Source organism: Scyliorhinus torazame, chromosome 9 (assembly GCF_047496885.1).
Source record: "Scyliorhinus torazame isolate Kashiwa2021f chromosome 9, sScyTor2.1, whole genome shotgun sequence".
Lineage (NCBI taxonomy): Eukaryota > Metazoa > Chordata > Chondrichthyes > Carcharhiniformes > Scyliorhinidae > Scyliorhinus > Scyliorhinus torazame.
Window position 1 is genome coordinate 68,554,602 of NC_092715.1, and position 144,179 is coordinate 68,698,780.

General features: G+C 49.6%; 2 protein-coding genes and 1 long non-coding RNA gene across 4 annotated transcripts; 2 read left to right on the plus strand and 1 right to left on the minus strand.

The window, feature by feature from the left end:
• Nucleotides 1–1,054: 1,054 nt before the first annotated feature.
• Nucleotides 1,055–42,963, minus strand: LOC140429278 (uncharacterized). Of its 2 annotated transcripts, XM_072516069.1 has the most exons (3): nucleotides 42,788–42,963; nucleotides 22,541–22,630; nucleotides 1,055–4,592 (listed from the first exon to the last, which is right to left on the minus strand). In XM_072516069.1, the coding sequence occupies exon 3, from the start codon at nucleotides 3,295–3,297 to the stop codon at nucleotides 2,077–2,079; it is 1,221 nt and encodes a 406-aa protein (XP_072372170.1). In that variant the 5' UTR covers nucleotides 3,298–4,592; nucleotides 22,541–22,630; nucleotides 42,788–42,963; the 3' UTR covers nucleotides 1,055–2,076. The 2 variants fall into 2 exon arrangements, with proteins under 2 accessions (XP_072372170.1, XP_072372172.1); XM_072516071.1 differs by lacking the exon at nucleotides 22,541–22,630.
• Nucleotides 42,964–43,494: 531 nt separating this feature from the next.
• On the plus strand, nucleotides 43,495–55,055 carry LOC140429277 (beta-1,3-galactosyl-O-glycosyl-glycoprotein beta-1,6-N-acetylglucosaminyltransferase 4-like). The gene is made up of 2 exons (XM_072516068.1): nucleotides 43,495–43,633; nucleotides 48,365–55,055. The coding sequence occupies exons 1-2, from the start codon at nucleotides 43,500–43,502 to the stop codon at nucleotides 49,728–49,730; spliced, it is 1,500 nt and encodes a 499-aa protein (XP_072372169.1). The 5' UTR covers nucleotides 43,495–43,499; the 3' UTR covers nucleotides 49,731–55,055.
• Nucleotides 55,056–58,936: 3,881 nt separating this feature from the next.
• Nucleotides 58,937–64,608, plus strand: LOC140429279 (uncharacterized). Its single transcript, XR_011949020.1, has 2 exons — nucleotides 58,937–62,304; nucleotides 63,496–64,608. It is a non-coding gene; the product is annotated as an uncharacterized lncRNA (long non-coding RNA).
• Nucleotides 64,609–144,179: the final 79,571 nt, after the last annotated feature.

The window sequence follows — 144,179 nt, forward strand, 5'->3', positions numbered from 1 at the left end:
CTAGTTCTTCGCTCATCCCATTGTAATCTCCTTTGTTTAAGCACAAAACACTCGTGCTTGATTTTACCTTCTCACCCAATGAAAATCGCTTATTATCACAAGTAGGCTTCAAATGAAGTTACTGTGAAAAGCCCCTAGTCACCACATTCCGGCGCCTGTTCAGGGAGGCTGGTACGGGAATTGAACCGCGCTGCTGGCCTGCCTCGGTCTGCTTTAAAAGCCAGCTCTTTAGCCCTGTGCTAAACCAGCCCCTGTACAAATCATGGATTAGTAACGAGCAGTAAAAACTTTGACCAATAGGGGCATTAACCTGAAAATTATGGAGTGCCAGTTTAGACCGCTAACTAAAGACTCTTTTTTAATATGAAGTGCTCAATTCTTTTTTTTCCAATTAAGGGGCAATTTAGCATGGCCAATCCACCTACCTGCACATCTTCTGGGTTGTGGGGGTGAGACCAACACAGACATGGAGAGAATGTGAAAACTCCACAGCGACAGTGGCCCAGGGCCGGGGATCGAACCCGGGTACTCGGCGCCATGAGGCAACAGTGCTAACCACTGCGCCACCATGCCATCCGCTCTCAAAGTTTGGTTCAATGAAGAATGTAAGAAATCAGTGGAGAAGCAATAGGGGTGGCATTAGGAATTCCCATCATCCTACCTGATGAATCTGGGATGAGGGTCTTTGAGGTAGAAAACACTGGGATCATCCAGCATGATGTGTGAATGGAACACAAAGATATATATCCGGTAGAATGGAATAAAACATTGTAGGAACTATGCTGTACAAATTTCAGCAAGCCAGCAAAATTATAACCTGTTCATATCCAATATACCACTCCAATAAATGTAGATTTGAGACAAATGAAATTGTAACTTGTACCCTAGACGTTAGAGCCCTCAGAGATCACAAGGATCGCATGTGTGGGTAAAGGAGTATATTGTGTTGCCACCTCACTGAGGAGACATTGGTATGGGACCAGAATATGCCGTGTGGAGAAATCCACATTCTGCATAAAACCCCAGGTTTCAGCTAGAATTGGGAAACTGAGTTGGTTGGATTGGATTTGTTTATTGTCACGTGTACCGAGGCACAGTGAATAGTATTTTTCTGCGAGCAGCTCAACAGATCATTAAGTACATGAGAAGAAAAGGAAATAAAAGAAAATACATAATAGGGCAACACAAGGTATACAATGTAACTACATAAGCACCAGCATCAGATGAAGCATACAGGGGTGTAGTGTTAGTGAGGTCAGTCCATAAGAGGGTCATTTAGGAGTCTGGTAACAGCAGGTAAGAAGCTGTTTTTGAGTCTGTTTGTGCGTGTTCTCAGACTTCTGTATCTCCTGGAAGAAATTGGAGGAGTGAGTAAGCCGGGTGGGAGGGGTCTTTGATTATGCTGTCCACTTTCCCCAGGCAGCGGGAGGTGTAGATGGAGTCAATGGATGGGAGGCAGGTTTGTGTGATGGACTGAGCTGTGTTCACGACTCTCTGAAGTTTCTTGCGGTCCTGGGCCGAGCAGTTGCCATACCAGGCTGTGATGCAGCCAGATAGGATGCTTTCTATGGTGCATCTGTAAAAGTTGGTAAGAGTTAATGTGGACATGCTGAATTTCCTTAGTTTCCTGAAGAAGTATAGGTGCTGTTGTGCTTTCTTGGTGGTAGCGTCGACGTGGGTGGACCAGGACAGATTTTTGGAGATGTGCACCCCTAGGAATTTGAAACTACTAACCATCTCCACTTCGGCCCCATTGATGCTGACAGGGGTGTGTACAGTACTTTGCTTCCTGAAGTCAATGACCAACTCTTTAGTTTTGCTGGCATTGAGGGATAGATTGTTGTCGCTGCACCACTCCACTAGGTTCTCAATCTCCCTCCTGTATTCTGACTCGTCGTTATTCGAGATCCGGCCCACTATGGTCATATCGTCAGCAAACTTGTAGATGGAGTTGGAACCAAATTTTGCCACGCAGTCGTGTGTGTACAGGGAGTAGAGTAGGGGGCTAAGTATGCAGCCTTGCGGGGCTCCGGTATTGAGGACTATTGTGAAGGAGGTGTTGTTGTTCATTCTTACTTATTGTGGTCTGTGTGTCAGAAAGTCGAGGATCCAGTTGCAGAGTGGGGAGCCAAGTCCTAGGTTTTGGAGCTTTGATATGAGCTTGGCTGGGATTATGGTGTTGAAGGCGGAGCTGTAGTCAATAAATAGGAGTCTGATGTAGGAGTTCTTGTTGTCGAGATGCTCTAGGGATGGGTGTAGGGCCAGGGAAATGGCGTCTGCTGTGGACCGGTTGCGGTGGTATGCGAATTGCAGTGGATCAAGGCGTTCTAAGAGTATGGAGGTGATGCGCTTCATGACCAACCTCTCAAAGCACTTCATTACGACTGAAGTCAGGGCCAACGGACGGTAGTCATTGAGGCACGTTGCCTGGTTCTTCTTTGGCACCGGTATGATGGTGGTCTTATTGAAGCAGGTGGGGACCTTGGAGTGGAGTAGGGACAGGTTAAATATGTCGCCGAACATCTCTGCCAGCTGGTCCGCGCAGGCTCGGAGTGCACGACCAGGGGTCCCGTCCGGGCCCGTCGCCTTCCGAGGGTTCACTTTCAGGAAGGCCGATCTGACTTCGGTGGGTATGGGTGAGTTATGGGCTGCTGGGGCACTCGACAGCGGATTGTTGGTTACCTGCTCGAACCGAGCATAGAATGCATTGAGTTCATCGGGGAGGGGTGCGCTGCTGCCGGAGATACTGCTCGGCTTCACTTTGTAGCCCGTTGTGTTGTTTAGTCCTTGCCACAACCGCCGAGAGTCTGTCTGTGACTCTAGCTTGGTTTGATATTCTCTCTTGGCATCTCGGATGGCTTTGTGGAGGTCGTACCTGGATTTCCTGTATAGATCAGGGTCGTCTGACTTGAATGCCTCAGACCTGTCCTTCAGTAGGGAGTCAATCTCGCGATTGAGCCATGGTTTCCGGTTGGGGAACGTACGTACTGTTTTCTTTGGCACGCAGTCATCCACATATTTGCTGATGGAGTCTGTGACGGTGGTGGCATACTCATTTAAGTTGGGCGCTGAGTTCTTAAATATAGACCAGTCCACTGTCTCTAAGCAGTCCCGTAAGAGCTCTTCTGTCTCCTCGGACCAGCACTGCACAACCTTCTTAGCTGGATTCTCCCGCTTGAGTATCTGCTTGTATGCCGGGAGAAGGAGCACCGTCTTATGGTCTGATTTCCCAAAGTGCGGTCGGGGGATGGAATGGTAGGTGCCCTTGATTTTTGAAGTGGTCAAGAGTGCTGTCATCCCTGGTGGGACAGGAGATGTGCTGGTGGAATTTTGGCAGTACACTCTTGAGATTGGCCTTGTTGAAGTCACCAGCCACGATGAACAAGGCCTCCGGGTGTTCTGTTTCGTAGTTGTTTATAACTGTTTTTGTAGTTCGTCCAGCGCCTTCCTCACTTCTGCCTGGGGTGGGATGTAGATCGCTGTGATAATGGCTGAAGTGAACTCCCCTATGGGCGGCACTTCATGGTCAGGTATTCCAGGTTCGGGGAGCAGTCGGTCGCCAGGGTCGCCACATCCAAGCACCAGGAGGAGTTGATGAGGAGGCAAACCCCTCCACCCTTTGCTTTGCCTGATGATGCGGTGAGGTCTGCCCAGTGAATTGAGAAGCCTTCAGGTTGTATGGCACAGTCCGGTGAGGCAGGGGTGAGCCATGTCTCTGTGAAACAGAGCACACAGCAGTCTCTTACTTCCCTCTGAGAGGTAAGTCTGGAGTTAAGTTCATCCAGCTTGTTTTCGATCGCTTGGACGTTTGCCAGGAGTATGCTGGGGAGAGGGGTCTTGAAACAGAGTTCCTTCAGTCTAACCTGCAGACCGCTGCATTTCCCTCGCTTCCTCAGTCGGCGGCTGCAGCTGGATGTTCCTGGGATTCGATGTGAGAAGTCTGACCTTGTGGAAGGTAGGTTGTTGCGTCTGGCGGGGACCAGGGCGCTGGTTACGTTTCCGGGGTCGCGTCTGGCAGGGTCTCGGGTGCTGGTTGAGGTAGAGGTGTTGCTGGGGGGGGGATATTTGTGATCCGGACGGGTCCCGGTGTTCTGCGGGCACGGGAATATTTTGCAGCACTTTCGGGTCCTCGCGCGGGGTCTCCACCATTTCAGGGGTCCTGAGTCGTGGGCTGGAGCTTCCTGAGGCAGGCTGGGCTGGGTCCTGTGGTCTGTTCCCTCCTTGGGCACTCCTGGGGTCGGGTCTTGAAGCAGGCCCGGTCAGGCCTCCATGTGGATTTTTCTTTCTTCCGTCTCCCGGTAGGTAGGATTGCTGGGCGGGCCTCTCCGGGTCGGGTCACTGGGTGGGCCTCTCGGGGTCAAGTTGGGCCTGGTCTCGTCGTAGGTGGTCGAGTCGGGAACTCCGGGCACTGGGCCGGGCGATCTGGGGGCTGGCGTCGGTTGTTAGGCCGGGTTGGGAGCTCCGAGGTCTGGGTCAGCTCCAAATCGAGGTCAGGGCTTCACTCCCGGGTTGGGCCTGATCCACCTCCAGGTCGTGGAGGTCATGTCGGGTCAGGTCAAAAGGACTCCACGGGCCTCGGAGGATGTTCAAACCTGCAAGAAAAGATAAAAGAGAGAGGTTAGTAATAATGTTAGTCTTAAAATTAAATTTTAAAAGATTGTAAGTTAAGTCTGTGAGGAGTCTGCACATCCTCCCCGTGTCTGCGTGGGTTTCCTCCGGGTGCTCCGGTTTCCTCCCACAGTCCAAAGATGTGCAGGTTAGGTGGATTGGCCATGATAAATTGCCCTTAGTGTCCAAAATTGCCCTTAGTGTTGGGTGGGGTTACTCGGTTATGGGGATAGGGTGGCGGTGTTGACCTTGGGTAGGGTGCTCTTTCCAAGAGCCGGTGCAGACTCGATGGGCTGAATGGCCTCCTTCTGCACTGTATATTCTATGATTCTATGAAGTAAAAAGTGGTTCCGATGGTTGATATTCATAAACGAAAACAAAAGCAAATTGATGACACGAAAGAAATTGAATCTGAACTTCCATACATGGAAACATACATAGATACACAGAAAATAGAAGGAGGAGGCGGGCTTTCGGCCCTTTGAGCCTGCTCCGCCATTCAATAGGATCATGCTGATCGATTTAAGGATTATTGGGCAAAATATGTGACAAATATGCAACTGTTGCCAGAAACTTTAAGAAATATTAAAAAGTGCCTTAAATATGTTTATATAACATATCAGAAGGTATTACAAGAAGTAAGTGTAATCAAAACCGACATAAATAAAATGAAGGGGCTTTTAACAAGGTCTGACACAACAGATTACTATGTAAAGTTAAAGCGCATGGGATTGCGGGTAGTGTCTTGAGATGGATAGAAAGCTGGTTAGCAGACAGGGAGAAAAAAGTTGAAATAAATGGGTCTTTTTCCAATTGGCAGGCAGTGACTCGTGGGGTACTGCAGGAATCTGTGCCAGGACCCCAACTGTTCGCATGATATATTAATGATTTGGATGAGGGAATTAAATGTATTGTCTCTAAATTTGTAGATGATACAAAGTTGGGTGGGAGGGGATGCAGAGATGCTTCAGCGGTATTCGGACTGGCTGAGTAAGTGGGCAGATGCATGGCAGATGCAGTATAAGGTGGATAAATGTGAGGTTATCCGCTTTGGTAGCAAAAATAGGAAGGCAGATTATTGTTTGATTAGGTGTAAATTTAGAGAGGTGGATACTCAGCGAGGCCTTGGTGTCTTCGTGCATCAGTCACTGAAAGTAAGTGCACAGGTGCAGCAGGCAGTAAAGAAGGGAAGTGGTTATGTGGCCTTCACAGCGAGAGGATTTAAATTTAGGAATAGAGATGTTTTACTGCAATTGTATTGGGCATTGGTGAGGCCACACCTGCAGTATTGTGTGCAGTTTTGGTGCCCTTATCTGAGGATGGACGTTGTTGCTGTGCAGGGAGTGCAGCATAGATTTACCAGGCTGCTTCATGGGATGGCGAGATTGTCATATGAGGAGAGACCAAGTCGGTTAGGATTATATTCATTGGAGTTTAGAAGAGTGAGAGGGAATCTCGTAGAAACTTACAAAATTCTAACAGGATTAGACAGGGTAGATTCAGAAACAATGCTCCCGATAGTAAGGGAGCCCAGAACTAGGGGTCATAGTTTGAGGATAAGGGGTAAACCCTGAGGTAAGGAGAAATTTCTTCACCCAGAGAGTGGTGAGTCTTTGGAATTCACTACCACAGAAAGTAGCTGAGGCTAAAATGGTGTGTAATTTCAAGAAGGAATTAGATATAGCTGTTGAGGCTAAAGGGATCAAGGGATATGGAGGGAAGGCAGGATCAGGGCCTTGAACTTGATGATCAGCCATGATCAGAATGAATGGCACAGCAGGCTCTAAGGGCTGAATGGCCTCCTACTGCTTCTATTTTCTCTGTATCTATGTATCTTCAAACAAACGCAAATATGGTTCCCAACTTAATGCGGGGGGCTGCCAAACCCGCCATGGAATTTGGGAGTGGAAAATCACAAAACATCTTTAGCCATTTTCCGCATTTTCCTGACCTGCAGGTCAAGATGGCACCGGAGAGTGACAACTCTGCGAGCTTGCCCCCACAGATCCTCTTCCTACATCTTTTATAGTAAGAAGTCTTATAACACCAGGTTAAAGTCCAACAGGTTTGTTTGACCTTCATTTGCCTGCGGAAGGAGCAGTGCTCCAAAGCTAGTGATTTGAAACAAACCTGTTGGACTTTAACCTGGTGTTCTAAGACTTCTTACTGTGCTCACCCCAGTCCAACGCCGGCATCTCCACATCATACATCTTTTATAACTGTTCTAACCTTTCAAAACTAAATTCTAACACTTATATAATCACTAACCACGTTTTTTAATGTTTACTTTCAGGTCTGGAGATTCTCCAACTTCCGAGGATCGATCTACATGACCCGGCCTGACCCGACTCGGCAGGACTCAATTGGCGACCTGACCCCGACCCCGACCTGGACAAAGAAGAGGCCCTGACCTCGCCTGGAACTCATCCTAGCATCTGGAGCACCCACCCCGGCATCCGAACCCCCAGGCCCAGCAACCAAAGCGTCCAACCCGGCACCCAGCCACACAACCTGGCACAATCCGACCTGGAGAGGCCCACCCAGCGCCCTGACTCACCTGAGGAAGGAAAGGAAGAAAATGAACATGGAGGTCTGACCAGGCCTAGCTGGAGGCCTGATCCCAAGAGCGGCCGACCTGACCACCGACGCTGGATCTGACCATGTGACCAGCCTGAACCGACCCAGGAAGACCTAGTCAGAATCTCAAATTCAATCACCCCCCAAAGCTGAGAATACCCCACACAGGGACCTGAACATGCCGAAAGAAAGACTCAACCTCGTGGAACCCCGGGGCCCGACTGGATCCCGAACATATCCCCCGGCAACCCCGAAGTCAAAACCACAGCCCACGACCCCTCCAGAAGCAACCACTTACCTTCCACAAGGTCAAGCGGCGACCTAGAAAAAAGGGGAATGCGCCAGTCTGCAGGTGAGGCTAAAACAAAGCGGTTTCAAGCCCCCTCTCCTCAGCATACTCCTAGCAAACGTCCAAGCGATCGAAAACAAGCTGGACGAGCTTAACGCTAGATTTACCTCTCATAGGGAAGTAAGAGACTGCTGTGTGCTCTGTTTGACAGAGACATGGCTCACTCCTGCCTCACTGGACTGTGCCATACAACCGGAGGACTTCTTAATTCACCGGTTGGACCCGGCAGCATCGGGCAAGGCGAAGGGTGGAGGGGTTTGCCCTCTCATCAACTCCTCCTGGTGCTCGAATAGGGTGACCCTGATGAACTTCTGCTCCCTGGACCTGGAATACCTGACTGTGAAGTGCCGCCCATACTACCTTCCACATGAGTTCACTTCTGTCATTATCGCAGCGGTCTACATCCCACCTCAGGCAGAGGTGAAGGCACTTGATGAACCGTAGACCACTATAAACAACCTGGAATCGGATAACCGGAGGTCTTGTTCATCATGGCCGGGGACGTCAACCAGGAAAACTTCAAGAGTGTCCTGCCAAAATTCCACCAACACATCTCCGGTCCCACCATGGGCCCTAACATCCTTGACCACTGCTACACAACCATCAAGGGCGCCCACTGATCCATCCCGTCCACATTTTGAAAAATCAGACCACAAGACAGTGCTCCTTCTCCCGGCACACAAGCAGAAACATAAGCGGGAGGATCCGGTGAAGAAGGTCATGCAATGCTGGTCCAAGGCAACAGAAGAGTTCCTACGTGACTGCTGGGAGTCAGTGGACTGGTCACTTTCGAAGACCTCAGCGGCCAACCTAGATGAGTATGTCACCACCGTCACAGACTTCATCAATAAGTGAGTCGAGGACTACATGCCAAGGAAGGTAGTACCCCATGGTTTAACCGGAAGATCCACTCCCGACCGAAATCCAGGTCTGAGGCATTCAAGACAGGCGACTATGACCTATACAAGGAATCCAGGTACAACCTCCGCAATGCCATCAGGGATGCCAAGAGAAAATATCAAACTAAGGTAGAGTCACAGACTAATGATACAAACTCTTGTCGGTTGTGGCATGTCTTAAACAATATAACGGGCTACAAAGCAAAGCCGAGTGGAATCTCTGGCAATAGAGCATCGCTCCCCGATGAACTCAATGCATTCTATGTTCGTTTTGAGCAGGAAGCCAACAAACCGACGTCACCTATTCCCAATAGCCTCGGACACACCCAAATCGACCGTCACAACCTCAGATGTAAGGTCGGCCTTCTCGAAAGTGAGCCCACGGAAAGCAACAGGTCGTGACTGAGTCCCTGTTCATGCACTCAGATCCTGCGTGGACCAACTGGCAGGTGTGTTCGCAGACATCTTTAATCTCTCCCTGCTTCAAGGTTCCCATCTGTTTCAAGAAGACCACCATCATACTGGTGACAAAGAAGAACTCGGCAATGTGCCTCAACGACAACCGGCTGGTGGCCATGACAACTATTATGAAATGCTTTGAGAGGTTGGTCATGAGACTAATCAGCTCCAAACTTCCAGATTGCCCTGATTCACTGCAATTTGCATACTGCCACCACCGGTCCACAGCAGATGCTATCTCCCTGGCCCTACACTCACCCCTGGAGCATCTCGACAACAAAGACACATACGTCAGACCCCTATTCATTGACTGCAGCTCCGCCTTCAGCACCATAATCCCAGCCAAGCTCATATCCAAACTCAAAAACAGGAGGGAGATAGAGAACTTAGTGGCATGGTGAAATGACAACAATCTCTCCCTCAATGTCAGCAAAACTAAGGAGCTGGTCATCGACTTCAGGAAGCAAAGTGTCATCCACACTCCTGTTAGTATCAATGGTGCTGAGGTGGAGATGGTTGACAGCTTCAAATTCCTAGGTGTAAATATCACCGACAATCTGTCCTGGTCCACCCACGTTGACGCTACGATCAAGAAAGCACAACAGCACCTATACTTCCTCAGGAAATTAATGAAATTCAGCATGTCCACAGCAACTCTTACCAATTTCTAGAGATATACCATAGAAATCACCCAATCTGGCTGCATCACAGCCTGGTATGGCAACTGCTCAGCCCAAGGCCGTAAGAAACTACAGAGAGCCGTGAACACAACCCAGTCTTTGAAGCGAACCCGCCTCCCATCCATTGACTCCGTCTACACATCCCGCAGGCTTGGGAAAGCGGGCAGCATAATCAAAGATCTTTCCCACCTGGGTTATTCTCTCTTCCAACCGCTTCCACCGAGCAAAAGATGCTAAAGTTGGAGAACACGCACCAACAGACTCAAAAACAGCTTCTTCCTCGCTGTTACCAGACTCCTGTATGACCCTCTTATGGACTGATCTAATCCTATGGACTAAACTAATCTTTCTATGCATCTTCTCTACAGTTGTAGCACTATATACCATATACTTCACCAGCTGTCTAAGCTTATGAATTTTCATTGTGTCCTCATGTATTTATCATATGTTCTGTGTTTTCATGTATGGAGCAATCTGCTTGGACTGTACGCAGAACAATACTTTTCACTGTACCTCGGTACACGTGACAATAATTCTAAATCCGCCCACCGTGACGTCCACCATTGATGGGACTGGAAGATCACGCCTGGTGAAGCAGTTTGTGGCAAATCTCCTGCTGAGCCTCCTAGAGGATGTGTAGTACAGGAAGATGGTGAGAAAAAGGAAGAAGGTGTGTGATATTACAAACTATCCTACAATTCTGTTACCTGAGAACATTTCCATGGTAAATGCTTTGACAACAAAGACACATAAATCAGATGACCCGCTTTGACAAAGGGTCATCTGGACTTAAAACGCTAGTTCTTTTCTCTCCCTACAGATGCTGCCAGACCTGCTAAGATTATCCAGCATTTTCTCTTTGGTTCCATGGTAAATGCAATGAGATCGCTGGAGGAGAATGATGTCTGCTCTCTGAAAGTCCCAACTGGATTTGGTGATTATGATGATTATCTTCACAAGTTTATATTGGGCAAGGCAAAGGGCTAGCATTCTCATTACTTGCCAACCTGGCTCACCCCTGAACCATCCAAACCCGAGAAAATACCAGGCAAGCTTATGCAACTTTTCATCATAGTTTAATCTATTAGGTCCGAGAGCATTGTTTGTTGTGTACCTGTTTGTTCAAATATTTTGGTCAGACTGTATTCAGACTCTTAATACTCCCCTTGTTGTACATAATTAATGTTATATTTTGCTCCTTGTGTAATTACAGACTTTTTTTTTAGTATGTTGCCTGTTATGGACTCCTCTGGTTTAGTAAAATCTTTTTAATTTGCATTTACATAGCGAGCAAATTAACTCAAGAGTTCAGTAAAGCTCACTAGTTGTACGGTAACACTCTGGAACTGTTGAAGCTTAAGAAGGAGGAAATGTTATCTCTAAATGCATTTTGGAAGGTCTAATGCAGGTAGGGAATATACAGTGAATGGTAGAACCCTCAAGAGTATTGAAAGTCAAAGAGATCTAGGAGTACAGGTCCACAGGTCATTGAAAGGGGCAACACAGGTGGAGAAGGTAGTCACGAAGGCATACGGCATGCTTGCCTTCATTGGCCGGGGCATTGAGTATAAGAATTGGCAAGTCATGTTGCAGCTGTATAGAACCTTAGTTAGGCCACACTTGGAGTATAGTGTTCAATTCTGGTCGCCACACTACCAGAAGGATGTGGAGGATTTAGAGAGGGTGCAGAAGAGATTTACCAGAATGTTGCCTGGTATGGAGGGCATTAGCTATGAGGAGCGATTGAATAAACTCGGTTTGTTCTCACTGGAACGAAGGAGGTTGAGGGGCGACCTGATAGAGGTATACAAAATTATGAGGGGCATAGACAGAGTGGATAGTCAGAGGCTTTTCCCCAGGGTAGAGGGGTCAATTACTAGGGGGCATAGGTTTAAGGTGAGAGGGGCAAGGTTTAGAGTAGATGTACGAGGCAAGTTTTTTACGCAGAGGGTAGTGGGTGCCTGGAACTCGCTACCGGAGGAGGTAGTGGAAGCAGGGACGATAGGGACATTTAAGGAGCATCTTGACAAATATATGAATAGGATGGGAATAGAAGGATACGGACCCAGGAAGTGTAGAAGATTGTAGTTTAGTCGGGCAGCATGGTCGGCATGGGCTTGGAGGGCCGAAGGGCCTGTTCCTGTGCTGTACAGTTCTTTGTTCTTTGTAAATAGTCTTTAGCACTCATGGGGATAAAAATAGCTCAAGTAAACATTTATTGGTGGGGTTTTTTGAGATCTGAGAATATAATAACTACCTATAACAACAGATCTTTGCATCGCATTTGACTCCCTTCCAGCTGTAATTGAAAGATTATTCCTTACAATGTTAAACTAAGTTATTTTTTCCTTGATTAAATTATCAGGAAAGTATTCACCTTTTCTTTTTTATGCTGCATTTCTGATGTAAAATGAAAGGGTGTGAATTTCTATCTATGCTTAATCCTTAAAATGCTTAATATTTTAGGATTGTAGGAACAGGCGCAAGCCATTCTGTCCTTTGATCCTGAAACAGAAATAGGAGCTTGAGTAGGTCCTCGAGCCTGTTCAACCATTCAGCATCACAGAATCTTTACAGTGCAGAATGGGGCAATTTGGCCCATCAAGCCTGCACTGGCTCTCTTGGAAGAGCATTCCGCCTCATCGCACTCACCTGCCTTATCTCTGTAACCTTGCACATTCTTTCTTTTCAGATAGCAATCTAATTCCCTTGTGAATACCTTGATCAAACGTGTCTCTGCCACCACCTCAGGCAATTCTTCCAGACTGCAACCACCCTCTGCGTGAAAAAATCTTTCCTCACATCATTTCTACTCCTTTTTCCCATCATTTTGAATTTGTGCCCTCTCTCCAATAATCGTGGCTGATCCTCAACTTTAAGTTTCCTGCCCTATCTCCATATGACTTTGTTTTCACGGTGTCCAAAACCCCGTTAATCTGCAACTTGAATATACTTAATGACAGACAATCAAAGATTGAACACCCTTTGAATGTAACCATTTCTCCGCATTTTAACCAGCTGACCCCTTATTCTGAGATTGTGGGCCCCTAATTCCCGACTCCCTTGGTGGGGAAGTATCCTCAAAGGATCTACTCTGTCAAACCCATGACCGCGACCACCTAGAAGTACAAAGGCAGCAGACACACAGGAACAGCACTACCTGCAAGCAAGTTCCCTCCTGCCCACCGCACCCAAACCATTCACCGTTCTGACATAAACATGGACATTGACAAGGACCCCAAGGTCCTTCTTTTCCTCAGCCCCTCTCAGCATCCTCCCATGTTTACCTATTCCCCAGCTTTGTTTGCCCTCCCTAAACGCTTTCCTAGTTTTTCCCTGGTGCCTCGACAGCGGCGTTAATGTGTTCCACTCTGCATGTACAGATAATATGGTGTTTGCATGTTATTAGCGTGCCTGACTCGGTATTCTCCGGGGCCTCCGTGATTCTCCACCTCCACCAGCAGGACTGCCCGACGCCGAGGTTCACTTACTCTCTTACAAATCGTGAAACAGGCGCTGTGCTGCTCAGTGAGGGAGAGGACGTAGGACATGCAGAGGCGCGGCCTTGGGCTGCCGCCCTGACACTCACAGGGCTGGCTGCGAGGTGTGGGCGGAAGGAGAGGGGGATGGATCATACAGCCAGGGTGACCCCCCACAGTATTGGCGCAGTGTCCAGGCACGGACCGCCATTCCTGTGGCCCATGATTCTACAGAATGACACTGGCCATATGGGTACCCGCACCCCGCCAGCCCACTATGCCTGCACCCCAGCCCCCACCCCCGCACCCCCACCATCGGGGCACCACGTGACCCCCGGAGGGCAACACCTACAATAGCCTCTACAGGGGGGCTGGACAGGGGCCATGGAGTTTACCACCAGAAAAGGCCTTGCCAGCCGAATATACCCTTGGCAGCAATGACGGGTGCCAGGGCCTGAAGCTCCGAGGCTGCCAGGCACCAACAGGGCCAGGGGCGTGGGGATGAGTAGGGGGACATGCAAGGGCAGGGTCTGCAGTGCCAACCGGGGCCACCGTATAGCCCATTGAACCTGGTTGGGCCGGGGGTATGTACCATGCTAACATGTCGGCCTTTCACCTCCTGCAGACAATGGATATTGGAATTCAACCAGCAGCGTTGACCTTCCTCTTATTTGCCGCAGTCAAACAAAGAACAAAGAACAAAGAAATGTACAGCACAGGAACAGGCCCTTCGGCCCTCCAAGCCCGTGCCGACCATACTGCCCGACTAAACTACAATCTTCTCCCCTTCCTGGGTCCGTATCCTTCTATTCCCATCCTATTCATATATTTGTCAAGATGCCCCTTAAATGTCCCTATCGTCCCTGCTTCCACTACCTCCTCCGGTAGCGAGTTCCAGGCACCCACTACCCTCTGCGTAAAAAACTTGCCTCGTACATCTACTCTAAACCTTGCCCCTCTCACCTTAAACCTATGCCCCCTAGTAATTGACCCCTCTACCCTGGGGAAAAGCCTCTGACTATCCACTCTGTCTATGCCCCTCATAATTTTGTATACCTCTATCAGGTCGCCCCTCAACCTCCTTCGTTCCAGTGAGAACAAACCGAGTTTATTCAACCGCTCCTCATAGCTTATGCCCTCCATACCAGGCAACATTCTGGTAAATCTCTTCTGCACCCTCTCTAAAGCCTCCACATCCTTCTGGTAGTGTGGCGACCAGAATTGAACACTATACTCCAAGTGTGGCCTAACTAAGGTTCTATACAGCTGCAACATGACTTGCCAATTCTTATATTCAATGCACCGGCCAATGAAGGCCAGCATGCCGTATGCCTTCTTGACTACCTTCTCCACCTGTGTTGCCCCTTTCAATGACCTGTGGACCTGTACTCCTAGATCTCTTTGACTTTCAATACTCTTGAGGGTTCTACCATTCACTGTATATTCCCGACCTGCATTAGACCTTCCAAAATGCATTACCTCACATTTGTCCGGATTAAACTCCATCTGCCATCTCTCCGCCCAAGTCTCCAGACAATCTAAATCCTGCTGTATCCTCAGACAGTCCTCATCGCTATCCGCAATTCCACCAACCTTTGTGTCGTCTGCAAACTTACTAATCAGACCAGTTACATTTTCCTCCAAATCATTTATATATACTACAAAGAGCAAAGGTCCCAGCACTGATCCCTGTGGAACACCACTGGTCACAGCCCTCCAATTAGAAAAGCATCCCTCCATTGCTACCCTCTGCCTTCTATGGCCTAGCCAGTTCTGTATCCACCTTGCCAGTTCACCCCTGATCCCGTGTGACTTCACCTTTTGTACTAGTCTACCATGAGGGACCTTGTCAAAGGCCTTACTGAAGTCCATATAGACAACATCTACTGCCCTACCTGCATCAATCATCTTAGTGACCTCCTCGAAAAACTCTATCAAGTTAGTGAGACACGACCTCCCCTTCACAAAACCGTGCTGCCTCTCACTAATACGTCCATTTGCTTCCAAATGGGAGTAGATCCTGTCTCTAAGAATTCTCTCCAGTAATTTCCCTACCACTGACGTAAGGCTCACCGGCCTGTAGTTCCCGGGATTATCCTTGCTACCCTTCTTAAACAGAGGAACAACATTGGCTAATCTCCAGTCCTCCGGGACATTCCCTGAAGACTGCGAGGATCCAAAGATTTCTGTCAAGGCCTCAGCAATTTCCTCTCCAGCCTCCTTCAGTATTCTGGGGTAGATCCCATCAGGCCCTGGGGACTTATCTACCTTAATATTTTTTAAGACACCCAACACCTCGTCTTTTTGGATCACAATGTGACCCAGGCTATCTACACCCCCTTCTCCAGACTCAACATCTACCAATTCCTTCTCTTTGGTGAATACTGATGCAAAGTATTCATTTAGTACCTCGCCCATTTCCTCTGGCTCCACACATAGATTCCCTTGCCTATCCTTCAGTGGGCCAACCCTTTCCCTGGCTACCCTCTTGCTTTTTATGTACGTGTAAAAAGCCTTGGGATTTTCCTTAACCCTATTTGCTAATGACTTTTCGTGACCCCTTCTAGCCCTCCTGACTCCTTGCTTAAGTTCCTTCCTACTTTCCTTATATGCCACACAGGCTTCGTCTGTTCCCAGCCTTTTAGCCCTGACAAATGCCTCCTTTTTCTTTTTGACGAGGCCTACAATATCACTCGTCATCCAAGGTTCCCGAAAATTGCCGTATTTATCTTTCTTCCTCACAGGAACATGCCGGTCCTGTATTCCTTTCAACTGACACTTGAAAGCCTCCCACATGTCAGATGTTGATTTGCCCTCAAACATCCGCCCCCAATCTATGTTCTTCAGTTCCCGCCTAATATTGTTATAATTAGCCTTCCCCCAATTTAGCACATTCATCCTCGGACCACTCTTATCCTTGTCCACCAGTACTTTAAAACTTACTGAATTGTGGTCACTGTTACCGAAATGCTCCCCTACTGAAACATCTACACCTGGCCGGGCTCATTCCCCAATACCAGGTCCAGTACCGCCCCTTCCCTAGTTGGACTGTTTACATATTGTTTTAAGAAGCCCTCCTGGATGCTCCTTACAAACTCCGCCCCGTCTAAGCCCCTGGCACTAAGTGAGTCCCAGTCAATATTGGGGAAGTTGAAGTCTCCCATCACCACAACCCTGTTGTTTTTACTCTTTTCCAAAATCTGTCTACCTATCTGCTCCTCTATCTCCCGCTGGCTGTTGGGAGGCCTGTAGTATACCCCCAACATTGTGACTGCACCCTTCTTATTCCTGATCTCTACCCATACAGCCTCACTGCCCTCTGAGGTGTCCTCTCGCAGTATAGCTGTGAAATTCTCCTGAACAAGTAGCGCAACTCCACCTCCCCTTTTACATCCCCCTCTATCCCGCCTGAAACATCTAAATCCTGGAACGTTTAGCTGCCAATCCTGCCCTTCCCTCAACCAGGTCTCTGTAATGGCAACAACATCATAGTTCCAAGTAGTAATCCAAGCTCTAAGTTCATCTGCCTTACCCGTAATGCTCCTTGCATTAAAACATATGCACTTCAGGCCACCAGACCCGCTGTGTTCAGCAACTTCTCCCCGTCTGCTCTGCCTCAGAGCCACACTGTCCCTATTCCCTAGTTCTCCCTCAATGCTCTCACCTTCTGACCTATTGCTCCCGTGCCCACCCCCCTGCCATACTAGTTTAAACCCTCCCGTGTGACACTAGCAAACCTCGCGGCCAGGATATTTATGCCTCTCCGGTTTAGATGCAACCCGTCCTTCTTATACAGGTCACACCTGCCCCGGAAGAGCTCCCAGTGGTCCAGATAATGGAAACCCTCCCTCCTACACCAGCTGTTTAGCCACGTGTTTATCTGCTCTATCTTCCTATTTCTAGCCTCACTGGCACGTGGCACAGGGGGTAATCCCGAGATTACAACCCTCGAGGTCCTGTCTTTTAACTTTCTGCCTAGCTCCCTGAACTCCTGCTGCAGGACCTCATGCCCCTTCCTGCCTATGTCATTAGTACCAATATGTACAACGACCTCTGCCTGTTTGCCCTCCCCCTTGAGGATTCCCTCTACCCGTTCGGAGACATCTTGGACCCTGGCACCAGGGAGGCAACATACCATCCTGGAGTCTCTTTCACGTCCACAGAAGCGCCTATCTGTGCCCCTGACTATAGAGTCCCCTATTACTAGTACTCTTCTGCGCTTTGACCCTCCCTTCTGAACATCAGAGCCAGCCGTGGTGCCACTGCTCTGGCTGCTGCTGTTTTCCCCTGATAGGCTATCCCCCCCGACAGTATCCAAAGGGGTATATCTGTTCGAGAGGGGGACAACCACAGGGGATTCCTGCACTGACTGCCTGCCCTTTCTGGTGGTCACCCATTTCTCTGCCTGCACCTTGGGTGTGACCACATTTACATAACTGCGATCTATAGCGCAGTCCTGGGGGATGCCCTGCGGCTGTACGAGCTGGAGCTGCTCGAGGAGGAGGAAGCTACCGGAACCTGCCCCAGAGGAACAGGAGGCAGCTGGTGAGGATGGAGGGCCAGCCACCCAACAAGCCGACGAGGATATGGTGCATAGGAGGCACCGCATAAACTCTTGTGTGCACTGGCACTGCCTGTCATTTGAGGACCTGATGGACCGTGCATGCGTCAAAGACTCCGGCTGAGTAATGATGTATCTGCCAGGTCATTGTGCATCTGGCACCACGGGGGAACGGTGGAGGAAACCCACTCCTGATGGGCTTGAAAGTGAGCGACGCCCTGAACCTTTACGTTACCGGGTCTTTCCAGGCATCGAGTGGGGACTGTTATCGGCCAGGGTTTAGAGAACCCCAAAGTATATCATGGAGTTCACGTGACCCGCAGTTTTTACTAGATTGTGGTATGGGGAGCACACGGCCCACTCTACAGGTGTGGTACAGCAGAAATGGAAAAGTATTTTTTAAAGCAAAACAATGTTTATTCTATGAACTCAAATTAACCTTTTTAAAACATACAGCGAACATCTTAGCAACCATTAATTCAAATACAACCCCCAAAGAATACAACACTAAGTAATCCTTTAAGCTTTCCTTTTAACATCCATAAGACTTAAAACACCTTTTACCAGAAGCACCTCAGGTTAAAGTCACTACTGTTATTAGTTTTAAATCACCAGGATCGATTTACAGTCTTTAGATTACAGAGAGAGACTCTAATACACTTCCTGGCTGTGACTGCAGCGATCCAGCTCTGAAAACGAAACCAAAACACACCCTGCAGCAAAGAGCCTAAAACGAAAGTAAAAAGCTGGCAGACATGCCCAGCTCCACCCACACTCTGACATCACTGCAGTAATAAACACTAATTTCTTAAAGGTACTCTCACTACAGATACTTATATACACACCCATTTATAAACACCCATTTCTTAAAGGTACTCTCACATGACACCTCCCCCCAAGAAAAAAAAAAACCATCAACTTCAAGATGGTTTCATTTTTCACCATCCTTTAAGAAATGCACACAGTAAATATACTTTTTCGTTTCAAAAAACAACACATGCAAACATGTATAATAATATAGTCCATTTTGTTTTCGTTTTTCTTCCTCAAACTGAAATGAAATGAAATGAAATGAAAATTGCTTATTGTCACAAGTAGGCTTCAAATGAAGTTATTGTGAAAAGCCCCTAGTCGCCACATTCCGGCGCCTGTTCGCGGAGGCTGTTACGGGAATCCTTCTTGATTGACAGTCTCTTTGAACAAGAAGGTCTCTGTGCGATCCGTCCATTTCTCTACGCCTCAGCATTTCTCTTGAAAGTCATTTACTTCAGTTCAATCTGATCACAGAGTCCCTTGTAATTCTCCAATGCAGGAGCATTGGTTATCACAGCTTTCAGGCAGTCAAATGCCTGTTGAAAGTCCGCTGTCCATTGAAATTTTTGACGTTTCTTCAGCAAGTCCATCAGTGGAGCAATCACGCTACAAAACATTTGCACAAATGTTCGATCAAATCCACTCATGCCAAGAACGCATTATTTCCCTTCAGCTTGAGGGTATCGGAAACTCCTCAATACTGTTGGTTTCACATCCCGTGTGACCATTCGGCCCTGTCCGATTCTATGGCCAAGGAAAGTGACTTGGGCTTTTCCAAATTCACTTTTGGTTAGGTTTACCACCAAACCCGCCTCCTGAAATCAATCGAATAACTCCATCAGATGTTTTAAATGTTCTTTCCATGTCTGGCTGAAAATTACCAAATTGTCGATGTATACCACACAATTGGGTAATCCTGAAACAACTTTGTTAATTAACCGTTGAAATGTGGCTGGGGCGTTTTTCATGCAAATGGCATAACTTTGAATTGGTATATAGCATCTGGAGTCACAAAAACTGAAATCTCCTTCACCCTTTCGGATAAAGGTACCTGCCAGTAACCTTTAAGTAAATCCAGTTTGGAAATAAAAGCTGATTGTCCCACTTTCTCAATGCAATCCTCCAAATGTGGGATAGGATAAGAGTCCGTTCTTGTAACTGCATTAACCTTTCTATAGTCCACACACAACTATTGGGTACCGTCTGGTTTAGGTACCATCACTATGGGTGAGCTCCATTGGCTGCAACCCACTTCAATATAAATTTTTAAGCATACTCTCACTCTCTTTGTTAACCTGTGCCAATTTTAAAGGGTTAAGTCTGTATGGATGTTGTGTAATTGGAACAGCATTTCCCACATCTACATCATAGCCATTTTAGTACTTCCCAATTTATCTCCACAAAATTGCCCATGTGATATCAATAACTCTTTCAGGTCAGTTTGTTTTTCCTCTGGAAGATAACCCAACAATTTATCCCAATTTTTAAGAAGATCCTCGTTTTACAATTTAATTTGAGGTATGTCAAATTCACAGTCATCTGGATTTGGTTCGTCACTTTGAGTTAGAATCATTAAAACCTCCTCCTTTTTCTCTCCTTCCCTTTCAAGTACCTTTTAAGCATATACGCATGACACACTCGGTGAATTTTCCTTCTATTTGGTGTTTTTACCACATAATTCACCTTAAATTCCTTTCAATCTGATAAAATCCACAAAACCTTGCTTTTGAAGGATCACCCACCACTGGTAACGACACTAAAACTTTACCTCCACTGGCAAAACTACAAACTTTGGATTTCTTGTCCGCTACCCGTTTCATCACATTTTGTGCAACTTTTAAATGTTGTCTAGCCAATTCACCTGCTCTATTTAATCATTCCGTAAAATTTGACATGTAATCCAATAATGTAAGTTCTGATTTCTCACTCACCAATTTTTCCTTAATTAATTTAAATGGTCCTCTTACCTCATGACCAAAAATTAGTTCAAAAGGACTAAATTTGGTTGACTCATTAGGTGCATCCCTAATTGCAAATGGTATAAATGGAATTCGTTTATCCCAATCCTCTGGGTAATCTTGACAATCAGCCCTCAACATTGTCTTTAATGTCTGATGCCACCTTTCTAACGCTCCCTGCGATTCTGGATGGTACGCAGTTGATTTAAATTGTTTTATTCCTAAGCTATCAATTATTTCTTTGAATAATCTTGAGATAAAATTTGATCCTTGATCCGATTGTATTTCTGTGGGTAGTCGATATCTAGTAAAGAATTTAAGTAACTCCTCCACAATCTTTTTAGCTGTAATATTATGTACTGGAATGGCCTCGGGAAACCTAGTAGACACATCCATTATCGTCAAAAGATATTGATTCCCACTTTTCGTTTTAGGAAGCGGTCCTACGCAATCAATTAGGACCCTTGTAAAAGGTTCCTCAAATGCTGGAATGGGTATTAAGGGAGCTGGTTTTATCACTGCTTGAGGTTCCCCTATCACTTGACATGTGTGACATGATTGACAAAATTTAACTACATCTTTATGTAGTCCTGGCCAATAAAAATGTTTTTGGATTTTAGCTTGAGTTTTCCTTATTCCCAAATGACCTCCCATTGGTACCTCATGTGCAACTCGCAACATCTCCTTTCTATACCCTACCGACAATACTACTTGATGAACTTCTGCCCACTTTTCATCCGCCTGCATATGTAAAGGTCTCCATTTTCTCATCAAGACATCACATTTACGGTAATAATACTCTGGTATCCACTCAGATTCCTCTTCCATCTATGTTTTCTGATACATCCATTTTATTTCTATATCTTTTTGTTGTAACTCCGCCAGTTTTTCTGAACTAAAAATATCCACCTCATCCTCCACCTGTTCTTGTTCTTTTTCAACCATCTGATCAAAAATCGTTTCTGATAATTGCACTTCAACTTCATCGTCACTCTGATTTAACTTCTTTTTTTTTCTAAATGTTTTTATTAAAGCTTTTCCAACCAACGTTTTTCCATAACAAAAATCAACAAGAATTATTAAACAAAACAAGGTGGGTGTTATCTTCATACAAAACAAAACTTACAGTATATCAACAGTCCACCCCCCCCCCCCATCTGAGCGGGGGGCAGCAGCGGAAATGTCCCCACCTGCTTTTTAAGAAAGTCCCGGACCTGGAGGTACCTGAACACATTCCCCGGGGGGCAGGCCGAACGTCTCCTCCAGCGCCTGCATGCTGGGGAAAGTCCCGTCTATAAACAGGTCCCCCATTCTCCTAATACCTGCCCTATACCAGCCTTGGAACCCCCCATCTATCCTACCCGGAGCAAATCTGTGGTTATTCCATATCGGGGTCCGCACTGAGGCCCCCTCCTCCTGCCTGTGTCGCCACCACTGCCCCCAAATCCTCAGTGCCGCCGTCACTACCGGACTTGTGGTGTATCGCGCCGGCAAGAACGGCAGCGGCGCCATGACTAGTACCCCTAGTCTGGTGCCTTTGCATCACACCGCCTCCAGCCGCCCCCATGCCGTCCCCTCCTCCATCATCCACTTCCTAATCATGGCCACATTTTCCGCCCAATAATAGCTGCAGAAGTTCGGCAGAGCCAGTCCTCCCCCTCCCCAGCTACACTCCAAGAATGCCCTTTTAACTCGTGGGGTTTTATTCGCCCACACAAATCCTGTAAGAATCCTATTCACCCGCTTAAAAAAGGACTTGGGGATAAAAATGGGGAGGCACTGAAAGACGAACAGGAACCTGGGTGTGGTGATCTGTATATCTGTGTATATCAAGCAAGGGGTCAATGTAGATGCAATACAACTGAGCAATCACTAGAGGGAGCACGGGAGGTATAAAACACACGAACAGGAAGTCAGCACACACTTCACAGGAACGGGAGTGGTAGCAAGACACAGACAGGCAGCTCAAATGTAACTTAAAGTTAAGCACTGAAGAGAAAACAAACTCACAATAAAGCATCTACTTCAACTTCAAGACTACGAGTGTTATTAAGACACAAGGAATAACACATGGTACCAGGTGACTTCAGGATGCTTACTATAACACGACACAAGCTGCAGACACAAAATAACCAAAATGGCAAGGAAAACTCTTACCGGACATTCGACGTGGGAAGACTTCGCTAATTCGATGATATCTGTTGGAACCCCACCTCAGCTGAACACAACCGGTAATTTAAGTAATGACTGGAAAAGATTTAAACAAATGTTCGACATATATATATCATAGATAATGATTTAAAAGCAACCTCAGAAGAAATGAATATAGCTCTGCTCATCGCAGGACATGAAGCTAGAGAAATATACAATTGCTTTAAATACTTGAAAGGTGAAGACAGCACCAAATTAGAAGTAATACTAAAAATATTTGAAGAGCACTGTATGGAATTTGAACAGTATTGTGTGCTCAGAGACCAAATTGCACAGGGAATGAGTGATGCAAAACTCAAATAATCACAACCAGAACAGAAAGGGTTAACTCTGAAAATCGCGATTGAAAAGTCCAGATCGAAAGAGAAAAGTAACTTTAATGTCTTACTAAGCAAAAATGCTGAAATCCACTCTAAAATCGTGTCTAAGCACATTTCACAGTCTGCAGGCAACAAAAGACGGAAATCTGCGTCTGCGCATGCGCAGGAAACCGAAGCCGCACATGCGCAGTGCACAAAAAAGCGCACTGTAAAGGAAGATCGATGTGCGCATGCCCAGTTCAAAGAAAAGATCGCGCCATTCGAAGATGGTTCTGCGCAGGCGCTAGCCGCACATGCGCAGTCTACAAAAAAACGCAGAGTAAAGGAAGATCGATTTGCGCATGCGCAATCGAGCCCCACACATGACGTCTCGAACGTCATGACGTCAGAGGACCCGAAAATTGAAAACAAGAAACTTAAAGCGGTAAAACCCAACTTTCTGACCTCAAAAGACAAAACAATGCCTGAATGTTTACCAGCAGTGAAAGATAAATTTCACAACACCCTGGAACAAGCAGTCTGCACCACCCAAAGTGAAGAGAACGATAACAAATCCGAAACAAAAAAAGATGATTTGTTTTTCGAACAATACTACTCAGACATGGCTGAGTTGGCTGAGTTATTCGGATATGCTGATCACAGCATCAGCAACACGGTTGCAAAGCTCAACACGACTCTACTCATGGTAGATGAATCCAATACCATGATGCCATGGCAGATCGTTGAGATATTGGATGACAGCAATACCCAAGAAGACAACGCCACACAAAGAGCACAGAATGACTCCGTTGAGAGAGCACAGATTGACTCCACAGAGTGAACACTGCACGACTCCACAGAGAGAGCGATGAAAGACCTCACAGAGGGAGTGACGCAAGCCTCCACGGACAGCTCGTTGACAGACTCCAAAATGGAAGCAAACAAACACTCCATTGCGAACGCCATGCATGATCAAAACCATGAAGGTCAACCCACCGTATCGGAGCAACTCACAAGCAGACTATGAAAGTCTACCAAGCTCACATAATCATGAAGAAGACAATGTAAGTCTACCCACTGCATGCGAAAACAATGTCATCACACTCGACATACAGGAGGTGCAGAATCACAGCGAGACTGACAGATCTCAGCTCGTCTGTACAGAAGCACAGAGTAGGGCTACTCATGAGTCCAGAGAGACCACGTCAATTGAAATCTTGAAGATTTTGACTCCAGAAGAGGAGCAGAACAACAACAGCAACAACAAAAACTGCAAGCACAACAGCAAAAACTACAAGAAGCATAACAAAGACAACAACAAGCACGACGAGACGGCGAAAACAATAAAAACAGAAACAACAAGAACGACAACGAAAACAGCAAAGACAGATACGGCAGAAACAACGACAATGAAACAACCTGTACAAAATGGTACAGCGCTGCACATGAAGGACAATACCACAGCACACTGCAAAACATTGATGAGACTACAAACATGCCATGGCATGACAACAAATCGCACAAATTCACATCTGCTCCAGAACAAGCAAGCACACCAGCTTTCAAGGCAAATGACACACTAAATCGATACCACAAGCACAGAAAAAAAGTCCATGTCACTCAACATCAGTGGTTCGATCACTCAAACACCTCGGGATGACTTGTTGGTTACTTAAAAACAAGAACACCGACAACATTCACAACGGAGTTGCAATATCAATATCACCACGTCAACAACGAAAAAGAAAAAACTCAACGAACAAATTCATCAAGTTTGGACTCATAAATGTTTTTATTAAGATTGGACTCATAAATCTTAATTGGCTTTGTAAAATATCCAATATCATCATCACTTGTACAGATATACATATAAGTAATCTAACTGTTTTGTACAATTTTCTTTAACACTGTACAGAAAATATGTGAAGAAAAAAGGGGGGATGTGGTGATCTGTATATCTGTGTATATTAAGCAAGGTGTCAATGTAGATGCAATACAACTGAGCAATCACTAGAGGGAGCACGGGAGGTATAAAAACACACGAACAGGAAGTCAGCACACACTTCACAGGAACGGGAGTGGTAGCAAGACACAGACAGGCAGCTCAAATGTAACTTAAAGTTAAGCACTGAAGAGAAAATGAACCCACAATAAAGCATCTACTTCAACTTCAAGACTACGAGTGTTGTTAAGACACAAGGAACAACACACTGGGGAGAACCATCACCTTCACAGTCTGCACTCGTCCCGCCAGGAAAAGCGGGTGCATGTCCCACCTTTTAAAATCTCCCTCCATCTGCTCCACTAGCCGGGTTAAGTTGAGCCTGTGCAGGGCATCCCAGTTCCTGGCCACTTGTATCCCCAAGTATCGAAAGCTCCTCCCCACTATCTTGCGTGGGAGCTCCCTCAGTCTCTCCTCCTGCCCCTAGCGTGAACCACGAACAGCTCACTCTTCCCCACGTTCAATTTATACCCCGAAAAGCTCCCAAAGTCCCTCAGGATCCGCATGACCTCCCCCATCCCCTCTAGCGGGTCCGAAATGTACAACAACAGGTCATCCGCGTAGAGGGAGACCCGGTGTTCCTCCCCCCCCCCCCCCATGCACCAGCCCCCGCCAATCCCTTGACGTCCTGAGCGCTATGGCCAACGGCTCAATTGCCAGGGCAAACAGCAACGGGGACAGGGGGCACCCCTGCCCCACCCCATGGTGCAGCCTGAAATACTCGGACCTTAGCCGGTTCGTGAACACACTCGCTATAGGGGCCTGATCCAGCAGCTTGACCCACCCTATGAATCCCTCACCAAATCCAAACCTGCTTAACGCTTCCCACAGGTACTCCCACTCCACCCTGTCAAAGGCCTTCTCCGCGTCCATTGCAGCCACCACTTCCGCATCCCCCCCCCCTCCGAGGGCATCATGATAATGTTCAGGAGCCTCCTCACATTCGTGTTCAGCTGCCTGCCCTTGACAAAACCATCTGGTCCTCCCCAATCACTTCCGCGACACAGTCCTCTACTCTGGTGGCCAGAAATTTTGCCAGCAGTTTGGCGTCTACATTCAGGAGCAATATCGGCCTGTAGGACCCACACTGAAGCGGATCCTTCTCCTTCTTCAAAATAAGCGAAATCAATGCCTGCGACATCGTCGGGGGAGGGTCCCTCTCTCCTTTGCCTCATTAAAGGTTCTTAGCAGGAGTGGGATCAGTAGCTCCGAGAACTTCTTATAAAAATCTTCAGGGAAGCCGTCCGGACCCAGGGCCTTGCCCGACTGCATGCTTGCCAGTCCCCTAACTACCTCCTCCAACTCAATCGGGGGCCCCCTGTCCCTCCACCCGCTCCACCTCCACCCTCGGGAACCTCAACTAGTCCATAAACTGCCTCATCCCTTCCCCTCCCTTCGGGGATTCCGACTCGTATAACTTCCCAAGAACTCCCTGAAGACTTCATGGACCCTCTCTGGGCTCAACACCATGTTGCCTTCCTTATCCCGCACTCCCCCGATCTCTCTAGCCGCCTCCCTCTTGCGCAGTTGGTGCGCCAGCATCCTACTTGCCTTCTCCCCATACTCGTAGACTGCCCCTTTCACTTTCCTCAACTGTGCCTCCGCCTTCCCCGTGGTCAGCAAGTCAAACGCCGCCTGCAGTTTCTGGCGCTCGTTCAGCAGCTCCCCCAACCCCCTTCCCGGGCCTCCGCGTACCTCTTGTCTACCCTAAGTATCTCTCCCACCAGCCTCTCCCTCTCCGCCCTCTCGTTCTTCTCTCTGTGGGACCTAATAGAAATTAACTCTCCCCTAACGACCACCTTCAAAGCCTCCCAAACCACTGCCACCGTTACCTCCCCTGTGTCATTCGCTCCCACATATTTCTCAATGCTCCTCCTTTGATTTATCTTCTTGTCTTAACCTGTGACTTTGCGACCTTGTGTGGTAGTATGCATGAGGGGTCATGTGGGACTGTGAAGCCGTGATGTCATTGGCTGACAGATCCCGGGTCCTGGTTGGCTGTTGACCTCTAGCTCCACCCTGAAGGCGGAGTATAAGAACCTGGAGTTCTCCCCCGCAGGCCAGTCAGCTACTGAACTGCGGGGAACAAGTCACGCTTAATAAAGCCTCATCGACTTCATCTCTATTCGTCTCTCGTGAGTCTTTGTGCGCTACAATTTATTAAGCGTGCTTAAAAGAACTATGGAGCTCAGGATCATCCCGGAATGCCTGAGGATCAGCCCCAACGCAGTGAACTCAGCAGCAGTTTTCAAACACTGGCAGACTTGTTTCGAGGCCTATCTCAGAACGGCCCCCGGCCGGGTCACAGAAGACCAGAAACTACAGGTCCTGCACTCGAGGGTAAGCCCGGAAATTTTCCCTCTCGTCGAAGACGCAGAGGATTACCAGACGGCGTTCGCAGCACTAAAAAGCATCTATGTTCGCCCAGTGAACCAGATCTACGCACGCTACCAACTCGCAACGAGACGGCAAAGTCCCGGAGAATCGATAGATGATTTTCTACGCCGCGCTACTAATTTTGGGACGGGCCTGCAGCTGCCCGCCGGTAAACGCGATGGAACACACGGACATGTTGATGCGTGATGCTTTTGTGGCTGGTATGAACTCTTCCCAAATCCGCCAAAGACTTTTAGAAAAAGAGCCGCTAGGACTCTCAGAGGCACGGGCCCTTGCAGCCTCACTAGATGTGGCCGCGCGAAACGCCCGCGCCTACGGCCCCGACCGCGCGGCAGCCCCTTGGGCTCCGTGGACCCCCGTCGCGACAAACCCCCCCCTCCCCCCCACCCCACAGGCTTGCGCGGTTCAGACGCCAAGTCGTCCCGGGGGAGCCCGCTGCTATTTCTGCGGCCAGGCGAAACACCCCCGGCAGCGCTGCCCGGCCCGCGCAGCGACTTGTAAGAGCTGCGGGAAAAAGGGCCATTTCGCGGCTGTGTGCCGGTCCCGGGAGGTCGCCGCGGTCCCCGGCGAACAAGGATTCCTGCGTGCTTCTAACGCTCCCCAACCCCCCCAGCGCCCCATGTACGACCTGCAGGCGCAACCAGTTTGGGTCCCGGCCACCGCTGTCCAGCGCCCCATGTACGACCCGCAGGCGCAACCAGTGTGGGTCCCGACTACCGCTGTCCCCGGAGAACAAGGCGATCTGCGCGTTTCTGACGCTCCCCAACCCCCCCCAGCGCGACCCGCAGGCGCCGCCATTTTGGGTCCCGGCCACCACGAGGGGAGGAGGGGCGCCGCCATCTTGGGATCCCCCAGACCTGTGCGACACATGGAGACGGCCATTTTGTCCACCCCCGCCGCCATCTTGTGACCCCCCAGCCATGTGCGATGCATGGGGGCGGCCATTTTGTTCACCCCCGCCGCCATCTTGGACGGCAACAACAGACCCCAGTGTCGACGGCTCCACGGGGTTCGAGGAAGACGCTCAAACACTACAATCACATCTGGCCTCAATGACGCTGGACCAAGCACGGCCCCGGACGCTCCAGATGACGACAACAACAGTGCTGATAAACGGGCACGAGACACCATGCCTGGTCGACTCCGGGAGCACGGAAAGCTTCATCCACCCCGACACGGTAAGACGCTGTTTTTTGACCATCCGTCCCAGTGCGCAAAAGATTTCCCTAGCTGCAGGATCCCACTCCGTACAGATTAAAGGCTTCTGCATAGTGACCCTAACGGTGCAAGGGAGGGAGTTTAAAAACTACAGGCTCCCCATCCGCCCAAGTGACCACAAGTACACAGCCTTCGAGGCAGACGGGCGATTATACCACTTCCTAAGGGTCCCATTTGGCGTCACAAACGGGGTCTCGGTCTTCCAACGAGAGATGGACCGAATGGTTGATCAACACGGGTTGCAGGCCACGTTCCCGTACCTCGACAACGTGACCATTTGTGGCCACGATCAGCAGGACCACGACGCCAACCTCCAAAAATTCCTCCAGACCGCTAAAGCCTTGAACCTCACATACAACGAGGACAAGTGCGTGTTTAGCACAAACCGGCTAGCCATCTTGGGATATGTAGTGCGCAATGGGATAATAGGCCCCCACCCCGAACGCATGCGCCCCCTCATGGAATTTCCCCTCCCACACTGCTCAAAAGCCCTAAAACGCTGCCTGGGGTTTTTTTCATATTACGCCCAGTGGGTCCCCCAGTACGCAGACAAGGCCCGCCCCCTAATACAGACCACGACCTTCCCTCTGTCGACAGAGGCTTGCCAGGCCTTCAGCCGCATCAAAGCGGATATCGCAAAGGCCACGATGCGCGCCATCGACAAGTCCCTCCCCTTCCAGGTCGAGAGCAACGCCTCCGATGTAGCTCTAGCGGCCATCCTTAACCAAGCGGGCAGGCCCGTGGCCTTTTTCTCCCGAACCCTCCACGCTTCAGAAATCCGCCACTCCTCAGTGGAAAAGGAAGCCCAAGCCATAGTGGAAGCTGTGCGACATTGGAGGCATTACCTGGCCGGCAGGAGATTCGCTCTCCTCACGGACCAATGGTCGGTAGCCTTCATGTTCGATAATGCACAGCGGGGCAAAATTAAGAACGACAAGATCTTAAGGTGGAGGATCGAGCTCTCCACCTTCAACTATGAGATCATGTACCGTCCCGGAAAGCTGAACGAGCCGTCCGACGCCCTATCCCGCGGCACATGTGCCAACGCACAAATTAACCGCCTCCAAACCCTCCACGAGGACCTCTGCCACCCGGGGGTCACTCGGTTCTACCACTTTATAAAGTCCCGCAACCTCCCCTACTCTGTGGAGGAGGTCCGTACAGTCACAAGGAACTGCCACATCTGCGCAGAGTGCAAACCGCACTTTTTCAGGCCGGATGGTGCGCACCTGATCAAGGCTTCCCGTCCCTTTGAACGCCTTGGTGTGGATTTCAAAGGGCCCCTCCCCTCCACCGACCGCAACATATACTTCCTGAACGTGGTGGACGAGTACTCCCGTTTCCCCTTCGCCATCCCCTGCCCTGACATGACAGCGGCCACAGTCATTAAAGCCCTTAACACCATATTCACACTGTTCGGTTGCCCCGCATACGTCCACAGCGACCTCCTTTATGAGTGACGAGCTGCGCCAGTTCCTGCTCAGCAACGGTATAGCCTCGAGCAGGACGACCAGCTACAACCCCCGGGGGAACGGGCAAGTAGAGAGGGAGAACGGCACGGTCTGGAAGACCGTCCTACTGGCCCTACGGTCCAGGGACCTCCCAGTTTCACGGTGGCAGGAGGTCCTCCCGGACGCTCTCCACTCCATCCGGTCGCTACTGTGTACTAGCACTAACCAAACGCCTCATGAGCGCCTCCTTGTCTTCCCCAGGAAGTCCTCCTCTGGAACGTCGCTGCCGACCTGGCTGGCGGTCCCAGGACCCATCCTGCTCCGAAAACATGTGCGGGCGCACAAGTCGGACCTGTTGGTCGAGAGGGTTCGCCTCCTCCATGCGAACCCGCAGTACGCTTACGTGGAGTACCCCGACGGCCGACAGGACACGGTCTCCCTGCGAGATCTGGCGCCCGCCGGCAACACGCACATCCCCCCGACACCAATCACCCCCTCCCTGCCACCGGCGCACCCCGCGAGCGCCCCCTTCCCGGGGGGATCGGTCCTCCTCCCAGGTCCGACCAGAAGTGAAGCAGAAGCAGAAACCGTAAGGCTCCCGGAGACGACAACACGGGAACAAGCACCAACACCGGGGCCGAGGCGATCGACGAGGACGACCAGACCGCCCGACCGACTTGTGGCACCAATGTAACACTACTATATTGTGGACTGTAACGAGAACGTTTTCCTTTTCCCCCTTTTACTGTAAATAGTTCAAAACAAAGAAACCTCTGTACATGCTGTGATGACATGCAAACGTTTTCCTCCCAGGACCAGCCTTGTAAACCCTTACCACCATACGAAGCACCACCCCGCCGGGTTCATTTTTAACAAGGTTTTCCCCAGGGTAGAGGGGTCAATTACTAGGGGGCATAGGTTTAAGGTGAGAGGGGCAAGGTTTAGAGTAGATGTACGAGGCAAGTTTTTTAATCAGAGGGTAGTGGGTGCCTGGAACTCGCTACCGGAGGAGGTAGTGGAAGCAGGGACGATAGGGACATTTAAGGGGCATCTTGACAAATATATGAATAGGATGGGAATAGAAGGATACGGACCCAGGAAGTGTAGAAGATTGTAGTTTAGTCGGGCAGCATGGTCGGCACGGACTTGGAGGGCCGAAGGGCCTGTTCCTGTGCTGTACATTTCTTTGTTCTTTGTTCTTTGTAAGGGGTGAATGTGGTAGTATGCATTAGGGGTCATGTGGGACTGTGAAGCCGTGATGTCATTGGCTGACAGATCCCGGGTCCTGGTTGGCTGTTGACCTCTAGCTCCGCCCTGAAGGCGGAGTATAAGAACCTGGAGTTCTCCCCCGCAGGCCAGTCAGCTACTGAACTGCGGGGAACAAGTCACGCTTAATAAAGCCTCATCGACTTCATCTCTATTCGTCTCTCGTGAGTCTTTGTGCGCTACACCTTGTTACTACACAATCTGGAAAAATCCCAGGCTATTCGTCCTTCAACACTTCAGTTGTCTGATTTTCCACTGGCTTATCAACCGCAGTAGGCATCACTCCCACCTGCGATCCAGCTATATCATTACCCAAAATAAACTGTGTTCCTGGACAAGATAGTTTCTCTATTACTCCTGCTACCACTTCACCACTCTTCACTGGACTTTCCAACCTTACCTTATATAATGGAACACTACTCTCACCCTGAATTCCACATATTACCACCTTTTCTTGCAACATTCTTCCCAAATTACATAACTCCTTTACCATTAATGATTGACTAGCTCCCGTATCTCTTAAAATTGTGACTTCTTTACCTGCTCCTCCTGATACACAGAGTAGACTTTACCCCACAAATAAATTATTTAAAGAGATCTGGCACCTTCTTATCAATCACCTCTTGATCAGGCTGTACAATCTTTTGTACCTCCTTCGCTTCACTTGGGCTTTCCTTTACCACTTTAACAAATCCCATTGTCTTATCCTGTTTTACCACATCAGCCTTCCCAGTGCTTTTCTTCAACCACCAACACTGTGACTTTACATGGCCTAGTTTATTACAGTGAAAACATTTGAAACTTTTCATTTCTTTTCCACCCTCCTGGATTTCTTTTTTAATCTGAGGTACACTCTCATTATTATCTCCCGTCAGATCACCTTTACCTTTACCACTTGAGTATTTCTCATGTCCCCAGTTTCTGTCCCTCACAAGCTGAAGCTGATGTCGGAAACCAAACTTTGATTTATGAATTAATTCATAATCATCTGCCATTTCTGCTGCTAATCTCACAGTTTTAACCCTCTGCTCTTCTACATGAGTTCTCACTACATCAGGAATTGAATTTTTAAACTCCTCCAAAAGTACAATTTCTCTGAGAGCTTCATACGTTTGGTTTATTTTCAAAGCCCTTATCCACCTCTCAAAATTACTCTGTTTGAACCTTTCAAACTCCATGTATGTTTGACCATGTAGAACATAAAACTGTGCAGCACAGTACAGGCCCTTCGGCCCACGATGTTGCGCCGAACTAGCCTGAAACTAAGATCAAATCAACCTACTCCCAATCATTCTCGTGCACTCCATATGCCTATCCAATAACCGCTTAAGTTCCTAAAGTGTCCGACTCCACTACCATAGCTGGGAGTGCGTTCCATGTCCCAACCACTCTCTGAGTAAAGATCTTACCTCTGATATCCCTCCTATATCTTCCACCATGAACCTTATAGTTATGCCCCCTTGTAACAGCTACATCCATCCGAGGAAAAAGTCACTGAACGTCTACTCTATCTATCCCTCTCATCATCTTATACACCTCAATTAAGTCACCTCTCATCCTCCTTTGCTCCAATGAGAAAAGCCCTAGCTCCCTCAACCTTTGCTCATAAGACCTACCCTCCAATCCAGGCAGCATCCTGTTAAATCTCCTTTGCACACTTTCCAATGCTTCCACATCCTTTCTATAATGAGGTGACCAGAACTGCACACAATACTCCAAATGTGGTCTAACCAAGGTCTTACACAGTCGCAGCATAACCTCACAGCTCCGAACTCAATCCCCCTGTTAATAAATGCTAACACACTATAGGCTTTCTTCACGGCTCTATCCACTTGGGTGGCAACTTTCAGAGATCTATGGACATGAACTCCGAGATCTCTCTCCTCCTCCACATTCTTCAGAACCCTGCCATTAACCCTGTAATCCGCATTCAAATTTGTCCTACCAAAATGAATCACCTCACACTTATCAGGGTTAAACTCCATCTTCCACTTTTCATCCCAGCTCTGCATCCTATCAATGTCTCTTTGCAGCCTACAATAGCCCTCCACATTATCCACTACTCCACCAATCTTGGTGTCATCAGCAAATTTACTAACCCTCTTCAACTCCATCATCCAAGGCATTGATAAAAATCACAAATAGCAGAGGACCCAGCACTGATCCCTGTGGTACACCGCTGGTGACTGGGCTCCAGGATGAAAATTTACCATCTACCACCACCCTCTGTCTTCAATGTGATAGCCAGTTACTGATCCAATCGGCCAAATTTCCCTCCATGCCATGCCTCCTTACATTCTGCATGAGCCGACCATGGGGCACCTTATCAAACGCCTTACTAAAATCCATGTATACGACATCAACTGCTCTACCTTCATCTATGTACTTAGTTACCTCCTCAAAGAATACAATCAAACCTGTGAGGCAAGACTTTCCCCTCACAAATCCGTGCTGACTATCCTGGATTAAGCTGTATCTTTCCAAATGATCATAAATCCTATCCCTCAGGATCCTTACCAATAATTTATCTATGACCGAAGTGAGACTAACCGACCTATAATTCCCAGGGTTATACCTAGCCCCTTTCTTGAACAAGGGGACAACATTCGCCTCTCTGCAGTGTCCTGGCACTATTCCTGTAGACAGTGAGGACATAAAGATCAAAGCCAAAGGCTCTGCAATCTCATCCCTCGCCTCCCAAAGAATCCTAGGAAATATCCCATCAGGCCCAGGGGACTGATATATCCTCAGGCTTCGCAAAATTTCTAACACATCTTCCTTCCGAACACCTACCTCCTCCAGCCTACCAGCCTGTATTGCACTATCCTCCTCAACAACATGGCCCCTCTCCTATGTGAACACTGAAGAAGAGTATTCATTTACGGCCTCTCCTATATCTTCAGACTCCATGCACACGTGCGCCTACTGTCTTTGACCGGCCCTAACTTCACCTTGGTCAATCTTTTATTCCTTACATAAGTGTAAAATGCCTTGGGGTTTTCCTTGATCCTACCCGCCAAGGACTTTTCATGCCCCCTCCTAGCTCTCCTTAGCCCTTTCTTGAGCTCCTTCCTAGCTATCTTGTATCCCTCAAGTGCCCTAACTGAACCTTGTTTTCTCATCCTTACATAAGCCCCCTTCTTCCCCTTGACAGACATTCAACCTCTTTGTAAACCATGGTTCCCTTACTCGACCATTTCCTCCCTGCCTGACAGGGACATACATATCAAGGACACGCAGTATTTGCTCCTTGAACAAGCTCCACATCTCAATTGTGCCTATCCCTGACAGTTCCTGTTTCCATCTTATGCCCCCCAATTCTTACCTAATCGCATCGTAATTACCCTTCCCCCAGTTATAAACCTTGCACTGCTGTATGTTCCTATCCCTCTCCATTGCTATAGTGAAAGTCACCGAATTGTGGTCACTATCTCCAAAGTGCTCTGCCACAACCAAATCTAACACTTGACCCGGTTCATTACCCAGTACCAAATCCAATGTGGCCCCGCCTCTTGTCGGTCTATCCACATATTGTGTGAGGAAACCTTCCTGCACACACTGCATAAAAACAGCCCCATCCAAACTATTTGAATTATCGTGGTTCCAATCAATATTTGGAAAGTTAAAGTCACCCATGCCAACTACCCTGTGACTACCGCACCTATCCAAAATCTGCATTGCAATCTTTTCCTCCACATCTGTTACTGTTTGGGGGCCTATAAAAAAGTCCTAACAAAGTGACCGCTCCTTTCCCATTTCTAACTTTAGCCCACACTACCTCAGTAGACAGATCCTCCTCAAACTGCCTTTCTGCAGCCATTATACTATCCTTGATTAACAATGCTACTCCTCCACCTCTTTTACCACCTTCCCTAATCTTCCCTAATCCCTAAAATTCTTTCCTTAAATTTCTGAACCTTTGTCTGTAGGCTTCAGGCACTAGTTCATATGCACCTAAGATGGATTTTTTCACCTCCTCATACGTCTCAGATACCTTCTCCTGTAGTGATGCACACACTTCACTAGCCCTACCTACCAGCTTTGTTTGAATCAGTAATACCCACATGTCCTGTGGCCATTTCATTTGTTTAGCTACCTTCTCAAATGAAATGAAAAAGGCTTCTACCTCCTTCTCGTCAAACCTTGGCAATGCTTGAACATATTTCAATAGATTCCCACCAAGCCTTCGACTATGACGCTCTTTCTCTCTATCCTCATTACTATCCACCAACTGTACGTTTCCCTTTATGTCTGCCAATTTTAACTGAATGTCATGTTTCATGGCCATTTTCTGAAGTTCAAACTCTCTCTCGTTATCTTTTTCCCTGATCTGTGTCTCCCTTTCTCTTTCTTTTTGTTCTGCTAGGGCTATTCTTTCTGTTTTCCTTTCTTCTCTCTCTTTTTCCTCTCTCTCTCTTTCTCTTTCTTTTTCCTCTCTCTTTCGTATTCAAGCTGCTTTAATTCTTTCTCATGTTCCATTTGTTTAATTTGTAACTGAATTTTTGCCATTTCCAATGAGTCAAACTGTATCTCAGGCAACTTTAAATGCTTAGCCACCGCCATAATTACCTCATCTTTTCGCATTTTGTCAGGTAATGTTAACTGCAATGTTTTTGCCAAATCTAACAGTCTGCTTTTAGTCTCTGTCTGTAAGGTACTGCGTGTAACCGTCTCCACCCCCAAAAACCTCTGAGCCTCTGAAAGAGCCATTGTCCACAACACACTCCCTACTTAAACTAAAATACCACACCTGAAAAGCATCCACAATATGCTCACCCGTCACTGTCTAAGTTCACTAAGCCAATCCAATAGATAGACTTTTATCCCCCTCGAACCCCCAATTTGTTATAAGCCAGGGTTTAGAGAACCCCAAAGTGTATCATGGAGTTCACCTGACCCGCAACTTTTAATAGATTGTGGTATGGGGAGCACACGGCCCACTCTACAGGTGTGGTACAGCAGAAATGGAAAAGTATTTTTTAAAGCAAAACAATGTTTATTCTATGAACTCAAGTTAACCTTGTTAAAACATAGAGTGAACATCTTAGCAACCATTAATTCAAATACAACCCCAAAGACTGCAACACTAAGTAATCCTTTAAGCTTTCCTTTTAACATCCATAAGACTTAAAACACCTTTTACCAGAAGCACATCAGGTTAAAGTCACTACTGGTATTAGTTTTAAATCACCAGGATCGATTTACAGTCTTTAGATTACAGAGAGAGACTCTAGTACACCTTCTGGCTGTGACTGCAGCTATCCAGCTCTGAAAACGAAACTAAAACACACCCGGCAGCAAAAAGCCTAAAACGAAAGTAAAAAGCTGACAGACAGCCCAGCTCCACCCACTCTGACATCACTGCAGTAATAAACACCCATTTCTTAAAGGTACTCTCACTACAGATACTTATATACACACCCATTTCTTAAAGGTACTCTCACATGACAGGACCTAACCGGGATCTCACAGAGCTCGGTGCACAGGCGCATCTGTTACGTCACGGAGGCCCTATGTGCCCAGTTGGCACAATATATCCACCACTTCAATGTAGACCGAGCCCACCAGGATGCCCGGGCAGAGAGGTTCGCCACCATCGCCGTGATGCCCCGGGTCCAAGGGGTGATCGACAGGATGCATACCACCCACCGGGCACCCGCAGATGACAGGCCAATCTTAACAAACTGAAAGGGGTTCCACACGATGAACGTACAGTTGATATGTGACCATCAGATGTGCATCATGCACGACTGCGCCCGATAGTCAAGATGTGTGCACAATGTCTTCATCCTAGCACAGTCGACGGTTCCTGGCCTCTTCGAGGTGAAGCCCTGGCTGGGGGCTTGACTCTTGGGTGGCAGGGGTTACCCATTGCAGTCGTGGTTGATGCTACCTGTCCGGCTGCCGCAGACAGAGGCAGAGACCCGCTACAACGACACCCATACAGCGACCAGGAGTGTGATCTTTCGATGAGTCGGCATCCTGAAGATGTGGTTCAGGTGTGTGGACTGAACTGGAGGGGCCTTCCAGTAGATCGCTGGCCGGGTCCCCACATCGTGGGGGCCTGTTGTGTCATCCACAACATCACGGTTCAGAGCGACGACATGCTGGAGGAGGAGAATGAACGCCAGGCCTCGTCTGATGAAGACGATGCAGGGGAGAGCGAGAGTGGACAGGACAGGGGGGCTGGCCAGGCACGGGAGGCCACACAACATGTGCGCCAGGGCCAACGAGCACGGGACGCTCTGATTTCCCCCAGGATCACTGTCTAGGACGGGGATTGGCCAGGGGCAGAGCGGAACACTGGAGCATTGAGCGCTGCCAGGACCGCAGTCCCTGGGCCAAGCCCACCCCGAACATCTGCCTATTGCACCCCCGACCCCCACTCTGTGGCCAGCCCGGACCAGCCCACCCCTCACATCCTTTTGACAGAGCACCAAGGCAGTTTATAACATTGTGCACAGGTGTTGAATATGAAAACATATATACAGCGTTGTGCCCTAAACTGTGCCCTTCACTCGCGCCAACTTGCGGGCCCTAATACTACACCGAGGTGGATCCCCAGATGGTACATCAGGAGTGGAGACGACTTGGCAGCATGGTGGCGCAGTGGGTTAGCACTGCTGGCTCACGGCGCGGAGGTCCCAGGTTCGATGCCCGCTGTGGGTCAATGTCCATGTGGGGTTTGCACATTCTCCCGTGTCTGTGTGGGTTTTGCCCCCACAACCCAATGCTGTGCAGGGTAAGTGGATTGGCCATGCTAAATTGCCCCTTAATTGGAAAAAATTAATTGGGCATTCTAAAAAAAATTTAAAAACAAAAAGGGAGTGGAGGCGACCCACTGTGATTCCCGCCTTATGACCTGGTCCCCTTTGGCGGCCGTCCTCTTGGGCGACTGTGTCTGGATGGGCCATGTCAGCCAGTGCCTGGGCAATGTCACCGATGCTCTCAGCCATGACATGCTGTGACTGGGCCACGCTGACTCCTCTAAGCGGTGCACCAGTTTCGACGTTCTGAGGGCATTTTCTATGAACAGGGGGAGAACGCAGACTGTCTTCTTGCACATCAACTCAAGAAGCAGGCAGCCTTCCAAGAAATTCCTCAATTTTGGATCAAAGAAGGTAATCTTGCCTCAGCCCCTCTCCAGGTAACTATGGCTTTCAGTACGTTTTACTGTGAGCTACATGAGTCAGAGCCTCCTCCAGGTACTTCAAACATGGTGGGGTTTCTAGATGGTTTACATACCCCGAACATTGAGGAAGGCAGGAAACGGGAACTGGAAACCCCCTTTAGCCCAGAAGAAATACGGAAATGTATCGGTCGGCTGCAATCTGACAACATCCCCGGTCCTGATGGCTTCCCACCCGAATTTTAGAAGAGGTTCTCAGAACAACTAATACCTTTAATTTTGGACATGCTCAATGATTCACTGTCTTGGGGATCATTACTCCCATCCTTGGCCCAAGCCACAATCTCGGTGCTCCTGAAGGAGGGTAAGGACCCAGTGGAGTGTGGGTTAGAACACTGTAGTTTAGTCGGGAAGTATGGTCGGCACGGGCTTGGAGGGCCGAAGGGCCTGTTCCTGTGCTGTACATTTCTTTGTTCTTTGTTCATTTCACTCCTTAACACGGATGTTAAGATACTGGTGAAAATCCTGGCAACCCTAATGGAGCCATGTCTTCCTGATATCATTTCAGAGGATCAGACAGGTTTTATCAAAGGTAGACAGTTATTGGCCAATGTCCGATGTCTCTTTAACATTGTCCTATCCCCCTCATCTGCTCAGGAACCTGAAGTTGTAGGGTGATAAAGCATTTGATAGGGTGGAGTGGAACTACCTTTTTGAGATCTTGGATAGATTCGGTTTTGGTCCCAAATTCTCCTCCTGGGTTTCTTTGATGTACAATTCCCGAAAGCCAACATCCGCACAAATATGACCTCCTCTGAATGCTTTCTGCTAGGCAGGGGCACTAGATAGGGCTGCCCCCTTTCTCTATTGCTCTTCGCCATGGTTTAGCTCACTGGGCTAAATCGCTGGCTTTTAAAGCAGAGCAAGGCAGGCCAGCAGCACGGTTCAATTCCCGTAGCAGCCTCCCCGAACAGGCGCCGGAATGTGGCGACTAGGGGCTTTTCACAGTAACTTCATTGAAGCCTACTCGTGACAATAAGCGATTTTCATTTCATTTTTCATTTCATTGAAACTCTGCCGATAGTGTTGAGGTCATCAGTGGGTGGAGGGGAATAGAATCATAGAATTTACAGTGCAGAAGGAGACCATTCGGCCCATCGAGCATCTCTTAGAAAGAGCACCCCACCCAAGGTCCACACCTCCACCCTATCCCCATAACCCAGTAAACCCCACCCAACACTAAGGGCAATTTTTGACACTATGGGCAATTTAGCATGGCCAATCCACCTAACCCGCACATATTTGGACTGTGGGAGGAAACCGGAGCACCCGGAGGAAACCCACACACACACATGGGGAGAATGTGCAGACTCCGCACAGACAGTGACCCAAGCCAGGAATCGAACCTGGGACCCTGGAGCTGTGAAGCAATTGTGCTATCATGAATACTTCGGGAGGGAGAGGAGCACCGGATCTCAGATACACAGGTGATCTACCTTTATACATTACGGATCCAGCCTCCCCAATAGAAAACATCATGAAGATACTCACGAGATTTGGCACATTCTCAGGCTATAAATGGAATGTCAGTAAAAGTGAGTGTTTCCCAGTGAACTCAATGGCCAGCGGGGCTCAGCTTGGTTCGCTGCTGTTTTGCCTCTCGCCCTCTAATTTCTGATATCTGGGAATCCGTGTGGCCCATAACTGTGCCCTACTCTACAAACTGATCATTTTAAGCCTCATCAGCAAGATCAGATTGGACTTACAGAATAATGTCCCCTGACTCTAGCGGGCAGGATCCAAACTGTTAAGATGAATCTGCTACCTAGATTTTTGTTCTTATATCAAAGTATCCCCATTTTTTTACCCAAAGCATTTTTTATTACGGCCAACAAATTAATATTGGCATTTGTCCGGACAGGTAAAAGTGTCAGAGGCTTCAGAGAGACAGAGGATCAGGGGGCTTGGTCCTCCCCAATCTCTTGTCTTATTACTGAGCTGCCAATATGCAGAAAATGCTACAATGACTGTCAGATCGAAACCAAACTGGAGTAGATTAGAGGCATGGTCTTTTGCCACAGCCTCCTCCTTACACACCATAATTACCACATCGCTGCCCTTCTCCCCGGTGGGTCTTTCCTCGCACTATGTGGTGATTCCATGCCTCAGGATTTGGAAGTAGTTTCGGCAGCATTTCAATCTCCTCCCACTGTCTTCTCTTGCCCTGACATGTGACAGCTATCTCTTCTTCATGCCTTTGGGCTTGGATCTATTGTTCAGGTCCTGGAGAATGGGAGGTCTGGTGCACTTTGGGGATTTATTCCTAGATGGAAGCTTTGCCAGCCTTGAAAAACTATCAGACGGATACAATCTGTCTGGCCCCAACCTTTTTTTTCAAATTTGGGATTTCTCACGTAAGTTTTTTTGTCCTTCCCATGCCCCCCCCCCCCCCCCCCCCCTTCTTCCCTGCTAGTAAAAGGTACTGACCTTGGCACAGCAGGGGACAGGGCTAATTTCAAACTGTACAGCCTCATTCTATCTTTGGATCATGCCCTCTGTGTGTATATTTTTGGCTATATGTATATTACTGTTTATATTTGATAATTCAATAAAATGTTTATTTTTGAAAAATCACTCTCTCTGCCTCTTTTATTTCTTTCACTTAATCATGCCTTTCGTTTCCTCTTCATTTTACTTCCTGCATAGCATTGAAACTTAATTTATCGTTTTTACTTTTTACTTCCTGCGTTTAGACTCTGTGGATGAGATTTTAATTCCTTCACTTATACAGAGTTAAAATTGGATCCGGCTTGTCTCAGTCGGGCATCTTTGCTTGGGATGGTTGAAGAGCCTTGCTGCTGCTCGCCCTGTTCACAAACACCACAGATTCCCCATAGGAAGTGCCACAATGTGTCTAATGATAGCAAGTCACTGCTCAGAAGCACCATGTAAAGTCTGTGGGCAGCTGTCAGCAGAGTGAATGGCAAGCACCATTATTTTGCCACTGACTACAAAACTGGGCCCTTATTGACAAGAACTGGCTCATTCTTCGGGCTGCACGGTAGCACAGTAGTTAGCACAGTTGCTTCACAGCTCCAGGGTCCCAGGTTTGATTCCCGGCTTGGATCAGTCACTGTGCGGAGTCTGCACGTTCTCCCTGTATCTGCATGGGTTTCCTCCGGGTGTTCAGGTTTCCTCCCAACTGTGCAGATTAGGTGGATTGGCCATGCTAAATTGCCCTTAGTGTCCAAAACGTTAGGTGGGGTTACTGGGTTATGGGGATAGGGTGGAGCTGTGGGCTTAGGTAGGGTGCTCTTTTCAAGGGCTGGTGCAGACTCGATGGACCGAATGGCCTCCTTCTGCACTGTAACTTCTATGAAAAGTAGCACGGTAGCATTGTGGATAGCACAATTGCTTCACAGCTCCAGGGTCCCAGGTTCGATTCCGGCTTGGGTCACTGTCTGTGCGGAGTCTGCACATCCTCCCCGTGCGTGCGTTTCCTCCGGGTGCTCCGGTTTCCTCCCACAGTTCAAAGATGTGCAGGTTAGGTGGATTGGCCATGATAAATTGCCCTTAGTGTCCAAAATTGCCCTTAGTGTTGGGTGGGGTTATTGGGTTATGGGGATAGGGTGGAGGTGTTGACCTTGGGTAGGGTGCTCTTTCCAAGAGCCGGTGCAGACTCGATGGGCCGAATGGCCTCCTTCTGCACTGTAAATTCTATGATTCTATGAATCTGCAGGTAGGGAAGCAGTCACAACTAAAGATTAATAGTGTTTTTTTAAAAATCTATGGTTGCAACCTTAGCCGATGCGATGAACTTATTTTCTTTCTGCTGGCATGTAGATCCGAGAATTGGACTCCACTTCCCTTGAACACTTGCACCATCATTCTCAGTGGATGTGGGCCCACAGGCCAAAGTTGCTGCTAATTTGGAGCTCAGTTGGGAATTTCACAGAAAGGCCGCATGATTGACTGCTCTGCGGGGGGGAGCGGGGGGTGGTTGCTGAATGAGAGATTTGTGCAGTAGGAAATGTTCTTCGGAAATTCAGGTTGAAGCAAGCTGGTGGAGATGAAGAAAATGAGCTTTACATTATATTTGGCTGCCTCGGATCTGATTTGAGCGTGTTAAATGGCGACACAGGATTTTGCTATTTCCCTGCACTGATATGTCAGACGGCTACACCCATGCATCAAATAATGGCATGATATCACCTATATACAGGTTTGAAATGAATGTTGGCATTCCATTGCAGTTCTGTAATGCTGATATGCAATAGCCTAAGGCAAATTAAGAAAACAGATTTTCTTCAATCGTGTTTCTTAACGCAAATGTATAACATTAATCTTTTCAGCTTCTGAATCCAGTACACTGGTAGCAGTCGGAAAGTACTGGTTTCAACGCTTATCCTATAGCTACTCCCCAGAACTTACCCATCTCAACATGATTCATCCAACACATGTGCCTCTACCACTCAGCCAGTCCCTAGATGAATTGTCCCGAATTCTCCATAAACTCGAATGAGGGAATTTCAGAAATCGTCCCAGGAAATCCCACCGAGAGTCTTTCGTTTGCTGTTTAGTGTTTGTTAATAGCACAGGAGCGACCACCAGAGGACAATTGACACTGCAGTGGGCCACCACATATCGAGTCAAGTGTCCAGAAGTCTGATCAAAGGGTGATGTTAAAGAGCTGCCTGCCTTTACCGTGAGCAATCTTCAAGCTGTAACGCGGCTTTGCTTGAATCCTTCAATTTCTGAACTTTGGGGTTAAACAGGAAAGTAGCTGGAATCCACCTATTTGGCAATACGCTCAGTGTCATGTATCACTCATTTGAAGTGTGCGACGTTACTCACAGGTTTACCGCCTTAAATATCTCGCCCAGTTTAAGCGGGCTGGTGGGTGTGCCTCACTTTTTTTATGATAATTTCCAACTCTCAGCCACTTTGGCCACAGCTCCACACTGCAAGGTATGCACAAGGACGCGGTCCAAGCGGGAGGGAAAGCGCGCTGGAGTCGGTGGAATGAAGCAAAGAGAAGGCAACTTGACCATTCCGCTGAGTGGTGAGGAGTTCAGCCCCGCCACTTGCCCTCTGTACTCTCTGACACTGACAGCTCAGCCTTCACCCCGGGACGGCGGCTCAAATGAAGGAAATCCCCGGGCAGAGGAGCAGAGGAAGACTTCAACCGGGGCATCGCCAACCGCTGGACTTTGGGAAGTGGCCCCGCTTGGTGTGTGTGTGTATGTGTGAGCGTGAGAGAGGCAGAGAGAGAGAGAGGTGAGTTGACTGGAGAGAGGGAGGGAGGGGACGGAGGGAGGGGGTGAGTTGTGCAGCTGGTTTGCTCGCTGGGGTTGTGGAAATGACAGGATTGTCAATAACAGTGAAACCAGTCTGCCGGAGGTGGGTGGGCGGTGGGGGTCACTGGGGTCCATCTCGCTCCTGTTGTCAGGTCCTTTCAACAATACAGATGTGAATGTCACAATTTCCGGGTAAAAGAACACTCGTGTGCATTGCCAGTACTTTGTGTTTGTGTACAGCGTCACATACACTGCAGCGCGCCCCCGTCCATTTGGCCCAATGTTGCACTTTATTCCATTTGACTTGTGCTGTAACGGGAGGTCACTCTGTGCTAGAATGGCACAGGGAAAGGGAAAGGGGCCATTGGGGTGGGGGAGGGGAAGACTCTCGTACTTAATCGGAAATGTTTTGAAGTTGCTGTCACAGCGATTGTGTTCCGCAGGAAGGTGGGGGGCTCCCGTAGGTGAAATCAGTTCGGCTCCCGTAGGTGAAGTCAGTTCACAACTCCTGCATTGTCATAGCGCCCACGGACCTCGTGGTTGTACTGTCAATAAATCCGGTTTATTCAGCAACCGCGCCCGTACCCCCACCCCTCCTCTCCGTCCCAATATTTTAGATGAGCTCGGTTGGATACATTCCCCATTTACTTTGGGCGTGGTGGTAAAATAGATTTTTTTTAAAGCCTGGTTCAGCCCATGGGAAGATCAGTCAGTGAGTTTAGTCATCTGCCGAGAATAATGAGAAAGGCTATTATCCGATTGTTAAGTGCTAACCCTCCTCCTAAATCGTTTTTTTAAAACTTCCCGTCGCATGTCAGAAACCTGACGTTAATTGCAGCAACAAACAATAAATATTGTGGTGAAATCTAGTTCCGCACCAGTTGCTTCCTCATGTGAGCCCATCCAGGCAGAGAGGGCTGTTAGGTTTGCACAGAAATTGGCCCCAGTGCTAATAATCCTTAGTATTCTTTTCTTCTAAAAATGTGAAATTATTTTATTGAAGCTTTCAATCAGCGTCCGCCAAAAGCTATGTGCATTGATAAATAAATATCGTCAAACACGTTTTAAAAAAAAATTATGTTGACACCAAGAGCTGAATTGTAAAGGTGCAATTTTCCAGTCTTGTTGCTCGCTCGCTCGAGTGAAACGAGGCCGGTGAATAGCAGGACAGGTGGAAATCGAGTGCGGCGCCAGGCGACAAACAGTTTGTGATGCATTCGTCCGGCTCCCGTAGGTGAAATCAGGATCTTGCGGTAGTGTGGTGAGAAACCAATTATCACTACTTAAACCCTATTTCCATACAATTAACAGGAGCAACCCCATATCCAACAGCCATCCGCCATTCATCAGTCTCCCCAGCAAGTGGCCACGCTGGTGCCGATTAATTCTCCTTTTGTAAAACCTGAACCTGGCGGGTGGGCTCACGGAGCCGAGGAGGTGAGAAGCCATCTTCGCTCTCAGGCATTGAGCCATGGGGCATGGGGCCCTCTGCGCCATTTGCCAACCACGGCATTGGTGACCACTCTGTCCTCGGCCATCCACATCACCTCCAGGGTCTGTTCCTCGAATGTCGTGAGGATTATGTCTGACATGCCTCGGCCAGTCTGGGCCCTCTCGCAGGGATTGTGGGAAAGCTTCTCCTGCAGAGTCACAGAGAGGGCATCATCAGCCACACGTGTGGCTCATAGTGCTGGGGGTGGGTGTGAAGGGGGGGTTCGGGTGATGGGATGGTTGAGATGAAGAGAGAGGGGTGTGAAGGGTAGATTGGGGGCAGATGGGGGGTTGGTCAGCTTTGGGGATGGGAAGGTTGAGGGGGGGGGGGGTCAACTCACCCATGCTGCTTGGTGTAGTTTGTTGACCTGGGTAAAGAAATTTGAACTGACGTTGCCATTGCAATGCACAGTCATTTAATTCATGTTAAGATAAAAGAGAATCCAAAGGCCTTTTACAGGCATGTACTCAGTAAAAGGATCAGTGATGTCAGAAGGCATTGGCTGAGGCACAAGATGAGTTTTTTTGCATAAACTAAAGAAGAGAACTTTGCCAAACAGTAAACGAGGAGGTTGCCAGGATACTGGATGACATAAAAATTGAAGGAATGACAGTACTTAAAGCGGCTGTCACCTGACCTGCTTGGGATGTATCCATGTTTGTTGAGGGTAGAACCTGTAATAATGTTGGCCATAATCATCCCATCCTCCAAGATTCAGGGTGCCAAGGTCTGGAAGATTGCAAATGTTACTGCACCTGGCTCAAGCAAGGAGGGAAGGCTAACCTGGCAATGCAAGGCCAATCAGTCTAACATCGGTGATGAGGAAACTTATAAAAACACACATCTGGGAGAAAATTACCAGCCATGTGAACAAGCTGGGACTAATAAGTGAGAGCCAGTACAGATGTGTTAAAGGAAATAAAGACTCAGCAAGTCTGGAAGCATCTATGGAGAGAGAAAATCTATGGAGAGAGGGGCTTTTCACAGTAACTTCATTGAAGCCTACTTGTGACTAAGGGCTATATTGCCCATAGTGTCCAAAAAGGTTAGGAGGGGTTATGGGGATGGGGTGGAAGTGAGGGCTTAAGTGGGTCGGTTCAGACTCGATGGGCCGAATGGCCTCCTTCTGCACTGTATATTCTACGTAAATCTATGTAACAGGTGATTATTATTATTATTAATAATAAACAGTGGTAATGGGCTGGATTCTCCATTCTGGAGACTAAGTGCTGATGCCAGCATTGAATGTGTCGACTTTCATGACAGGAAATTCGGTGCCGACCCCTCACTGATTCCAGTACCGGTGAGGGACTAGCACCAGCGCCGACTGAAACACCCGCCGCCGTGCCGAAAATGGCTGGAGAATGGCCGGGTCCTGGGCCGCTCATGCGCGCGGCTGACGACCTGCACCAGTTGTGCTGTACAACATAGCAACATAGTGCCGGCTGTGCGCTAAACCTAACCCGCCGGCCCCGACACCACAACCTACCCACCCCCTGGCCACCCCCGGCCATGCCCCACCAGTTCCCCCAGCCCTGGCAGAAGATCCTCCCCCCCCCCCCCCCCCCGGCCAGTGGCACGGAATCTGATCGAGTGTGGCGGCGTTGGACACGGTGTAATGAATGGCTAATTTCAGCCTGCAAGGTGGTGGATAGTGCAATTCTCAGTACTAATTAAATACTTCAGGAAGGACTTTCCAGGCCCCATGGAGGCAGTGGTTGGAGAAAGTAGAGGTGGGGAGGGGAGGGGAAGCCTTGCTAGGACAACACCTGAAACATTCCTGTCATACTTCGGAGAAGTGGACTGGGTTTACAACCGGAAATGGGCAGTCAAGTAACATCAATAATGAAAGGCAATATCACAGACTCACCAGCAGGCTAGGAACCAATCAGAACCAGAGGCTCCATGTCCCAGTGACAGGGCCATGGGCAGGAAAAGTCGCGCCTGCTGTCCAACCACTACACCCATGGTCCAAACACTTCCTCTAGAGGAACATCCCTCCACTACGAGAGGTTAATAACTTCCTCCTCATAATTCTTTTTACTTGCATCCTCATTGCTGAGGGTGTCTCCATGCTGAGGTACCTTGCTATTCTGAACCTACCTTGGCAGCATCCATTTCTCCTTGTGTGGCTACAGAGCTGTCCACCATCCTTAGTAGAATAGCCAACAAGGAGGTGGTCAATTTGGAGCCCGTCTCATTGGGCGTATTGATGGCAAATTCGGGCTCGGGACCCTCACTATTTCTTTGTTCTGTATCTTCACACACTTTGGATTGGTGAATAATTGGTTGGCTAATTATCTACCCATTGAACTGCATCACAATCGCTCCCTCCATGGCTAACTAGTCCAGCAATGGGACTTGAACCCACGGCTACTGGCTCAGAGCAGGGGTGCTACTACTATACTACTGGACCTCCAGCTAGGTCTGCCGCTGTGGTACTGATGCTCACAGGAAAATACAGCCTTTAGATTTTGGGATGTGGGGGCAATGTTGAAATTTCCAATTGAATCTGTCGCCTCTTATAAGTCAGCCTTTGAAGTACAAAATCAAGACCTAATATTTAATCTGTGTAAAACAGTTCAACCCCAACTGGAGTATTAAGTCCAATTCTGGGCACCACACTTTCGTTGGATTAGCAAAGTTCTTCTGTACCCTCTCCAAAGACTTTCTATTTTACCAGTCCTATGTAGAGACTGGAGAGGCTGAGGTTGTTCCCCTTAGAACAGAAAGTAAAAGAGGAGACTTGATAGGATTGTTTAAAATCATGATGGTTTCAGTGAATGTAATGTAACTGCTTCCAATGGTTGAAGGGCTGATATTCGGAAGGCACAAATTTAAGATGATTAGCAAAAGAACCAGAGGTGACATTAGACAAAGCTTTTATCCGTGACAAATAGTTAGGAATTTGAATATACTGCCGGATAGGGTGTGAATGCAAGTTCACTATAGTAGCCTTTAAAAGGGAATTGAATAAGTACTTGAAGGAGAAGATAAATACAGAGATACGGGAAAAGAGCTGAGAGTGGGACTACCTGGAATGCCCTTTGTGGAATCCAGCCCAGAAATGTTGGGTCAAATGGTCTTCTATACCATTCTATGATTTGTATTTAATTCAAGGAAAACATTTTAAAACAAAGTTTAGCATGAGATCACTATTCTAAACTATGTCCAAATTTGATTTGTGCTGACAGCTGATGATGCTTTGGTATTTTACAGAATGTTTTGCAGATGTTTCACACCAAAATCTCAGCTGAAGAGGTTGCTTTTGCTGTCCATGACCTTTGTACTGCCCTGCCTACTGAAACTCTTTCACAGTCACAGAATGGTCACAGGTACACAGAAGACGTGGCTGGTGGAACCTTTCTGGAGTACCTCCCAATTTGTACGGAACAGAAAGAGTGGCAAGTATTTACATTTGCAGCTCGAAATAAATTGCACTGCCATCTATGAGTGCAGCTCGGTGGAAGTGGGCAAAACTTTAGAAATACGCAAGGGTAATATTGTTGATCTGGAAGATGAAGACGTTGAGTTGATGACATCTGACTGTGCTCAGTTCCTTTCCCAAAGAGGATATCAAAGCACGTTAGTCTCGGAAGCGGAAAAGGTGTACCCTCTGGCATTTTCTATGGTCGTCCATAAAGACGCTATTATGGTGGAAAGGAGCTTAAAGATGATTTACATGCCCCAGAATATATACTGCATTCATTATGACCAGAAATCCTCAAGCTCATTCAAAGCTGCCATGAACAACTTAGCTAAATGCATCCCTAACGTGTTCATTGCGTCCAAGTTAGAATTAGTACACTATGCTCACATCTCTAGGCTACAAGCAGATCTCAACTGCCTGTCCGATCTTCTCCAATCTTCAGTCCAATGGAAGTACGTCATCAATTTGTGCGGCCAAGATTTGCCGTTAAGGTCCAACTTTGAATTGGTATCTGAGTTGAAGAAGCTGAGTGGACGTAACATGTTGGAATCTATGAAGCCGAGCGATATTAAAAAAGAACGATTCATGTACCGCCACGAGCTTCAAGATATCGCAAATGAGGAAGGACGGATGCCCTTCAAAACCAATGTTCTGAAGGAACCAGCCCCCCACAACATCAAAGTATTTACTGGCAGTGCCTATTTTGTTTTGAGTTATGACTTTGTCAAGTACATCAGTCACAGTACGGTGGCCAAAGAGTTTCTCGCTTGGTCCGCAGATACCTATTCACCAGATGAGCACTTCTGGGCAAGCATGGTGCGGGTGCCTGGGGTGCCAGGTGAGCTCTCCATGTCTCACGCTGAAGTCACTGATCTGCAGAGTAAGGTGAGGCTGGTAAAGTGGAGCTATCTGGAGGAGGCGCTATACCCAGCCTGCACGGGCACTCACCGCCGCAGTGTCTGCATCTACGGTTCTGCCGAGCTCAGGTGGCTCCTTAACGATGGCCATTGGTTTGCAAATAAATTTGACTCCAAAGTAGACCCTGTATTAATAAAATGTCTGGAACTGAAGATTAGGGAACGCCAGAAATATTGGGTAGAATTGACTCCTCAAAAGTTCTATATTTATAATCAGAGTGAAAACTTTTGGGGCTGAATGAATGTAGCATTCTGTGCTAGAAATGTCCACCAACTTAAGCTCAAAAGGCAAATACCAAATCAAATTATATATTTTCCAGCTTTGTGCTGGACATCTTGATCAATGATTTTATAAAGGGTAACATGGAGACAAATGCGTGTTCGATCAGCTAGACTAGTTTGATGCAATTATTGACAGTGGACGAAAGACACCAATTAGTGAAGTGTTTAACATCACTTTTATTCTACATGTGAACCTGATCCTATAATGGGTCATGATAGAGAATACACAACCCAGGAACGTGGATGATGACTACAATCAAATTGTCTTGTTCTGTGTTTTCTCATGTTCAATATACGATCCTCAGATTGATCCTGATACTGTAATAATGCTGTGCAATAACGGGTGTATCCTGAGGCTGCAGATAATTTTAAAAACCTTATGTAAAACCATGCAGGTTAAAAATTGGATAGTGGGCTGGTAGGGTTATTAATAAGATGCACAGCAGAGAGTGGGATCCAAATATGCCACTTTCTATATATCTGGCTGTTCTTAAACTAAACGGAGGTTGCTTCCTGAGGAAATTGATGTAATAATGTAATCCATTTTCTAATTCAAATGTTTCTTACTGAATGTTTTTAAATAATTTATGGCTTTGGTTACGTGATCTGCTTTGGCAATATCAGGTTTGCTGGCTAGCAGTAAGATGATGTTGAACAACTTCATCAATGTCAAGCCACTGCAGTGTGCATCAGACACTTAGCCTATATGAGAGGATCTCTCAGCAGCAATCACGATTCAAGTAAGTTGCGCGAATCTGCTTCATAAGCAAAATAGAAATATCCAGAGCCTTCACTGTGAGGCATTTATTTAAATTGGCATTTTTAAAATTCAGCACTGGCAAGGGGCAGGAGGGAATCATTTTATCTGAATGTTCAGTACATGGTGTAAATATTGTAGTGCGATCAAAAACAGATTTGATCTGATATGACCACACATACGTGACGTCATCGGTAATGGGTGCTTGGTGAGCCTGGATTGTGCACTAACTCCTGGAATTAGCCCAGAGAGACGGGATGCACGTGTCTCTCCAATGGGCAACGTGAAACCAGTCCCAAAGCACAAAATATCCCCTGATTCAGTACTCATGGACAATCTCACTTTGGCCACAGGGCAGCCAGTATGAGACATAGGAAAATGTCACTCAACAGGCTCCTTAGAGATTGGGTTGAGGCATTTGGTTGAGGGGAAAACAGGGAACTTTACTCCTGCATCTAAGTATGCTCTGCCTAACCTTGGAATGCTAGGCGTCAAAGTGTCCCGTTCCTCAGCAACCTGATAAGCACAAAATGCACAACCCCACCCCCAAAAATGATTGTGTTCTCATGATTTATGTTCATGGTAATATTTAATGATGTGGTACGATGTTTTTATGCCTCCCATGTCATTTTCTGGCCTTGAAGTTACTTCCAAATCATGCACACGATATCAGTGCAGAAAGATGTTTGCTTAGAAGCTAATTTAAAGGGCCAGCAAAAAGGTTAAATGCTACATTTAATGCTCCATTTTCATTTATTGTCTCAACGTCTTGTATCTTTGTTTGATTCATAGAACTTTCTGGTAATTTCTGTAATGCTCAATTTGTTTTCATCCAGCTCTCCTTGAGCTGCCAGTAGGCTTCCTAGTGGGAAAGCCCATATAGGTGAGTTTCGTGGATGACAAAAAGCAGGAGAGGGGGTGCCAGCTGGTCAGTGTGCACCAGAATTGGTCTGTGCCCGCCAACCACTATACACAAGGCCAAAGGGGATTGGGTCCTGGACTGCTCTGTCATTTGTCAACAGGCCCATTTATTTCATTCCAACAGCTTTGCACAAAACTCTCACTATACATCACCTGACAGAGGCCACCTGAAGCCCCTTTACATATCAGTGTCAATTAATGGATACTTAACATAAATGAGACAACTAATTGCAATGTCTCTTAACCCATTACTTAACAGTCTCCCGTTCCATGGAGAAAAAATAATAATTAGGTGAAAACAAAATTTCAAGAAACTCAAAAACACACACATGATTTCCCCCCCCTTTTTTTTTGTTTGGACGAGAAAGAAAAAAAAAACAGTCACAGAAACAAGCGCCCTTCATTAACAATATCCAAAAGTTTCTGTGAACACGCCCCTTTTTTCGTAAAACAGCCTGACAGTTGATAGCTCCTGTCAACCCATTTAATTTTTGTTATTTCCCCTCTGTCCAACATCTGCTTCAAATTTGCGATGCCTATCCATAACCTCTTTTCATTGACACTTTTTGTAGAGTGCACAATTTCCCACAGGGGTTTATTGTCAATGTGACAGTCAATAGGTATATTACCCAAATCCCAAAATTTCTGTCAATATCATACTTATATAAAAGGCCATATCCACCGCCTCGACAAGGCTTAACGTCTCAGCAGCCAAAGTGCTTTTTACCACTCTCCTTATTTTCTTTGTTTCCCACACAAGCGGGCAACATTTACCATTGTTCCCCAAAAGGAAAATTATAAAACCTCCTGCGCTTGAAACCCCATCACATAAATTTGCGTAGGACGCATCACTATAAACTATGAGTTTCAAGTGCCTAAGGTCACCTAAAACCGGGAACTTCAAAACACACTCCTGCATTTTTAGTTTGGCCAACGCTTTATTTGCTCTTATTATGTCTTCCACTTTGGGATCATTCATTTTTGTACTCAACTCTAAGACATCAAAACTCAGGTCCGGTCTGGTCTGTCTACCTAGCCAGTTCAGCTGCCCAATTAAACTTCGCAGTTGCTCTTTTTCTATCTTTGAAACCATTGCGTCTTTTTGTGAAACTCGGCCATGACTAATTACTATTGGGCTGATGCTTTCCGAATAAGATTGCTGACGTAAAGTTGCCCCTAACTTAGTCTGTCCAATTTCCAGTCCAATATATTTAAATGCACCAGAAGCCTGACTTCCAACCCTGAATTCTTTTCTCAAACCAGAGATTACAATAGTTTTAAAATCACTAGTCCCACCCCACAAAAAATCATCGACATACATCATAAAAATGCCAGAAAGATTTCCTTTATAGTGCCTGTAAAACATTGCAGGATCTGCTTTCAACTGGCAACAGCCTAACTTTAACAAAACTGACCTTACCAAAAAATACCAGACTCTAGATGCATCATTTAATCTATATACACATTTGTTCACCTTCCAGAGTACCTCTTCTGTGTCAGCCGCCTCTTTAGGAGGATGGAGAAAAATGTCTCTCTGGAGCTGATGCCCTTGCAAAAAGGCAGCTTTTATATCTATAGATTTGCATTCCCATACCTTTGTGGCTAATAGAGCCAAGAAGATCTTTAAAATAACCTTTCCTGCTGTAGGTAAATCTACCCTTAAATCCTGATCTTCTAAGTTTTCTTCAAATCCCTTTGCCACAAGCCTGGCCTTTGCCTTATAAGTTCCATCCGGAAGAACCTTTTCCGTGCAAATCCATCTGTGGGATAGAGCGCTTTGTCCCCTATCTGGTACTTCCGTGTATAGCCCAAATTCACTCCAACTATGCAATTCTTGCTGTTTAGCTTCTTTGATAACTTTTTCATCTAATTTATTTGAAGCCACCAAAATCTCACGTGCATGTGGGCTTCTACTCCTATTAGTATTTGTAGTCTTACTCATGTTCCGAGATCTTGATAAACTACGTCCCCTTTCCCGCCTGGTATCTCGTTCTGTACTGCTACAGCTTGATCTTTCACTTCTGCTGTGGGATGTCCTTTCAATAGTTCTCGACCTTTTCCTGCGGACCTGTTCACTATCTGATGTACTATCTGAACTGGCACTGTGTGTCTCCATTTTTGAACTTTGTTTCCCCAATCCATTGTCTTGGCTCCTTCCCCTGAATGCTGTACATTCAATCAATGTTTAAACTGTCCAGCGGCCTTCCCTGCTCTACTAATAACAGTTGCATCCTTCCATTGACTAGACCCTTCAGGCAAGTATGTCACTTTTGTACCAACTTTTGGCAGTTGCCCTTTCGGAAAAATGGCCTGTTCTAATTCATCAGAAGTGTTGTGTTCCTCCACAGAAACCCTGTCTATATCAGTTAATTGGTCCTCATAGTTCTGTAACACATGCGTACCAGATGACTCTGGTTCCTTGTCATGTCTGTCTGCTCTGTCTAAATTTGAAAATTTGTAATCTGTACCCATTATCCCTGATGAATGTACCCGAACAGTTTGATTACCATGTTGCAAAATAATTGTTTTGCCATCTATGCCTATGTTCTTCCCTGGGCCTTTCCATTCATTAGAATTGTCTCTCTTATAGTATACCATGCCTCCTTGCTGACAAACGGAATCTGATGGCCGTACGTTAGGTCTTAAAGCTCTGCAAATTCTTTCAGAGAATTCTGCTTCCAAAAAAGCTTTTCTACTGCTATGTAATGCATTTAAATGTTCAGCAAAACCAAAGCTAATTGTAGTCCCCTCCCAAGCTGGAGGCTGGTCATCCAAAATAGATGGAATTTTAGGATTTCTACCAAGCACTAATTGATAAGGACTATAGCCCCCAACCATCTGCAATGAATTCTTTGCATGTACTGCCCATGCTAAAGCTGAATTTAGCCTGTAATTTGGTCGATCTGCCAAAATTTTCCAAAGCATATCGATGACAGCATGATTTCTTTCACAGACACCATTATTAATGGGCTTTCTGCTGCTGTATTCATAACTCTGATATTCATGTTTTCACACATATCCCTAAATTCATCATTACAAATTCTCCCCCATTGTCCGTAAGGAATTTTGCCGGTAGACCCATTCCTGTCCCTATCCATTTTTCCACGATTTGATCCAGAATTACTCTCTTTTCTTTACTTCGTACAATCGTTGATTGACTAAATCTGGTTGCTAAATCTACAAAATGCAAAATAAACATATTATTTGCTTTATCCCAGATCTTAAGGTCCATGGCCACAATGTCGTTAAAATCCCTGGCCAAAGGTAGGGTTACTATCGGACGTGCTGGTGTCCTTCTGTACTTCCTACAAACTGCACAGCGGTCACTAACCTGTTCTATCAGTTTAGTAGAGTCGTCATCCCTTACCCCTGCATCCTTTAATAAAATTTTCAACCTCCGAAGGGACGGATGTGCAAATTGCCAATGCAGTTTTAATACCACAAGCTTTTTGTCAGCTAAAGTCCCATTTTCAACTGCCATTAACACATCCTTAACCACTCTACTGGAAATATTATTTGTCAGTAATGGTATACAATAGTGTCCCGACTGTGTAAATTTGGAAAGACGGTGGACTTACAAAACTGTTGCCTTATCCTGTTCCATATCCAGTTTCATGTGTGCTTTCTTTATCGACGGTCTGCTCAGAAGCAAAGGTATCTCACTTGATCCAACATCCGTGCTAATGAAATGATTCACTCCGGCAATATTGCAAGGGATCACCACTCTTTTCAGCGACTTCAGAGTATTATCATCCCCAAACCTGAAACTTGTGGAACTTTCAAATTCCTTAACCTTGTTACGATTTTCAGCATTCAAAGAGTCCAGGTAACATTTTAACCAGTCAATTCCACACACAGTAGATGTGCAGCCATTGTCCAAAACAGCACAGTTGAAGGATTCTGCAACCAACACCCTCATTACCGGCGTAAAACTGCTTGTCAATAGGGCAATGCCTTCTTTCTGGTCACTATCTTTTTCCTCTTCTGACTCTTCTGTGTCATGTGTCGCTTCAAACACTCTATCATAACGAGTTGGACAGTTGAAAGCATAATGGTATTGAGAGTCACATCGAAAACATCGATTTATCATGCCCCGTGCATTTCTGGGGTTCATCTCCCTATTGTAGGTTCTAACTGGGTTTCTGTCTTCATAATTTCCTTGTCTCGGTCTCCTTCTATAGTCTTGAGCCCTGTTCATAGCCATACGATTTTGCCATCCTGTTAATGTATCTTCCATACTCTGCCTTATTGCAGGCTGACCTATTTGGGTCATCCGAGCCATCGGAATCGAATGTTTCACCAGAAACGTTTGTAAAGCTTTTGTCATCTGTTTGAATAAGGTATCCTTATCAGTAAACTGAACTCCTGTCAAAACCAGGAGCCTATCCATGTTGCTCACTTTAGCACAGTCAAGTAATTTAAAGGCCAACACTGTGGAAATTCCAGGTTGTGTTTCTGTAGCCTTTTATATAGTCTGCCAAATTCCATTATATAGTCTTCCATGGAGATATCCTCCATTTTCCAGAACTTATCAAAATCCGACCATGCTTCATACGCATTTAACAAGTCATCTTTCTTATAAATCTTATCCATATAATGTAATAAAGTCTCCAGACCTTCTTCTGAGTCTAACTCTTCCAATTCCTATTGGAAGCTCAGAAAGCACTTTGTTTCGGATTTTACTGCCATATGGTAAAGAAAGAGCCAATGCCATACCTTGTTTTCTCTTTCCCAAAGCAGTTACCTTAGTCCACATAACTACTGCACTTCTACATTGGTCGTACAATTCCCTTTCAGAAAATAAGGGAGGATAGTTATATCCAGCCATCTTTATCCTCGGTTCAGCCATATATCCCTTTTATTTTCCTTCTTTTCTCACTCACTCCTTGGTTTGATCTGGAAAAGTTGTATCTTTCAACCCTTCACATTTACACAGCAACCATCCTCTGCTACCAATTGTTAGACATTTTAGTTGCTGTGATATGAAGAGTCTAAAGTTCTGTTCCTTTTTCACAAACACCCATTTATTTCATTCCAACAGCTTTGCACAAAGCTCTCACTATACATCACCTGACAGAGGCCACCTGAAGCCCTTTACATATCAGTGTCAATTAATGGATACTTAACATAAATGAGACAACTAATTGCAATGTCTCTTAACCCATTACTTAACACACTGGCGGTTGTGTCTCTGGATACATAGGCCCTAAACTTGGAAATACCTCCCTAAACTTCTCAACCTCACCAAATCTACTCCCTTCTTTAAGGCATTCCTTAGGGCAACCTTCAATGATGTGAGCCATTGACTGGGGTGCACCACAGCTGCAGCCCAGGATCCCTGCAAGGCCCAACTTGTGCTGATTTGTTGCACAAGTGCCTTGGCTAGTGTGGAAACGGTTGAGGAGTTTGCAATGTTGGAGTGGCAGGTTGAAGCAGGGTGGATGAGCTGGGGATCCGTGATGAGGGAGTGGTTTTTAGTGATGGCGCGTTGGTTCCAATCCTGCTGAGATGTTTCACTGTGTTAAAGTTGCTGTACAGATTCAATCTGTTGTTGTACAATGAAACTGAATATCAAGTGGAAAGTATGACAGGCAATTGATGCAATACCTCGCAAAGCAAATTTCTGCACTTAGGACATGACGCAAGTGTCTATTCCTCATTTTTTTTTTAGAATTAGTTCATATGATGTGGGTGTTGCTGACTAAGCCAGCGTTCATTGCACAACCCCAATTGCCCTGGAGAAGGTGGTTGTGAGCCACTGCCTCAAACTGCTGGAGTCTATGCAATGTAATTACACCCACAGTGCTATTGTTCACCTAGATTGCATGCTACAGCAAGTTGCGTGACTGATCCTGGTCTCAACTGGTAGCTATCAGTGGATGATGGCCAAGAGATTTTTCTCCCCTTCTCTTGGCTGCTGCCACTGAAGCCAATTAGAATGTTTCCTTGGCTGAGGTTTTCTTCACAGACCAGGGAATGAAATTGAGGCCTTACTTGTTTGTGTGACTTAATATCTTATTGTGCCATTCATTTACCCACTGAACCATTTGGGCCCTCTGCAATGTTTTGATAGCTGCATTGCTCATGTGATCCTTATCTGAAGAATTGTAACTCAGATGGCAACATCAAATAGGAATACATTTTTTTAAGAAACCCATTTTTTTCCGATTTACAATCCCACACACAAACCTAACCCTACTGAAGTGAAAAGCTCTGAAACTTGAAAGCAATTCACTACTTATTGAACGTTTGCGGGAAAGAATTAGAGTATTGCATTTCAGCAGGTAAGCAAAAGACTGGTGTTCTGGAGGAGAATAATGCCCAAATTTTCAATACATCTGGCTAAATGTCTGAATTTGAGAGGGGTGCCTTTTTATATCGCACACAAGGACCCTAACTATAATTACTTATCATGTGGGGAGGTGGTGTTGTCACCCACCTAGTAATCCAGGGGACATGACTTCAAATCCCACCATGGAAGCTGGTGGAATTTAAATTCATTTAATAAATCTAGAATTAAAAAGTTAGTCTCAGTAATATGGTTCAATAATGCCCTTACCTAGTCTGGACTAGAGGTAACTGTTAGCTGGCCTCTAAAATGGCTTAGCAAGCCAATTCGATCATATCATCTTCAGATGTTTTATCTATGACCTTCCCTCATTCTCAAGGTCAGAAGTGGGGATGTTCGCTGGTGATAATGTTCTGTAACTCCTCAGATACTGAAGCCGGGTCCATTTGCAGCAAGACCTGGACAATATACAGGCTTGGGCTGATAAGTGGCAAGGAACATTCACACCACACAGGCGGCAGGCAATTACCATCTCCAGCAAGACAATATCTAACCATATCCCCTTGACATTGCGATCACTGAATCCCCCGCTATCAACATCCTGGGGATTACCAATGACTAGAAACTTGACTGGACTAACCATATAAATACTGGGGGTGATTCTATGCCCGTGTTGCATCCGGAACTCATAAATGGGGTTTGCGCTGGGTGTTGAACGGAATGCGATGCTCCTGGCTCATGGCACCTGACGCAATGTGGTTCACACCCCAAATGAGCATATTTAAATAAGGATTTGGATATGCTCAGACCGTTTCAAGCTAGAGTAGCACGGCTCCCAGGATCCTCTCTCCTCCCCCCCCTCCTCCTACAAAGCTGGAGGGCAGTGGGAATCACTACAGGCCTCCATCAATGGAGACCAGATGCGAAGACCTTGCCGGGGCTTGGAGGTCATCGGAGCCCGTGGGTGGTTGGAGACATGGCAGGACAGTTCCTGGTACTGCCCCTCAGAACCCTGGCAGGTTGGCACTGCCTAGGTGCCAAGGGACAGGGCCTGAAAGGGGCATGGCCATGAAAGGGGGATGGGGGGGAACATGAAGGGCATTTGGCAACCTGATAGCGGAGTGTGGCTCGCCTGAGGGGAGGGCCGCTGGTGCCAATGATTGGGGGGGGTGGGGGGGGGGGGCATGATGCTGGCTAGAATGGGGCAGGGTTAAAGGGAGACGCTTTGGGAGGGCCCCGATGCCAGCGATCCTTGGGGTGCCCTTTAAAAACGGCCCCCCATGAGGCTGGGCTTGCAGGCATCTTCTGCCCCCACATATCACTTTCTCGGATGGTTTCACCTCAGCTCCAAAAAGTGTGGGGGTATTGTAATAGGAATTTGGGAGGATTCTGCCACTATGCATTGCTGCAAGAGCAGGTCAGAAGCTAGGAATTCTGTGGAGAGTAACTCACCTTCAAGTCTGTCCGTAAGGCACAGTCAGGAGTTGATGGGATATTCTCCACTTGCAACTATTCGCAATAGTTGTCTTAATATTAAATCTATATATTGCTTTATAACAACTCCAAAAGCACTCAAGAAGCTCAATGTTATCTAGGACAAAGCAGTCTGCTTGATTGGCATCCCATCCACCACCTTCAACATTCACACCCTCCAACACCTATGCATAGTAGCAGTAGTATTTAATATCTACAAGATACACGGCAACAATTTACCTTTGCCAGCACCTTCCGTGCGGATGATCTATAGCATCTAGAAGGACAAGGGGTGGCATGGTGGCACAGTGGTTAGCACCATGGTTCAATTCCAGCCTTGGGTGACTGTCTGTGTGGAGTTTGCACTTTCTCCCCGTGTCAGCATGTGTTTACTCTGGTGCTCATGTACAGGTTAGGTGGATTGGCTAAAATTGCCCCTTAGTGTGCAAAGGTGTGCAAGTCAGATGGGGTTGTGATCATAGGATGGGAGAAAGGGCCTGGATAGGGTGCTCTTTCAGAGGGTCAGTGCAGACCCAATGGACCAAATGGCCTCCTTCTGCACTGTAGGGATTCAATGGATTCTAAGGGCAACAGATGCAAGAAACATCATGGCCAGCACGTGCCCCTCCAAGCCACATACCAGCCTGATTTGGAACAATATTTCTGTTCCTTGCCTGTTGCTTGGTCAAAACCCTGAAACTCCCTTCCTAACAGCACAGTGGGTGTTCTACAACACACGTCTGAAGTGGCTCAAGAAGGCAGATCACCACCACCTTCTCAAGGGCAACAAAACTCACACCGCATGAATGAATGAAAAAAAATGTTGACTATCACTGATTGCATGCTTACCAAAACACATCAATACCATTGGTCTTCAATTCCAAACCTTCGCATTGCCAACAATCATTGGGCAACCACAGGCAAATAATAAGTGCCATGGGGCTGCTTCACAGTATTGTAAATGCATCTCATAGTTCTTGCAATATTACAACAAGAAATTTAAGCCCCCAGCACAGCGCGTCTCCCCCTGGTGGATGTGGGGGGCCATTTAAATTGATGTTTATATTAGCGGGACTGTAATATCCATTAGGGCAGGAGGGTTGGTAATGTCCACCTGGGTGGGAGGGACTGTAAAATCTATCTGGGTGGGAGGGACTGTAATGTCCACCTGGGTGGGAGGGACTGTAAAATCTATCTGGGTGGGAGGGCCCATAAAATCCAGGCCTATGAATTTTATGATTCTATTTGATACTACTTTTTAAGATAGGAAAATGAATCTAAACAACAATAAAACAAATAAGTTGGAGTGAAAATAGTCTTTGCCCAGTAGTGTAAAATGGTAATTTTACCAGTTGTAAAGAATTTATGCATTTAAAATTTGTAGATCTAAATTATTTAATTTATAATGACTCTGGTAGAAGAGACATTCAGTAAATTTAAGACTAATGAACATACAGCACAGTTGGAATGCCCACAAGCCCAGACATCATGCTTGCAGTTTCATGAGGGCCATATAATCTGGGCTCACACAAATTACATAATGGATTTGTATGCTTTATTATACATGGGGGTAACTTATTGTTCTAAATTTGAAGTTATTGCTCCATGTAATAAATGTTATTTTCATATCACAATGTGGTAACGTCATTGTAATGTTATCAAAGTCTTATGTTCCTTGGGAAACGCTGTCTCTGTGTTAACATTTTATATTTAACTCACTTAAATAATAGTTGCCCAAAAGTTAAATCTTTAAATTACTTTATTTCAGCACAGGTGGAGTTTTACCAAGCTCTTTTGAATTTTTTTAAATACTGAGAATTTGGGTTTTTTGGCAGCTGGTAAAACAAATTCTGATATCGAAATCAATTATTTATTCTTTACATAGAGTGGAAATACGAATAATGATTATCAAGAAGGATGCTATTCAGCTGTAATATAAAAACAGTGTGTGGTTAATGGAAAATAGCACAAGTGATTTTCAATAAATTCACTGAAATCAATTGAGGCTGCAAATCCTTGACATTTTCTGTGCACTTCCACTTTTAGTCTGACAAAGATCTACCAGATTAAGCCAGGTTAGGATACACGTCATTCAACAGTGTTAATTAATGTGGGGCTTGGGGTTGGGAAGAGGGGTAGGCAACGTATTATCCGTGACAATTGATCCTCGATTATTAATTTGAATATGGTGAGTGAATAATTTTGGTGCCCGCCCAATCCCATATTATGGGGGCCAACTCGGAGGTGGTAGGCACCAGTCCGGTTTTACATCCCGCCCCCCCTTGAAAACACACCTTGTGGGGGCATGTGAAATACAGCCCCATGTCTCACTGCAATGCAGGAGTATGGTGATGACAACTGCTCTGCAACACAAGGACACTTTTGTTGTCTTGCTGAGGTCCTTGTTGTCAAATACCCGCTGACATTGTTTGTAGATGGCGGAGCTGGCACAGCTGATCCGACATTGGATCTCCTCATCCATGGTGCCTTCTGAGAGAGGTAGCTCCCGAGAAATGGGAAGTGCTCAACTTAGAGTCTCTCCTTCAATCTTTATAGCAGGTGGAACATTTGGCTGATCAGTTCTTGGATTTGCTTTGGCAACATTCGCAGCAGATCGAGTCTCTTGTATACAAGATTGAAGAAATTGAGAGTGGTGCAGAATGAGTGATGACACTGTAATCGTCTGCAAACTGTAGATCATATATGTTGATGGTGGTCAGTTTAGTTTTGACATGAAGGCAACAGAGGATAAAGAGTTTTCCATCCAGACAGTATTTATTACTGACACCAGAGGGCAATTGACCTTTGATGAGGTGACTTGTCACAGTCAGGTAGATTATAAATAGTATGGGGGCCTTGCTTAACACCGATCTGGATTTTGAAAGCATCTGTTTCAGATCTCCCCTTCCAGACAGTTACAGTCGTATCATCATGAAGCAGTTCAGGACTGTGGTGAAGTTTCTTGGACATGGACATCTATTTGAAGCATAATCCACAAAATTCATTCATGGGATATGGGCGCCACTGGTTGGGGCAGCATTTATTGCCCAGCCCTGAGGGCATTCAAGAAGCAACCATAGGCCAGACCAGGTAAGGATGACAGATTTCCTTCCCTTAAGGACATTAGTGAATCAGATGGGTGAATCGGATACAATCGACAATGGTTTCATGGTCATCATTAGACTTTTAATTCCAGACTTTTATTGAATTTATTGATTTCAAATTTTACCATCTGCCCACTGTGGGATTTGAACCCTGGTCCCCAGAGCATTATTATCCTGGGTCTCTGGATTACTAGTGCAGCGACAATACTACTAGGCCGCTGCCTTCCCAATAGAGTCAAATGTTTTAGTCAGGCAGTGGGGTAGGGCGTCTCCATTACTCGGTGCTTGTACCCCTGACCTTTTAGGCCAGGACACATCAGTGGGTAATATGTTCAACAACAATAGGTGAATCAGCCCACCAAAGGCACATATGTGCTTTGCCTTAGTAGCCTGCACCCTTGATGAAATAATAGGTTGCTATTTTTTAAGCAGTTCTTTTATAAGAGGGTCACAATTGTGACAATTGTTATTTTAATCACTGCAATCTCACACTGCACTCGTATTGGCAAAAGATAGTCATCAGTCACTCACAAATCCACTTTGTGCTTCAGCTTCATTAAGGTGTACTTACTTATCTTGTAATCAGCTAATTGTCACACTCATGTACGATGGTTTGCATTGATTATCAACACAGTTGCTGAACATTAGTCTCATTGCTAAACCTCCCCAGATCAAAAATAAAACTAACAAAGTGGGAAAGATGCAGTGGGTCAATTAGCTTCTGAAAATAAATGAGAAGACAATATTCTGAGTGAGATGATTGGTCAGAATCACTAACATCCAGCAAACAGCCCCAGGATATGACTCACAGATTTAATGTCAGTATTGTCGGAGTGGTTAAGAAATTTCCCGTGGACGGAGTAGACTTACTTTTGGGGAATGATTTGGCAGGATAAAGGTCGTAGTTTAACCCACGAGTGCAGAGAGTCCGAGGGAAGCACTGCAGATAACACATGAGATACCAACAGTAGGGCATGTGGAAAACAGGAAAACCCATTGGGCATTAAATGACTCAAAGAAAGAAGCATTAACAGACATTAATCACATATAAGAACTCGGAGCAGGAGTAGGCCTAAAGAGCTTTGCAAAGAGTCATCGGACTCGAAACGTTAGCTCTTTTCTCTCCCTACAGATGCTGCCCTGCTGAGATTTTCCAGCATTTTCTCTTTCGTTTCAGATTCCAGCATCCGCAGTAATTTGCTTTTAGTCCCTGTGAAAATCTCCATGTCGCTACACTATGGCGCCTGTTCGGGTACACGGAGGGAGAATTCAGAATGTCCAATTCACCTAACAAGCACATCTTCCAGGGCTTGTGGGAGGAAACCGGTGCACATGGAGGAAACTCACACAGACACTGGGAAAACGTGCACACTCTGCACAGACAGTGACATAAGCCGGGAATCAAACCTGGGACCCTGGGCAACAGTGTTAACCACTGTGCTACCGTGCCGCCAATTCTTTCAAAGCTAGGAAAGAAAACGGCAATCAGAAGAAGACAGTGACTTAGACTCTTCTAAAAGTAATTTGTTACGGCTTGGTGCAGTAAACCCGTTGCCATTCACTTCAGATGCAAATATTTCCCAGAGCATGCCTGTTTTGAAGGATGACATACATGATAGCAAAGCAATAATTATTCAGGGCAAGGACAGTAAGGACTGTAAAGTGACACCAAACAACTAGCTAATTAACCCACATCCTTGTAAAGGTCCACAGTGCCTCTTCAAAGTAAAGGAAGCAAATAGCAAAGGAGGTGAATTAATCAGTAATCAATTCTTTTTAAAAATTATGGGGAAGGTGGATAGAGAACCATGTGGTGGTTCTGCCACCTCATCTGTTAACAACAACCAGAAAGTTCATGGAGTCCAAACCTGATTCTGAAAGTAAAGGCACGGAAAAGCCAATTCAGCTAAAAATAATTTCCATGTGCCATTGCCATTGCGTGGCACATTGGGGTAACTCCTAGCATCAACAGGAATCTCTCTGGTTTTCCCCATGGTGGGAGCACTTAGTCATGGTTCTGGAGAATCGCGCCCTCTAACTCTGATGCTCATTGCAGAATTTCTGAAGTATCATTCTTGTGAAGAGATTTTCTCATTTTTATTGGATTCCGCTGAAAGCAGAGAATTTGATGAGTACAATTTCTGTTTCCTTGTAAGTACATTGTGAAAAAGGAGGAAAATCTGTACAAACTGTATAGTTGATTGTTGGGAAGAATGTTTCCCGGGGTGTTTATTTTCTGTAACTACTTTGATACAAGTTTGAATAAAATGCGTTTTTAAGAAAAAAGAAATTATACATACAACTAAAAGCAGAACGGCACACTGCAATCGCTGCAGTAAAGTAAGGGCCAGGTTTTCTTGCCACCTGCTTGTATTATCCAGTTAATATCACGGGAATGCCAGCACCCGGTGTCCAGTTTGTTGCCTGGACAATTTTAAGTGCCCATCCCCTCATCTTGGCCATGCAGAGTTAGAATTCCAACCCCCCCCCCCCCCGCCCCCACCTTTATGTATTTCAGAAATACTTAAAATAAAAAGTTTGGAAAAATAGTTTAATTACTTTAGTCTATACGCTTGTGGCAACCTCTCTAAATACGTTCCTATTTATTTAGCAATCTCCATGAGTAAACTGGCAGGATCTGCTAAGTAGATGCGACCTCCATTTTCCTTCCTGAGGTGTTGTGCTCAGAATTGCTCCTCATACTCAGGAATAATCTATTTCTTCCACCTTTACATTCTAGCCCTCTAAATATAAAGGCCAGCATTCCGCTTGCCTTTTTGATTATTATATGCACCTATTCATGACCTTTTAAACTATGTACCTGTTTACCTGTGTTGAAGGAGAGACAGAAATATGTTGAGCACCTCTCATACATTGGCTCAAAAGGCCACCATTGTCAAGGAGATCCAATGCCAGATCAGCTACTCCAGCTCAGCCTTCGACAAACAATGACAGGAATGTTTGACAACAAAGACACCCCACAAGTCAACAAGTCTGAGTGTACAGAGCAGTTGCCGTCACCGTGCTCCTGTACTGCAGTCACGGTGCTCCTGTACTGTATCAGCGACATGTAAGAAGTGCTGGAGAAATTCAGCACTACCTCCGCCGCATCCTCTGGATTCAGTGGGAGAACAGTTGGGCAAATGCTATTGTCTCTTGAAGCCAGTTCCATAAGCCTTTAGGAAAAGAACCCTGCACAAATCAACCACGATGGACTGGCCCCTGTCCAGGTGGCTGAAAAGCATCTCCCACAGCAGGTCCTGTTTTCTCAACTCTCAAATGGCCAATGTTCAGGGGGGAGGACAAAGTGCCTCAAAGACACTCACGCTCTCCTTCAAGTGCAGCAGCATTGGTATCACTGGAGGAGCTTGCTACCAATCCTTCAAAATGGCAACAACTTGACCATCAAGCTGTATCACGCTTTTTGTCACAACATCTTAATTATGAGGCAGAGTGGCGGCAGAGAAGGAATGAAAAGGGAGCACATCCTGCACTCTGGCTCCCACCCTCTCATGGAACGTCCTTCCAATGTGCTCAAAGAGCTGTGGGTCGAGGTTCAGATGTTCGGTCACACGAAAACCCGTGGCAGAAACTCACAACCTCGAGTAGATGTCATCCTTGAATTGATGGCCAGCTGGCAATGACCTGAACACCCAACTATCTTTGGCTCTTCACTGTTTCAACCTTTCCCCATCTAGAAAGTATCCATTTTTTCTTTTTTACCTATATTAAAAATACATTTGCGGTGTTTTGCCCATTTGTACAATCTATGAAATGAAATGAATGAAAATGAAATAGGCTTCAAGTGAAGTTACTGTGAAAAGCCCCTAGTCGCCACATTCCGGCGCCTGGTACGGGAATCTATTAATGTCTTTGTAATTTTTATACTTGAATCTATGCTGCTTACAATCTTGTATCATTGCTGAATTTGGATCATTGGCTAACCATCCCAGCACGAAGTTGTTAATAAGTATGGTAAACAGATCAGGCCCAAACACACAAATCTGTGGAAGGCAACTAATCAACTCCTGTCAGTTAGAGCACCTGCTCTTCTTTGCTATCTTTGCTTCCTGCATCTCAGCTAATCTCGTAACCAGGTCAATAATTTACCATCAATCCAATTAGCTGTTAGTCTGTAATGATTAGCTTTATCAAATGCCATCTGGAAGTCCAAATAAATAAGGCCCATAGAAAACATATGCCCAATAATCACCTTCTCACAAAATTCAATCAACTACAGCAGGCATGACCCCCCTTTATGGAGTCATAGAGTTTTTACAGTGTAGCGCACAATGACTTACGAGAGAGACGAATAGAGGTGAAGTCGATGAGGCTTTATTAAGCGTGACTTGTTCCCAGCAGTTCAGCAACAGACTGGAGCTGCGGGTAGAAGCCCAGGTTCTTATACTCCGCCTTCAGGGCGGAGCTAGGGATCAACAGCCAACCAGGACCCGGGATCTGTCAGCCAACAGCATCACGGCTTCACAGTCCCACATGACCCCTAATGCATACTACCACATTCACCCCTTGTTAAAAATGAACCCGGCGGGGTGGTGCTTCGCGTGGTGGTAGGGGTTTACAAGGCTGGTCCTGGGAGGAGAAAATTTTTGGCATGTCCTTTGAATGCTCTACACTTTGCCCTACATTGGGCTATGTACAGGGTTTGTGAACTATTTACAATATTCGTAAGAGGAAAAGAACATTCTCGTTAAAGTCCACAACATTCTTGTGTTACACCGATGCCACGAGTCGAGCGGGCGGTCTGGTCTTCCTTGTCGATCGCCTCAGCCCCGGTGTTGGTGCAGGTGCTTGTTCCTGCGTTGTCGTCTCCGGGAGCTTTTCGGTGTCTGCTTCTGTTTCACTCCTGGTCGGGCATGGGAGGAGGACCGATCCTCCCGGGAAGGGGGCGGTCGCAGGGTGCGCCGGTGGCAGGGAGGGGGTGATCGGTGTCGGGGGGGGTGCGTGTTGCCGGCAGGCGCCAGGTCTCGCAGGGAGACCGTGTCCTGTCGGCCGTCGGGGTACGCCACGTAGGCGTACTGCGGGTTCGCGTGGAGGAGATGAACCCTCTCGACCAACGGGTCCGACTTGTGCGCCCGCACATGTTTCCGGAGCAAGATGGGTCCTGGGGCCGCCAGCCAGGTCGGCAGCGACGTTCCGGAGGAGGACTTCCTGGGGAAGACAAGGAGGCGCTCATGAGGCGTTTGGTTAGTGGTGGTACACAGCAGCGACCGGATGGAGTGGAGAGTGTCCGGGAGGACCTCCTGCCACCGTGAAACTGGGAGATCCCTGGACCGTAGGGCCAGTAGGACGGTCTTCCAGACCGTGCCGTTCTCCCTCTCTACTTGCCCGTTCCCCCGGGGGTTGTAGCTGGTCGTCCTGCTCGAGGCTATGCCCTTGCTGAGCAGGAACTGGCGCAGCTCGTCACTCATGAAGGAGGACCCCCTGTCGCTATGGATATATGCGGGGCAACCGAACAGTGTGAATATAATGCTAAGGGCTTTAATAACTGTGGCCGCTGTCATGTCGGGGCAGGGGATGGCGAAAGGGAAACGGGAGTACTCGTCCACCACATTCAGGAAGTATGTGTTTCGATCGGTGGAGGGGAGGGGACCTTTGAAATCCAGACTGAGGCGTTCAAAGGGGCGGGAAGCCTTGATCAGGTGCGCTCTATCTGGCCTGAAAAAATGCGGTTTGCACTCAGCGCAGATGTGGCAGTTCCTTGTGACTGTACGGACCTCCTCCACGGAGTAGGGGAGGTTGCGGGACTTTATAAAATGGTAGAACCGAGTGACCCCCGGGTGGCAGAGGTCCTCGTGGAGGGTTTGGAGACGGTCTATTTGTGCGTTGGCACATGTGCCGCGGGATAGGGCATCGGACGGCTCGTTCAGCTTTCCGGGACGGTACAAGATCTCGTAGTTGAAGGTGGAGAGCTCGATCCTCCACCTTAAGATCTTGTCATTTTTAATTTTGCCCCGCTGTGCATTATCGAACATGAAAGCTACCGACCGTTGGTCAGTGAGGAGAGTGAATCTCCTGCCGGCCAGGTAATGCCTCCAATGTCGCACAGCTTCCACTATGGCTTGGGCTTCCTTTTCCACTGAGGAGTGGCGGATTTCTGAGGCGTGGAGGGTTCAGGAGAAGAAGGCCACGGGTCTGCCCGCTTGGTTAAGGGTGGCCGCTAGAGCTACATCGGAGGCGTCGCTCTCGACCTGGAAGGGGAGGGACTCGTCGATGGCGCGCATCGTGGCCTTTGCGATATCCGCTTTGATGCGGCTGAATGCCTGGCGAGCCTCTGTCGACAGGGGGAAGGTAGTAGTCTGTATTAGTGGGCGGGCCTTGTCTGCATACTGGGGGACCCACTGGGCGTAATATGAAAAAAAACCCAGGCATCGTTTCAGGGCTTTGGAGCAGTGGGGAAGGGGAAATTCCATAAGGGGGCGCATGCGTTCGGGGTCGGGGCCTATTATCCCATTGCGCACTACGTATCCCAGGATGGCCAGCCGGTTTGTGCTAAACACGCACTTGTCCTCGTTGTATGTGAGGTTCAAGGCGTTTGCGGTCTGGAGGAATTTTTGGAGGTTGCCGTCGTGGTCCTGCTGATCGTGGCCGCAGATGGTTACGTTGTCGAGATACGGGAACGTGGCCTGTAACCCGTGTTGATCAACCATTCGGTCCATCTCCCGTTGGAAGACCGAGACCCCGTTTGTGATGCCAAATGGGACCCTTAGGAAGTGGTGTAGTCGCCCATCTGCCTCGAAGGCTGTGTACTTGCGGTCACTTGGGCGGATGGGGAGCTGGTGATAGGCGGACTTGAGGTCCACGGTGGAGAAGACCTTATATTGGGCAATCCGATTTACCATGTCGGATATGCGGGGGAGAGGGTACGCATCTAGCTGTGTGTACCTGTTGATGGTCTGGCTATAGTCTATGACCATCCTTTGCTTCTCCCCGGTCTTTACTACTACCACCTGTGCTCTCCAGGGACTATTGCTGGCCTGGATTATGCCTTCCTTCAGCAACCGCTGGACTTCGGACCGGATAAATGTCCGGTCCTGGGCGCTGTACCGTCTGCTCCTAGTGGCGACGGGTTTGCAATCCGGGGTGAGGTTTGCAAACAAGGATGACGGTTCAACTTTGAGGGTTGCGAGGCCGCAGATAGTGAGTGGGGGTATTGGGCCGCCGAATTGAAACGTTAGGCTCTGCAGGTTGCACTGGAAATCTAATCCCAGTAATGTGGGTGCGCAGAGTTTGGGAAGGACGTAGAGCCTGTAGGTTTTAAACTCCCTTCCTTGCACCGTTAGGGTTACTATGCAGAACCCTTTGATCTCTACGGAGAGGGATCCTGCAGCTAGGGAAATCTTTTGCGTACTGGGACGGATGGTCAAAAAACAGCGTCTTACCGTGTCGGGGTGGATGAAGCTTTCGGTGCTCCCGGAGTCGATCAGGCATGGTGTCTCGTGTCCGTTGATCAACACTGTTGTTGTCGTCGTCTGGAGCGTCTGGGGCCGTGCTTGATCCAGCGTCACCGAGGCCAGATGTGGTCGTAGTGTCTCAGCGTCTTCTTCGGACCCCGTGGAGCCGTCGATGCTGGGGTCCATTGTTGTCATCCAAGATGGCGGCATCCATGAATCGCACGCGGCCGGGGGTGGACAAAATGGCCGCCCCCACGGATCGCACATGGTCAGGGGATGGACAAAATGGCCGCCTCCATGCATCGCACATGGCTGGGGGGTCACAAGATGGCGGCGCCCATCCTCCCCTCGTGGTGGCCGGGACCCAAAATGGCGGCGCCCGCGGGTCGCACATGGGGCGCTGGGGGGGGGGGGGTTGGGGAGCGTTTGGGATGCGCTGGACTCTTTCTTCTCCGGGGACAGCGGCGACCCCCCGGGACCGGCACACAGCCGGTAAATGGCCCTTTTTCCCGCAGCTCTTGCAAGTTGCTGCGCGGGCCGGGCAGCGCTGCCGGGGGTGTTTCGCCTGCCCGCAGAAATAGCAGCGGGCCCCCCCGGGATGGTCTGGTGTCTTAACCGCGCAAGCCTGTGAGAGAGGGGGGGGGAGGGGGTTTGTCGCGACGGGGGTCCACGGAGCCCAAGGGGCTGCCGCGCGGTCGGGGCCGTAGGCGCGGGCGTTTTGCGAGGCCACGTCTAGGGAAGCTGCAATGGCCCGTGCCTCTGAGAGTCCTAGCGACTCTTTTTCTAAGAGTTTTTGGCGGATTTGGGGAGAATTCATACCTGCCACAAACACATCGCGAATTAACATGTCCGTGTGTTCCGTCGCGTTTACCGGCGGGCAGCCGCAGCCCCGTCCCAACATTAGCAGCGCGGCATAGAACTCCTCCAGCGATTCTCCGGGACTTTGCCGTCTCGTTGCGAGTTGGTAGCGTGCGTAGACCTGGTTCACTGGACGAACGTAGACGCTCTTTAGTGCTGCGAGTGCCGTCGGGAAATCCTCTGCGTCTTCTATGAGAGGGTAAATTTCCGGGCTTACTCTTGAGTGCAGGACCTGTAGTTTCTGGTCTTCTGTGATCCGGCCGGGGGCCGTTCGGAGGTAGCCTTCGAAACAAGTCTGCCAGTGTTTAAAAACTGCTGCCGCGTTCACTGCGTGGGGGCTGATCCGCAGGCATTCCGGGGCGATCCTAAGCTCCATAGTTCTTTAAGCACGCTTAATAAATTGTAGCGCACAATGACTTACGAGAGAGACGAATAGAGGTGAAGTCGATGAGGCTTTATTAAGCGTGACTTGTTCCCAGCAGTTCAGCAACAGACTGGAGCTGCGGGGAGAAGCCCAGGTTCTTATACTCTGCCTTCAGGGCGGAGCTAGGGCTCAACAGCCAACCAGGACCCGGGATCTGTCAGCCAACAGCATCACGGCTTCACAGTCCCACATGACCCCTAATGCATACTACCACATACAGTAAGGCCCTTCTGCCCTTCATGCTTCTGCTGGCCAGGTTGATTTTCTCTGACCGGTTGCAAATTAATCGACTTATTCAATTATTTCATGCTTAATTCTCAACTATAATAATATCCACGATTCAGATTTTTTTAAAATTTAGAGTACTCAGTTGTTTTTCCCAATTAAGAGGCAATTTTGACTTGGCCAATCCAATTACCCTGCACATCTTTTTGGGTTGTGGGGATGAGACCTACGCAGACCACGGACAGTGGCCCCCGGCTGGGATTTAACATGGGTCCTCGGTGCCGTGAAGCAGCGGTGCTAACCACTGCGCCACCGTGCTGCCCTGTCCAATTCGGATGTTAGGCTCCACTCTTGTTTTCACAATATCATACATGTATGAACAAGTGGTAGAGGAAAGGGGCTCTTCCTCCTATGGTGCCAGCCTGTTGTCTTATATTGTGGGTGGCCTTCTACAGCAGGAAATAGCAAAATATAACATGGCGAGTATTATAAACAGTTTGGCAAATGTGTTATTCTGGTAGAGTCGCTGATAGTGTATGAGGGTTTGCAATACTGGTGACTTAGACCATAAGACATAGAAGCAGAATTAGGCCACTCGGCCCATCGAGTCCCCATTCTCCTGTCTTCTCCCCATAACCCTTGATCCCCTTATTAATCAAGAACCTATCTATCTCTGTCTTAAAGACACTCAGTCTTCTGCGGCAAAGAGTTCCACAGAATCACCACCCTCCGGCTGAAGAAATTCCTCCTCATCTCTGTTTTGAAGGCTCGTCCTTTTAGTCTGATATTGTGTCCTCTGCTTCTAGTTTTTCCTACAAGTGGAAACATCCTCTCCACATCCACTCTATCCAGGCCTCGCAGTATCCTGCAAGTTTCAATAAGACCCCCCCCCTCTCCTTCTAAACTCCAACAAGTACAGACCCAGAGTCCTCAACCGTTCCTCCTACGATAGCTCTTCATTCCAGGGATCATTCTTGTGAACCTCCTCTGGACCCTTTCATAGATTATCATAGAATTTACAGTGCAGAAGGAGGCCATTCGGCCCATCGAGTCTGCACCGGCTCTTTGAAAGAGCACCCTACCTAAGTCCACACCTCCACCTATCCCCATAACCCAGTAACCCCACCCAACACTAAGGGCAATTTTGGACACTAAGGGCAATTCAGCATGGCCAATCCACCTAACCTGCACATCTTTGGACTGTGGGAGGAAACCGGAGCCCCCGGAGGAAACCCACGCACACACGGGGAGAACGTGCAGACTCCACACAGACAGTGACCCAAGCCGGGAATCGAACCTGGGACCTTGGAGCTGTGAAGCAATTGTGCTAACCACCATGCTACCGTGCTGCCCCTTTCCAAGGCCAGCACAGCCTTCCTTAGATACAGGGCCCAAAACTGCTTACAACATTCCAAATGGGGTCTGACCAGAGCCTTATACAGCCTCAGAGGTACATCCCTGCTCTTGTATTCTAGCCCTCTCGACATGAATGCTAACATTGCATCAGGGCAGCACGGTAGCATTGTGGTAGCACAATTGCTTCACAGCTCCAGGGTCCCAGGTTCGATTCCGGCTTGGGTCACTGTCTGTGCGGAGTCTGCACGTTCTCCCCGTGTGTGCGTGGGTTTCCTCCGGGTGCTCCAGTTTCCTCCCACAGTCCAAAGATGTGCAGGTTAGGTGGATTGGCCATGCTAAATTGCCCTTAGTGTCCAAAATTGCCCTTAGTGTTGGGTGGGGTTACTGGGTTATGAGGATAGGGTGGAGGTGTTGACCTTGGGTAGGGTGCTCTTTCCAAGAGCCGGCGCAGACTCGAATGGCCTCCTTCTGCACTGTAAATTCTATGATTGCATTTGCCTTTCTAACTGCCGACTGAACCTACACGTTTAGCCTTAAGAGAATCTTGAACAAGGACTCCCAACCCCCTTTGTGCTTCTGATTTCCTAAGCATTTCCCCATTTAGAAAATAATCTATGCCTTCATTCCTCCTTGCAAAGTGCATAACCTCACACCTTTCCACACTGTATTCCATCTGCCACTTCTTTGCCCACTATCCTAGCCTGTCCAAGTCCTTCTGCAGCCCCCCTGCTTCCTCAATACTACCTGTCCCTCTACAGATCTTTGTATCGTCTGTAAACTTAGCAACAATGCCTTCAGTTCCTTCTTCCAGATCATTAGTATATATTGTGAAAAGTTGAAACGGTGTGGTCCCAGCACCAACCCCTGACGCACACCACTAGTCACAGCTGCCATCCTGAAAAAGGCTTATGCAGCACCTTGTCAAAGGCAATCATGTGGAGAAGGACGTTTAGTGAAGTGATCACAGGAGTTTTTTTTCCCATATATATATTTTTATTGACATTCTCATTTTAGCAAATAACACAAACCTCTGGATTGGTACAGCACAGCATAAATGTCTCAGCATGCAAAAATACAGAAGAGGACAGGAGAATAACAATACAGATGATTCAGTATAACCATTAAGCTTGGTGCCTCCATATGTACCAACAGATGTACCAGAGAATGGAGGGGAGGAGGAAAAGGCCATGGAAACATGGTAAAATGCCGTACACCTTCCCAAGTAGTGAGTGCTCGCACCTCCCACAAGAGTCCAGGATACGATCTTTGTGCCATGTTTGAGCGTGTGCCAGAACATATTTCCCCCAGCTCCAGTCATACCCGTGGTATCAATAGCATAGCATTAGGTCCCCTTCTGAGATACAAGACTTGTCTGTACCTTTGCAGCAACCAGTCAATGATTTGTTAACCCAAAAAGAGAGACAGGAATTGTAGTGAAAATTTACATGAATACTAATTCTAACACCAGATGCAACAAATCCTCAACTCCAGGACAGCACAATCATTCCATACTACCAGATAGAGAAGACAAGCACATATTTGTGCAGTTAGGTCAGGTTATAATCTATGCGGTCATCGCATCCCAACAGACTAACAATGGCAGGATAAAATAAAGTGCTACCAAAAGCAGACGATCTCAGGGTATCAGGGAGCAAGATAGTCAGAAACACGTGGCCCCCTGGTACATGCCCCTCACCACAATACAAAAAAGTAAAAAGCTGCACATTTGAAAACTCACTCAGCCTTTCAGGACATCCTAGCCAAGAAGGAAGCTCCCAAGCAAAAGGAGGCAACAAACAGGTTACAGACCACAGAACAAGAAGTGACCTGGTCCTGGACACCCTTGCACACAGGAGCCAGTAAACTGAGAAACCTCCCCATGTCAAGACTCACTACACACCTGCCCCACTCTTCTCTCACCATATTTGAGGCAGCACCACATCTCTGGCAACACAGATTCACAGCATCCTCCAATAAGGTGGCATCACCCGCAAGGTGAGGTGGAATTGTCGAGGCACTCGTCATTTGGGTATCTTGGGAGGGGTATGATCCGATCCTACCGCCCCTCCCTGGACACTAAGGAAAATTCTTCTCCCCCCGGCAAGACAATATATTCAGGGCCTGGATTGACATGCTATCTACTGCAGTAAGGAAAATAAAACCCTCCAAGAGTGTAACACCAGGATTAGCCAAAGGATGCCAGACAAGGACCAGCATTTGTACACCATCACAAAAAGGATACTCGGGGCAGAGCAGTGTAGTCTGAGAAACAAAACACTACCTCACCAGAAGAGCCCTGGCTTCAAAAAGGAGGGCATTCAGTTTAGTGATATCATGGTTGTGTTGTAATTCAGCGACTTACCACTAGGAGTCTCATTAGTATATAAGTGAATGTTAGAGTCAGATGACCTCAGACTGACTCGGGAACTGGGAGAGAGGTTGCTTGTGCATGTTCATACTGTTATTCAGCTGTTTTGTATATATTTGACCCACAGTTAATGTTAATAAATCATTTATAGCTTTAGCTACAAGCGTTCTTGTAATATAAATCAGTCCAGCCGACAAGAACATTACATGGTACCAGGTTGGATGGTATTAAACACTGAGAAAAAACTATCAGCCTATCACGGGGTCTGCAGGGATTTGAAGATTTTGCAGATCACAAGGATGAACCACATGGAGTTGTTGAAGCCACCAATAAGTCTCAGATTTCACGGTAATGTGGACAGCAACTGGCGTGTGTTTAAACAACAGTTTAATCTGTTTATTACTGCAAAAAATTTAGGAGCTCAATCAGATTTACGTAAGATAGCAATGCTCATAACAGCGACAGGGCCCAAAACAAATGCTGTGTTTAATACGTTTAAATTTGCTAACGAAGAAGATAGTAAAATGAAGTAATTTGAAGATTTGATGAACATTGCACCACCAAAAAGAATGAAATTTATGAACGGTATGTATTTAGATCACATTTGCAGAACACAGAAGTGTCCATAGATCATTTCATCACTGATTAAAAGTTAAAGGCTAAAACCTGTAACTTTTCTGCGGTAGAATCTTCTATGATTTGGGACCAAATTGTGTTTTGTGTGAATGATGATAAGCTGAGGGAACGGTTGCTGAAGGAGTCAGAGCTGTCTTTGGAACAAACAGTGAAGATTTGTCAGGCTCACGAGCTAGCAGCACAGCATTCTAAAATGTTTCTCAGTAATGGTGGTGTCCCCACCCTCCAGGGTTTGTGACTCATACAGTTTACCATAGAAGTCCTTAAAGACTTTGTTTATTTTAGCTGGACTCCGCACTGTGTTCCCCGCCCCTATCTCTAATTCCCCAAATCACTTCTGCAGCTGATGCGCCAGCATCCGACTTGCCTTCTCCCCATACTCATACACTGCTCCCTGTACCTTCCTCAACTGGGCCTCAGTCTTCCCCGTGGTTAGCAAGTCAAACTCCATTTGGAGGCTCCGGCGCTCCTTCAGCAGCCCCTCCTCGGGTGATTCCGCATACCTCCTATCTACCCTCAGTATCTCCCCCACCAATCTCTCCCTCTCCGTCCTCTCCCTCTTTTCCCTGTGGGCTCTGATTGAGATTAACTCCCCCCTGACCACTGCCTTCAGCGCCTCCCAGACCACACTCACCGACACCTCCCCATTATCATTGGCCTCCACATATCTTTGGATGCACCTCCGGACCCGCCCACAGACCTCCTCGTCCGCCAGTAGTCCCACGGGCGGGCGTTGGCCTCTCTCCTCCCCCACCCCCAGCTCGACCCAGTGCGGGGCATGGTCCAAGATTGCAATGGCCGAATACTCCGTCCCCTCCACCCTCAAGATCAGCGCCACGCTTAGCACGAAAAAACCTATCCGCGAGTAGGCCTTGTGCACGTGGGAGAAGAAGGAAAACTCCCTCGCCCTTGGCCTGGCAAACCTCCACGGATCCACTCCCCTCATCTGGTCCATGAACCCCCTCAGGACCTTGGCTGCTGCCGGCCGCGTACCCGACCTCGACCTAGACCGGTCCAGAGTTGGGTCCAGGACCGCATTACCAAACTACACGACTCCAGATCCGGAATCTGGCTCAGCATCCGCTTCATGAACCCCGCATCATCCCAGTTCAGAGCATACACATTCACTAGCACCACTCGGGCCCCCTGCAACCTGCCACTCACCATAACATAACGATCCCCCCTTATCCGCCACAATACCCACCGCCTCAAATGCCACCCACTTATTCACCAAGATTGCAACCCCCCTGTTCTTCGCATCCAGACCTGAGTGAAAAACCTGCCCCACCCATCCCTTCCTCAGCCTGGTTTGATCCGCGATCTTCAGGTGTGTTTCCTGTAGCATGGCTACGTCTGCCTTCAGCCCCTTTAAGTGCGAGAACACCCGGGCCCTCTTGACCGGCCCATTCAGGCCTCTCACGTTCCACGTGATCAGAGGGATCGGGGGGCTCCCCGCCCCCCCTCCCCTGACGACCAGTCATCTCCTTTTTTAGGCCAGCCACGTGCCCGCGCCTCCCGCACCCTTCAGTCCCCCAGGCGGAGGCTCCCCGCCCCCACTCTCCCTCTTACCATCGATTCCCCCTCAATCAGCACAGCAGCAACCCAGTTCCCCCCCCCCCCCCAAACCCCCCATCCCCCGACCAAGCAACTGCTTAACCCACCTTCCCCCTCCCCCCCCCCCATTGCACTCCCGGAAGCCAGCTGACTCATGCTGACCCCGGCCACTCCCGCCTCTGCCTCCAATCCCTCTTTGGATTCCCCATCCAAATCTCCAGCCCCCCCCCCCCCCCCACCTGAGTGGGGTAAAGAGAGTCCCCCCCCCAACACCCCATATAAACCAATGCGGACATCAAACACAGTACCGCCCCCCGCTTCGGGTACCGTCCCCACCATTTCGCGGGAAAAAGCCACGCTCCCTGCCTGGGCTGACCCCACCCCCTATGACGCAGCTCCTCTGAACTGCGACCTCGTCCCAATCCCTGAGGGCCCAGGCCACGGGGCCACCCAGACCCAAGAAAACGCGGGAAAAACCCCACCCAAACATCGCCCCATCTCCCTCACCCACAGCCATCATAGCATGTTCCTGTGCTGTAATTTTCTTTGTTCTCTCTTTGCGACAGGTTTAGATAAAGGATCTGGATCGGCGCAGGCTAGGAGGGCTGAAGGGCCTGTTCCTGTGCTGCAATTTTCTTTGTTCTTAACATACTGCAAACCATTAATTCGAGTCCAACTTCTCATTTTTGATGAAGGTCCACGCCTCATCCGGCGTATCAAAATAGTGGTGTTGGTCCTGGTATGTGACCCACAGCCTCGCCGGCTATAACAGGCCGAACTTCACCCCCTTCCCGTGGAGGATCGCCTTGGCCCGATTCAATCCTGCCCGCTTCTTGGCCAGCTCTGCACTCCAGTCCTGGTAAATCCGGATCTCAGTGTTCTCCCACCTGCTGCTCCGCTCCTTTTTCGCCCAACACTCTCCCTGTCGGCGAAGCGGTGGAACCTTACCACCATAGCTCTCGGCGGCTTGTTCGCCCTTAGCTTCCTGGCCAGGACTCTGTGCGCCCTATTCAGCTCCAGGGGCCTCGAGAAGGCCCCGGCACCCATCAGCGTACTCAGCATCGTGGCCACTTATGCCCCAGCATCCGACCCCTCCACGCCTTCAGGGAGACACAGAATCCGCAGGTTCTGCCTCCTCGACCTATTCTCCAGGTCCTCCAGCTTCTCCTGCCATTTTCTATGCAGCGCCTCGTGCGCTTCCACTCTGACTGCCAGGCCCAGAATCTCATCCTCATTCTCAGAGGCCTTCTGCTGCACCTCCTTAATCGCTGTCCCCTGCATCTTCTGGGTCTCCACCAACCTTTCTCCGCCTTCAAGTCCTCAAAGCAGCTTCTGAAAAACTCCTGCTGCTCCCGAGACCACTGGGCCCACGCTGCCTGATCCCCGCCCGCTGCCATCTTGTTTTTTTGCGCCCGTTCTCCTCTCTTCTCTAAAGCCACCTTTTTGACCGCTGCGCTCCCGGTCCACTCCATAGAGCGCTGGGGGACTCTCACTGTTTGCTTCCCACACCGGGAATTGTCGTCCAAATGCCGCTGGAGCTCCTTATAATGGCCCAAAAGTCCGTTATCGGCGGGAGCTGCCGACCGTGCGACCTACCAAGGCATAGCCGCAATCGGATGTCCGAGGGAAGCATTATTAGGGCAAAACGATCTAACGCTTAAAATCACGTTTGAAAAATGTATTTCGCATGAACAAAGCAAGAATCAATATTTAGAGTTTAATCACCGTGAAAAGGGCTCGAAAGTCTACCACGAGGTTGAGAGTGTTAAAATGGTGTCGCAGGCAGCAAAGGAGCACGTTTCGAACGGCAGCTATCTTGCATGCGCACACTCCAGCCTTGGACATGCGCAGTTCGCACGAAAATGCGAGGCTCAAGAAAATAAATCTGAGCATGGCTGAAATGTTCCAAACTCAATCACTTTGCCTCCCAATGCAAATCTACAGCGATATATCATTCTCCAACACAAAGACAAAACAATATCAATGTTCGCAGCATTGATACGAGAATCACAAATCAAAGAAAGATTTTTCAGATGAAGGTGATCATTTTTCCTTGGAGAACACTTTCTTCATAGGAATTATTGACAAAACAGAGGAACTTCAAGCAACGACCAAGACTACTCAACAAATTAACGTCATTGACTCTAACAGTGAATGGACCTTGACAGTGCAAGTCAACAACTTCCCAATCCTGTTCAAGCTTGATACTGGGGGCTTCAGCAAACTTAATGACAAGCAAAGATCTCGCATCGATTCCAGGGGAACACGAGATGATACCTGCTGCATGTAGGCTGAAAGACTACAATGGCGACCCGGGGCAAAATTCTCCCCCAACGGCGCGATGTCCGCCGACTGGCGCCAAAAACGGCGCCAATCAGACGGGCATCGCGCCGGCCCAAAGGTGCGGAATGCTCCGCATCTTTGGGCGCCGAGCCCCAACATTGAGGGGCTAGGCCGACGCCGGAGGGATTTCCGCCCCGCCAGCTGGCGGAAATGGCGTTTGTTGCCCCGCCAGCTGGCGCGGAAATGCGGCGCATGCGCGGGAGCGTCAGCGGCCGCCGAAAGTTTCCCGCGCATGCGCAGTGGGGAGAGTCTCTTCCGCCTCCGCCAAGGTGGAGGCCGTGGCGGAGGCGGAAGGGAAAGAGTGCCCCCACGGCACAGGCCCGCCCGCGGATCGGTGGGCCCCGATCGCGGGCCAGGCCACCGTGGGGGCACCCCCCGGGGTCAGATCGCCCCGCGCCTCCCCCAGGACCCTGGAGCCCGCCCACCCTGCCTGGTCCCGCCGGTAAATACCAGCTTTGATTTACGCTGGCGGGACAGGCAATTTCTGGGCGGGACTTCAGCCCATCCGGGCCGGAGAATTGAGCGGGGTGTCCCGCCAACCAGCGCGGCCCGATTCCCGCCCCCGCCCAATCTCCAGTACCGGAGACTTCGGCGGGGGCGGGTGCGGGATTCACGGCGGCGAACGGCCATTCTCCGACCCGGCGGGGGGTCGGACAATGACGCCCCCGATTCCTTCAAGAGGATCATGCCATTTAAAAGTAGCAAATAAGAAGGTCAGAAAAGTACTACGGTTTGAGATCGTGGACAACCAGAAATCTTCGCTGTAAGGTGCCCATGCCCGCAAGTACTTGCAGCTTGTCCAAAGGATTTTCATGAATACCAAAGACTGGACGATGACATCCAGCAACTGCTTTATGAATACCCGGATGTATTTCGAGGTATGGGTTCTTCACCTTACCAATATAAAACTTTGCTGAAAAAATAGGCAAAACCTGTAATTCATCCGCCGAGGATAGTTCCAGCTCCTTTGCGCGAGAGGCTGAAATTAGAGCTAGAAAGGTTACAGTCTCAAGGAATCATCTCAAGAGCCACGCAGCCGACTGACTGGGCCAGTTCTTTAGTGTCAAGAAACCATCAGGTGATCTCAGAATCTGTATGGATCCCAAGAATCTGAACAAGAATATTTGTGTGGAACATTACCCTATCCCTAAGCGTGAAGAGAGAACGTGTGAGATGACAAAAGCTCGCATTTTTACGAAACTCGACGCTTCGCAAGTTTCTGGCAGATGCAGCTAGATGATTCAAGTTAATGCTTTGTACGTTCAATACTCCATTTGGACGCTTCTGTTTTAACTGCATGCCTTTTGGGATCATCTCTGCTTCTGAAAACTTTCACAGAATAATGGAGCGGGTGACTGAGGGTATCGATGGTGTAAGAGTCCATGTAGATGACATAATCATATGGTCGGCTACAGAAGAAGACCACATCGCTTGTTTGAGAAAAGTGTTTCAAAGGATCCACAAATACGGATTGAAACTCAACCACTCAAAGTACATGTTTGCATGAACATCTTTAAACTTCTTGGGTGATACAATATCAGCTCACGTTGTCAGATCAGATCATGATAACATTTCTGCGATCCAGAACATGAAGCAACCACAGGATAAAAAAGCTGTGTTAAGATTTCTAGGATTCATTAACTTATCGGGCAATTTTATACCCAACTTGTCTACGAGGACGTCAGCTCTATGAAACTTGATAAGGAAGCCCATTGAATTTAAATGGACGCAATGACACCAAGATGAATGGGTGGATCTCAAGCATCAACTGATGACAGCTCCAATTCTTATCTTCTTTGACCGAGCTAGAACTACCAAAATCTCCACCAATGCCAGTCAAGACAGGATCGGCGCAGTGTTTCTTCAATAAAATGATCAATCAGACTGGGTTCCAGTTGCATATGCATCCAGGACGATGACTGCCACGGAATCATCACAAATCAAAAAAGAGTGTCTTGGGCTGATCACAGGCAGAATGAAATTCCACGACTATGTGTATGGGCTCCCTATGTATAGTGGAAACGGCTCACAGACCATTAGTCCACATAATAGACAAAAACCTGAATGACATGACTCCTCGCCTACAGCGCATGATGATGAAGTTGAGGAGGTATGACTTCACCTTAGTGTACACTCCAGGAAAGGACCTCAACATAGCTGACACGCTGTCAAGATCTATCAACACTGAAAGCTCACCACCAAAGTACATTGATGATATTGAAGCTCAAATGCAGTTACGCATGGAGAATCTTCCGGCATCTGATGAGAAGCTACAACAAAATCGTCCAGAGACACAAAAAGATGCGACCTTGCTCAGAGTGATGCATCATCTCCCGCATGGTTGGCCAAAGGGACGGTGTCCATAGTATTAGAACATACAGACAGAATTGACAGTAGCGGATGGACTATTGTTATGCAATGACCAGATTGTCATTCCACTGAGTCTAAGATCAGAGATGCTAAGCAAGATTCATGAGGGACATCTCGGAATCGAGAAATGCAAGAGGAGAACACAGCAGGAACTGTACTGGCCTGGTATTAACAAAGAGATAACCGACATGATACTGACCTGTGCCACTTGTCAGAAACATCAACCAGCACAATGTAAAGAGACACTACAGCATCATGAGTTAACTACGTCACCGTAGACAAAAGTAGGCACCGATTTGTTTCATGCCACAGGTCATGACGATGTTCTCATCATAGATTACTCCTCAACTTTTCCTGAAGTGTTGAAACTTCCGGATCTTACATAAAGGCTAGTAAGGAGACATTTTCGAGACATGGGATTCCACACACGGTTATGTCCGATAATGGTCCTTGCTTCACGAGCTGGGAGTGGACAGAATTTTCCAATCAGTACAACTTTCATCATGTCACCTCGAGTCCACACTTTCCACAGTCTAATGGCAAAGTTGAGAAAGGTGTGCACATTATCAAGCAATTCATAAGCAAGGCGAATGACTCGCAATCCGACATTCACTTGGCTTTACTTTCTTACAGAGAAACACCATTAAGCTCAGGGCTATCACCAGCTCAGATGCTTTTTAACCACGATGTTAGAACAACATTACCTACAATTCAACTTAGAAATCCTGATCAATCATATGTACTCAACAATATCAAACAGCAACGCTACAAACAAAGGCAGTATTATGATCAGCATGCGATTCAATTAAAACCACCAATAAAGGATGACATTTTTAGATTGAGAAATCCAGAAGTATGATGGTCAGCTACAACCACAGAACTCAGGCAAGCAGCACCGTGATCATACATTGTCAAGTCTGCAGAGGGTGTGCTTTCTCGACGTAATCGGCGAGACCTACTGAAAATACAACTTCCGAAGCCTGTCTTTCCCACGTTGAATTTACATGAATCACTCACCCAACAGCACTTGAATGTCAACAAACCACCTGACATTTCTCACAAGGACATTAAAACTTCAACTACACCACTTCAACCAAGGAGATCTAGCAGAATAAAACCCAATCGTTCGAATTTGTGAACATTTAAATCATTAATTAAGCATTAATTGGATATGTATAATTGATTATAACTTCTCCAGATATTCACAGCACCATTTCTTTGTGTACAATTTTCTTTACAGGATACACAAAATATGTAACACAAAAAGGGGGGGATGTAGTGATCTGTGTATGTGTATGCATGAGGGGTTAATGTATAGTCATTACAGTTAAATGATCAGTAGAGGGCAGCACTGACAAGGGGTATAAAAACACACTCAATCTGCTTTCCTGCCTCTTCGAGTGTATTGTGACTAGAGACCATAGGTATAGAGAGTTAGCTCATGAAAGTATGGTTAATCAAAGTTTATTCTTATTCAGTCTTGTTTAATTTAATAGCTAGTAAAAGTATTAAAGAATCAAATTCACAAGTTAATTGTTTAGTTACTCAATAAATGTTTTGCTTTCATTGAACTACTACGAGTGTTTATCAACATCAAGTTTAACAGCATCTTGGTATAAGCAAATGAGTAACATATAATACTCCAAGTAATATAACACAGTGTGGTGCAGTGATTATAGATTTAGTGCGGTGTCATTAGTGATTACAGGTTTAGTGCAGTGTAGTCCTGTGATTACAGGTGTTTAGTGCAGTGTGGTGCAGTGATTACAGGTATAGTGCAGTGTAGTCCAGTGATTATAGGTTTAACACATTGTGTGCAGTGATTACAGGATGTTTAATGTAATTTGGTGCCGAGATTACAGGCTTAGTGCAGTGTGGTGCAGTGACTACAAGTTTAGCACAGTGAGGTGCAGTGATTACAGGAGGTTTAGTGCAGTGTGGTGGAGTGATTACAGGAGGTTTAGTGCAGTGTGGTGGAGTGATTACAGGTGGTTTAGTGCAGTGTGGTGCAGTGACTACAGGTTTAATAAAGTGTAGTCCAGTAATTACAGGTTTAGTGCAGTGTGGTCAAATAATTACAGGTTTAGTGCAGTGTGGTGCAGTGATTACAGGACGTTTAGTGCAGTGTGGTGCAGTGATTACAGGAGGATTGGTGCAGTGTGGTGCAGTGATTACAGGAGGTTTAGTGCAGTGTGGTGCAGTGATTGCAGGAGGTTTAGTGCCGTGTAGTGAAGTGATTACAGGAGGTTTAGTGCACTGTGGTGCAGTGATTACAGGAGGTTTAGTGCAGTCTGGTGCAGTGATTATAGATTTAGTGCGGTGTGATTAGTGATTACAGGTTTAGTCCAGTGTAGTCCAGTGATTACATGATGTTTAGTGCAGTGTGGTGCAGTGATTACAGGATGTTTAATGCAATTTGGTGCCGGGATTACAGGTTTAGTGCAGTGTGGTGCAGTGACTACAGGTTTAGGAAAGTGTGGTCCAGTATTACAAGTTTATGAAAAAATGAAAATGAAAATTGCTTATTGTCACAAGTAGGCTTCAAATGAAGTTACTGTGAAAAGCCCCGAGTCGCCACATTCCGGCACCTGTTCGGGGAGGCTGTTACGGGAAGTGTGGTCCAATAATTTAGTGCAGTGTGGTCCAATAATTACAGGTTTAGTGCAGTGTGGTGCAGTGACTACAAGTTTAGCACAGTGTGGTGCAGTGATTACAGGAGGTTTAGTGCAGTGTGGTGGAGTGATTACAGGAGGTTTAGTGCAGTGATTACAGGCTTAGTGCAGTGTGGTGCAATGATTGCAGGTTCAAGATGATCAGAGGATTGGTTAGGGTGGACAGTGAGAGCCTTTTCCTCGGTTGGTGATGTCTAGCACGAGGGGACATAGCTTTAAATTGAGGGGAGATAGATATAAGACAGATGTCAGAGGTAGGTTCTTTACTCAGAGAGTAGTAAGGGTGTGGAATGCCCTGCCTGCAACAGTAGTGGACTCGCCAAGACTAAGGGCATTCAAATGGTCATTGGATAGACATATGGACGATAAGGGAATAGTGTAGATGGGCTTTAGAGTGGTTTCACAGGTCGGCGCAACACCGAGGGCCGAAGGACCTGCTCTGCGCTGTAATGTTCTATGTTCTATGTTCTATGTTTAGTGCAGTGTGGTGCAGTGATTGCCATATTCTTTGCAAAAAAGCAACATAGGAAATAGCAACAGGAATAGGCCATTTGGCCCATCAAGCCTGCTCTGCACTTCAAACAGATCATGGCTGATCATCTACCTCTTTTGTCATTTTTTCCAATATGCCCAGATCCCCTGATAACATTAGGTGCTCCTGGAAAATGCTCCTGGCATTGACATAGGGCACGATTCAGTGGCTGATCCCATTGCTCCCAGGGCAGATCCGGGCTCAACAGGTGAATAGCACAGGAGCCCCAAATGGGGGTCCATTCTGGATGCCGGGCCGATCGTGAGTCACCTGACCCTCTCTGCGGGCGTGATCTGGCCTAATGGCCAAATGGCTCATTTAAAAACGAAGGTGGATTTAGCTGGCGCCCAGGACTCATCGGCCACACCTGCAAGATCTCGCCAGGTCGCTGTTTACTACTGGTCCACACAAACGTGGATCAAACGTAATGGCGCCTCGGGGGCGGGTGGGTCTCACAGGTTATTGGGGACCCCCAGATAGTTAGGGTAGGGTGATATTCGTGTCAAACCAGCCATCCTTCCATCAACCTGCCAGCTATTGGATTACAATGGCAATGCCATTGCTGCCAGTGGCTCGCGCCAGCATGAAGTGACGCACAGGTCACGCAAAGCCATCCTTCCTTTTGAAATCGTGGGCTCCTCGAAAGCTTCCCTGCTTGGCGCACAGGCATGCAAGCTGTTGAACCTAGTTCAGAGAGTTCACTCTCTCTCTCCTGATGACATGTCTGCCTTTCAGGACACTGACTTCAGGGTGCAACTCGATGCCATCATCAACCAGCACAACATCTTCGAAGGCATGGGCACGCTCCCATATACCTACAAGATCTTATTGAAACAGAATGCCACGCCTGTGGTGCATGCACCTCGCAGGGTCCCAGAACCCCTTAAGGACCGCCTCAAGCAGCAGCTGCAGGACCTCCAGGACCAAGGAATGATCTCCAGAGTCACGGAACCAACCGACTGGGTCAGTTCCATGGTATGTGTAAAAAAGCCTTCCGGCGAATTGAGAATTTGCATTGATCCCAAGGATCTAAATCGCAATATTATGAGAGAGCACTATCCAATTCCCAAGCGCGAAGAGCTCACATGTGAGGTGGCTCGCGCCAAGCTCTTCACCAAACTCGACGCCTCAAATGGATTCTGGCAAACCCAGCTTGACAAATCCAGCAGGAAACTGTGTACATTCAATACCCCCTTTGGCAAATATTGTTACAACAGGATGCCGTTTGGGATCATATCTGCTTCAGAAGTGTTCCATAGGATTATGGAACAAATGATGGAAGGCATTGAAGGTGTTCGCGTCTATGTTGACGACATAATCATTTGGTCCATGCAGGAGCATGTCAGTCGCCTCCAGCGCGTATTCAAACGTATACGTGAGCATGGCCTCCGCCTCAACAGGGCCAAATGCTCTTTTGGTCAGACGGAACTCAAGTTCCTCGGGGACCACATCTCCCAGTTGGGTGTGCGGCCGGATGCGGACAAGGTGGCTGCTATCACAGCCATGGAAACGACAGAGGACAAGAAGGCGGTCCTCCGATTTCTGGGCATGGTCAACTTTTTAGGGAAGTTCATCCCTAACCTCGCCTTTCATACCACGGCTCTCAGGAACCTGGTCAGGAAGATGACAGACTTCCAATGGCTCCCTGTCCACAAGCGCGAATGGAGAGAACTCAAAGCCAAACTCACCACGCCCCCGGTCTTAGCTTTCTTTGATCCAGGAAAAGAGACCAAAATTTCGACCAATGCCAGCCAATCCGGCATTGGGGCAGTGCTCCTGCAACGCGATGAGGCCTCATCATGGGCCCCCGTTTCATATGCGTCACGCGCCATGACCCCCACGGAACAGCGCTACGCGCAGATAGAAAAGGAGTGCCTGGGCCTTCTGACTGGTGTGGATAAATTTCACGATTATGTGTATGGACTTCCTCATTTCACCGTCGAGACCGACCATTGCCCGCTGGTCAATATAATACAGAAAGACTTGAACGACATGACGCCTCGCCTCCAGCGTATTCTCCTCAAGCTCCGGCGATATGACTTCCAGCTGGTATACACCCCGGGCAAAGACCTCATCATTGCTGACGCTCTCTCCATGTCAGTCAACACTCCATGTGACCCTGCGGGATTCGTCTGCCAGGTTGACGCCCATGTGGCCTTCGTGACCTCCAATCTACCTGCCACGGATGAACGCCTCATCCAAATTTGCCGCGAGACGGCGGCTGACCCTTTGCTACAGCGTGTCATGCGCCACCTAACGGACGGGTGGCTCAAGGGCCAATACCCTCAGTTCTATAATGTCAGAGATGATTTGGCGGTAGTGGACGGGGTTCTTCTGAAACTGGACCGCATTGTCATCCCGCATAGCATGCGCCAACTTGTCCTGGAACAACTACACGAGGGCCACCTTGGCGTGGAAAAGTGCTGCCGACAGGCCCGAGAGGCAGTGTACTGGCCCGGCATTAATGAGGACATAGCCAACACAGTGCTCAACTGCCCCACTTGTCAGCGCTTCCAGCCGGCCCAACCACATGAGACCCTGCAGTTCCATGAGTTGGTCACGTCACCTTGGACCAAGGTGGGCATCGACCTGTTCCACGCACTGTGTAGAGACTATGTCCTGATCGTGGACTACTTTTCAAATTACCCGGAGGTGATATGGTTGCACGATATCACATCGTCTGCAGTCGTCCGTGCCTGTAAGGACACCTTTGCTCGACAAGGCCTCCCACTCATGGTTATGTCGGACAATGGCCCCTGCTTTGCAAACCAGGAATGGTCCAACTTTGCCAGGAGGTACAATTTTGCACATGTGACATCCAGTCCCCTGCACCCCCAATCCAACGGCAAAGTGGAGAAGGGCATCCACATAGTCAAAGGGCTCCTCTGCAAGGCTGCCGATGCTGGGTCCGATTTCTACCTTGCCTTGCTGGCCTATCGCTCCGCCCCACTGTCCACTGGCCTGTCGCCAGCTCAATTGCTCATGGGTCGTACCCTGAGGATGATGGTGCCGTCCATTCATGTCCCAGACCTTGACCACGTTCCGGTCCTTCGACGGATGCAGCTGTCTCGTGCACAGCACAAGGCGGCTCATGACTCCCGTGCAGCTCATCTTCCTGCTCTGGCTCCAGATGACAATGTCCGCATCCATCTTCTGGATGGTGGCTGGTCTGAAACTGCTGTTGTCCTTCGGCAGGTGGCCCCCCGCTCATTCCTGGTTCGTCTACCGGAGGGCTCCATTCTGTGCCGCATTCGACGCGCCCTTCATCTCGTTCCACGCTCGCTACCTGATCCTCCTCTGTCAGCCTCGCTCTCCTGCTGACCCTGCCATGGACTATGCAGAGATCCCGGTCATTGCTGGTGCAGTCCAGCCCGCTCCTCAGCCGGTGGCTCCCGACCCACCCTTGAGGCGGTCAACCAGAATTCCTTGCCCACCTCAGAGACTTAATTTGTGAACTTTGTGGACTTATTGGGCACGACTCTCCGCTCCCGCGCCGAAGTGCCCACGCCGTCGTGAACGTCGTTGAGTTTCACGACGGCGCGAAACGGCCCCGATCGCGATTGATTCAGGGCCCGAAAATGGTCTAGGAGCGGGGCCGCGATGACCTCGGGGGGCGTGGTGTGAAAGCAGCGTCGTAAGCGCGCGACGCCTCACTGACGCAGCGCTGCGCCATAAATGAAGGACCCAGGAGGAAGAGAAGGAGGAGAGATGGTTGAGCCCCGACGAGCCGCACAGTGGTTCCGGGACACGGACCTGGACACCCTCCTCGATGAGGTTGAAAACCGAAGGGCCACCCTCTGCCCAAGACGTGGGCATCGCCAGCCGTCCAGCACGGTGAGGCGCGGTTGGCGTGAAGTTGGCACCGCTGTGGGGCACACACCCCGGTTCGGGGAGCAGTGTCAGAAGAAGCTGCACGACCTCACATGGGCTGGCAGGGTAAGTGCCATGAGGGTGCCCCCGGGTCACAACCAACCCTCCTCCCCCCTCCCCCACCCCCGGGCACGAGGGGGGGAAGTGGGGTGGGGAGGTGGGGGGGTGGGTGGGGGAGGGGTGGGGGGGTTCAGGGTGCACAACGTTATACTCGACCCACATGAGCACAGGGACCCCCCCTGGAGAGATGCCATGGCATGGCTCCGTCTCCCCACCCAGCATTAATATAGCCTATATCTGCACGCCCTGATGATACCCCCCTTATTGTGATGCTTTATCCAACCCCTCCCCCCCAGGACAAGACAGCTCACAACCAACGTGAGCGTATGAGAACCGGAGGGGGTTCTCCTGTGCTGCACCCCCTAAACGGTCACAAGCAGAGGGCCCTGGACCTCGCTGGGGGATCCGCCACCCGGGAGGTCGCGACATGCCAGGTCGGAGGCGCAGAACCAAGTGAGACAACCCTGCATGTCCTTACCCCACCCCCCCCCCCCGCCCCAACCCATCATCGCCCCCTCACACTCTGGCCACTGCACCCTCGATCCCCTCCCCCTCACACTGGCCACTGCACCCTCGATCCTCACCTCCCTCACACTGGCCACTGCACTCTCGATCCTCACCTCCCTCACACTGGCCACTGCACCCTCGATCCTCTCCCCCCTCACACTGGCCACTGCACCCTCGATCCTCACCTCCCTCACACTGGCCACTGCACCCTCGACCCTCTCCCCCCTCACACACTGCCCCCACCACCATCATACCCCCGGCCCAGCATGCCTAATGAACCCCGTATCGTTGTGTTCCCCAGGGCCAGCCGCCGAACGTCCAGGGTCGTCTCGGCCAAGACACAGCCGACCATCTCCAACCTCAAGCGCACCCAGGGACGCACGCCAGAGTGTGGCAGTCGGTCGGACAGGAGGGCCATCCTCTCAGTCTGGGACGCTGGACGGGGACGCACATACGACGGGCAGAGACAATACTGAGGGGCACAGGACGGACAGTGACGATGACGCACAGAGAACGGCCACACAGTCTACGGATTCACCTGGAGGGCAACATGACATGGGCCGCATGCGCCTTGCGCCGGGCCATGAGGGGGACCAGTACACACCAGACTTCCTAACGGACGATGACCTCCAGCTAGCGGCACTGCTGTCTCCCACACCATTCACCATCACAGAGACACCCGCCTCGGTCGGGCAGATAAGTGATGAGGCTCCCGGGTCACTGTCTGGTGCGCACCCCACAGCCCAGCCGATACAGCAGGTGGAGTTTGGAGCAGCCGAGGGGCTGGACGGTCGGAGGGCAGCCCAGGCCCAGCAAACAGCTGCCGCCCAGACGGTTCCCGGGTTCCTGGATGTACTTGACCCATCCGGACAACCGATGCATGTGGACACCCAGGGACTGAATAACGGGATGAAGGCCATCTTCCAGGACCTGCACACACAGTTGGAGGAGTCCATCCGCGTTCAGGAGCAGGGAGTGGTGCCGCTCATCGCAGCCACCCAGGCCGACACCGCACGGGTGGGGTCCGCGGTGGAGGCAATGGGTGAAATGGTTTTGGCCATTGGTCAGGTTCTGCAAGGCGTTGGGCTTCACGTGCACGCGTCATCCATGGCCCAGGAGAGGGCAGCCCTCTCACAGGCAGCCATGCACCAGAGCCAACATGACATTGCCGCCACTCTCCGGGCCCTGGCCGGGTCTCACCATGCCATGGCCCGGTCCCAGCAGGCGATGGCACAGTCCCAGCAGTCAGTCGCGGAAAGCATAGACTGCCTGGCGCACGTGATGGATGGCGTAGCGCGCTCACAGGTTGAGATAGCACAGTCCCTGGCAGGAATGTCGCACTCTCTGGGCTCCGTCTCTGCGAACATTCGGACCGTGGTTGATACCGCTGCAGGCCTCCAGGACTGGCAGCGCCAGGTGTCGGTGGTGCGACGGGGCATGTCTCCGATCGCACCTCCGTCCCACAGTGAGGCCCGGGGGCCACCGGCCTCCCCGAGGGAGGAGGAGGTTCTGGGGCCCGTCCCGGTACCTCCAGCAAGGGACGTCCCGGTGCACTCGGCCTCCCCCCGTCCCGTCCCTGGCGCATCTGGTGGGCAGCGGGCAGGACAGGGTGGCACCACGCCATCCAGCACGCCCGCCGAGCAGCCTGGCCCATCAAAGCCAGGCCGCCACGGAAACGCGTGCCGACAGGGAGCCATGTCGCAGGGCGTGATTCTCAGCAGTCCGCCTCCACTCCTGTTGTACCATCTGGGGAGACACCTAGACGTAGTGGTAGGTGTAAGGCAAAGAAGTTAGGCACATAATAAGTTGGCAAGGGTGCAGGGCACAGTTTAGTTGTAGGGGGTAGGGCATCTGTATGTGAATGTCACAAATAAACTCACTGTTGCACTTAACTTGTAAGACTCTGTGCTATGTCCGGTGCCAGGGGGCTCGTGAGGGTGACTGAGTGGCGCTGTGGTTAAGGAGCGGTTCAACGTTGGTGCCGGATGTGCTGTCCCTTTTCCCCCTGCCTCCCAAAATCGGACACCGTAGTCCTCGGCACTCGGACGCCAGCCACCCCACACGGGCACGTGATGAAATGTCCGTTACGAAGGCTGTGACCACCGGAGTGCATGGTTCAGCTATAGCCATGAGTCAGACCTTGGCTGGCGAATCTGAGCACACGGCTCATCGCAGAGCGGGCTGTCATCATTCAACATGGCACTGATCACACCCGCTTACACAATTGTGGTAGTATGCATTAGGGGTCATGTGGGACTGTGAAGCCATGATGTCATTGGCTGACAGATCCCGGGTCCTGGTTGGACGTTGACCTCTAGCTCCGCCCTGAAGGCGGAGTATAAGTACCTGGAGTCCTCCCCCGCAGGCAGTCTACTACCGAACTGCGGGGGAAACAGTCACGCTTAATAAAGCCTCATCGATTTCACTCTATTCGTCTCTCGGAGTCTTTGTGCGCTACAATTTATTAAGCGTGACTAAAAAGGACTATGGAGCTCAGGATCATCCCGGAATGCCTGAGGATCAGCCCCCACGCAGTGAACGCGGCAGCACCTTTCAAGCACTGGCAGACTTGTTTTGAGGCCTACCTCAGAACGGCCACCGGCCGGGTCACAGAAGACCAAAAACTATAGGTCCTGCACTCGAGGTTAAGCACGGAGATTTTCTCTCTCATCAAAGACGCAGAGGATTTCCAGACGGCGTTCGCAGCACTAAAAAGTCTCTATGTCCGCCCAGTAAACCAGATCTACGCTCGCTATCAACTCGCAACGAGACGGCAAAGTCCCGGAGAATCGATAGATGAATTCTACGCCGCGCTACTAATTTTGGGACGAGCCTGCAGCTGCCCGTCGGTGAACGCAAATGAACACACGGACATGTTAATGCGCGATGCTTTTGTGGCAGGTATGAACTCCTCCCAAATCCGCCAAAGACTTCTAGAAAAAGAGTCGCTAGGACTCTCAGAGGCACGGGCCCGAGCAGCCTCCCTAGACGTGGCCGCGCAAAATACCCGCGCCTACGGCCCCGACCGCGCGGCAGCCCATTGGGCTCCGTACGTACCCGTCGCGACAAACCCACCCCCCCCCGGACACCCCACAGGCTTGCGCGGTCCAAACACCAAGTCGCACCGGGGGCGCCCGCTGCTATTTCTGCGGCCAGACGAAACACCCCCGGCAGCGCTGCCCTGCCCGCGCAGCGATCTGCAAGAGCTGCGGGAAAAAGGGCCATTTCGCGGTTGTGTGCCGGTCCCGCGAGGTCGCCGCTGTCCCGGGAGAACAGGGAGCCCTGCACGCCGCTTACGCTCCCCAACCCCCCCAGTGCCCCATGTACGACCCGCAGGCGCAGCCACTCTGGGTCCCGACCACCGCTGTCCCGGGAGAACAGGGAGCCCTGCACGCCGCTTACGCTCCCCAACCCCCCCTGCGCCCCATGTACGACCCGCAGGCGCAGCCACTCTGGGTCCCGACCACCGCTGTCCCGGGAGAACAGGGAGCCCTGCACGCCGCTTACGCTCCCCAACCCCCCTCCCCGCGCCCCATGTATGACCCGCCAGCGCTACCACTTTGGGTCCCGACCACCGCTCTCCCCGGACAAGAGGGAGTTCTGCGCGGCTCTAACGCCCCCCAAACCCCCCCCCCGTGCCCCACGTATGACCCACCGGCGCTACCAATTTGGGTCCCGACCACCGCTGTCCCCAGAGATGAGGGAGCCCCGCGCGTTCCTAACGCTCCCCAACCCCCCCAGCGCCCCATGTGCGACCCGCAGGCGCAGCCATTTTGGGTCCAGGCCACCACGAGGGGAGGAAGGGCGCCGCCATCTTGGACCACCCCAGACCTGTACGACACATGGGGCGGCCATTTTGTCCACCCCCGCCGCCATCTTGTGACCCCCCAGCCATGTGCGATGCATGGGGCCAGCCATTTTGTTCAACCCCGACGCCATCTTGGACGGCAACAACGGACCCCAGTGTCGACGGCTCCACGGGGTTCGAAGAAGACGCTCAACTACTACAACCACGTCTCGCTTCAATAACGCTGGACCAAGCTCGGCCCCGGACACTCCAGACGACGACGACAACGGTGCTGATAAACGGGCACGAGACACCATGCCTAGTCGACTCCGGGAGCACGGAGAGCTTTATCCACCCCAACACGGTAAGACGCTGTTCTTTGACCACCCATCCCAGCGCACAAAAGATTTCCCTAGCTGCAGGATCCCACTCCGTACAGATCAAAGGCTTCTGCATAGTTACCCAAACGGTGCAGGGGAGGGAGTTCAAAAACTACAGGCTCTACGTCCTTCCCCAACTCTGCGCCCCCACATTACTGGGATTAGACTTCCAGTGCAATCTACAGAGCCTTACCTTCAAATTCGGCGGCCCAATACCCCCACTCACTATCTGCGGCCTCGCAACCCTCAAGGTGCAACCCCCGTCCTTGTTTGCAAACCTCACCCCGGATTGCAAACCCATCGCCACTAGGAGCAGACGGTACAGCGCCCAGGACCGGACCTTAATTCGGTCCGAAGTCCAGCGGCTACTAAAGGAAGGCATAATCCAGGCCAGCAATAGTCCCTGGAGAGCACAGGTGGTAGTCGTAAAGACAGGGGAGAAGCAAAGGATGGTCATAGACTATAGCCAGACCATCAACAGGTACACACAACTAGACGCGTACCCTCTCCCCCGCATATCCGACATGGTCAATCGGATTGCCCAATATAAAGTCTTCTCCACCGTGGACCTCAAGTCCGCCTACCATCAGCTCCCCATCCGCCCAAGTGACCGCAAGTACACAGCCTTCGAGGCAGACGGGCGATTATACCATTTCCTAAGGGTCCCATTTGGCGTCACAAACGGGGTCTCGGTCTTCCAACGAGAGATGGACCGAATGGTTGATCAACACGGGTTGCGGGCCACGTTCCCGTATCTCGACAATGTAACCATCTGCGGCCACGATCAGCAGGACCACGACGCCAACCTCCAAAAATTCCTCCAGACCGCTAAAGCCTTGAACCTCACGTACAACGAGGACAAGTGCGTTTTTAGCACCAACCGGCTAGCCATCCTGGGCTACGTAGTGCGCAATGGGATAATAGGCCCCGACCCCGAACGTATGCGCGCCCTCATGGAATTTCCCCTCCCGCACTGCTCAAAAGCTCTGAAACGCTGCCTGGGGTTTTTTTCATACTACGCCCAGTGGGTCCCCCAGTACGCAGACAAGGCCCGCCCCCTAATACAGACCACGACCTTCCCTCTGTCGACAGAGGCTTGCCAGGCCTTCAGCCGCATCAAAGCGGATATCGCAAAGGCCACGATGCGCGCCATCGACGAGTCCCTCCCCTTCCAGGTCGAGAGCGACGCCTCCGACGTAGCTCTAGCGGCCACCCTTAACCAAGCGGGCAGACCCGTGGCCTTTTTCTCCCGAACCCTCCACGCTTCAGAAATCCGCCACTCCTCAGTGGAAAAGGAAGCCCAAGCCATAGTGGAAGCTGTGCGACATTGGAGGCATTACCTGGCCGGCAGGAGAGTCACTCTCCTCACGGACCAACGGTCGGTAGCCTTCATGTTCGATAATGCACAGAGGGGCAAAATCAAAAACGACAAGATCTTAAGGTGGAGGATCGAGCTCTCCACCTTCAACTACGAGATCTTGTATCGTCCCGGAAAGCTGAACGAGCCGTCCGATGCCCTATCCCGCGGCACATGTGCCAACGCACAAATTAACCGCCTCCAAACCCTCCACGAGGACTTCTGCCACCCGGGGGTCACTCGGTTTTACCACTTTATCAAGTCCCGCAACCTCCCATACTCCTTAGAGGAGGTCCGTACAGTCACAAGGAACTGCCACATCTGCGCAGAGTGCAAACCGCATTTTTTCAGGCCGGATGGTGCGCACCTGATTAAGGCTTCCCGCCCCTTTGAACGCCTTAGTCTGGATTTCAAAGGACCCCTCCCCTCCACCGACCGCAACATATACTTCCTTAATGTGGTGGACGAGTACTCCCGCTTCCCATTCGCCATCCCCTGTTCTGACATGACCGCGGCCACAGTCATTAAAGCCCTGAACACCATATTCACACTGTTCGGTTGCCCCGCATACGTCCACAGCGACAGGGGGTCCTCCTTCATGAGTGACGAGCTGCGCCAGTTCCTGCTCAGCAACGGGATAGCCTCGAGCAGGACGACCAGCTACAACCCCCGGGGGAACGGGCAAGTAGAGAGGGAGAACGGCACGGTCTGGAAGACCGTCCTACTGGCCCTACGGTCCAGGGACCTCCCAGTTTCACGGTGGCAGGAGGTCCTTCCGGACACCCTCCACTCCATCCGGTCACTACTGTGTACTAGCACTAACCAAACGCCTCATGAGCGCCTCCTTGTCTTCCCCAGGAAGTCCTCCTCTGGAACATCGCTGCCGACCTGGCTGGCGGCCCCAGGACCCATCTTGCTCCGAAAGCACGTGCGGGCGCACAAGTCGGACCCGTTGGTCGAAAGGGTTCACCTCCTTCAAGTAACCCGCAGTACGCTTACGTGGAGTACCCCGACGGCCGACAGGACACGGTATCTCTGCGAGATCTGGCGCCCGCCGGCAACACACACACCCCCCCAACACCAATCACCCAACCCCCCCCCTTCCTGCCACCGCCGCACCCCGCGACCGCCCCCTTCCCAGGAGGATCAGTCCTCCTCCCAGGCCCGACCAGGGATGAAGCCCAAGCTGAAACCGTAAGGCTCCCGGAGAAGACAACACCAAACAAGCACCGCCACCACCACCGGGGCCGAGGCGATCGACACGGACGACCAGACCGCCCGACCGACTCGTGGCGTCGATCTAACAGTACAATGTGGACTTTGTGGACTTTTAACGAGAACATTTTGTCTTTTCCTGACGATTACTGTAAATAGTTTGAAACTAAAAAAAACCTTGTACATACTGTTATAACATGTGAAAGTTTTCCTCCCAGGACCAGCCTTGTAAACCCTTACCACCATGCGAAGCATCACCCCGCCGGGTTCATTTTTAACAAGGGGTGAATGTGGTAGTATGCATTAGGGGTCATGTGGGACTGTGAAGCCATGATGTCATTGACTGACAGATCCCGGGTCCTGGTTGGACGTTGACCTCTAGCTCCGCCCTGAAGGCGGAGTATAAGTACCTGGAGTCCTCCCCCGCAGGCAGTCTACTACCGAACTGCGGGGGAAACAGTCACGCTTAATAAAGCCTCATCGACTTCACTCTATTCGTCTCTCGGAGTCTTTGTGCGCTACAACAATCATCAATGTTGTGCAATCCCGTAGTGCCGCAATGGTAAGGTGATGTGGAATTGGTGCTGTGTACGCGGTGCGTGTTCCGGGGGGGGGGGGGGTGCAGCGTGGTGCCCGTGTGCAGGACTGGCGGTGCAAGTGGCAGTGTTCAGCGAATCCCCCCCCACGGTACGTGAACCGTGCGGCATGCCCGCTGTCGACGGTGCCGTCGTGCAGCCTCCTGGACGTAACCAGCACCCGGGCATTGTCTGTGTCCTGCGCCCCTCCCCCCACCCTGATGCACGCCATCCTCCTACTCCTCCTCCTCCTCCTTCTCCTCCTCCCCTTCGTTTGCGTTAGCTCCGGTGCCGTCCGCTCCTCCCTCCGACTCCTCCACCAGTGCATCTCCCCTCTGCATGGCAATGTTGTGCAGCGCACAGCAGACCACAACCATGCGACTGACCCTGTCAGGCCGGTACTGCAGGGCCCCTCCGGAGCGGTCCAGGCATCTGAATCGCATCTTCAGCAGGCCGAAGCACCGCTCCACCACACCCCTGGTTGCTGCCTGGGCCTCGTTGTACAGGCTCTCCACGTTGGTCTGAGGCCTCCATATTGGCGTCATCAGCCATGACCTCAACGGATAGCCCTTGTCGCCCAGCAACCAGCCCCTCAGCCGGGGGGGGGGGGGGCGGGGGGGGGGCATCCCTCGAACATTGCGGGGATGAACGACTGTGCCAGAATGTAGGCGTCATGCACACTCCCGGGGTACCTTGCACACACGTGCATGATCTTCATGTGGAGGTCGCACACCACCTGAATGTTCATGGAGTATGCGCCCTTCCTGTTCATGAACACTTCCCTGTTGTCTGCAGGTGGCCGCATGGGGACGTGCACACCATCGATGACACCCTGGACCATCGGTATCCCAGCCACCTTGGAGAATCCGTGTGCCCGTGCTTCCTGCTGTGCTCTGTCCTCGGGGAATTTAATGTACCTGTCCGCGATGGCATACAAGGCGTCAGTCACGGCCCTGATGCACCTGTGGACCGATGCCTGTGAGATCCCGGATAGGTCCCCGCTCGGCGCCTGGAAGGAATCGGTAGCGTAAAAGTTTAGGGCCACCGTCACCCTGACGGAGACTGGTATCGCGTGTCCTCCTCACATTCCATGTGGTGCGAGGTGCGCCACGAGCTGGCATATATGTGCGACCGTCTCCCTGCTGAACCGTAGTCTCCTCCTGCATGTGATGTCCGGTAGGGCCTTGAATGACATTCTGTCACCGTACACCCTAGGCCCTGCTGGACGCCTGTGGCGCCCTGGCACCACCATCAGTGGCTCCTCCTCCTCCTCCTCCCCCCCAAGGACTTCGATATCAGTGCCCACTTCCTGTGCATTCCTCGCCGTCGGGGGGTCAATGTTCTCCTCGGCAGCCCCTGGACATTCCGGGCCTGAGCGCCTGCGGCCTGCGTGGCGACGACGGGCCACTCCGCGGCCATCCCCTCTGCTGCAGCAGCAGCAGCCGCTGCAACTGCAGCCACTGTGGGCCGTCCGACTCTACGCTGCCGGATGGCAAACTCCAGAGCTGCGGCTCCAACCACGGCAGTAAACATCGCTGTCGGTCGGCATACATGGTGACCTGCAGGAGGGTGGGGGGGGGGCAGAGAAACGACATGTTACCCGGAGGTTCTTCCACACCTCGACAGCCGGGTTGCATGGGATCCCTGTGAATCCCGGTGGCCTGGTCGCGCTGCAGATACGCAGCCAGCCGAACACCTGGTCACTGTCTGCGTCCAACGGTCAGTTCACACCGTCCTCCTCACCAGTGTGCCAGTCGCCTGTGCCCATCAGCCACACGACAACCTGCGGCCGTGTCCTCGTCACCGTCCTACCATATCAGGGCGGCTGACATGTGGCATCCGCGAATGGACGACACCCTCCACATTCTCCCTCCCCCCTCCCACCTCCACTCCATCCCTCACCTCCCTCCCACCTCCACTCCCTCCAACACCCCCCTCCCACCTCCACACTCTCCCTCCCCCTCCCACCTCCACACTCTCCCTCACCCCCTCCCACCTCCACTCCCTCCCTCACCTCCCTCCCACCTCCACTCCCTCCCTCACCCCCCTCCACACTCTCCCTCACCCCCTCCCACCTCCACTCCCTCCCTCACCCCCTCCCACCTCCACTCCCTCCCTCACCCCCTCCCACCTCCACTCCCTCCCTCACCCCCCCCACCTCCACACTCTCCCTCCCCCTCCCACCCCCACACTCTCCCTCCCCCTCCCACCTCCACACTCTCCCTCACCCCCTCCCACCTCCACTCCCTCCCTCCCACCTCCACTCCCTCCCTCACTCCCTCCCACCTCCACTCCCTCCCTCCCCCTCCCACCTCCACACTCTCCCTCCCCCTCCCACCTCCACACTCTCCCTCCCCCTCCCACCCCCACACTCTCCCTCCTCCCTCCCACCCCCACACTCTCCCTCCCCCTCCCACCTCCACACTCTCCCTCACCCCCTCCCACCTCCACTCCCTCCCTCCCACCTCCACTCCCTCCCTCACCCCCTCCCACCTCCACTCCCTCCCTCACCCCCCCCACCTCCACACTCTCCCTCCCCCTCTCACCCCCACACTCTCCCTCCTCCCTCCCACCCCCACACTCTCCCTCCCCCTTCCACCTCCACACTCTCCCTCACCCCCTCCCACCTCCACTCCCTCCCTCCCACCTCCACTCCCTCCCTCACTCCCTCCCACCTCCACTCCCTCCCTCCCCCTCCCACCTCCACACTCTCCCTCCCCCTCCCACCCCCACACTCTCCCTCCCCCCTCCCACCTCCACACTCTCCCTCACCCCCTCCCACCTCCACACTCTCCCTCACCCCCTCCCACCTCCACTCCCTCCCTCACCTCCCCCACCCCCACACTCTCCCTCCCCCCTCCCACCTCCACACTCTCCCTCACCCCCCTCCCACCTCCACTCCCTCCATCACCCCCCTCCCACCTCCACTCCCTCCCTCACCCCCCCCACCTCCATACTCTCCCTCCTCCTCCCACCTCCACACTCTCCCTCACCCCCCCCACCTCCACACTCTCCCTCACCCCCCTCTCACCTCCACTCCCTCCCTCACCCCCTCCCACCTCCACTCCCTCCCTCACCCCCCTCCCACCTCCACACTCTCCCTCCCACCTCCACAGTCTCCCTCACCCCCCTCCCACCTCCACACTCTCCCTCACACCCCTTCCACCACCACTCCCTCCCTCACTCCCCTCCCACCTCCACTCCCTCCCTCACTCCCCCTCCCACCTCCACTCCCTCCCTCACCCCCCCTCCCACTCCCTCCCACCCCCCCCGTTGGCCGCAGCGTTCTCGGGGAAGCTGACCCGGTCTGCAGGAGCTCCGGAACAGTCCGTTCACCTCCTCACTGCTCAGCCAGCACGACTGGCTGACGACTTTATTTACCAGGTGTGAACGGCGACGGCGTGAACTGGGGCCACGCCGTCGGGACTTCGGCCCATCCGGGCCGGAGAATAGCGGGGGTAGCGGAGAATCGCCATTTTGGGTGTCTCGGGCGATTCTCTGGCCTGCGCCACGCAGAACTCGACGGGGCCGATCTCACCGCTTGGGTGAATCGCGGGAGGGCGTCGGACCGACGTTGCGTGGAAAAATGGCGCGCCAGGCGATTCTCCCAACCCGCACGGCATCGGAGAATCGCGTCCCATAGACTTTCTGAATTGTTCTGTTCTTCCGTTTGATCGTTTACATGGTTTGTATATAGTGTTGATCTCGTTATTCTTGTTGCATATTGTTTTTCTGCACCAGGCATCTTCCCATGCAAATAGCTTAGTCCTCATGTACATAGTCCTGTAAATATGTCTTTCGCACATACGTAGTCAGGGACATTCTCACCATACACTATTTATTGCCACACATGAACATTCTTTTATAAAAGGGGGGATGTCATGATATACACCAATATATCATGGTGCAGACACACACTGATGGACACACAGTGGGACCAATCAACACACACAACACCGCAGCCAATCACCAGTTAGAGCACACGCACTATAAAGACAGGGGGCATCAGAGTTCCCGCTCATTCGAGCTGCAGCTAGCTAGTAGGACAGAGCTCACAGCCTGCAGCACAGTCATTCACCATGTGCTGAGTGCATCGACTGGTTAGGACAAGGCAAAGGTCTTTAGTTAAAGCTAGTATTGTGTTAACCCACAGTGAGAATATGTTAAACAGTTAATGATTCAATAAAATAGTGTTGCACTATTTCAAGTGTTGGTGACCTGTATGTGTTCCATGGATCCAGAGCGCCCAACACAACACCCAGGACCTGATGAACTTCATCCTAGGGTCTTAAGAAAAGTAACTGTTAAGGTAGTAGTGTTTCATTGTAATTTTCCAAAGTTCCCTAGATTCTGGAAAGATCCCATCCGATTGGAAAATAGTGAATACAACTCCTCTATTGATAAATGGAGGGAGGCAGACAGCAGAAACCGTAGGCCTGTTAGCCTAACATCAGCCATCGGGAAATGATTGAATCTATTACTAAAGAGGTTATAGCAGGGCATCTAGAAAATCTCAATGCAATCTTAAGAGTCAACATGGTTTTGTGAAAGGGAAATCATGTCTAACTAATTTGTTCTAGTTGTTTGAGGAAGTAACAAACAATGTGGGTAAAGGGGAACCTATAGATCTGGTGAACTTGAATTTCCAAACAGTGTTTGATAAGATGCCAGATCAAAGATTGCAACACAAATAAAAAAGCTTATTGTGTAAGGGGCACCATAATAGCATGGATAAAGGAATGGTTAGCTAACAGGAAGCAGAGAAGAGAAATCTTCTTTCCAGAGTTCGCTGCTCGAATGTAGATCCAACCCACGCTGCCAAAACCCCCACCAAAGGTAGGGCAAGGAGGCAGGTCCCACGTCCATAACAGCCAGAATGGGAATCAAATCCCATGCTTTCAATCCATACAAACCATCCAGATAATTGTGTCAACCAGCCTTCCAGGGAGTCCGAGTTGTTGTGACAACATGCATGTTACACACATGTTATAGCCTGGAGCTATGGATAATTTCTTTCCATCTCATGGTCGAACAGGAATCTCTCCTGCTCTCACAACCTGTGATTAAACTAGAACATAGAACATACAGTGCAGAAGAAGGCCAATCGGCCCATCGAGTCTGCACCGACCCATTTAGGCCCTTACGTCCACCCTATCCCTGGAAGCCAATAACCCCTCCTAACATTTTTTGGTCTCTAAGGGCAATTTATCATGGCCAATCCACCTAACCTGCATGTCTTTGGACTGTGGGAAGAAACTGGAGCACCCGGAGGAAACCCACACAGACACGGGGAGAACATGCAAACTCCACACAGACAGTGACCCAGCAGGGAATTGAACCTGGGACCCTGGTGCTGTGAAGCAACTGTGCTAACCACTTGTGCTACCGTGCTGCGATTGGGATATCTTGAAAGAATTTACAAGTTGATACCTGTTAGGCACTAAGTGTAGCAGCCAGCAAGCAAACTAAGAATCGAGCTATTTATTAACAGAATAATTATGTGCAGAGAATAATAATGATGTCACGGCTGACTTTGACTCCTGTTTCTAAACTGCTTGAGAGAGCCCGTGCTCAGCCCCAGGATTTGCGCTCTTCAGCCCAATTGGCCGAAGGAATCACATGACCCTCCAGAGCCCTTTCCCTTAAAGGAGCTCATGACTACACCTCCCCCTTTAAGCCCCTTATTAACATACACCAACCTAATTAAACTATCCGCATTACAACACCATAAGGGAGTTTTTTGCACAGCCCAGTATGAAGTCAGTCTGTCAGAGGGTTTCCTCTCCCTTTTCCAACGATGCAGCTCAACTGGCAGTGCCTCAACAACAGGGGCAGACTCGGTGTCACTCCACCTTGTATAGATGTATCAGTGTAGACCACTTCTTCAGTTTCCACAGTAACACTACTCGACTATTCCTCTGGCTGATTTGTTTCCATACTGCTTTCAACCACAACAAATTCACTGGCAGGCACTGGGAAAAGACTGCCCCACTGGCTCTCTTGGTGACTCCCTTTTTCTCGAATGATCTAGATGCTTCTCACCTAGGATCCGACTTTGATTCATCCTAACATTTTTAGCATATACTAGATCATCCACTTCGAATGTTCTCGCAGGCTTTGGAGAATCATGGGGCTGAATTCTCCGCCGCCGGGATTCTCTGTTTTGCCGGCAGCTTGGAGGTTTCCCAATGGCATGGGGCTGTCCCACAATGGGAAACCCCATTGGCCAGCCGCGCAATGGAGAATCCCGAAAGCGTGCCGCAATAGAAATCTGGGGTGACAGGACGGAGAAACCCACCCATGATTTTTCTTTTGCAAACTCTGCTTTGCCTCCATCCTCCCCACAAAATCTGGAAACAGCTAGGTCCAATCTGGTCCGAATACACCTGTCCACCCCTGCTTCCTCAATACTACCAGTTCCTCTACATATCTTTGTATCAACTGCAAACTCAGCAACAGTGCCTTCAGTTCCTTCTTCCAGGTACTAAGTGTAGAGACTGGGGAAAATAGTGAGACTGAGATAAAGATAGCGCAGAGTAAGAGCAGGAAGAGGGAGGCCGCAGGGCTCAGCGGGCCTGTAGGTCTGGAGTGTGTTTGCTTTAATGCAAGAAGTATGACAGGTAAGACAGATAAGCTGAGAGCCTGAATTACTGCATGGAACTATTATGTAATTGCAATTATGGAGACATGGTTAAAGGAGGGACAGGACTGGCAGCATAACATGTCGGGTTATCGTTGTTTTAGATGGGATAGAAGGGGAAACAAAAGAGGTGGGGGAGCAGATCACAGCTGTGTTGAGGGAGGGCACATTGGAAAGAATCTTGTAGCGAGGCATTATGGGTGGAGCTCAGGAATGAGAAGGGTGATGTTGGGGGTGCACTATAGACGTCCCGACAGCTTGCAGGGGACAGAGGAGCAATTGTTTAGTCAGATACTGAAAAGGTGTGAAAAAAAGCAGGGTAGTTGTATGGGCGACTTTAACTTCCCCCCTATTGACTGAGAATCCCTGACAGCCAGGGGCTCGGATGGAATAGCACAGTGGTTAGCACTGTTGCTTCACAGATCCAGGAACCCAGGTTTGATCTCTGGCGTTGTCACTCTCTGCGGGAGTCTGCACTGTCTGCGTGGGTTTCCTCTTGGTGTCCGGTTTCCTCCCACAAGCCCCGAAAGATATGCTTGTTAGGTGAATTGGACCTTCTGAATTCTCCCTCAGTTACCTGAACAGGTGCTGTAGTATGGTGTACTGGGGATTTTCACAGTAACTTCATTGCAGTGTTAATGCAAGCCTACTTGTGACACTAATAAAGATTATTATTAGTAGTATCAGCTGTGTCCAGGAGGGTTTTTTGATATAGTATGTTGACAATCCAACCAGGGAGGAGGCCATACTAGACTTGGTATTGAGGAATGAGCCAGGCCAGGTGATTGATATTTCAGTGGGCTTAGCGACCATAATTCCATAAGATTTCGGTAGTCATGGATAAGGACAAGAGTGGCCCGCGGGTGAAGGTGCTTAATTTGGAAGAGCCAATTACATCCAAATTAGACAGGAACTTGGGAATGTGGATTGGGAGCGGCTATTTGAAGACAAATCCATGTCTGACATGTGGGTGGCTTTTAAAGGCCAGTTTATTGAAGTGCAGGACAGGCATGTCCCCGCGACAATGAAGGATAGAAATGGCAGGATTCGGAAACCATGGATGACAAGGGAAATTGTAAGCTTATTCAAAAGGAAATAGGAAACATACGATAGATCTAGGCATCTAAAAAGCGATGAAGCCCTTAAGGAGTCCAGTGAAATAGGAAGGAATTTAAACTTGGAATTAGAGAGGCTAAAAGGGACCATGAAATGCCTTTAGCAAACATGGTCAAAGAGAATCCCAAGGCTTTTTTTTTTATGCATATATTAGAAGCAAGAGGATAGCATGAGAAAGAGTAGGTCCACTCTTGGACAAGGAGGGAAGTTATGCGTGGAACCACAGGAAGTGGGTGAAATCCTTAATGAGTACTTAGTATTCGTATTCATCAGGGAGAAGGTCATGACGGATGTTGAGATCAGGGATAGGTGTGTGAACACTCTTATGAACGTCAATATATCAACGGAGGAAGTGTTGAGTATCCTAAATTTTGGAGCGAGTGCAAAGAAGGTTCACCAGGATGTTGCCTGGTCACGAGGGTGTTGTTAATGAGGAGAGCTTGAATAAACTAGGATTGTTATCGCTGGAAAGACGGAGGCTGAGGGATACCGGATAGAGGTCTACAAAATTATGAGAGGCATAGACAGGGTGAATAGTCAGAGGCTTTTTCCAAGGGCGGAAGTGTCAATTACAAGGGGACACATGTTCAAAGTGAGAGGGGGAAAGTTTAAGGGAGATGTGCAGGGTATGTGTTTCTCACAGAGAGTGGTGGGTTCCTAGAATGCATTGCCAGAGGGTGTGATGGAAGCAGGCACATTAGCAACATTTAACAGGCATCTGGTGGGTACATGAATCGGGAGGAAATAGAGGGATATGGACTGAGTAAGGGCAGAAGGTTTTTGTTTTAGTTAGCGCATCATGATCGGCACAGGCTTGGAGGGCTGAAGGGCCTGTTCCTGTGCTATACTTTTCTTTGTTCTTTGTTCGAAACAACTGCTGTAGGAAATCTTGCAATAGGCTCGCCGGTTTGCATTGAAAGATTGCACAGGCCGATGATACTCCAAATGGCAGTCTGGTATACTGGTATAGGCCCTTATGCGTGTTGATCGTAACAAACTCTCTGGATGCCTCATCCAGCTCATGTCTAACTTAGAGTAATTTAGATCTCCAGCTAGCTTGGTGTACAGGTCCTCTATTTTCGATATGGAATACCTGTCCAATTTTGCCACTTGATTGACCATCAATTTATAGTCGCTACATATTTGCTACATAACCAGTCTTATCTGGTTTAAGTATTGGCGCAATGGGAGCTGCCCACCCCGTGAACTGCATCAGCATGATAATGTCCAAATCTTTTAATCTTCTAAATTCAGTTTCCACATTCTCATACAGGGAATGGGGCATGGGTCTTGCTCTGTAAAACTTTAGTGTAGCCTCTGGATGTATGTAAACTTTGGCTTTCAAGACCCATATTTTGCATACTTCTTCTTGAAATACCTCCTGATATCTCTGGAGGACGTCCTGTAAGACCCTTTCATTATATTTGAAAATTACTAGTTAATTCACTCACCTGATGAAGGAGCTGTGCTCCGAAAGCTAGTGATTCCAAACAAATCTGTTGGACTTTAACCTGGTGTTGTAAGACTTCTTACTGTGCCCACCCCAGTCCAACGCCGGCATCTCCACATCATTTAAATGAAGATGATGATTAGAATGTGAGAGGGTGAGGTTATTTGTTGGTGTTGAGGGTGACGGTGATTGAGAATCCTGAGACCCAGACACACACACACACACACACACACATCCATCTCTTTGTCACAGACACTCTCTCACACAGACACACACATATCGGGCTGGATTATCCGTTCTAGAGATTATGTCCCCACGCCGTCATGAAAACGGTGGTGTTTTACACCAGGAAAACTGGCGCAAAACGACCACCGATTCCCTGCTCCGGAGGGGGACTAGCAACCAGGCAGCGTAGAGTTCCCAGCTCTAGCTGCCGATACGGTCCAGGGCATTGCCGGGTCCGTGGCTGCACATGCGCACGGCGGCGGCCTGCAGCGGCTGTGCCGTGCTTCATAGCGGACGCAGCCCACGGGCTCGGCCCGCAAAGATAGTCCCCCCCTTCGACCAGCTCGCAGGCCCCGAACCGCCCCCCTCCCCATAGTGCCCCCAGCTCCGAATAATGTTCTCCCTGCCTGTGGATCGGCCCTCCCCCGACTGTGGTGGTGCTGCACTGAGTCCGAAGCCGCCATGCTGAATTCCCGATGGATGAGACCATGCGAGTCCCACGCCGTCGGGAACCCGGCCGGTGGGAGACGGAGCATTGCGGGGCGGGCCTCACGCAATGGCCGTGGATACGGCATGTGGCGTACTCTCCGAGGACGCTGCTTTTCAGGGGGCGGGGCAGTGCGAAAGCGACACCGCCCCTGATTTCGTCGTCATCGCGTCGGGTATCGGAAAATCCAGCCCATCCTCTCTCTCACACACAGACAAACACACACATACACATCCTCCCTCACACACACACTCATCTCTCTCTCACACAGTATCTCACACGCACACACACTCTCTCACACACAAACATTCACACACCCTCTGTCAAACACACACTTTCTCTCCCACACTCTCCCACATGCACATCATGCACCCTCTCACACACTCTCTCTCACGTGCATATTCACACACTGTGAAAGGGAAATTAATGAGTTGCCAACTTAGAAGCATGCTGGGAATTGCTTGACTATAGTTCAACACTGCTTTTGAATGAAAGTAAGTAGGTCAGGTACGTAAACAAAATACTGCTTAGTATTTTGGTCTCGGTCTTATTATGATAACACATTATTCTCCGAAAGATAACAAAATGTGTACTCGAGTTGTTTTTAAGAACTACGTATTTCATCTTACGTACTTTCCAAGGTCCATTTGATAGAAACATGGCTGTTTACTTCCAGCTGTTATTTCAGACTATAAAGATATGCTTTCTTGGGTCGAATCTCAGAGTGTTGTGGACTGGTTAAAAAGCCAGAACACTCTCTCTCCGCAAATATATTTGTGTAAATACATTTCCTTAAATCGAACCTCAAAGAATTTGTCTTTGCTATAATTTCCACGACACACACACAAGCACACAAACTCTGTCGCACACACTCTCACACACACTCTCTGTCACACACACGCACACACACACACTCACATTGCCTGTCAGGGGATGAGGAATGACCTGTGTTTGTAGGAGCAATTCCTTGCAGAATTTTCCACTCCACTTACCTGTCTGCAGACCATGATAGAAAAGGTTCAGGGGGCTGTATCTGGCCTGTGGGCTGCAAGTTGGAGAAGCCTGCTTTAGGGTATAATTATTTGTTCATTTTTTCTGTCTCAGAATAGCAATTTGGCCTCACCAGTATGCCTCGAAATTGTGAAATATAATTCTGTAAATGAAAAAAAACAGAGGACCCAGCACAGATTCTGAGCAACACAACCACCCACATTTCTGCCAATCTAGAAAACTGCCCTTTCTTCCCAATCCTTGCTTTCTGTAATTCCATGCATTCTCTTTCGTCGCATGTACCTTCATTTTCATCACAGGTCTCCCATGTGGCCCTTTATTAAATGTCATCTGAGTGCGCTTCTGCAAATCATTTACTGCACTCCCTTTTCACACACACTCCAAGCTTTTCTCAAAATGTCCAATTGAGCTAGTCGAGCATGAACTGTCCATAAAAACTCTGTTCAACATCCGTAGTCAGCCCATATTTAAATTTATCTTCAAACATTTGGAAAATTGTGTATGTTGGTTTTGTGGTCTCCGCCCAAAATGTTCTGTGCTATTGGACATTTGAAAGATGTGTTTCACTTCCTTGTGCTTATCTTTGCTTGGTCAGTTTGTGCACTTCCTGCTGGAGTTGAATAGGACTTACCATGCGAATGGGGAGCTGCAATTCCATGCCTTTGTGGTACACCTCCACTCCGGTGGGAATATGGGAGGACAAAATATATTGGGCAATATAAATGATTCCAGAAGCTCATGGAATACTGTGAGCAATTTTGGGCCCCACACCTCAGGAAGGACATACTGGCACTGGAGCGGGTCCAGCGGAGATTCACACGGATGATCCCAGGAATGGTAGGCCTAACATACGATGAACGTCTGAGGATCCTGGGATTATATTCATTGGAGTTTAGGAGGTTGAGGGGAGATCTAATAGAAACTTACAAGATAATGAATGGCTTAGATAGGGTAGACGTAGGGAAGTTGTTTCCATTAGCAGGGGAGACTACGACCCGGGGGCACAGCCTTAGAATAAAAGGGAGTCACTTTAGAACAGAGATGAGGAGAAATGTCTTCAGCCAGAGAGTGGTGGGTCTGTGGAATTCATTGCCACAGAGGGCGGTGGGGGCCGGGACGTTGAGTGTCTTTAAGACAGAAGTTGATAAATTCTTGAATTCTCGAGGAATTAAGGGCTATGGAGAGAGAGCGGGTAAATGGAGTTGAAATCAGCCATGATTGAATGGTGGAGCGGACTCGATGGGCCGAATGGCCTTACTTCCGCTCCTATGTCTTATGGCCTTATGGTCTTATGGATAAGCTGGCATGGCATGGGCAAATAAACGACTGAAAATTGAAAATGTGGGCGGCACGGTGGTGCAGCGGTTAGCACTGCTGCCTCGTGGCGCCGAGGACCCGGGTTCAATCCCAGCCCCGGGATGTCACCGTCCGTGTGGAGTTTGCACATTCTCCCTGTGTCTGCGTTGGTCTCACTCCCACAACCAAAAGATGTGCAGGGTAGGTGGATTGGCCAAGCTAAATTGCCCCTTAATTGGAACAAAAAGAACTGAGTACTTTAAATTTATTTTAAAATTGAAAATGTAACGTCTATTTTGGAAGAAAGTCTAGGAAGAGGAAATGGATCTTAGTGGCAAAAGAAGCATAAATTTGTGTTAAAAACAAAAAGAATTAAAGATGAGGTTACAATTTTTCCAGCAAAAAAGCTGGCTCATTGTTGAGTGGTCCATCAATTGTTATAAAAGGGAATTAGATTATCCTTTGAAAATAAGGAACATTAAAGGATACGATAAACTAGCAGGAGACTGGATTAAGTGACTTGTGAAGAAAAAATACTAGTACAGACAGTCCCGATGGGCCAAATGGTGTGTTTCTGTGTTGTAACATTTTATTTATTCTGAAAGTTTTACCTGCTGGGCCTCCTTTGACTGCTGGTGATCAGATATTTGCTGTATCCAAAGTCCCGTCCCCCCCCCCCACCCCCCAACCTCAAGATCAGCCGCTGCTCCAATAGGCTGTGTGGAGGCCTTTCTTCCCCAAACATGCCGTAGCGAATCCTAGCAGACCTAGCTGAAGAATCTCTTGGGGAATTGGCCACAAGTGGCATCCTGTCAGGAATGGGTTAAAATTGCAGGGAATTACCGCCCCGGTAATTCGGCAGGGGTTGGAAACCTGAATTCTAGCTCCAGTGTACAGGAGATTGAGAGCAGTGAGGTCATGAGTAGGGTTTCAAGGTCGCAGGAGTGTACCGGCAGGCAGGAAGGTGGTTTGAAGTGTGTCTACTTCAACGCCAGGTGCATCCGGAATAAGATGGGTGAACTTGCAGCATGGGTTGGTACCTGGGACTTCGATGTTGTGACCATTTCGGATAGAGCAGGGACAGGAATGGTGGTAGCAGGTTCCGGGGTTTAGATGTTTCAGTAAGCTCAGGGAAGGTGGTAAAAGAGGGGGAGGTGTGGCATTAGGGGCTGTTTAGCACAGAGCTAAATCGCTGGCTTTGAAAGCAGACCAAGGCAGGCCAGCAGCACGGTTCAATTCCCGTAACAGCCTTCCCGAACAGGTGCCGGAATGTGGCGACTAGGGGCTTTTCACAGTAACTTCATTTGAAGTCTACTTGTGACAATAAGCGATTTTCATTTTTCATTTCATTTCATTGTTAGTCAAGGACAGTATTATGATGGCAGAAAGGACGTTTGATGAGGACTCATCTTCTGAGGTAGTATGGGCTAAGGTTAGAAACAGGAAAGGAGAGGTCACCATGTCGGGAGTTTTCTATAGGCCTCCGAAAAGTTCCAGAGATGTAGAGGAAAAGATTACAAAGATGATTCAGGATAGGAGCGTAAGTAACAGGGTAGTTGTTATGGGGGATATTAACTTTCCAAATATTGACTGGAAACGCTGTAGTTCGAGTTCTTTAGATGGGTCAGTTTTTGTCCAATGTGTGCAGGAGGGTTTCCTGACACAGTATGTAGATAGGCCAACAAGAGGCGAGGCCACAGTGGATTTGGTACTAAGTAATGAACCAGGCCAGGTGTTAGATTTTGAGGTAGTTGAGCACTTTGGTGATAGTGACCACAATTCGGTTACATTTACTTTAGCGATGGAAAGAGATAGGTATATACCGCAGGGCAAGAGTTATAGCTGGGGGAAAGGCAATTATGATGCGATTAGGCAAGACTTAGGATGCATAGGATGGGGAAGGAAACTGCAGGGGATGGGCACAATTGAAATGTGGAGCTTGTTCAAGGAACAGCTACTGCATGTTCTTGATAAGTATGTACCTGTCTGGCAGGGAGGAAGTGGTTAAGCGTGGGAACCGTGGTTTACTAAAGTAGTTGAATCACTTGTCAAGAGGAAGAAGGAGACTTATGTAAAGATGAGACGTGAAGGTTCAGTTAGGGCACATGAGAGATTCAAGTTAGCCAGGAAGGACCTAAAGAGAGAGCTAAGAAGAGCCAGAAGGGGACATGAGAAGTCCTTGGCAGGTAAGTCCACCTGCACTGTAACTTCTATGATAAAGGATCAAGAAAAACCCTAAAGCTTTCTATAGGCATGTCAGGAATAAAAGAATGACTAGGGTAAGAGTAGGGCCAGTCAAGGACAGTAGTGGTAAGTTGTGCGTGTAGTCCGAGGAGATAGGAGAGGTGCTAAATGAATGTTTTTCGTCAGTATTCACACAGTAAAAAGACAATGTTGTCGAGGAGAATACTGAGATTCAGGCTACTAGACTAGACAGGATTGTGGTTCATAAGGAGGAGGTGTTAGCAATTCTGGAAAGTGTGAAAATAGATAAGTCCCCTTGGCCAGATGGGATTTATCCTAGGATTCTCTGGGAAGCTGGGGAGGAGATTGTAGAGCCTTTGGCTTTGATCTTTTTGTCGTCATTGTCTACAGGAATAGTTCCAGAAGACTAGAGGATAGCAAATGTTGTCCCCCCTTGTTCAAGAAGGGGAGTAGAGACAACCCCGGTAACAATAGACCAGTGAGCCTTACTTCTGTTGTGGGCAAAGTCTTGGAAAGGATTATAAGAGATAGGATTTATAATCATCTAGAAAGGAATAATTTGATTAGGGATAGTCAACACGGTTTTGTGAAGGGTAGGTTGTGCCTCACAAACCTTATTGAGTTGTTTGAGAAGGTGACGAAACAGGTGGATGAGGGTAAAGCAGTTGATGTGGTGTATATGGACTTCAGTAAAGCGTTTGAAAAGGTTCCCCATGGTAGGCTATTGCAGAAAATACGGAGGCATGGGATTGAGGGTGATTTGCGATTTGAATCAGAAATTGGCTAGCTGTAAGATGACAGAGGGTGGTGGCACAGAATGCCACAGGTTCCAGGTTTCTGGAATGGACAGTCCCATCGATCGTGGAGATGCAGTCGCAGAGCCAGGGACTACATGGGGGGTTGTTGGCGAGCATCCAGCACTTGCAGGTGCAGCTGGAGGAATCCAACTGCTTGCAGTAACAGTAGGTGGTGCCAGCCATGCGAGTCACCCAGGACAACACCGCATGGATGGCGTCCGCGGTGAAGGCATTGGGGGCAATGATTTGGGTTAAGGATCAGCATGTCCAAGGCCTGTGCCAGACCCAGCTGAAAATGACAGCGGCGCTTTTTAGTGTGCACAGTCACAGAAGGCTCCTGTTGGGAACGTCGGCGGCATTGTCCAGGCGCTGGCCGACGTAGCGCAGACACAAGGGAGGTAGTCTAGTCCCATGGAGTAGCCCGGGGGCAATCGGGCACCCCGAGGAAGGAGGAAGTGACGGAGCCCATGCTGAAGACTCCCGCAGAGGAGGTGCCGGCACACCACAGCATCTCGGACTCCCCCCGAGCTAACACACCGCACACCTTCTTGACAACCCTATCAATCTGGGTGGCCACTTTCAAAGATCTATGTACATGGACACCGAGATCTCTCTGCTCATCCATACTACCAAGAATCTTACCATTAGCCCAGTACTCTGTATTCATGTTACTCCTTCCAAAATGAATCACCTCACACTTTTCTGCATCAAACTTCATTTGCCACTTCTCAGCCCAGCTCTGCAGCTTATCGTTGTCCCTCTGTAATCTGCAACATCCTTCTGCACTGTCCACAACTCCACCGACTTTAGTGTCATCCGCAAATTTACTCACCCATCCTTCTACGCCCTCCTCCAGGTCATTTGTAAAAATAACAAACAGCAGTGGCCCCAAAACAGATCCTTGTGGTACACCACTAGTAACTGAACTCCAGGCTGAACATTTCCCATCAACAATCAACCTCTGTCTTCTTACAGTAGACAATTTCTGATCCAAACCGCTAAATCACCCTCAATCCCATGCCTCCGTATTTTCTGCAATAGCCTACCATGGGGAACCTTATCAAACGCTTTACTGAAATCCACATACACCACATCAACTGCTTTACCCTCGTCCACCTGTTTGGTCACCTTCTCAAAGAACTCAATAAGGTTTGTGAGGCACGACCTACCCTTCACAAAACCGTGTTGACTATCCCTAATCAAATTATTCCTTTCTAGATGATTGTAAATCCTATCTCTTATAATCCTTTCCAAGACTTTGCCCACAACAGAAGTAAGGCTCACTGGTCTATTGTTACCGGGGTTGTCTCTACTCACCTTCTTGAACAAGGGGACAACATTTGCTATCCTCTAGTCTTCTGGAACTATTCCTGTAGACAATGACGACATAAAGATCAAAGCCAAAGGCTCTGCAATCTCCTCCCTAGCTTTCCATAGAATCCTAGGATAAATCCCATCTGGCCCAGGGGACTTATCTATTTTCACACTTTCCAGAATTGCTAATACCTCCTCCTTATGAACCTCAATCCTGTCTAGTCTCGTAGCCTGTATCTCAGTATTCTCCTCGACAACATTGTCTTTTTTCTGTGTGAATACTGACAAAAAATATTAATTTAGCACCTCTCCTATCTCCTCGGACTCCACACACAACTTACCACTACTGTCCTTGACTGGCCCTACTCTTACCCTAGTCATTCTTTTATTCCTGACATACCTACAGAAAGCTTTAGGGTTTTCCTTGATCCTTTATCATAGAAGTTACAGTGCAGATGGACTTACCTGCCAAGGACTTCTCATGTCCCCTTCTGGCTCTTCTTAGCTCTCTCTTTAAGTCCTTCCTGGCTAACTTGTAACTCTCAAGTGCCCTAACTGAAGCTTCACGTCTCATCTTTACATAAGCCTCCTTCTTCCTCTTGACAAGTGATTCAACTACTTTAGTAAACCACGGTTCCCTCGCTCGACCACTTCCTCCCTGCCTGATAGGTACATACTTATCAAGGACATGCAGTAGCTGTTCCTTGAACAAGCTCCACATTTCAATTGTGCCCATCCCCTGCAGTTTCCTTCCCCATCCTATGCATCCTAAGTCTTGCCTAATCGTATCATAATTGCCTTTCCCCCAGCTATAACTATTGCCCTGCAGTATATACCATCCCTTTCCATCGCTAAAGTAAATGTAACCGAATTGTGGTCACTATCACCAAAGTGCTCACCTACCTCAAAATCTAACACCTGGCCTGGTTCATTACCCAGTACCAAATCCAATGTGGCCTCGCCTCTTGTTGGCCTATCTACATACTGCATCAGGAAACCCTCCTGCACACATTGGACAAAAGCTGACCCATCTAAAGTACTCAAACTATAGCGCTTCCAGTCAATATTTGGAAAGTTAATATCCCCCATAACAACTACCCTGTTACTTTTGCTCCTATCCAGAATCATCTTTGCAATCCTTTCCTCTACATCTCTGGAACTTTTCAGAGGCCTATAGAAAAGTTCCAACAGGGTGACCTCTCCTTTCCTGTTTCTAACCTCAGCCCATACTACCTCAGTAGACGAGTCCTCATCAAATGTCCTTTCTGCCACGGTAATACTGTCCTTGACTAACAATGCCACACCTTCTCCTCTTTTACCACCTTTCCTGAGCTTACTGAAACATCTAAACCCCGGAACCTGCAACAACTATTCCTGTCCCTGCTCTATCCATGTCTCCGAATTGGCCACAACATCGAAGTCCCAGGTATCAACCCATGCTGCAAGTTCACCCACCTTATTCCGGGTGCTCCTGACGTTGAAGTAGACACACTTCAAACCACCTTCCTGCCCGTCGGTACATTCCTGCGACCTTGAAACCTTACTCATGACCTCACTACTCTCAACCTCCTGTTCACTGGAGCTACAATTCAGGTTATCATCCCCCTGCTGAATTAGTTTAAACCCTCCCGAAGAGCATTACCAAATTTCCCCCCCAGGATATTGGTACCCCTCTGGTTCAGATGTACACCATCCTGTTTGTAGAGGTCCCACCTACCCCAGAATGAGCCCCAATTTTACAGGTATCTGAATCCCTCCCTCCTGCACCATCCCTGTACTCACGTGTTCAACTGTTCTCTCACCCTATTCCTCGTCTCGCTAGCACGTGGCACGGGTAACAACCAAGAGATAATAACTCTGTTCTAGCTCTAAGATTCCACCCTAGCTCCCTGAATACCTGCCTTACATCCCCATCCCTTTTCCTACCTATGTCGTTGGTGCCTATGTGGACCATGACTTGGGGCTGCTCCCCCTCCCCCTTAAGGATCCCGAAAACATGATCCGAGACACTCATTAAAGACAGAGAGGCAGTCAATGTCCGCTGGAGAGCGAGAGAGCACTTTGAAGACCTCCTCAACCAAGGCACAGCCTTTGACACAAATGTCCTGGACACCATCCCGCAACACGCTATTTACCACCATCTCAGCACAACCCCAGCTCGCCGCGAGGTTGGAAAGGCCATCCGCCAGCTAAAGAACAACAAGGCCTCTGGCGCAGAGGGAATCCCCGCAGACGTACTAAAATGCGGCGAGAAGGCACGCTTGACAAGAATCCAGAGCCTCGTCACCCCTGTCTGGAAGGAAGAGAGTATGCCAGATGATCTCAGAGATGCCTTAGTTGTGACCATCTTTAAGAAAGGACACAGGTCTGACTACAGAAATTATAGAGGGATTTCCTTACTCTCCGCCATGGCAAAGGTCATCACGAGAATAACCCTCAATCACCTCCTCCCTGTGGTTGAAGAACCCCTCCCCGAGTCTCAGTGTGGCTTCCGCCAATCCAGAGGCTCAATGGACATGATCTTCAGCTTGCAGCAAATCCAGGGAGAGTGGAGAGAGCAGCATCAACCTCTGTACATGGCCTTCTTCGATCTCGCAAACGCCTTTGACTCTGTCAACCATGAGGGATTGTAGAACATCCCGCAGAAATTCAGCACCATCCTCCGCCTGCTCCATGATGACATGCCAGCTGTAATCCTCACTAATGAACCACTATAGACTCAATACGTGGGCAAACTGAGGTCCATCAGGGCTGCGTCATCACACTAATGCTCTTCTCTATCTTCCTTGCAGCAACACTCCACCCCATGACCTTGAAGCTCCTCACTGAAGTGGACAAGCGGGAAACTGTTCAACCTCTGACACCTCCAGGCCAGAACCGAGACCTCCCCATCCTCTGTCATCGCGCTGCAGTACACAGACGATGCCTGTGTGTGCGCACACTCAGAGACCGAGCAACAAACCATTGTCGATGCATTCACCGAGACATGAGAGAATGGGCCTCAGACTAAATATTCGGAAAACAACGTTTTTTTACCAGCCCGTTCCTGCCACACAGAACTGCACCCCCCCCCCACCATCAAGATCCACGGTGAGCCGGCGGACAAAGCGGATCATTTCCCATACCTTGGAAACCTCCACGTGCGAGCAGACATTGCCGACGAAATCCAACATCGACTCCAATGCCCCAGTGCAGTCTTCGGACGCATGAGGAACAGAGTATTTGAAGACCGAGACCTCAAACCCAGCACCAAGCTCATGGTTTACAGAGCAGCTGTGGTTCCCGCTTCCTGTATGCATCAGAAACATGGACAATGTACAACAGACACCTCAAATCTTTGGAGAGATATGACCAATGCTGCCTCTGCAAAATCCTGCAAATCCACTGGCAGGATAGGTGTACCAATGTGAGCGTGCTCTCCCAGGCCAATATCCCCAGTATCGAGGCACTGGTCACGACCAGCTGGGATGGGCAGGCCACATTATCTGCATGCCCAACACAATTCTCCCAAAACAAATGCTCTACTCCGAGCTCTGCAATGGCAAGCGATCACTAGGAGGGCAGAGGAAATGCAACAAGGACACACTGAAAGTCTCCATAATTAAATGCAACATCCCCACTAACAAGTGGCAATCGCTTGCCTTAGAACGCACAAGCTGGAGAAAAAGCACCTGAAGACACCAATCACCTTGAGCGTCACAGGGTGGAGCACATGGTGGCCAAACGTAAACAGTGGAACGAGAGCACAGAATCCAGAGCATCGCATCCACCCACATCATCAAATACCACCTGCCAAACCTGTGGCAGAGTCTGTGGATCCAGGGTTAGACTATTCAGCCGGTGCAGAACCCACCTCCCTGGAGTGGACACAAGTCTTCCTCGATGCTGAGGGACTGCCCGAGAAGAAGATATCTGGGGCGGGATTTTCCGGTCTCTGACGCCAAAATCGCATTCGGCGATCAGCCGGAGAATCCCCAGGACATCACCTGAGGCCCTCCCCCGATGCTCCGCCCCCGATGAGCCGGGATCCCGCCGGCGTGGACCACTCATGCTATTTTATTTCGGGAACCCGAAACTCTGTCAGCCCTGAGGGACTGTAGAACATCCTGCTCAAATCCAGCTGCCTGCAGAAATTCAGCAGCATCCTCCGCCTGCTCCATGCTGACATGCCAGCTGTAATCCTCAGCTGGAATCGGCGTCCCCCCACAGTCGCGGGGGGGGGAGCCGATCCGCGGGCAGGGAGGGCTTAGGCAGGGGCTGGGGGCACTGGTGGGGGTTGGTCCAGGTGGCGAGCCTGGCCAAAGGAGGGCACTATTTGGCAGGCCTGGTCCGCGCGCAGCCGGCGCCATGTTCACGGCGCAGCCGCTGCTGGCCGCCGCCATGCGCGGCCTCGGACCCGGCAATTCTCTGGCTCTATCCGCAACGAGAGCTGGGGCGCTGCATGCCTGCTAGCTCCCCACCAGGCAGAGGATCGGTGGAGGTTTTGTGTCATTTTTCCGGGCGTTAAACGCCACTGTTCCCACGCCGGCATCAGCACTTAGTCTCAAAATCGGAGAATCCAGCTCTTGGTTAGACCACACCTGGAGTAGTGTGAGAAGTCCTAAGCAGCGCACGTCTGAAGTCTATATTAACCTTGGAGGGAGTGCAGCATAGGTGTTGCAGGATTCCAAATTACAGACAAAATACAGAAACCAGGATATTCCCTGGAATGTAGATCATTAAGAGATGACTTGATCAAAGATTTCCAGATATTAAGGGAAACAGGTGGAGTCAGTAAGGGGAAACTATGTCCACTGGTTGGGAAATGTAGTGCAAGGATAAAGATTAGAGCCAGAGCATTCCGAAGTTAAATTAGGAAACACTTGCCCATGCAAATTGAGGTGGAAGTTTAAAACTTTCTTCTGCAAATGGCAATTGCTACTAGATTGATTGTTAATTTCAAAACTGATAGCTTTTTTTCATCTGAAGCTGCTTAAAGGATTGTGGGGCCAGTGGAAGTTTATTGAGTTAGGTCTCAGATCACCCATGATCCTAGCTGAACAGGTTTGAGGATCTGAATGGCCTCCTCCTGTTCCTAAGAAAGGAGTCAATAAAGTAAAGTCACCATAGTCCCAGATGGCCATGGGCTGCTTTCCCCTTTGAGGGGGAGAGCTGACGGCTGGTGATTTATCCTGAGGATCACCGCACCTCACGTGCCTTCACGAATAACCTCAGGAATTGAACCCATGCTGTTGGCCTTGCTCTGCATCGCAAACCAGCTGTCCAGCCAACAGAGCTAAACCGGCCCCCATGTGAAAGGAGCAATATAAATGCAAATCATTCTTGGAAGCCCAAAATGGCACATGAAGAGCAAGTTTTTTTTTAAGCATGTCTTTACACACACCATTTGGTATGGCAGAGGTGAAGTAATAGGCAGGTTAATTGTCAGTCTGACAGAGAGAAGGGAGTTAATATTTGAGTCTCGATGATTCTTCGTTAAAGCTTTGACATCCAGACTCGCAACGTTAGCTCCTTTCTCTCCACAGATGCTATCAGACCTGCTGGGATTGTCCAATATTATCTGTCTTAGATTCCAGCATCTGCAGTAATTTGTTTTTACTTTAATTATCAGCCTATTCAACTATGTCATGAACACTTCCACTGTGGCCTGGTGGGAGCCTGAACCTGGAGTTCCTGGGCCATAGGTTGGGAAACTACCACTGCCCCACTTGAACTCCTTCAGTACAGATTGTTTTTACACGAGTATGATATAGTCACCTCGATAATCTTTTTGAATGACTAGTGCCAATGTAACGTCTTCTATCTGTGGAGCATTAGTTAGACAGTTGTTTAATGGTAATGTCATTAGAGTAGCGCTGGGATGTTCCGGCACCCCCACGGTGAGTTTTCCGGAAGCTGCGGTGGCTGGCCGTTGTCCGCTTGTGGGATCTTCCAGTCCTGCTGAAGTCAATGGCTATCTGCGTTACTCCGCTGGCCACGCCGCGAGGGAACCCGCCTCGGGGCGTCGACTTTCGGCGGAGCCGGAAGATCCCGCAAGCAGGAAGGGCCAGAAAATCCCAGCCCAGGAATCTCCCAGCCCAGGAATCCAAAAGCCCAACGTAATGATCTTGGGACATGGGTTTAAATCTCATTGTGGCAGCTGCTGGAGTTTAAACTCAATTTTAAAATGTGGACGGTGACTATGGCAGCTTTCATCAACTGTTCGGGTTCATTAAAGCTCTTTAGTGGACTTCCGGGTGCGGCTATGCAGAGCTAGGTCACATATTCGGTAGCTCCCGCTTGGAACGGACTTTTGGGCTCTTTTGCAGGGCCCCCACGGCATTTGTTCGACATTTCCCGGTGTGGGAAGAGGACTGCAACACTCCCCTGACGGTGTCCCCCAGGAGTGTTGTGTATTTTGGCTAGCAGGCCCGGCAGAAGCAGTGGAAGATTTGGCTGCAACAGGATTTGCAGCATGCAAGCGGGGGCAGGGCAAGCTTAAAGCTGCAAACAGTCCTGAGGACCTTTATCAAAAGTGAATTCTAACAGCAGAGGGAACAACTGTGAAAAGATCTCACCAGGGCCACTGAAGAAGCGGGGACGAGGCTTCCGGTGGCGGCCATGGAGGAGTAGGTCACGCATTCGGCACCTCCCGTCTGGAACGGACACTTAGACCTTTTTCAGGAGTTTCCCCAGCATTTTGGGGCAGATTGGTGAAGCGAACACTGCCAAAAGGATTCCCTCTCGAGACTTTTGGGCTCTTTTCAGGGCCCCCAAGGGCACTTTTTCGATGTTTCCCGGTGTGGGAAGGAGTTAATAATAGTTCCCCGTCAGTATATGGCTTTAACTAGGAGCGGGGTGACAAAAAAGGTGGTGGTGGACCAGAAGAAGGGAGGGAAGAAGGACATAATGGCGGCGGGCGGAGACCAGGCAGCGTGGAGGCAGTGGGCGGAGGAGCAACAGGAGGGTATCCAGCGCTGCCACAGAGAGATTAAAAAGGACCTGCTAGAGCCGATGAAGGCTTCTATTGATAAGCTGCTGGAGACACAGACGGCCCAGGGGGTGGCGATCCGAGAGGCTCAACAAAAGATCTCTGTCAATGAGGATGAGATCTTAGTCCTGGCGGTAAAGGTGGAGGCGCACAAGGCGCTCCACAAGAAATGGCAGGAGCCGTTCGAGGAGATGGAGAAGCGGTCGAGGCGGAAGAATCTGCGGATTCTGGGCCTCCCGGAGGGGCTGGAGGGGCCGGACGTGGGGGCCTATGTGGTCACCATGTTAAACTCGCTGATGGGAGCGGGGTCCTTCCAGGGGCCCCTGGAGCTGGAAGGGGCCCATAGAGTGTTGGCGAGGAGGCCCAAGGCTATCGAGCCTCCGTGGGCGGTGCTGGTGCGGTTCCATCGGTTCGTCGATCGGGAGTGTGTGCTCAGGTGGGCCAAGAATTGAGAGGAGCAGCAGGTGGGAGAACACGGAGGTTCGGATATATCAGGACTGGAGTGCGGAGGTGGCGAAGAGGAGGGCCGGGTACAATCGAGCGAAGGCGGTGCTGCACAGGAAGGGGGTGAAGTTTGGCATGTTGCAGCCGGCGCGATTGTGGGTTACCTACAAGGACCGGCACCATTATTTTGAGTCTCCGGAGGAGGCGTGGGCCTTTGTTCAGGCCGAGAAGCTGGACACAGACTGAGGGTCGGGATGGGCGATTGGGGACTGCAGTGGATATGTTATGCCTATTTTTGGTTCGGCGGGGTGGGGGGGGGGGCCTTTGCATTGTTTTGGGTTTCTTTTTCTCTGTGTTTTTCTCTTTCGAGTTGGGGAGGGTGGATGGGGCGGGTTGGGCACTGTTTTGGTTGGTGGCGGGGCCTGGTAGGTGGAGAGCGCGGGATTTTTTTCCCGCGCCGAAGACTGGGGGGTACGGGACCGGGGCGGGGAAGCGAGGATTGTTTCCCGCACTTAGAACGGAGGGGGAGAGCCTGTGAATGGGGAGCGGGAGAGGAGGGTGTGCCACACAATGGGAGGAGTCGATGGGGAGGCGGGAGCGGCCGGGGTCAGCAGGAGTCAGCTGACTTGCGGAAGTGCAATGGGGGGAGTAAACCAGCTAGGATGGGTGTGGGGGCGGGGGGGGGGGGGGGGAGGGAATCGAGTTGCTGCTGCTAAGATCAAGGAGGAGCTGGAGCGAGTGGGGTGGGTCAAGACGGGGGTATGCCGCTGTGGGGAACGGGCCGGGTGTGGGGTGCGGGCACGTGGCTGGCCGAGGAGGGATCATGGCTAGTCGGCGGGAGAGGGGGGCGGGTAGCCCCCTAATCCGGCTGATAACCTGGAATGTAAGGAGACTGAATGGGCCGGTTAAGCGGGCCTGCGTGTTCGCGCACCTGAAGGGGCTCAAGGCGGATGTGGTTATGCTCCAGGAGACACACCTGAAGGTGGCAGACCAGGTAAGACTGAGGAAAGGGTAGGTAGGTCAGGTGTTTCACTCGGGGCTAGATGCCAAAAATCGAGGGGTGGCGATCTTGGTGGGAAAGAAGGTGTTATTTGAGGCGTCGAGCATTGTGGCAGATAATGGCGGTAGGTACATAATGGTAAGTGGTAAGTTGCAGGGAGAGAGGGTGGTACTGGTCAATGTGTATGCTCTGAACTGGGACGATGCGGGTTTTATGCGGCGTATGTTGGGTCGGATCCCAGACTTGGAAGTGGGGGGCCTGATAATGGGGGGAGACTTTAACACGGTGTTGGATCCTGCACTGGATCGCTCCAGGTCTAGGACGGGTAGGAAGCCGGCGGCGGCTAGAGTGTTGAGGCGATTTATGGACCAAATGGGAGGGGTGGACCCTTGGAGATTTGCAAGGCCGGGGGCTAGGGAATTTTCATTCTTCTCACATGTCCATAAGGCTTATTCTCAAATCGACTTTTTCATTTTGAGTAGGGCGCTGATAGCGAGAGTAGAGGATACCGAGTATTCAGCAATAGCCATTTCGGACCACGCCCCGCATTGGGTGGACTTGGAGATGGGGGAGGAGAGGGACCAGCGCCCGCTGTGGCGCTTGGAGGTGGGGCTGTTGGCGGACGAGGAGGTGAGCGAGCGGGTCCGAGGAAGTATAGAGAGGTACTTGGAGACCAACGACAACGGGGAGGTCCGGGTGGGGGTGGTATGGGAGGCACTGAAGGCGGTGGTGAGGGGGCGAGCTGATCTCCATCAGGGCCCACAAGGAGCGGAGGGAGCGGGGGGAGAGGGAGAGGCTGGTGGGGGAGATGGTGAGGGTAGACAGGAGGTATGCGGAAGAACCTGAGGAAGGATTGTTGAGGAAGAGGCGCAGCCTCCAGGTCGAATTCGACCTGGTGACCACCAGGAAGGCGGAGGTGCAGTGGAGGAAGGCTCAGGGGGCGGTCTACGAGTATGGGGAAAAGGCAAGCCGGATGCTGGCGCATCAGCTTCGGAAGCGGGACGCAGCTAGGGAGATCGGGGGAGTTAAGGACAGGGGAGGGAGCGTGGTGCGGAGTGGGGTTGGCATCAATGGGCTCTTCAGGGACTTCTACGAGGAATTGTACCGATCCGAGCCCCCACGGGAGGAGGGAGGGATGGGCCGTTTCCTGGACCAATTGAGGTTTCCAAAGGTGGAAGAGGGACTGGTGGCAGGACTGGGGGCCCCGATTGGGCTGGAGGAGCTGATCAAAGGGTTAGGAAGCATGCAGACGGGGAAGGCATCGGGGCCGGATGGTTTCCCTGTTGAGTTCTATAAAAAATATATGGACCTGTTGGGCCCGCTGTTAGTTAGGACCTTTAATGAGGCAAGGGAGGGGGGGGGCTTTACCCCCGACGATGTCCCGGGCACTGATCTCCTTGATCCTGAAGCGGGACAAGGATCCCCTGCAAGGTGGGTCTTACAGACCGATTTCCTTGCTAAATGTAGATGCCAAGGTGCTGGCGAAGGTCTTAGCCACGAGGATTGAGGATTGTGTGCCGCAGATCATCCATGAAGACCAGACGGGGTTTGTGAAGGGGAGACAGTTGAACGCGAATGTGCGGAGGCTTTTGAACATTATCATGATGCCGGCGAGGGAGGGGGAGGCGGAGATAGTGGTGGCGATGGACGCTGAGAAAGCCTTCGATAGGGTAGAGTGGGGGTACCTGTGGGAGATGCTGAAGAGGTTCGGGTTTGGGGAGGGGTTTGTCAGGTGGGTTAGGCTGTTGTACGAGGTCCCGATGGCGAGTGTGTCCACAAATAGGAGGAGGTCCGAGTACTTTCGGTTGCACCGAGGGACGAGTCAGGGGTGTCCCCTGTCCCCCCTGCTCTTCGCACTGGCGATTGAACCCCTGGCTATGGCACTGAGAGAGTCGAGGAACTGGAGGGGGTGGTGCGGGGTGGGGAGGAGCACAAGGTGTCGCTTTATGCGGACGACCTGCTGCTGTATGTGGCGGACCCGGTCGGAGGAATGCCAGAGGTAATGAGGATGCTTAGGGAATTCGGGGACTTTTAGGGGTACAAGCTCAATATGGGGAAGAGCGAGCTGTTCGTAGTTCAGCTAGGGGACCAGGAGAGGGGGATTGGCGAGCTTCCACTAAAAAGGCCGGAGAGGAGTTTCAGATATTTGGGGGTCCAGGTGGCCAGGAGCTGGGGGGCGCTGCATAGGCTTAACTTTACAAGGCTGGTGGAGCAAATGGAGGAGGAGTTCAAGAGGTGGGATGCGTTGCCGCTGTCCCTGGCGGGTAGGGTGCAGTCAATCAAAATGACGGTGCTCCCAAGGTTTTTGTTCCTGTTCCACTGCCTCCCCGTGTTTATCCCGAAGGCTTTTTTTAGGCGGGTTAACAGGAGTATAATGGGGTTTGTGTGGGCGCGAGGGACTCCGAGGGTGAGAAGGGTGTTCCTGGAGCGGAGTAGAGATAGGGGGGGCTGGCGCTGCCCAACCTCTGTGGGTACTACTGGGCCGCCAATGCGACAATGGTGCGCAAGTGGGTGATGGAGGGGGAGGGGGCTGCATGGAAGAGGCTGGAGACGGCGTCCTGTGTGGGTACGAGTCTGGGGGCGCTGGCAACGGCGCCGCTGCCGTTCCCTCCAAGGAGGTATACCACGAGCCCGGTGGTGGTGGCGGCCCTCAAGATTTGGAGGCAGTGGAGGCGGCATAGGGGGGAAGTTAGGGCCTCGGCGTGGACCCCATTACGGGGGAACCACCGGTTCGCCCCAGGAAGAACAGGTGGAGGGTTTTCGGGGTGGCACAGGGCAGGCATACGAAAGTTAGGGGACCTGTTTGTGGACGGGAAGTTCGCGAGCTTGGGTGAGCTGGAGGAGAAGTACGGGCTCCCCCCCGGGGAACACCTTCAGGTACTTACAGGTAAGGGCGTTTGCCAGACGGCAGGTGGTGGAATTCCCACGGCTACTGCCACACACAGTACAGGACAGGGTGCTCTCGGGGGGGTGGGTGGGATTGGGGAAGATCTCGGAAACTTACCAGGTGATGCAGGAGGAGGAGGAGGCCTCGGTGGTGGAGTTGAAAGGTAAGTGGGAGGAGGAGTTGGGAGAGAAGATCGAAGAGGGGACGTGGGCAGATGCCCTAGGGAGGGTGAACTCTTCCTCTTCATGCGCGAGGCTCAGCCTCATACAGTTTAAGGTGCTGCACAGGGCACACATGACCGGGACAAGGATGAGCAGGTTCTTTGGGGGTGAGGACAGGTGTGTTAGGTGCTCAGGGAGCGCAGCAAATCACACCCATATGTTCTGGGCATGCCCAGCGCTGGAGGAATTTTGGAAGTAGCGAGGACGGTGTCGAGGGTGGTAGGATCCAGGGTCAAACCGGGCTGGGGGCTCGCAATATTTGGGGTGGCAGAGGAGCCGGGAGTGCAGGAGGCGAAAGAGGCCGGAATTCTGGTCTTTGCGTCCCTGGTAGCCCGGCGATGGATTCTCCTTCAGTGGAAAGATGCGAGGCCCCCAAGCGTGGAATCCTGGATCAGCGATATGGCAGGGTTCATTAAATTGGAGAGGGTGAAATTCGCCTTGAGAGGGTCGGTACAAGGGTTCTTTAGGCGGTGGCAACCGTTCTTAGACTTTCTGGCAGAACGATAGACATTGGTCAATGGCAGCAGCAGCTCAGGGGGTGGGGGGGGTGGGGGGGCGGGGTTACTTTATTTTTGTTTATGTTATTTACACTGGAAGGGTCTGAGGGGGTGTATACACCTGTTGTCTTAAGTCAGGGTGTTAATGTTAATTTACTATTTCGGTACGGGGGGAGGGGTTTGGGGATTGCTTTTTTAGATTGTGTTTTGTACTTAACCCTGTTGGGTTCTTTTTTCTTTCTCATTTTGTTATTGATATTTTATGAAAGCCTTTAATAAAAATTTTTTTTTTTTAAAAAAGCTCTTTAGTGAAGGAAAACTGCCATCTTAATTGCCCTCTGAAACAACCGCGAAAGCCACTCAGATGGGCAATTAGGAATGAGCAACTAAATGTTGGCATTGCCAGCGATGGCCACATCTCATGAAAGAACTTTTAAAATTCAATCGCTGCTGTTTTAACAAAGTATGTATTTGCTTTGTTTGGCCCTTGTTCCATATTGCAACCAATCGCTATTTGTTGATGTACTTTCTTGATTATTCTTTTTGTCCACTGTGTACATACTGTGTACATTCCCTTGGCCGCAGAAAAATACTTTTCACTGTACTTCGGTACATGTGACAATGAATCAATCAATAAATCAATCAATCAAACTTGTTTTCTAATATTTTAGCTTTGAGTAGCAAAATAATTTTGTTAAAACTGTTCACGCAGCATTTCCAGATCTTTGGTTACATTAATGCCCGAGCCAGGAGCCCTTTAAACATGTGCAATTATTTCTGCTCAGGCATGTGGGGAAAGGTGGAAGCGGTTACACCAACCTGTTTGGGTGGGTAGCAAGAGATTTTGAGCTTAACTCTGTTCTAAACGCACGCATGTGGAAAGATTAGGGTGCCACCTGATGTGTTCGGTGCTTTGGATCCGTGGAACACATACAGGCTACCAACACTTAAAATAGAACAACACTATTTTATTAAGCTAGAAACTGTTGAGCATACTTTCACTGTGGGTTAACACGATGTTAGATTAAACTAAATGCCTATCCTAACCAGTCTATGCACTCAGCATATGGTGGAGATCTGTGCTGTAATGAGTGGGAAAACTGATGCCCTCTGTCTTTACAGTGAGTGTGCTCTAACTGGTGATTGGCTGCGATGTTGTGTGTGTTGATTGGTCTTGCTGTGTGTCCATCAGTGTGTGTGTGTCTGCACGATGATATACTGGTGTATATTATGACACCACCCAAAAGGGAAGGGTGAGAACGCAAACTATAGACTTCCAGTGGCGTTTGCGCGTGGGTCGGCTGCATCGGGAAGAGCTCCCGCCGGTGGCCACTATTTGCGGCGCTTTCGGGGTTTCTCCGATTCTTCGCTCCCCTCCTCGATTATTGGCGGCCTTTAGGGCCTTCCCAAGTAGCAAGCGGGGCTGGTTCGAAAACCGGTGAGGAACCCTGTGCGGGTGTCGGGTGGCTTGTGCTGAGGCGTCGGGCCCAGCGCGCGCGGAGGTCGGAGCAGCGGGGGCGGAGCTAAACGGAGGCCGAGGCGGCAGGCCCGAAGCCAGGGCGCAATGTAGGTGAGATGTCCCACATCGGATGGCTCCCGCCTAGAATGTGGTAAGAAGATTGAAGTCCGGTCCCAGAGAATTACTGGAGGAATACAAAAAAAGAAGAGAAAGAAGCTTTAAAGAAATTTGGTGAAAGTTTTTTTCCCCCTTTTATTTTGAAGGAGTGAAAAAAAATTTTTTTTTTGTTTTCTCTATAAGAAAAAAAAGATTGAAGAAGGAAAGAAGGGTGAAAAAAAGGAAAAATAATAAGCCGTTAAAGGATGCGAAGAGCAGCGTTGAAGAAGGGAGGAATCGCAGGCTCGCCATTGAATGAGAGGACGAGCAAAAGTGCTGACAAGATGGGGGATGCCAGGCCGCATGGTGGGACCGTACTACTTACGGTGGAGAAGATGACCGAGATGATGGTGGTGGAGCTGGAAAAGCAATTTGCGAGGAACATGGAGGCTTTGAGGAAGGAGACGGCGATAGTATCGAAGACATTGGTGGAGGAGGCAATCGCTCTGGTGAGTGTAGCTGTGGCAAAGACTTCGGCCGAGGTGAGAGAGCTGGGCGAGAAGATGAAGGAAGTGGAGGAGGCCATGTCGCAGCACAGCGATGGGGTACGAGCTGCGGAGGGTGGTGGAGGTCCACAGAGGGCTCCGAGCAAACCTCGATGACTTGGAGAGCCGCTTGAGACGGCACAATCTGAGAATTGTGGGCTTGCCCGAAGGGGCAGAGGGTCCAAGGCCAACAGAGTACTTCGTTAAGAAGTTGGCAGAGCTGATGGGGGAGGGTGAGAACCCCTCCCAGTACAAACTGGACCGAGCTCATCGGTCATTAAGGCCGAAACCCAAAGTGAATGAGCCGCCAAGAGCAGTAATTATCTTCTTCCATAAGTACTGTATGAAGGAGAAGGTGTTAAGCTGGGCGAAGCAGAAGTGTGAGGTGCAGTACGATGGTGCTGGAGTTCGGACCTACCAGGACCTGACGGTGGAGTTGGCAAAAAGACTAGCGGCGTTCGGGCGAGTGAAGGTGGCACTGTACAAAAAGGGGGTGCGATTTGGTAAGGCATACCCGGCGAAGCTGAGGGTGACGTATGATGTCAAAGACTTTTATTTTGAGACAGCGGAGGTGGCTGAGGCATTCGTGAGTGCAGAAGGCTTGGGACAGACGTGAGGAGCGGAACTGGAAGAGAGACTGTGGACTGTGATTGGGGAGCTGGAAAATGTATAAATGCTTTAACTTTATTTTTACTGACGTGTATTGTAATTTACTTCTCTTCACATTGTTACAGAGTTCACGTTATTGGTTGGGTTGAGTGGCATTCTGTGTTGCGACTTTTATAAATTATTTTAGTGAATTGTATGGGTTGGATTGTTGTTTTTGTTTTTTCTTTCTCTGGGACTGGGTGAGAGGGGATGGTATATCTTGGCGGGGGGAGCCACCTGCGCTAGCTAACTAAAGTCGGCTAGTGAACGGAAGTAAGGTGAGAGGAGAGCATCGGACATTGGAGCCTGGTTAGCAGGTTTCGATGGGCCTACGAGGCGAGCGAGGGGCGGGAAGGGATTGATGCTGGGAGATGTTTTTTCGAGAGGAAATGTAGGGAGGGTTTTTGGGAGGGGGGGGGAAGAGGTTTGATATTAATAATGGATAGGGGCAGGCCAGGCTTATGGGGCAGGGCCCAGTGGTATGATGATGGTAGATAAGAAGGGTGGGGAGGGGATGAGAGACCAGTTAGGATAGTGACGTGGAACGTGAGGGGGTTAGGAGGTCCGGTTAAGAGGTCAAGGGTGCTTGCGCATCTTAAAAGTTTGAAAGCCGATGTAGCAATGCTGCAGGAGACACACTTGAGGGTGAAGGACCAGGTGAGATTTAAAAAGGGCTGGGTTAGTGAGGTGTTTCACCATGGATTTGACGGAAGGGCTCGAGGGGTAGCGGTAATGGTCAGCAAAAGAGTACGCTTCCAGATGGAGAAGATGGTGGCAGATCGGGGGGGGGTAGATATGTGATTGTGACAGGGGCACTGGAAGGGAGGTTAGTGGCGCTGTTAAGTGTATACGATCCCAATTGGAACGATGTGGGATTCGCAAAGAAGGTGTTTGGGGCCGTCCCCGACTTGGACATACATGAACTGATAGTGGTGGGGGACAAGAACTTGGTGTAGGAGCCAAGGTTGGACAGGTCACAGCCACGCTCGCTGGTCCCATCAGGGGGGCGAAGGCGTTGGCTGGGCTAATGGTGGAAATGGGAGGGGTGGACCCTTGGAGGTTCCTGCACGCAAGGGAACGGGAGTACTTGTTTTTCTCAGCAGTCTAAAAGGTATACTCGCGGATCGACTTTTTTGTGGTGGGGAAGGCTTTGCTGGCTGGGGTTAAAGGGTCGGTGTACTCGGCAAGTGTAGTGTCAGATCATGCTCCGCATTGGGTGGATAAGGTGACACACAAAAGGTTGTTGCATAAGATAAAGATGCATGGCATTAAGGGGAAAGTAGGAGCATGGATAGAGGATTGGTTAATTAATAGGAAGCAAAGAGTGGGGATTAATGGGTGTTTCTCTGGTTGGCAATCAGTAGCTAGTGGTGTCCCTCAGGGATCAGTGTTGGGCCCACAACTGTTCACAATTTACATAGATGATTTGGAGTTGGGGACCAAGGGCAATGTGTCCAAGTTTGCAGACGACACTAAGATAAGTGGTAAAGCAAAAAGTGCAGAGGATACTGGAAGTCTGCAGAGGGATTTGGACAGGCTAAGTGAATGGGCTAGGGTCTGGCAGATGGAATACAATGTTGACAAATGTGAGGTTATCCATTTTGGTAAGAATAACGGCAAAAGGGATTATTATTTAAATGATAAAAAATTAAAACATGCTGCTGTGCAGAGAGATCTGGGTGTGCTAGTGCATGAGTCGCAGAAAGTTGGTTTTCAGGTGCAACAGGTGATTAAGAAGGCAAATGGAATTTTGTCCTTCATTGCTAGAGGGATGGAATTTAAGACTAGGGAGGTTATGCTGCAATTGTACAAGGTGTTAGTGAGGCCACACCTGGAGTATTGTGTTCAGTTTTGGTCTCCTTACTTGAGAAAGGACGTACTGGCACTGGAGGATGTGCAGAGGAGATTCACTAGGTTAATCCCAGAGCTGAAGGGGTTGGATTACGAGGAGAGGTTGAGTAGACTGGGACTGTACTCGTTGGAATTTAGAAGGATGAGGGGGGATCTTATAGAAACATATAAGATTATGAAGGGAATAGATAGGATAGATGCGGGCAGGTTGTTTCCACTGGCGGGTGAAAGCAGAACTAGGGGGCATAGCCTCAAAATAAGGGGAAGTAGATTTAGGACTGAGTTTAGGAGGAACTTCTTCACCCAAAGGGTTGTGAATCTATGGAATTCCTTGCCCAGTGAAGCAGTAGAGGCTCCTTCATTAAATGTTTTTAAGATAAAGATAGATAGTTTTTTGAAGAATAAAGGGATTAAAGGTTATGGTGTTCGGGCCGGAAAGTGGAGCTGAGTCCACAAAAGATCAGCCATGATCTCATTGAATGGCGGAGCAGGCTCGAGGGGCCAGATGGCCTATTCCTGCTCCTAGTTCTTATGTTCTTATGATATGATACTGGAGAAGGGAGTAGCGCAGAGACCGGGGTGGAAATTAGATATGGGACTTTTGGGGGACTAAGTGTTCTGTGACAAAATTGAAAAGGTAATTAAGGAATATGTAGTTTCAACTGTACGGGTGAGGTGCCGAAGGCAGTTTTCTGGGAGGCTCTTAAAAGTGGCGGTGAGGGGTGAGGTGATTTTGTTTAAGGTCAGGGTGGACAAAGAGGAGAGGTTGGAGCAGCAGAGGGTAATAGATGAGATGTTGGAGGTAGATATCAGTTATGCAGAAGATGGGGACCCAGCGAAGTTGGAAAAGAGGAAGGAACTACAGGCGAGCTTTGACCGGCTATCTACCAGGAAGGCGGTGCGCCACCTGAGGCGAGCAAGGGGTGCAGTTTACGAACGTGGAGATAAGGCAGGGTTATGTTAGCAGGTCAGCTCCAGAGGGAAGCAGCGGTAAGCGAAATTGTTCAGATGAGGGATCGGGCAGGGGAGTTGCTGGTGGCTCTGGATCTGATTAACAAGGTTTTTGAGGAATTTTATGAGAGATTGTACAGGTCAGATCCACCTGGGGGAGACCGTGAGATGCAAGAATTTCTAGATGGGTTGGAGTGCCCGAGGTTAGGGGAGGGGGACAGGGCTACATGAGAAGGAGCGATAGTGGAGCAGGAGATAAAGGATGCGGTTGGGAGAATGCAGTCGGGGAAGTTGGCGGGGCCGGATGAATTTCCGGTGGAATATTATAAAAAATTCATGGATAAGCTGGCACCCGTGATGGTGGGTATGTTTGAAGAGGCGATAGGGAAGGGGGTGTTGCCACAAACCTTGGGGCAGGCATCGATTTCCCTGTTGCTAAAAAAAGATAAGGATCCGACGGAGTGTGGGTCATATAGGCCCATATCACTTCTGAATGTGGACGCAAAGTGTTGGCGAAGGTACTGGCGGGTAGGCTGGTTTGAAATTATTAAAAGGTTAACTATTTAAACATACTTGAACTGTGGGTAAGTATGATACTAGTTTTAACTAAAGACCTTTGCCTTATCCTAACCAGTTGATGTACTCAGCACATGATGAATGTCTGTGTTACAGGCTGTGAGCTCTGTGCTCCTAGCTAGCTGCTACTCGAATGAGCGGGAACTCTGATGCCCCCTGTCTTTATAGTGCTAGTGCTCTCACTGGTGATTGGCTGCAGTGTTGTGTATGTTGATTGGTCCCACTGTGTGTCCATCAGTGTGTGTCTGCACCATGATATACTGGTGTATATTATGACATGCCCCCTTTTATATAAAAAAAATGTGCCTGCGTGACAATAAATAGTGTGTGGTGAATGTCCCTGACTATGTGTGTGCGAAATATTTACAGGACTATGTACATAAAACTAAGCTATTTACATGGGAAGGTGCCTGGTGCAGAAAAAACAGTGTGTCACACAAATAACGAGTTGAACACGATATACAAACCACTTGAACGATTAAATGGAAGACCAGAACAGACCAGGGAGTCCATTAGTACAAACTTCACAAATTAAGTCTCTGAGGTGGGTGACGAATTCTAGTTGACCGCCACAAGGGTGGGTGGGGAGCCGCCGGCTGAGGAGCGGGCTGGACTGCGTCAGAGTCAGGAGGATGCAGAGTGACCGGAATCTCTGCATAGTCCAGGTCAGGGACAACAGGAGGGCATGGCACTGGCAGAGGATCACGTAGCGAGCGCGGAACGAGACGAAGGGCACGCCGATTGCGGCGCAGAATGGAACCATCCAGTAGACGAACCAGGAACGAGCGGGGAGCCACCTGCCGAAGAACCACAGCAGTTGCCAACTAGCCATCATCCGGAAGATGGATGTGGACGTTATCATCTGGAGCCAGAGCAGGGTGATCAGCTGCACAGGCGTCATGAGCCGCCTTGTGCTGTGCACAAGACAGTTGCATTTGTTGAAGGACCGGAACGTGGTTGAGGTCTGGGACGTGAATGGACGGCACTGTCTCCTCAGGGTGCGACCCATGAGCAGCTGGGCTGGCGACAGGCCAGTGGACAGTGGGGCCGAGCGATAGCCCAGCAGGGCGAGGTAAAAGTCGGATCCCGCAACGGCAGCTTTGCAGAGGATCCGTTTGACTATGTGGATGCCCTTCTCCGCTTTGCCATTGGATTGGGGGTACAGGGGACTGGATGTCACATGCACAAAGTTGTACCTCCTGGCAAAGTTGGACCATTCCTGGCTTGCGAAGCAGGGGCCATTGTCCGACATCACAGTGAGTGGGATGCCGTGACGAGCAAAGGTGTCCTTACAGGCATGGATGACTGCAGACGATGTGATGTCGTGTAAACGTACCACCTCCGGGTAGTTTGAAAAATAGTCTACAATCAGAACATAGTCCCTGCCCAGCGCGTGGAACAGGTCGATGCCGACCTTAGGCCAAGGGGACGTGACCAACTTATGGGGCTGTAGGGTCTCACGTGGTTGGGCTGGCTGGAACCGCTGACAGGTGCGGCAGTTGAGCACTGTGTTGGCGATGTCGTCGTTGATGCCGGGCCAGTAAACTGCCTCTCAGACCTGTCGGCGGCACTTCTCCACGCCAAGATGGCCCTCGTGCAGCTGTTCCAAGGCGAGCTGGCGCATGCTGTGCGGGATAACAATGCGATCCAGCTTCAGGAGGACACCATTGACTACCGCCAGATCGTCTCTGATGTTGTAGAACTGCGGGCATTGGCCCTTGAGCCACCCATCTGTTAGATGGCGCATGACACGCTGTAGCAGGGGGTCAGCCGCAGTCTCGCGGCGAACTTGGACGAGGCGTTCATCCGTGGCCGGTAGATTGGAGGCCACGAAGGCCACATGGGCGTCAACCTGGCAGACGAATCCCGCTGGGTCATACGGGATGTTGACTGCCCTGGACAGAGCGTCGGCTATGATCAGGTCTTTGCCCGGGGTGTCTACGAGCTGGAAGTCGTATCGCCGGAGTTTGAGCAGAATGCGCTGGAGGCGGGGCGTCATGTCGTTCAAGTCTTTTTGTATTATATTGACCAGTGGGCGATGGTGGGTCTCGATGGTGAATTGGGGAAGGCCGTACACATAATCATGAAACTTGACGACACCGGTAAAAAGGCCCAGGCACTCCTTTTCTATCTGCAAATAGTGCTGTTCCGTGGGGGTCATGGCGCGTGACGCATATGCAACGGGGGCCCATGATGAGGCCTCATCGCGTTGCAGGAGCACTGCCCCAATGCCAGATTGGCTGGCATCGGTCGAAATTTTTGTCTCTTTCGCTGGATCAAAAAAGGCTAAGACCGGGGCCGTGGTGAGTTTGGTTTTAAGTTCGGTCCATTCGCGCTCGTGGGCAGGAAGCCATTGGAAGTCTGTCGTCTTCCTGACCAGGTTCCTGAGAGCCGTGGTATGAGAGACGAGGTTAAGGATGAACTTCCTTAGGAAGTTGACCATGCCCAGAAATCGGAGGACTGCCTTCTTGTCCTCTGGCTTTTTCATGGCTGTGATGGCAGCCACCTTGTCCGCATCTGGCCGCACACCCAACTGGGAGATGTGGTCCCCTAGGAACCTGAGTTCCGTCTGACCGAAGGAGCATTTGGCTCTGTTGCGGCGTAGGCCCTGCTCCCGTATGCGTTTGAACACGTGCTGGAGGCGACTGATATGCTCCTGCATATCATGTCGTCGACATAGACGCGAACACCTTCAATGCCTTCCATCATTTGTTCCATGATCCTGTGGAACACTTCTGACGCCGATATGATCCCAAACGGCATCCTGTTGTAACAATATCTTCCAAAAGGGGTGTTAAAGGTACACAGTTTTCTGCTGGATCTGTCTACTTGAATTTGCCAGAATCCTTTCTAGGCGTCAAGTTTGGTGAAGAGCTTGACGCGAGCCATCTCGCATGTGATCTTGTGACATCGCTTGGGGATTGGGTAATGCTCCCTCATTATGTTGCGAATCAGGGGCGAAATTCTCCGGAAACGGCGCGATGTCCACCGACTGGCGCCCAAAAACGGCACAAATCAGACGGGCATCGCGCCGCCCCAAAGGTGCGGAATGCTCCGCATCTTTGGGGGCCGAGCCCCAACATTGAGGGGCTAGGCCGGCGCCGGACGAATTTCCGCCCCGTCAGCTGGCGGAAAAGGCCTTTGGTGCCCCGCCAGCTGGCGCGGAAATGACACCTCCGGGCGGCGCATGCGCGGGAGCGTCAGCGACCGCTGACAGCATTCCCGCGCATGCGCAGTGGAGGGAGTCTCCTCCGCCATGGTGGAGACCGTGGCGGAGGCGGAAGGGAAAGAGTGCCCCCACGGCACAGGCCCACTCGCGGATCGGTGGGCCCCGATCGCGGGCCAGGCCACCGTGGGGGCACTCCCCGGGGCCAGATCGCCCCGCGACCCCCCCAAGATCCCGGAGCCCGCCCGCGCCGCTTTGTCCCGCCGGTAAGGTAGGTGATTTAATTTACGCCGGCGGGACAGGCATTTTAGCGGCGGACTTCGGCCCATCCGGGCCGGAGAATCGAGCGGCCCGCCAACCGGCGCAGCGCGATTCCCGCCCCCGCCAAATATCCGGTGCCGGAGACTTCGGCAACCAGCGGGGGCGGGATTCACGCCAGCCCCCGGCGATTCTCCGACCCGGTGGGGGTCGGAGAATTTCGCCCCAGATTTTTTGGTTCAATGCAGATTCTGAGCTCGCCGGAAGACTTTTTTACGCACACCATGGAACTGACCCAGTCAGTTGGTTCCGTAACTCTGGAGATCACTCCTTGGTCTTGGAGGTCCTGCAGCTGCTGCTTGAAGCGGTCCTTGAGGGGTTCTGGGACTCTGCGAGGTGCATGCACCACAGGCGTGGCGTTCTGTTTGAGTAGGATCTTGTAAGTATATGGGAGCGTGCCCATGCCTCCGAAGACGTTGCAGTGCTGGTCGATGATGGCGTTGAGTTGCGCCCTGAAGTCAGCATCCTGGAAGGCAGGCTCGTCATCAGGAGAGAGAGAGTGAACTCTTTGAACGAGGTTTAGCAGCTTGCACGCCTGTGCGCCAAGCAGAGAGTCCTTCGAGGAGCCCCCGATCTCGAAAGGAAGGATGGCTTTTCGTGACTTGTGCGTCACTTCGAGTTGGCATGAATGATGTTGCCATTGTAGTCCAATAGCTGGCAGGCCGATGGAAGAATGGTTGGTTTGACAAGAAGGCTTTGGAAAGCAGACCACGCCATGAGATTGGCGGAGGCACCAGTGTCCAGGCGGAATCGTATTTGGGACCGGTTGACCGTCAGGGTGGCACACCACTCATCGTCTGGATCGCTGCTGTATACCAACAGCGGCTGGTGTCTTTGCTTCGGGGACAGCCTGTTTTTCGTTACGACACCGACTCAAAAAGGCGCCTTCAGGTCCTCGGTGTCACTGCTGTGCGGGAGGTCGGAATCGGACTCGGTGACCGTGGGTTGAATTGCCCGAACATTCCTGAGAGGCTGGCTGAAGCGATATGAATTGGAAGGCTGAGCTGCACGACAGCAGGCAGCATAGTGGCCAAGTCTTCCACATCGTAGGCATTGTCGAGATTTTGCGGGGCATTGCTGCTTTAAATGGGCGGAGCCACAGTTGCCACACGTCGTGTCAGCACGTTCGCTGCACCACCGCGCATGCGCGTGTGCGGTCATGCATGGTGTGCGCCTGCGCATCACGTTCCTCCACGTCTCCATCCCCTCGTTTGGTGCGTGCAAGCGCGGGAGTCCGTGAAAAGTGCGCAAAATGGCCGCCCTCATCCAGGCTGAGGCCCTGGAGGTGCTCAATCACTTGGACCCGTTCCGCCTTGTGGGGACCTTGCCACGCTGTTTCAACCGCTTGTATATGGGAGTACCAACTGGTGGCATTTTCATGTAGGACACAGGTCCCGATGGCGGTCGCTAGAGTGAGTTGCTTTACTTTGAGGAGCTGCTGACGTAGGGGGTCCGACTGAACACCGAAAACGATCTGCTCGCATATCATGGAGTCGGAGGTGCGCCTGTAACTGCAAGATTGCGCAAGGATGCGGAGGTAAGTCAGAAAGGATTGGAAAGGTTCGTCCTTACCCTGCAAACGCTGCTGGAACACGTAGCGCTCGAAACTTTCATTCACCTCTACGTTGCAGTGAGTGTCAAATTTGAGGAGAACCGTCTTGAACTTCATCTTGTCTTCGTCATCTGCAAAGGTGAGAGAGTTGAAAATGTGGATGGCATGGTCCCTGGCCGTGGAGAGCAGAAGAGCAATCTTTCTGGTGTCCGAGGCTCCCTCCCTGTCCGTGGCTATGAGGAAGAGCTGGAAGCGCTGTTTGAAAATCTTCCAGTTGGCCCGAGGTTGCCGGCGATGCGGAGTGGCGGCGGCGGGCTGATGTTGTCCATGTTGCAGGATAACGGAATGCTGGCGGAAGAGGCAGATCACTTGCAGGTAGGTCTAAGAAGTGCTAGTATGCAACCACTCCTGGTACCATGATGTGTTGGGTGTTCTAGATCACATACAGGTCACCAACACTTGAAGTATTGCAGCACTATTTTATTGAAAGGTTAACTATTTAAACATACTTGAACTGTGGGCAAGTACGATACTAGCTTTAACTAAAGACCTTTGCCTTGTCCTAACCAGTTGATGCACTCAGCACATGGTGATTGTCTGTGCTGCAGGCTGTGAGCTCTGTGCTCCTAGCTAGCTGCTACTCGAATGAGCGGGAACTCTGATGCCCCCTGTCTTTATAGTGCGTGTGCTCTCACTGGTGATTGGCTGCGGTGTTGTGTATGTTGATTGGTCCCACTGTGTGTCCATCAGTGTGTGGCTGCACCATGATATACTGGTGTATATTATGACAGGGCGGGGGCTTGTTGACTCTTGAGAAGGTTAAGTTTGAACTGAGGGGAAGGATGGAGGGGTTCTACAATTCATGGGCGTTATTCATTATACTCTTTTAAGAACTGGATAACATTGAACATTATTCATCATGAAAGTGCATGATGAATAATGCCCATGAATTGTAGAACCTCTCCATCCTTCATGGTTGGGTGACCTATACGACTTCCTGCGGTTAGAGAAGATAAAGTATGAGTTAAGGGGCTCAGCAGGGGAGTTAGAGATGGGATCGTTGTTATTGATATGGGGATTGACATATTTGTTACTGATTATTGTTTGTTGTTGGTGGGTGTAAATTTGGGAGAAAATGTGAAAAAGGAGGAGAATAAAAAATATTTTTTAAAAAAGAGAATGCAAACTATGAATAGAAACAATGTAGTTTGCTAACTGTCGTGGCTCGGGGCGTACACTGGAGGTTTCCAGTAGTAAACAAAAGGGGTTTATTGACGAAAAGCAAAGACAGCTAGATAACAGGCGCAGAAAAACTATAGAACACTTTACTCTTAATTTTCCTGGCCCACACTGTCCGACGCCCTGCTCCCAGGATGATTGACCCAGAGCCAGTCATGTAGCCAGTGAAGCTTACCCCTGAAAGGGGCCAAGCTACCACATCCCTTCCCCTTAAGTCCCTTAATACACCTCTGCATAACAATGTACAAAAACCATAATTGTTAACAGGGACAACCGAGGAAAGAGAGTCCATCAAAAAGTCAATCGGTCTGGAGTCCTCCGAGTCCTCCTGGATCTCCGAAGCCCAGCCACAGGTTGGGCACTCCTTTGGGAGATTGGGTGGTCCACAGTTGATGTCATCTCAGGCAGGACAACTTCCACAACAGCCAAACTAACCCCGCCACCCTCGACAAACACAGTTGGTTGGACAGAAGTGGGAGCCCGAGCTCCCCTTGGCTGGAGTATTCAAGGTGCTCATAAAACCCGTCAATTCCACACTGGGGGTCATCATCCCTCAATTCCTCAGTTGGTCGACGTGCTTCTTAACCCACTTCCCATTAACATTGACTACATATGACACTGGCCCAGACTGGGCCAACACGTCGTACTAATCATGGCAAACCTGCTGTGGAATTACGGACAAAAAGCGGGTCTCCCAGCTGGAATGACCTGTCCTCTTTCTGCTCTTACCGCTGACTCTTCTGGGAGGCCTGACACGCCTCCATGCTCCCTGCCAAGTTTGGAAATATGAGGTCCAATCAGGTTTTCAACCAACAGTCCATGAGCATCTCAGCTAGTATGACCCCTGTGGTTGAATAAGAGGTTGGAATGTACAACAGCAAAAAATAAGCCAATCTCTGAAGTGGTTTATCTAACTGCTTTTTCATGGCGTTCTTGAAAGTTTGAATTGCCTGTTCAGTCAGACCATTCAACACTGAATGATAGGGGGCTATTCTCATGCGTCGTATGCCATTTGCTGGAAATCATCGCTGGTGAAGGAAGTGCCATTGTCTAAAATGATTGCCTCGGGAAGACCATTAACAGCAGACATACGGCATGAAGTCTTGACTGTGGCCGCTGAGGTCGTGATCCCCATCTCCTGGACCGATAACCGCTTCAAGTGAGCATCTACCAGCACCAAAAACATCTTGCCCAAAAACAGACCCGCATAATCTGCATGGACTCGGGTCCATGGGCAACATGGGTGACATGGCCATGTGGTGGAAGGTGACAAAGTTTGCTGCATTTGGCTGGGGAGGCCCTGTTGTGCGAGCTCTTCAATGGCTTTGTCTAATTCTGGCCACCAGATATAGCTGTACACCAACATCTTCATCTGTGTCTGCCCTGCGTGGGTCAGTTTAACTCTTGAAGGAGGGGCCCCCTAGCCTGAGGTGGGCCAACCACCCATGACCTCCACAGAATCACGCCGTCTTCACATGTCAACTCATCTTGATGAGTGAAGTAGAGACTCAGCTGTTCAGACTTCTCGGAACTCCAGCCAGACTGTATCATTTGTTTGACCTTCTCTTTGGGTCTCACTGCGGATGTGCTCTGCAGACAATGGCAGGGTGTCTCGGACATTTTGGGCTAGAATGACCTCCTGGGGTACCAGTAGTGACAGAATGCTCTTCGGTAGGGCAGGCGTCATAATGCATCCGCATTAACAATTTGTGTCCCAGGCCGGTGCTGAAAAACATAGTTGTCAGCCACCAACAAAATGACCCAACGGTGCACCCTCATCGAAGCTATGGGTGGTATGAGCTTATCTTCCCGTAACAAGCCCAGCAATGATTGTGATCAATCACAATGTCAAACGGTCGACCAGACACATACTGGTGGAATTTCTTCACACTGAATATAACCGCTAAGCCCTCCTCCTCAATCTGAGTGTAGTTTTGTTCTGCTTCAGAAAGAGTCCTTGTGGCAAAGGTGATAGGGCGTTCCGTACCTTCTCCCAATTTGTGTGATTAAGTGGCCCTGACACCATAAAGGGAAGTATCACATGTCAGGGTTAATGGTTTTTACGGATCTAAATGCACCGAGAGGATTGAAGACTGGAATGCTTGCTTCACGACTCGGGAGGTTCTTTTTGGGCTCCTTCCATTATCACCACTGATTCTTCCTTAAAAGTCGATGAAATGTTGCCAATATTGCGGTGAGATCTGAATTAAACCTTGCAAGGAAAGACTTAAGCTTGCTGGAATTTTTGAGTGCAGACATCTCGTATGGTCTTGACCTTTTCTTCCACAGGGGGAAACCCTGTTGCATTGACTCAAAATCCTAGCATGTCACTTCAGAGGCCTGCAAGGTACATTTATCGCATTTTAGGCGCACCCCAGCATCACCAAATCTCTTTAAGACTAAGGCTGGAGACATGGAGCTGGATTCTCCGTTGCTGAGACTAAGTGCTGGAGCAAACGGAGAATCCGCGGGAGGTTTGCGACAGGAAAATCGGCGCGAACCCCTCACTGATTCAGGTACCAGTGAGGGGTTAGCACCGGCGCCGCGTGAAACTCCCACAGACTGCACTGAAAACGGGTGGAGAATGGACCTGGGCGGCACATGCACAGAGCTGAAGACCTGCACCGGTCGTGCCGTAAAACATGGCCCCGGCAGTGCGCGAACCCTAACCCGCCCAACCGCGACCCCACAGCCCAGACCCTGGCCACCCCCCACCAGTCCCCCCAGCTGTAGCAAACCCCCCCCCCCCCCCCGGCCAGCGGCACGGATCCCGGCCGAGTGTGGCGGTGCCACTGTCACTGTCTGCAACCAGCATGCTGGGTTCCCGACTGCTGGGACCACATGTGGCCCCGCCATCGGGAACTCGGCCCATCGGGGGTGGAACATCGTGAGTGGGCTGGCCGGTGACACGCCAATGGCACACGGCGCGTATCACGATGACGCTGGTTTGGAGGGGGCGCAGCATGGTGGACCAGCTCAAACCGGCGCTGGCCCCGATTTCGGAATCCATTCTCTGCCCGATCGTCGATTACGATTTTGCCGTCGGGCTACAGAGAATCCAGCCCATGTTGTTCTGGTATAGTGCCGGTGACTAGCACATTATCAAGGTAAACCAGCACCTTGGGAATCTCCTGGAGGAGATTTTACATCGTGTGCTGGAAGATAGCACAGATTGAAGCGATGCTGAATGGCAGTTCGGTATATTGGAAGAGGCCTTTGTGGCTATCGTTTGTAGCAAACGTCTGAGACGTCTCATCCAACTCTAGTTCCAGGTAGACATGACTGAGGTCCAACTTTGAATAGGTGAGTCCCTCCCACCAGCTTGTGTTGAAGTTTTCAATTCAGGGAATTGGATACCGATCGACCTGGGCAGCCTAGTTTATGGCCATCTTATAGTTCCCACAGATCCTTAGCTGACTCTTGCTGAAGCTTCCATGTTTTCTCAACCGTCCCTTCCTTCGCCCTTTGATTCACAATGTCTGTCAATGTGGTGGCTCGAGAACCACTGGAGGCTTCCAATATTAAACAGAAGGTACATTGATGAAAGGCAAAGACAGCTAGATAACAGGCACTGAGCACTATAGTGATCTCAGGTTCAACTCCCTGGTCCACACTGCTGAGGGTCCTGCTCCTATTACTCCATGCAAACTCTCCACTGGCTGGGGTTCACATGCTCCCATGCGATTGGCCCTGAGCCGGTCACGTGGTCAGTAGAGCTCTCCCCCTTTCTTTTTTATTCATTTACGGGATGTGGGTGTCGCTGGTTCGGCCAGCATTTAGGCCCTCGATGCCCATAGTAGGTGGTGGTGAGTGGCGTTCTTGAACTGCTGCAGTCCTTGAGGTGTGGGTACACCCATGGTGCTGTTAGGGAGGGAGTTCCAGGATGTTGCCCCAGCGACAGTGAAGGAACGGTGACATATTTCCAAGACCCTTAAAGGGGGCACGCTATCACACTAATCTTAAAGCAACAGCTTTTATTTTGGCAAGGAAACTGGGTTAAGGGAGAAACCAGGTACAGTTTGGAAATAGTGAATCTTCTGACCTCCTCAATGCTCGCTGAACAAATGACAGCTTCCCTGTAGAAAAGAATGGTGTATTGAAAAGGCATGGATATGCTGCTATCAATAATTGAGGGGATCCTATTCACCAGTGACACCCATTCAGGTCGCTTTTATCTGGTGAGTATTTTGTTTAACAAAAACTTTCAGTCTGAATACAAATGTCAGTTGACGGTTTCATTTCCCCATCAGTTCTTCTGTACAATTGCTCGGAGGAACAGGAAGCATTGTACCATTTGCTGGATTCTCTTTTAGAATGGAAGTTCACAATATGAGTTCTGCTCTGGCGAGCTTATAAAGATAATAGTTGAGCCACACTGACTAAGAAGGTTTCTTGTGTATTTTGAGTTAGTTGATGGCGAATTTGCATCTTTTTGACATGAGAGGCCCAATGTAAGAAATGCAAATCAACGGAATGAAAATTGGACAGGATCTGTAAGAGGCATGTGTACTGCCAGGCAGCCAAGATAGCACTTCACTCCAACGGGTCCCTCCCTTCAACTTTCAAATAATAAATTTCATTTTGAAGCCAACTTGAAGTCTGATGTTTAATTAACAGAAAGGTTAAATGCTAAGTGCTTGGATGCGTGAAAAATAAACTCTAATTGTTAGTTCTATGCAAGAGAGAGAGAGATAGGAGTAACATTTTAATATTATGTTGTTAAAAGTGAAGGAGAAACAAATAGAAAGAGACGATAGGAGGGGCTGGAAGAGGAAAATATTTGGAAGGTGAGACGACGTCTGGCCTTTCGCCACCCATTCTTGGGCGTGCCTGGATGGAATTTAGAAGGAATGAATGACAGCAGAACAAGCTGAAAGGATGGATACACGAGTATTGTGGGTAGTGTCGTGTTATTCACCCTAGGGTAACACGGACTGCAACACGATGCAGATAGACGATAAAGCATACACCAAACGTAGGCGTTGGTTCAATACGATTTATTGAACTTCTGTAACAATGCACACAGCTGGCTGTGGGTTGACTCTCTACTACTCTAAGTAAACTAACTCTAACTATCTACACCAGGCTAGCTCTGATCCACGTGTAGAAGGTGCTGTCTGATATGTAGACCCTGACTGTCACTACAGTTGTCACCAGTGGAAAGAGGCGGAGTGCTGATGCCTCGTGTGTTTTATCGTTGGAAGCCCCCTTCTGGTGTTCTGTCTAGTGATTGGTTGTGTTCTGTCCTGTATGTTGATTAACTCATCTGGGCGTCTGTCACTGCCTGTCTTTACCTCATGATGTGCATGGGTGCATATTATGACAACCCCCTTTTTAAAAAAAATTGTCGGTTGATTAAAGCATACACGACATATTTACAGAGATAACTATTTACAGCAATTGGTGAGTGAATGCACATGTACATGTAAGGTGTCTAGCATGCAGATACAGAACAATATATACAAAGGAAATATTTATAAGTCCAGTCGCTGGGGCTGGCTTCGGATTCTTGTCGACCGCCTGAGAGGTGGGGTTGGGGATGATGGCGCCTGGACAGGCGGGATTGCAGCCAGATTGATGGCCTCGTGGAGCGAGGTGTCCGGAAAAGGCATAACGACATCTGGGAAGGTGAGATCTGATGGTGGGCAGACAAGTTTGCATAGTGCCCTTCTGTTGCACCTGACAATGGAGCCATAAGCCGTGCGAACCACAAACAATCTGGGAGCAGCCTGTCGAACAACAACAGCTGGAGCTGACCAGCCTCCACCAGGCAACTTGATGTGAACAGCATCTTCCGGAGATAGCACAGGCAAATCAATAGCATGAGCATCGTATGTCAGCTTTTGCCGGTTTCTGAGTTGCTGCACCTTTTGCTGCACTGGGAGGTGATCCAGGTCAGGTAAATGAATGGCCGGAACAGTCAGGTTACGATTCATAAGGAGCTGTGCCGGAGACAGACCGTTGGACAGGGGGGTTGCTCTCTCTTTAACCAGGAGAGCAAGGTTAAAGTCCGAAGCTGAGTCCGCAGCCTTGCAGAGCATTTGCTTCACGATATGGACCCCTTTTTCGACCTTCGTCCTTCTGGAGGAGCACCGCACCAATGCCGTCCTGGCTGGCGTCTGTGGAGATTTTAGTCTCCCGCTCTGGGTCAAAACAAGCTAGAACAGGAGCAGTGGTGAGCTTCGCTTTAAACTCGAGCCACTCTGCTTGATGTGTGGGTAGCCACTGAAAGGCAGTGGACTTCTTCACCAGATGCCTGAGAGCCGTGGTGTGTGACACGAGGTTGGGAATGAACTTTACACAAAATTTACCATACCCAGGAATCGGAGTACCGCCTTTTTGTCTTCCGGGATCTTCATTGTGTTGATGGCCTTGACTTTGTCCGAGTCCGGTTGCACG

Coding starts and splice junctions, on each gene's coding strand:
- LOC140429278 (XM_072516071.1), bottom strand. CDS start 3,297: ATGACAGCACTCTTGACCACTTCAAAAATCAAGGGCACCTACCATTCC.
- LOC140429277 (XM_072516068.1), top strand. CDS start 43,500: ATGAAGGAAATCCCCGGGCAGAGGAGCAGAGGAAGACTTCAACCGGGG. Junction 43,634..48,364: donor AGAGGCAGAGAGAGAGAGAG/GTGAGTTGACTG, acceptor GGTATTTTACAG/AATGTTTTGCAGATGTTTCA.